Source organism: Sander lucioperca, chromosome 13, assembly GCF_008315115.2.
Source record: "Sander lucioperca isolate FBNREF2018 chromosome 13, SLUC_FBN_1.2, whole genome shotgun sequence".
In the NCBI taxonomy this organism is placed as follows: Eukaryota; Metazoa; Chordata; class Actinopteri; order Perciformes; family Percidae; genus Sander; species Sander lucioperca.
Genome location: NC_050185.1, coordinates 31,743,344 through 31,871,595, shown reverse-complemented (window position 1 = coordinate 31,871,595; position 128,252 = coordinate 31,743,344). Strand labels below are relative to the sequence as shown.

The 128,252-nt window shown below is 40.2% G+C and overlaps 6 protein-coding genes across 15 annotated transcripts in view; 2 read left to right on the top strand and 4 right to left on the bottom strand.

The window, feature by feature from the left end:
• Positions 1 to 5,637: 5,637 nt before the first annotated feature.
• On the top strand, positions 5,638 to 9,631 carry LOC116056033 (cell wall protein DAN4-like). Of its 2 annotated transcripts, none has more exons than XM_031308152.2 (4): positions 5,638 to 5,750; positions 6,416 to 6,506; positions 8,401 to 8,817; positions 9,451 to 9,631. In XM_031308152.2, the coding sequence occupies exons 2-4, from the start codon at positions 6,461 to 6,463 to the stop codon at positions 9,492 to 9,494; spliced, it is 507 nt and encodes a 168-aa protein (XP_031164012.1). In that variant the 5' UTR covers positions 5,638 to 5,750; positions 6,416 to 6,460; the 3' UTR covers positions 9,495 to 9,631. The 2 variants fall into 2 exon arrangements, with proteins under 2 accessions (XP_031164012.1, XP_035864602.1); XM_036008709.1 differs by lacking the exon at positions 5,638 to 5,750 and adding an exon at positions 5,768 to 5,863.
• Positions 9,632 to 20,459: 10,828 nt separating this feature from the next.
• Positions 20,460 to 32,544, bottom strand: LOC116056021 (ubiquitin carboxyl-terminal hydrolase 2-like). 2 transcript variants are annotated; one of them, XM_031308136.2, is made up of 13 exons: positions 32,138 to 32,202; positions 28,047 to 28,169; positions 27,061 to 27,108; positions 26,825 to 26,951; positions 24,329 to 24,440; positions 24,106 to 24,216; positions 23,612 to 23,676; positions 23,410 to 23,513; positions 23,076 to 23,156; positions 22,888 to 22,966; positions 22,356 to 22,463; positions 22,097 to 22,217; positions 20,460 to 21,449 (listed from the first exon to the last, which is right to left on the bottom strand). In XM_031308136.2, exons 2-13 carry the CDS (start codon positions 28,068 to 28,070, stop codon positions 21,344 to 21,346), a joined length of 1,086 nt encoding a protein of 361 aa, XP_031163996.1. In that variant the 5' UTR covers positions 28,071 to 28,169; positions 32,138 to 32,202; the 3' UTR covers positions 20,460 to 21,343. The 2 variants fall into 2 exon arrangements, with proteins under 2 accessions (XP_031163996.1, XP_031163995.1); XM_031308135.2 differs by lacking the exon at positions 28,047 to 28,169 and having other exon boundaries at positions 32,138 to 32,544.
• A 10,288-nt stretch (positions 32,545 to 42,832) lies between these two features.
• tecta (tectorin alpha) lies at positions 42,833 to 76,122 on the bottom strand. Of its 2 annotated transcripts, XM_031308155.2 has the most exons (24): positions 73,446 to 76,122; positions 69,740 to 69,804; positions 69,510 to 69,649; positions 69,087 to 69,374; positions 67,938 to 68,075; positions 67,659 to 67,824; positions 67,143 to 67,555; positions 66,196 to 66,766; positions 65,488 to 66,098; positions 64,826 to 65,396; positions 62,751 to 63,379; positions 61,357 to 62,008; positions 60,100 to 60,299; positions 59,131 to 59,511; positions 57,100 to 57,386; positions 56,406 to 56,686; positions 55,265 to 55,375; positions 51,586 to 51,788; positions 50,579 to 50,742; positions 49,963 to 50,211; positions 48,759 to 48,921; positions 48,591 to 48,675; positions 47,853 to 47,972; positions 42,833 to 45,541 (listed from the first exon to the last, which is right to left on the bottom strand). In XM_031308155.2, exons 2-24 carry the CDS (start codon positions 69,801 to 69,803, stop codon positions 45,441 to 45,443), a joined length of 6,588 nt encoding a protein of 2,195 aa, XP_031164015.1. In that variant the 5' UTR covers position 69,804; positions 73,446 to 76,122; the 3' UTR covers positions 42,833 to 45,440. The 2 variants fall into 2 exon arrangements, 1 of the variants encoding a protein (XP_031164015.1); XR_004899146.1 differs by lacking the exons at positions 42,833 to 45,541; positions 47,853 to 47,972; positions 48,591 to 48,675; ... (1 more) ...; positions 49,963 to 50,211; positions 50,579 to 50,742 and having other exon boundaries at positions 51,658 to 51,788; positions 55,265 to 55,372.
• Positions 76,123 to 80,517: 4,395 nt separating this feature from the next.
• Positions 80,518 to 108,908, bottom strand: LOC116056020 (tubulin-specific chaperone cofactor E-like protein). Of its 5 annotated transcripts, XM_031308131.2 has the most exons (11): positions 97,997 to 98,068; positions 96,806 to 96,919; positions 94,230 to 94,270; positions 93,025 to 93,167; positions 92,709 to 92,848; positions 91,138 to 91,319; positions 89,212 to 89,468; positions 88,968 to 89,094; positions 88,738 to 88,854; positions 81,882 to 84,573; positions 80,518 to 81,098 (listed from the first exon to the last, which is right to left on the bottom strand). In XM_031308131.2, coding segments are annotated over exons 3-10 (1,314 nt in total). In that variant the 5' UTR covers positions 94,232 to 94,270; positions 96,806 to 96,919; positions 97,997 to 98,068; the 3' UTR covers positions 80,518 to 81,098; positions 81,882 to 84,227. The 5 variants fall into 5 exon arrangements, with proteins under 5 accessions (XP_031163991.1, XP_031163993.1, XP_031163992.1 ...); XM_031308133.2 differs by lacking the exon at positions 94,230 to 94,270; XM_031308132.2 differs by lacking the exon at positions 96,806 to 96,919 and having other exon boundaries at positions 97,997 to 98,035.
• On the top strand, positions 102,624 to 110,172 carry plekhb1 (pleckstrin homology domain containing B1). 2 transcript variants are annotated; one of them, XM_036008708.1, is made up of 7 exons: positions 102,624 to 102,647; positions 103,483 to 103,553; positions 106,473 to 106,625; positions 107,904 to 108,006; positions 108,098 to 108,137; positions 108,222 to 108,312; positions 109,638 to 110,172. In XM_036008708.1, the coding sequence occupies exons 2-7, from the start codon at positions 103,517 to 103,519 to the stop codon at positions 109,769 to 109,771; spliced, it is 558 nt and encodes a 185-aa protein (XP_035864601.1). In that variant the 5' UTR covers positions 102,624 to 102,647; positions 103,483 to 103,516; the 3' UTR covers positions 109,772 to 110,172. The 2 variants fall into 2 exon arrangements, with proteins under 2 accessions (XP_035864601.1, XP_031164011.1); XM_031308151.2 differs by lacking the exon at positions 102,624 to 102,647 and having other exon boundaries at positions 103,321 to 103,553.
• Positions 110,173 to 111,240: 1,068 nt separating this feature from the next.
• sc5d (sterol-C5-desaturase) overlaps positions 111,241 to 128,252 on the bottom strand; it is a 26,410-nt gene continuing 9,398 nt past the window's right edge. The window contains exons 1-5 of one of the 2 annotated variants that reach the window (XM_031308143.2): positions 117,586 to 117,680; positions 116,206 to 116,423; positions 115,162 to 115,294; positions 114,473 to 114,573; positions 111,241 to 112,430 (exon numbers count right to left, since the gene is read on the bottom strand). In XM_031308143.2, the coding sequence (XP_031164003.1) occupies positions 111,966 to 112,430; positions 114,473 to 114,573; positions 115,162 to 115,294; positions 116,206 to 116,415 (909 nt within the window). In that variant the 5' untranslated portion in view covers positions 116,416 to 116,423; positions 117,586 to 117,680 and the 3' untranslated portion in view covers positions 111,241 to 111,965. Of the gene's footprint in view, positions 112,431 to 114,472; positions 114,574 to 115,161; positions 115,295 to 116,205; positions 116,424 to 117,585; positions 117,681 to 128,252 lie in introns of those variants that run through there. The other variant, XM_031308144.2, reaches the window with a different exon arrangement.

Sequence of the window (128,252 nt, the reverse complement as noted above, 5' to 3'; positions counted from 1 at the left end):
TCATTCATCTCTAATATGATGGCACTCCAGAACTGAACTATTTCATGACTGGATTAACCCACAACTAGGCCCTGGGATAAGAGTGAGCTTCCTCCCACTGTGCATTGTGTGTATACACTCCTTAAAGGACCAGTGTGTAGGATTTAGGGGATCTAATGGTATGCAATTTTATGTGACTCTTTCATGGGTGTGTGTTTTTATGTCATTTGTGAGCCCCTAACCTAGAATTGTGTTTTCTTTAGCTTGAGCCCTTCATATCTACATAGGGAGTGGGTTGTCTTCCACAGAGCCCGGCATGTTGAACCTCCATGTTTCTACACTAGCCCAGAATGAACAAACCAAATCCTGTAGAGGGCCCTTCGTGGTTTTACGTTCCCTGAAGGCCACTGTAGTTTTTACTACACCCTTGTAAAGGGAGGAGTGAGGGAAGGGGTATTTACTTGGTTGGTTGCAATCTGCAAACTCACCGCTAGATGCCACTAAATCACACTGCTCTTTTAAAGCTTAATTTTGATGGGCCCCTCTTAAAGGTGCACTAATATTTTTTTAATACTTTTTTTCGACACACAGCCCTGACATAGAGTGCTGTATTTGTTGCCAAAGTTTTTAGGGCTTATACTGTATGTTATAAAAACAATTAATTACTTTACTTTACAATTACTTGATTTTATTACTTGATTTTTATTACTAATTAATCCATTAATTGTTGTTGTTGTCTATTGCCTATAAAATGTCAGTAAATGCCTGTCACAATTTCCTAAAGCCCAAGGTCTTTAAATCGCTTGCTTTGTCTGACCACTAATCCTAAACTCTTAGACATAGACTTCGACTTGGAAAACTTTAATGTCCCAGAGAGGCAATTTGCTGTACAGTACAGGCATATTGACACATAATCCACAACACGAACATTGAACCAGACATCTACAGCACTATTTATCTAACACATAACATACACACATCAATAAATAGAATACAGTTAAAAGGAGTATGTTGCACTTCCCTAAAAGGCCTAATGTCATAAATAAATGAAACTACTGCACAGTACTTCACATATATTCCTCCTCCAGTCATACCCCTCCCCACATCTTATTTAATTGGGTTATTGCCATGGGAATGAATGAGTTTTTTGCTCGGTTGGTTCTGACGTTAGGGTATCTATATCTACGACCAGAAGTGAGCGGCTTGAACTCCACTGTTAGTGGATGGGTGGTATCCATGCAAACCCTGTCTGCCTTCTGTGCCAATCTGGTCAGATATAGTTGGTACAGGTCTACCTGTTGCTTACCAATGATTTTTCCACAGGTTTTAACAATCTTCCCCAATTTATTCCTAAGGGTGATTTTTGAATGTCCATACCAGCATACAATACAATAGGAGAAAGTACTCTCGATAAAGGACTTGTAGAAAGAGTCCGAATTTTGTTATCAACATTAAAATAATTAAGTTTCCTAAGAAAATACAAGCGTTGTTGGCCCTTTTTAAAAACAGCATCAGCACACTGATCCCAGGATAAATTATGGTCAATGATAAGACCGAGATATTTGTACTCCGTCACCATCTCTATCTCCTCTCCTCTTATCAGAGTCGGAGTGGGTAAGGGAGCCACACGTCTAAAATCAAAGACCAGCTCTTTGGTCTTGGACATATTCAAATGCAACTGGGAGGCTTCACACCATTCAGCAAATTCATGCAACACTGGACCATGTTCAGTTTTATCTCGCTCCAGTAAATAATCACAGCAGTATTACCTGCAAATGTAATTATATGACGTCTAGGGTAACTACTGCGACTACAGTCAGTACAATATATATAGCAGTGGTGACAAGACACTACCTTGTAGTGTCCCAATTGAAGTGAAGTGGACCCCAGATAATGTGATCTCCACCCTCTTTGTGGCCGCTGACTCAGGAAGTCCAAGATCCATTTAATTAGTGTAAACTCTAACGTCATACCGTTATCTCATAGAGTAAATTCACAATGCAAATAAATCAAGTCAAAGAAAGCTAAATGTATTCCCAATAATTAAATTGTGCAATTATAAACTACAACCGCCAAATCTTTACAATAGCCTGCAACACATATATCCATAGTGTACAGCGGTGTGACCAAGTTAAGTTTTCAGGCAGTTAGTATTAAAGTCTCACACCAGTTTACGTGTCTAGTGTCCTATTTAAAGCTCTGGAATGTTCCATTGGTCAAAGATAATAACTTTAAGAACTAGTGCTTCCGTGGCTTCAGATAAGCTGTAATTACCTGAGGATTCCTTGTGTTTCCTTACTGCATAGTTAAGTTTCATTTCCTCTGAAAATGCAGAGAGCATTGAATGCTGCATTAGTGAATCCAGGGTCATCAGAGTATGGAGACACTACTACATGTTATAGTTTTTTTGTTTCAGGGTGTGCTGCAAGTTCAAGACTTCACTGACATTTTCAAAAACTTTGGCTGATTAAAAGTGTAAGGGCATGACCTTAGCTCATCAAAGATGTAAGCGTTCTTTTGTTCTTGCAGTGAGCATGTCAGCTGCTGCCACTCCACAGTGACTGGAATAAAGAACACAATCCTTTATGTAATGTGTTGTGCAGTCGTAAGCAGCCGTATATCTGCTAGACCCCCAGTAGCTGAGAAAGAAAATCCAGAAGGCAATGATAATAAAAAAAGAAACAAGAGTGAAGACACCTGGAATCACACAGTTTTACGTCCTGTGAACCCGAGTTCAGTTTGGTTTACGTCACGGTAAATTTGATTGTTGTAGTAAACTGTCCTCCCTGGTTTATTTGGTTTTAAGGTGTGGTGAATTCTCAAAATGAAATTACAACTATAACTCTCTTTCAATCCGGTATGATCGCAGAATAGCAGGTGTTATCTTAGGTCATCACGCTTTCACACTGATGTTAAACATTCAAAAATTAATAGATTCACAAAAGGACATGATAGTGTAAATGTGTCATCATTCAGAATTGTTGGACCGTACCAATACTAAATCAGGCCAGACACTAAAGCCATTTTACAGGCACAGTGTATTCTGTATTCCAGACCAAAGTGTAATCCCAATAAAAGAAGGTAGGGTAAACGAAGATAAAACCTAATGCCATGTCATAACCATTAATAAAATGAGTTCTTAGCCATACACACTCCCCAATGTCAAACCTTTTTCTACTTTGATTGAAGAGTTAGTCAAATACACACACTATTGATTAATAAAAAGCCATATTGCATACTGTCAAACTTAATCAAGTATTTAGGGTTAGTTAGTAAACTGCACTCTTGTTCCTGTTGGTATTGGCCAGAACAACTTTCCGTGTACAACACAATTAGACAAAATAATCACTAAAATTCTGTTGCTACATTACTACTTTTTACTCCCAATGGCAGTCTTTATCATCTCTGGAAGGTATCTATTGTCAATGAGAGTGTAATTCTGTTTGAAAACACACTGGCAGTATAGCACAAATAAAAGATAATTTAAAAATGAAAAGTTATTTTCATGACAGTCGATGAGAAAACAAGATTAGGTTGTTTATAACACTGTTCATAACAGGTTTTCTCGAAAGAGTATGACTTTATAGCTTTAAATCTGCTAAAACTATTTGTTTCTCAGGGGCTCCACAAGGGTCAATCCATGGATATTTGCTTTTTATTCATACCTGCTACTGCTTGACAACGTAAGTTAAGATAATACAGTTTATCATTTATATTCTGATAACAGATGAGACACCTTGTATATCTTATCTCGGCTCTATTAACAAGCTCGTGAAAGAAGATTCCCATGTCAAAATGATTCCGTAAAAAGAGTCAGATTTATCTTAAGGATAGATGACTGTAGTGCACTTTTGGTGGATGTTGTGCTTGAAAAATCAGTCCCAAGGCTTCAAGTCAAACATATTACTCCATACTTAAACCAATTGAGTGGCTCCCAGTGCAATACAGAAACAATAAAAAAAAACTTTTTTTTCCAGAAGCTCCAGATCTTTTGGTACTCTGGTCCTGAACTAAACTGACATCTATCACAACTATGTTCTTCATGTTGTTGTCATTTGTTTTTTCTTGTATTTTATACATTATTTTATTTTATATATAAAATATATTTTATATATATATATTTCTATAGACATGTTAGTTGTTTGAATGCATTTTAATGTAAAGCATTAATTTCCTTGGCTGGCACAGTCCTATTTTCCAGCATTGGCACCTCAGGGAAGCAACAGCTCTTTACCCTATCTCACTACAACCAACCAAGCCAAATGAAAAGGTGAATTTGTGTTTTTACACTTCTTTTTTGTATAGAATAAACAAAACAAGATATAACTTTGTGAATTTTAGAGTCGCTGGTAGAGTAGTCAGATTTTTTAACCAGGCTAGCTTTTTACACCTCTGTGTTTTGTTTTCACATCATGTTGCCAATGGTACAACCTCTGGATGGCCCCACCACATGAACTAGGCTTGTACCAGTACTGTACACTGCTGAGATGACTACATGCACACACAACAGAGTGTTTCTGCAAAGTGTTTGACAAATACAGTTTAAACATGCATGTCAACAGTGTCTTTTATACAAGTCGTCAATGGGGAAAATGTTCTCTGGGCTGCAGGGGATTGTTTTTGTTGCAGGTTGGTCACTGGGAAAAATTGGCAACTATGACTCTTCCCCACCGTATCCATGTAAATGACTGCTGTGCTGTGGCGACAGCATGTTTGCAGCTCACCAAGCAGAACAAACTGAGGGACCTTCAGACAGTAACCTTGTTCTTGGCTGCCTGTTGGATCAATTTTTATTGCTGCAGCTACAGATGCTAGCTGGCTAGTTTACCTAGTTAAGCGGACTTAAGGACAAGCTAAAGGAACCCAGTACAAACAACTGCAAGAGGAGAGCAATTCACTCTGTAAGTGATCCTATAACTTAAGGCCTTGTATGGTGTAGACATCATAAATTTTTTTCTGGCAAGCACAATTGTTTTTTGGTCTGTTCCCACTATATGGTTCAGATTTGGTTTGGTTTACGCACAAAAACTATTTGATGAAGTTTGGACAAAGATGACAATTGTTAAATGAAACCAATGTTGACTGTTAACAGTGTCAGACTCCCAATTATTGCTGACCATAAACATTTGTCCAAACTTTATCCACAAGGGGTTTACATATAACAATGTTATACTACTGCCTCTGAGACAAAAAAGTCAGAATTCATACGACACACAAGAGGTGCCTGTCAGGTAAACACTAAACGTTTTAAAGGCAAGTGACCAATGCTGTCATTTTGTAGGTCCGTTTCAGTTTTCAATATTTCCGTGCTCTACATTGGTATTAACTGCTACCAAGACACCAAGAGCTTTGACAGACGTTTCACTGTTGGTTATTTCTCTTCCTGTTAACATGCTGTTAAAGTTGAGTCCCAGTTCCACTTTCTAATATACATCATAGGGGGATGATATGTACTTCCTCATGATGTCTCCTGAATGTGCAGCAGTGAGTGAGCCATAAAAAAACAAAAAAAGCCCTGAGGTAAGCATTAATAAACATATTAAATCAATACATGCTTTGTTCTTATGGCTGAGCTGTTGTGACGTATTACAGCACATACACAGACAAGCACACACACACACACACACACACACACACACACACACACACACACACACACACACACACACAACAATGGGAGGGCTAGAGATGATGGGGCGATAAAGGGGTCATAAAAGCACAATATCCTCTGGTCTTACGGGAAAAGAAAGACGTCGTTGTCAGCCTCTCAGGTGAGTAACACAGCTCTCCTCATGAAGTTTCCATCAATCTGTTAGAGAAAATCTGGAGTTCTACGTTTAATCTATTTTACAGGCAAGTATCTTTGTACCAGTTTTCCTGTGCGGTAAGATTTGGTGGGCTGTAAAGTAAGGCTAGGGTAATTACGCTCAGATATGACCACAAAATATATTAACTTGGAATTTATTTACTTTTTTGGTATTACTGTTTATTTGTAAATCAATGTTTTCTTTTATTTGTCAGAAACAGTGATATAACGGTAAATAGTAATCAAACCGCAACTGATATGAATATAATCTGAATTTTATTTCCGAATAGCACTCATTCTTCTAAAATATTATTCCCACATATCATTTATGTTAATTTGATACTTAGTCTGATGTTTGTACTCTGGGCGTATATGATAAATGTGGGTCAGCCTAAAATGGGGTTGTCAACTCTATTCGGTAAGTATATACATTTGTGAACCAGGAAGGTTTAATCAGGTTCTAATTTCGCAGATAAGAACCAGAACATATTACATGTGTACTTGCGCAGAACTTAATATGTATAGTGTAGTAGTAGTATACATACTAATAGTAGTATGTATATAATAGGTATGCTTGTGTTTTTTGTGTTTCTAGCAGCACAGCTCACAATCAAAACAACATCTTTCAAGACACAGATTTATTCCCTGTTTTTGTGGCACTTTCACTCTGAGACCATGCAGCTGAATCTTCCCATCCTGGCTCTTTGCCTTCTTGGCACAGGTAAAAAAATAATATCCATATTTACTATACAGACTCTTTAGTATCGCTTTCTAATAAGGTTCCCTTTACAAATAATGTATAGTTGTAACTAATGGCTTTATTAATGGTTAATAAATAATTTACTAATGCTTTATAGGTCAATTACAAGCCATAATTAAGACAAGATTTGTTGCCAGGTTGTTTCTATTTTTATTTGGTAATAATGTAGTTATAAATGTTGGCAATCATTAAAAAATGTTCATGTTTCTTTTTCTGATAAGTATTAATAAGTCATTAATAAAGGGTTTTAATCATCAAGTCTGCATATGTAAGTGTTAATGAGTCAAATAGATTTTGGTCAAAGGGATTTTTACAACCTGGCAACCAAAAGTTTTTTTTTATTAATGTTTATAACTGATTTACAAAGAATTAGGTACAGCGTATAACCCCTTTTAAAATGGTGCCTTATTAAAAAGTGGCACAGAATATATACTTTTTTTTTTTTTTACAATGGTACCTTCAACTGTGGCAATTACATCAGTGGCTTCAGGTAACTTTGGTAATTTAAGGGAGAACAAGTAAGATTATTGTGATTAAATATGAAGCAGTCACAAAATATCAGCAGAGGCTTCCTCATTTCAACTAACATTGTCCTCAAATGTCATAAATATCAGCATGCAAACAATGGATGAGCTCTGATAAGGAAATAGAAAATAAAAGTGGGGAGTTTAGGTTGAGGAACATTCGACATGTGTGGCATACCTTTGCCCTTGTCAACTCAGTTTTAATTCCTATTTTATGACAAAGGACTTTCTATGCTAATTATGAAATTGTGGCAATTTATTAAAAATTAAAACCTTATCCTTACATTTTTAGGCATAAAAAATACACAACCTGCTGTACTTCACTTAGCTTAACCATTAGCTAAGTGCTAGCTAAAGCTTTATCTATTACATTGCTCAGTCAATGTAATAAATAACTGTAGGAATGTAATAAAAAAGATGACCTGGCACACAGCACATTTAATAACACTTCATTAATCTGTACTGTCGCAGTAAACTGGCTTACTTTTGTTGATTGTGAAAATAAAATGGTATTACTTTCAAACTTGGCATTATATTTTAAAGGAACTGGATAAAACAAAAGACCAATGCTGTAGAATTTTCTAATGGTTGGTGACAGAAGGCGAAGGCTGCGAAAGCGAAATCATAGATACAGGGTCATACATTTTTTTTAGATTTTTTCTTTGAGGCATTTTAGGCCTTTATTTGTATAGGACAGCTTAGATTTGAAAGGGGAGAGAGAGAGGGGGAATGACATGCAGCAAAGGGCCACAGGTCGAAGTCGAACCCGCAACCGCTGCGTCGAGGAGTATACCTCTATATATGGGCGCCCGCTCTACCAGGTGAGTTAACCAGGCGCCCACAGGGTCATACATTTTTATAGTGTTTGTTAAAAGGGTTAGCCATAGTCATTGGCAAGCTTTAATGGTGCTGTTAGGTCAAAGATTATGTTTATTATCTTTAACATTGTCCCCATTATTAATATAAAACATGCGTTCTTACACACACAATGAAGACTACTATATTTACTCCTGGTTACTAAATTGCTCCATAAATACTGTATGATTAACCAAAAGACTAAAAGTCCACAAGACTTCATCTGAAACCACAGAAAACATTTACGTTTCCTAAATGTTGATAAAACTGATCTCAAGCACTACTAAAACATCTGTGGTAGGATTTTACAAACTAAAAGGTGAGGCAAAGTCAGTACTTGTGTATTGTTGCTCTCTGCATTTGTGAACTCTAGATCTAACTATTCAAAAAGTTGAATGTACATTTTAAATGCGCTATCATTTATGGAACATTTTAATGACCTTCAACCTTTTGTCTTTTTACTTTTACTGATACAGTATTCCTGGGTGAAGCACAGAACATAATTGTAGAAAGTACCGAAAGTAAACCAACCACCACTCCTGTAACTGGCTCATCCACCACTACCACCCCTGTAACTGGCTCATCCACCACTACCACCCCTGTAACTGGCTCATCCACCACTACCACCCCTGTAACTGGCTCATCCACCGGTACCACCCCTGTAACTGGCTCATCCACCACTACCACCCCTGTAACTGGCTCATCCACCACTACCACCCCTGTAACTGGCTCATCCACCACTACCACCCCTGTAACTAGCCCATCCACCACCACCACACCTGTAACTGGCCCATCCACCACCACCGAGCCTGTGGAACAAGGTTCATCAGGGCTTTCATCTGGCGCTATAGCCGGTATTGCTATTGGCTCCATCGCTGGAGTGGCTGCTGTTGGTGAGTACAATACAAGCACACACTCTACGCAACATCTTATTTCTGCTTCCTCAAAAATACATCATCCTGTTATCCATTAACAACGATACACTGGAGATTTGTTATTGAACAACGCAGGGACAAGACATGTTTCCTTGGCACTATATTTTCCCTCTTGCTGATCCTGAGCATCTAAATTATGCTAATACAAAACTTACCATTCAAATCAGCCGCTCAAGAGATGCACAGTAACTGGGTTTGTAGCTGGAGCTGTGGGAGAGCCAAGCAGTTACAAAAAATAATATCATTAGTGTTTCAAAACTGCAGAAGTCCATTCTCACCAACAAAAAAAATGGAAGAAAGGTTACTAATGATAATAAAAATAAAATATCACAATTATGATTCTAATTTAAAATTATTGAACCAAATCATAATTTAGCGACAGTAAATCAAGTTAAGAGATACTAATTCAAACATTTGACTTTCTAATTCAAACTTTTTAAGATAATAAATCATAAGACCGTAGGTAAAAATGTTGACTTTGTACTGCATCATAGTGTTTGAGCATGTAACATGCACACAGGAGAATAATTTCAAAAGAAACCAAGCAGGCTTAAATTTAGCATTAACAAGTTTATTTTTTTCCATTTTCAGGTGGTGGTATCTTTGGCGCGCTGAAGTACACTGGGAGGATCTGAGAATTATTGCCAAACAAGAATGGTTATGGATTGTAAGATTAACCATCCTCAAATCAAACAGATTAAATCATGACCCTTTTAACTGGACGATGAATGAATGAATGAATCTTATTGTCTGAAAGGCTCATATCAGAAAATATATATATATATGTATATGACAAGATGATAATGACATTCGCCAAGAGGAAGACAATTTGACTACTTTGGTATTTTGATTGTAAGGAAATACAATACACCTTTGTGGTAGAAAATGTATTTTATAATATTTTCATGTTTGCTCTTTATTGGCAGATAAAAGTACTTTTAGTTTGAAATAGAAATGTCCTTTAAATATGATAACTGTGGTACTTTGTATTTCAAAATGTATGGTACAGCTAACAATAATGAGCCAGATTTTTTTATTAACCATTTTTTCAGGATTGCAGTTTATGGTGTGTTGACATGATTTCAGAGAAAAATAACTGTCATCAGACCTTAGTAGCACTTCAGTACTCCAGTAGATAAAAATTCAGAAGAATACTCAGCTTTATTAAAAAAAAAAAAAAAAAAAAAGTTACAGACTTTATTTTTTTACTTTTGAAGCTGAGTATTTTTTGATGAACTTTGCTAACATTATTTTCTCATCAGCTGGACGTTTGAACTCAAATTCTGTATTTGTATTTGAAATCACTCTATGCATTTAATAAATAACTGTTTCCCATATGTATCTTACTTTACTGCTGAGACATTTTATCACATCTTTATAATATAACAATATAACTATAAATTACTCAAGCTGTCTGGGTAAAGTCCAGGTGTCAATTATACCGGTAAGAACTTCCTTGTAAACTTGAGTTGTTTGTTCATGTTATGAGTGTGAAGTTACGGTATACTATCTGTGTCGTCTTAAATTGGTGTTTGCAGTATATGATAAAGAAATTTTTCAATCTAATTTTAGACAAACTGGTCTCAACTCAGTGCTTTAATTGACTGAGGGCAAAAGCTCTTTTTTATGATCGGAAATTAGGAGTTTTTAGAAAATAATCCTAAATCAAGGATAACACATGTCACAGTCCAGATGGAGTTTGCTCAGTTTTGGTAAAAAACCTTGTCAAACCGGTAGCTTAGTAGGCTACAGCACAAGTCAAACCAAGAACAAGAAGCCATACTTACAGTTTGTTAGCAATGGAGGGACAAATTCAAAATGTCAGCCATAATTTTTTCTTGATCATCTTGAAAAAACTAAGCCAACAATCTTGTGGTGACAGTGCAAAGAAGTCATTACAGTATACAGTAAGCATGTAACTAGCTAATAAACCTAACCCCAACCCATTACTACAAATTATAAAAAAATTTGATATCCATAATTAAATATACATAAAAATAAGAAGATCCATACCACTGTCACATCTGAACTGTTCATTAAATATGAAGCTACAGCTAGCAGCCAGTTAGCTTAGCTTGGGACAAAAACTGGCAAGAGGTTAACAGGCTGATTCACCTGACGAAAGCAAAAATCCACCTAAAAGTACTTATAAAACTAAAGTTAAAATGAATATGTAATATATTATTCGTCCGTACACATGTCATATTGTCATTGCTAACACCATGTTAGCTAACAACTGCCTTTTAACACATAAGCATAGGTAATAATTTGGCGTTTCTGTCCACCTAAAGAATGTCCACTCTCCTTTTTGCACTAGCTTTAGCTAGCTTGCTAGATGCTCAATATTTTCATTAGTTAAGGAAGTCAGTAACTTTGTCTTCCATTTGAGCCGTGGGTTTATCACAGCTTGTTGATGAAAATAGCTTGTGTTGCTGCCAGAGACAGGATTAATAAGCGTCGTGGTAAGACAACCTATAAAATGAAGGAGATTGTAGTATATGACCATTCTATAACTTTCTATAAACTTTGCTTAAAGGTTTGTTATAAGGGAGTCCTATGAACTTTACTCTACATTTACTGAGAACATCTGGAAATTGTTAACATGAGTAGGGGTCCCCCCAAGACAGAAGATACCTTTTTTGGAGTTGTGCCAGATAACAGGCATCGATTGGTCAGTTATCCCTCCAATGGTATACTCACACATATTACGCCCTATGTTGATACAATGCATAGGATATATACGTTGCTCACACAAAGAAAAGTCAGAGCGGCAAATTTTGAAGATTGGGTCGGTCGTCTCTCCAGATATCCATGGGTCTGTTAAATTGATGCTGAATCTTTGTTTGTAATAAACCTTTTTATAATCAAGAACAGCGTCGGCGGATTCCTCTTCATACAGCAACACATTATTACTATTTAAGACACCACAAGATAAAGGAGGCTGTGCCACTGCATAGAGCTGAATAGGGTGGTAAGTCTCTGTTGGGATCATCACTGCAATTGCTTTCACATTAGGCTACATGTAATAATTTGATTCATTAACAAACATTGATTAGTCTATCTTATCTACAGTAGTGTCAGTGTGAGATAACATGTAGTAGCCACCCCTAATATTGGATGGTGAGTTAATATTCAATGTGCAAAGGCTTGTTTTGGGGAATTGGTAAAATGGAACAATGGTAAAATGGAAAACTTGTAACAACAATTAGAGACTGGGGTGTAATATAATTTGTGACAGTTGAGTGTAACATGCTGGTATAAAGCACAATGACATTGATTAGGTGCTATGGATTTTGGTAATTGTAACAATTGCAACAACAAATGCAATAGATAGAATAGACCAACATAGTAAACTTACAGTATGGATAGGTTGTAAGCATATATGAAGCATTGATCCAGGAGGACATTAAGCAGCTTCCAGGTGCCAGCAAACAGATATGACCTGAGCCACACAAGCTCCTCTCCATCATTGAGACGACTAAACAAACACACAAGGCAAAGCTCAAGCACACCATTCACATAGATAGAAGAAAGGAAACAAACCCACAGAGGGAGAGAGGAACAGACAAGGACAACATGCACTCAAGGGAGAGGGAGAGACAAAAGGAGAGTCTGAATCTCCTGGAGGACGAAGATCCAGATCCGAGCATCTAAAATGAGGCACCAACACCCAAGAGAGAGAGAGAGAGAGAGAGAGAGAGAGGTCCCAGGACAGCTGATGGTCCTGTACAGACAAGCCTAAAGGAAGGCAAGGCAAGGCAAGGCATTTATATAGCACATTTCAGCAACAGGGCAATTCAAAGTGCTTTACATAAAACATTAAAGAGCAGTTAAAAACGATAAAAAAAAAACGATTTAAAAGAAAAGAAAAGGACACTGGGGAGAAAGCTACACTTGTGGGACACAAACATTACATGTCATTAAGCTGATGCTTTTATCCAAAGTGACTTACAATTGCTATATATATCAGAGGTTGCACACCTCTGGAGCAACTAGGGGTTAAATGTCTTACTCAGGGACACATTGGTTGATGTATCACCGTGGGAATCAAACCCAGATCTCCCACACCAAAGGCATGTGTCATATCCACTACACCATCACCACCCACAAACAGACAGTTAGAGAAAGGCAGTGGTTTTCAGAAAGTATTCTCCTTGGCGAGATAAACACTGATAAGTACAAGGCTTAATAGATTAATTGCGCCTGAGGCCTACCCGCCTAATGTAACAGGTACAAGGACTAAAGAAATCAAAGAACAAGCAACCAATCTAAACAACAGAGAAACTTGCTAATACTCCCAAAAGTCTTACCTACAATGCTAACTACCAAAGGCACTTTTACCTTGAAAACAAATGACCCTCCCATGTCAACCAGTTACTAGCTGAAGTTGGCCAGGACAGAAAGAGGTTAGGGTGTCATACAAAAAAACCCTGTTTTCTTTCAGATAACCTTCTCAGATTTTAACCACGTGAGAGCCATGCCAGAAACACTAAATTGATTTTCCAGTCAGTCTAGAAGAAAACAATGATCCATGTTCAAATCACATGTCAACTTAGAGACCCGCTTTTAATGTTTGATTATTGTGTGTGTATTTCAAAAAAACTCTGAAAAACGCTTTTTACAACACTCAAAAGTGTTTTTGAGTGTTGTAAAAAGTGCTATATAAATAAAATGGATTACTATTATAAATATGTGGGCCAAACGTTGGGACACCACTCTTTCCAGTACTTTTGAAAAGAATAGAAGGTGAGAGACTGGTTGATAATTATTTAGAGGCCCTGGATCAAGGCGTGATTTCTTAAGTAGAGCTTTAACCACCCCAAGTAAAGAAGCTCAAGTACATTGGGGTCTTGTTCACGAGTGAGGGGACGATGGAGCGGGAGATTGGCCGGGGATTGGTCGGAGAATTGGCGCAGCAGGGGCGGTATTACACTCACTTTACCGTACCGTTGTGATGAAAAGAGAGCTGAGCCAGAGGGCAAAGCTCTCGATCTACCGGTCAATTTTTATTTCTACCCTCACCTATGGTCATGAAGGTTGGGTCATGACCGAAAGAACGAGATCCAGGGTACAAGCAGCCGAAATGGGTTTCCTCAGGAGGGTGGCTGGGGGTCTCCTTTAAAGATAGGGTGAGAAGCTCAGTCATCAGTGGGGAACTCGGAGTAGAGCCGCTGCTCCTTTGCGTTGAAAGGAGCCAGTTGAGGTGGTTTGGGCATCTGGTAAGGATGCCCCCTGGGCGCCTCCCTAGGGAGGTGTTCCAGGCACGACCAGCTGGGAGAAGGCCTCAGGGAAGACCCAGGACTAGGTGGAGGGATTATATCTCCAACCTGGCCTGGGAACGCCTCGGGATCCCCCAGTCAGAGCTGGTTAATGTGGCTCGGGAAAGGGAAGTTTGGGGTCCCCTGCTGGAGCTGGATGGATGGAGGTTTAACAGCAGTCTTGAAGCTATTAGGAACTGGGCCAGTCGTAAGTGATACATTAACACATTCAGCATTCTAGGTCGCAGAAATGGCCAGCTGGTAGGTCTAGGATCGAGGCAGGGGGTTGGTTAAATTGCTGCAATATAATTGGTTTACGTGCAACACTACATCAGTCCAGGTAAATTACACTGAAAAAGATGCATCGTCACAAAGGTGAAAACAGGAAATATGAAAAGTTGACTTTTTAGAGATACAAGGTTCTCACAGGACAGAGACGCTACACACATATGATGATCTTATAGAATAAGATTCTGTTGTGGCCACAGCCAAACAGTTGAATGTTTAAGGTTTGTCATGCTGCTATTTATTTTATTTTATTATTCATTAATTTCTCTTGTCACTGAGTTACCTGGCTGCTGCATAGACAGTTAATGAAATGCACCAACAGATACCGTTGCTCTGGACGGAGACCAGTGAAGGATATTAGAAGCACTTTTCCAGTGATGGCTGAGCGTTACTGAGCAGCCTCCAACTGAGCTTGAAGACGGAGATGTGACGTGAGCAACCTGTCTGAAAGTTGGAAGTCTTCTGGTAGCTGTGCCAAGAGAAATCTTAATCATTCCGAATCTTGCAGAGACGGAGAGCGTAGGTATATGTAAGGAGATAACATAGGCACAGGCTAATTATCGCTAACTAAAATGCTAGTTAACATTAATAATTAAACTTAAGGCCAGGGGACACACAGCCGATAATCGGCCATTGGACAGTCTGGCGAGGTCAGTGACTCGAGTCTGTTCGGTGTGTTCTGTGCCGTCTTCCGTCCGAGGGGCCGTTGTCCTTTGTTTTGGCCGATTTGATACGTATAATCGGTGGGGCGGGCACTGCCGGCAGTCGGACTCAAATGACCCATCTGATTGGTAGAGTGCTAACCCTGAAACGGGGAGCGGAATGAGCGTGACTAGAGTCTCTCAAAAATCTGACAAAAATCTTTTAAACTGACCTTTGTTGATCTGAAATGATGAGAGATTCAGCAACTGCATGGCCTATTTCTCACTTAAAATGTTTTCAGAAACACGTTTCGTTGAACTATTTTAGTACAATATGAGATCGTATTCTGAACATTGACATATATATAATGGACCAACAGATCCTGTTGCTCTGGACGGAGACCAGTGAAGGATATTAGAAGCACTTTTCTGGTGATGGCTGAGCATAACTGCGCAGCCTCCAACTGAGAGAGACGACGTAAATGTGACGTGAGCAACCTGTCTGAAGTCTTCTGGTAGCTGTGCCAAGAGAAATCTCAATCATTCCGAATATTGCAGAGACAGAGCGTAGGTATATGTAAGGACATAACATGGACACAGGCTAATTATTGCTAACTAAAATACTGGCTAAAAATGGCAGTCAATGGAATGCTAATGGGAGGTGATGGCTTGGTAGCATCAAAATGGTGCCATAGGAGCTACGCGGTCCGAGGAAAGCTTACCCCCTTGATTCTGAACAAGCCGCCATGACAGTCTGTCTTTGAATTTCCGGAGAAAGGAGACCCACGTGACGCGTTCGTCCAATCAGCTGCCGGTTTTCATTTGTTGGGCGACAATACAGATTAGCGCCGCCTGCTGTTATGGAGACATATTACGTATTACGTGTCGTCGCTTTGGTGTATTCCGAGGCACTTTGGGGAGACTGATTAGCCCAACTGCCTTTTCTGCCGACGTTTGGCCATCGGCTCTGTGCGTCCACACCTTTAAACAGCTAATGTAAGTCGAAACTGCCTGCAAGCTTCTCCTGTACTATGCGGTAATTCCTCTACTATGCGACAGTAAGTCATGTGGTTATGACACAATCGTTAGCCTATTTTAACAAAAACGTCTACTACGGAGCCATAACGTGAGATACAAGGTAATAGAGCCTTTTATACATTGTTGTGTTTCTTTAGAAATAAACAATTATTTATTAATTATTTAAATTAATTATTGTCCATGTTGTCCTCCCCTGTGTGTGTTTGTTAGTTTGATCAGCTGGTTTGTTGATCTCCTTTTTCAGGGCCCAATAACCCTTTGCCTTATTTGCTTTGTTGAATCTTTGTTTTTGGAAAATAACCCAACTTTTGAACTTTAAACCTGTGTTCTTTGACTGTTTGGTCCACGACAGATGCATTGCTGCAGATTTAACTACCCAACAGTATATAAAGGAGTTAAAATTAGCACAACCGTGAACATCTACAGCAGTAAAATGAAACACACACATTAATGCAGCAGTAATATTCAGCCACAAACATCATATATAATAGTAAAACACTAACATGGAACATTTTATTCCATAATGAGTACTTTTACTTTTCATACTTTAAGTACATTTTGCTGATAATACTTGATAATAATTTTATTTAAGTAAGGTTTTAAAAGCAGGACTTTAACTTATATATGTGATGGGACCCACATGAATATGATATTTTCCCCTTAACTGACTATTCTCAAAATGGATTTCATAAAACAGAGTTTTTATATATAAGCAGAGTATATATAAATATATATATATATATATACAGTGCTGCTCATAAGTATTCATACCCATGCTAAAGTTGACTAAAAATAGGAATAAAAATATCATCTTTTGGAAATTGATCTTAATGCCTTAATTTAAAAAATGAGGAAAAATCCGACCTTTTAAGGACACCATTTTTTTTGTGAATGAATAATGTATTGTAAATAAATAAATGTTCTTCCTTAAAATATAGGGGCCATAATTATACATACCCCTATGTTAAATTCCCATAGAGGAAGGCAGATTTTTATTTTTAAAGGCCAGTTATTTCATGGATCCAGGATACTATGCATCCTGATAAAGTTCCCTTGGCCTTTGGAATTAAAATAGCCCCACATCATCACATACCCTTCACCATACCTAGAGATTGGCATGGTTGTATTTCAGTTAGCCTAATAGCTAACTGAGATAAGATCCATATCAATGCAAATCAAACTATCTATTAGGCTAACTGAAACACAGCTGCACTTTAAAGTGGACTTTATCCCTCACGAGGCCTTCATGGTTTTATGGTCATTAGCTATGGAAGTGTCAACATAGGGAGTGCTTGGTTACAACACTGAATACAGCACTGTTCCCATGCAGGCAAGTCACTGTTAATACCCTGAGCTGTGTGATCAGCCCATATGGTGTGCATGGGAGCCAGGGGGCCACGTGTGAGTGTGTGTGTGTGTGTGTGTGTGTGTGTGTGTGTGTGTGTGTGTGTGTGTGTGTGTGTGTGTGTCTTGGGGGAGGGGAGTGTCCTATCTGTGTGTATCTGCAAAGATGAATGAAAATGAAATGGAAATGAAACTAACCTCCAGTAATTTATTTGTATTTCTCATAAGAGTTTATGAGTGAGTGTATATTTAGAAAATTTGTACTTCAGGCTATGTATTTGCAGTTGTAATATTTGTTAAGACATTTCACTAAAGAATCTATCCAAAAATGTCAACCCTAATGATGGAGCTAGAGGAAAAGTCAGGGGATCACCAAAGTCAGTAGGCTCCCTCCTCTAGGAACCATGGATGTCTCTCCATCCTATACTGTATATCATTATGAGATATAAAGTATACCAGCAAACAATTCCACAATAAATCAATAAAGCTGCATCACATTTTTTTTAAATCAATTGTAATCGAATGGGCCATGTCTGATTTATAATAAGTTGATTAATACCAGCCATATTTTACCCACAACCCTTGTACTGTATGCCAGGTTAACATGGCATTGATCTTGCTGACTGTTTGTATCCCAACTATCAGTGTTGTGGGAGAGGCACAGTTAGTGTTACAGCTGCAACAACACTCTGATAACTCTATCTTTTTCTCACAAATTGGCCTTCTCCCTAACAGATCATCTGTCTAAGCCACAGAAACCTAATCACTCACACAACACACACTCAGTTCTTTTCCCTCAGGCGGTAACAAGCTCAGTGGCTCAAGGATAAGAGTTTCCTCAGAGGGAAGAGAGAGGAAAGATGGGTGTGGTTTCCACAGTAAAGCTTTGGTTCTGGGTAAGACTTCATTAATAAAAAAAATAAATAAAAAAAAAATAAAAAATTATATATATATATCAGATAGCCAGTTGTTGTTGTTTTCTACCTGATATGATAAAAGGTTCCTTTCTGACCTCTTCTTTCTGAAAATCATTCTTCATGTAAAACAGAATATGTATCTGAGAGTCAGTTTGTCTGATAACCCAAGGGGCTCATGTCAAGGTACAGACTACAAAATAGCAGCTTTTGACAGCTTTTACAAATATCAGCATTAGTCTACACAAAGACACCACATTTGTCTACACACAAACCTCATGACTAGTGAACAAAGCTCCCTCTGGTGGGTGTAGTATGAAATAATCACCTCTGTCAGATGGCCTTGTTTTAAGTGGGTCAAAGGTGTTTCTGACATAGATCCAATCAAACCATAATCTGCTTATTTAGCCTGGAAGTCCAGTATGCATCGCCCACTCACTGACCTTTGCTTGTCATTTTGGTGATATGCAATACTGGTGATTCATAAGGCAAATTACTCATGTTTTAATTTGGATGTATTACTAATACTGCAACTTTCTCCAAACTTAAAGGTGCAGTAAGTAAGACTTATAAAACTAACTTTCTGTCATATTTGCTGAAACTGACCCTATGTTCCAGTAGAATACATTAAGCAGGTAATTTAAAAAACGATCTGGCTCCTCTGGCACCACCTACAGCCTGTAGTGCGATTTGTAAAAATCCACAGCTTGGGGGGGGAGGTGTCTAACTGCGTGTCAATCACTGCTCATGCACAGGCACGCATTCATTCTCCCTCGTGGGGGGAGGGGCTTAGGAGACTGTTTGGGCTTTAGCAGAAAGGGGGGGAGGGAATGAGAAGTTGTCGATATTCCAATTCTTTGGCTAAATCCTGGATCTTTGCAATCCTACCTACAGCACCTTTAATGAGAGTAAGACAGAAGTCATGTTGTTTGGCTCCCCTAATTCAATTGACGAACTTTTGAAAAATTTGGGGCCTTTGTCCACAAGTGGGCGCCCTTTTGCTAGAAATTTAGGCATCATATTTGACCCAGCATTACAATTTGACAATTAGTTCTGGTGTCAAAGGTAGCTTTTTTCATCTGAGGACTATTGCTAAACTAAAATCCTCTCTCCTAAGATCTTGGAGACTGTTATTCATGCTCTTATTTTGTCTCATATTGACTCCTGCAATTCCTTGTATTCTGGGATTTACCAATCATCTTTATCACGCCTGCAGCTTGTCCAGAATGCGGCTGCTAGATTGTTGACTGGTACCAGAAGGAGAGACCATATTTCCTCAACATTGGCCGCTTTTCCTTGGTTACCGGTCAAATATAAAATCAATTTTAAGGTATTGTTACTTGTTTTTAAGACACATATATTGGCCCATTTATATATTGCTGATCTCCTTACCTTACATCACTCTTCCAGGACCCTTAGATCGTCTTATCAGTTCCTTTTAGCTATTCCAAAGTCTCGGATGAAAACAAAGGGTGATCGTGCCTTTTCAGTTGTGGTCCCGGGACTGTGGAATAAACTTCCTATTCATATCAGGTCCTCCCTCACTACCGAGATATTTAAGTCTTGTCTTAAAACCAATTTTCATTCTTTGGCATATGATTTAGTTTAGGGACATTTGTATAGAAGTGTGTTGTTTGTATGATGTTCATTGTGTCTATGTTTTTATTGTATTCCTTTGTTTTTATAATAATAATAAAACTTTGTACAGCACTTTGTGCAGCTTAGGTTGGTTTTAAATGTGCTTTATAAATCGATTGACTTGACTTGCAGAAATAACCACTTACGGCATACTTGAGGTTTATTGTTTTTTTACAGAACTAGTCAATAATATTATTATACAATTAGTTACATGGGTTACATTCCTTTATGAAGCTGCGATGAGACTACAATTATTACTGATTTAATTGATTTAGTAGTTATTTATGGTTTGTGTGTAATTTATTGCACATGATTTCTGTCATCTGTGTCCCTAGATTAGCAGAATATTGAACAATGTATAAAACCAAGAATATTTTGACTCACATGAAATAATCCTTATCTTCCTTTTGGCTGGCTGGATAAATGGCTGGGTTAAATAAAAAAAAATAAATAAATAAAAAAATCACATGATGAGTGAGTAAGTTAACATTGAATTTTAATCATTCAAGACTAAGAAGTGACTTAGATGTAAAGTCAGCAACATAATCGCTGGAAGTATTGTAGATGCATTTTTATACAGCTGCTTTGGTATGTCTGGCTTTCCCACAGTACAGCTACATTCACTGTGCTGTCCATAAATACTGTACAAAAATAATATGTGCTTTGACATAAAACATCTTCTCTCCATAGAGGATTTCCACTGTTTTAAGAGGAAACCATAAGGCTTTGTTCAATGACATATACAGTATGCACTTTCAGTTACTGGCATTACGTTAAATAGAATAAATTATATCTTTCAGTTGCTGTGCGAGGCATTTTTCAAGTCTCTGTAATGTCGTCACATAATAATTTAATAACAATAATAAAAGTCCATGTTCAAAGTGCACAAAAAAAGAAAAATATTCCACTCGAGTGGGTGTAGATTAAGGTCCAGGCACAGCTTTAAAATGTCTTTTTTGGAGTGAATCGACTGTTGCATGTGCACCATGAAGAGGGTCTTCTTATACTCCAAAAGGACGTTTTAAAGTTTGACTCACAGCTGTGCCTTGAGCTGAATATCTACACCTTTTTGACAATGTAAGTAGTATTTTCCCAGTGTCACTTCAGTTCCACGCAATTTATGAGCTCTGCTTGACATCCTGAAGTTCGAATGTGCTTTCACATCCACGCTTTTCCCTCAAAAAACACATTGAGAGGACGGTCAGAGGGCGTTTTCTCCGCTCAGCAACGAGTATTTGTGCTCCATCGTCACATTCTGTAATGGCAGGACTCTCTCCATTAGGCGGAGCTCTCTCCCAGCAGGCAGAGTCTGACTCCATTTTCAGGCACCGTTCAGTGCAGCTTCTCAACTCCTCCACAGCGTCTACAGCCGGCACGTCTGATATTTGCTGTTTGGGGAGGGGGCCAGCTCGTAGAAGAGGACGTAGGCGTTGCTGCTGCGAACCTGGCTGGACGACACTGGGCTCACCCTGCACAAAACATACGGTACACATTAGTTATTACACTGAATACCAAACAACAGTAGACAAACACAGGCACATACTGTACTTACATACCACTGTACACCCAGTCTGCACACTTCATTTGCCATAAATAGAGCTGCATCAATTCAACATCTTACTGTACAATTAATCATCTCAGAAATAGCTGAGATAAACAATATAATTGTCTCCTTCAGTCAAATTTAAAAATATTTATTTATGTGTATATTCAAACAAAGTTTTCAATGAATCCCAGGACTCATATTTTGGTTATATATCACTGTTATATGACCCAGATAATGTAATAACACAAGTGCAAAGCCTATTAGTAAACCACGCCTCTTTTTTTAATCATAAAACATTGCATTTTTTTAATTTAATTAACATAAAACTGACGTGTACCATCAATAGTTATACCTTTTAGGACCTTAGCTAATGTTAGCAATTAGTGCGGTTAAACAAAGAAACAGCTTTTACGTAAAAACAGGCCTAGCCATAAAGTTGGCACACGTTTATGCAGCTAGAATGAGATCATTTTACAGCCGCTGCATACAGCATAATTAGACAGCTTTCTGCCAATCTAATGAGACGGTATGGTAATATGATCATATGTGAGTAGATTTGAGAGTTGGTACCTGGAGTCGTTGTAGCTGTACCACTCCCCCAGCGCCGGGTTCTTGCAGTAGGATGTGTAATGGCCTCCCAGAGCATTTCCCGAGTGGTTGGATACTGCATACAGGTTATACACAGCACGCTCTGCAGGGAGACACAACACTGTCAGTCAACACTACTGCAATCCTTACTCATCAAATCCAGCTGGGCCTCGGAAAAGTGCACGCGTTCTCCTCCTCTCTGTCCTCCGGTGGCGGTGCGTCACCTTCGGCAGATACTCACCGCTGCTGTCTGAGGCGAACTCCCGCAGGTCCAGCTCTTTGAGAGGGAAGTTGACATACGTGGAGAGTTTGCTGGCTCGGATGTTAGCGTCTGAGAAACGCTTCAGGTCTGAGAGGAACACCGAGTCAAGGAGCTGACACTGGTTCAAAATGACGTATTGTGCTTTAGTGCAACTTTGAGTACATTTTGCTTCGACTCCACTGCATTTCAGAGGGAAATATTCTAATTACGTGGTAAGTTTTACACCACAGCATCTACTTGACATCCTTGTTCCTTCACCAGTAAAGATGAAATATGATGCATTGCTGCTACAGATTGACTAGTTCAACAGTTTATAAAAGTTAGACCACGTGGTCCACTTTACACATTAAAATGCTGCCTACAATTAAGAACACTCTAAACCTGAAAAGTAGTCAACCATTTATTTCTGGTATGCCATTGGCTTAGTGTATGCAAATATGTTCATTCATTTAAATGCACGTGCAGGCTGTAAGCACTAAACAAATGGTGCAACGATGTGAGGAAAGGATACGAATCACGAGGATCTGAGGGAACTTCTGAATGCTGAATCTTTTGGTGCATTTTCTTCTGGTTTTGCATCTGTTGCACGTCTGAGAGAGAGAGATCAAACACAGAGAGGGCAGTGAGATACTGACGCTGTATAATTCATACTATATATCGTCTCTTTACAAAGGAACGTGGGGTGTGGAGGCTTCTTACCGGTCTCTCTTCCCCGTCCAACACATCTTCTTTTGTGAAGAGCCTCAAGCAGTCTTTGAGAGTCACTTCGCCTGAGCTCTTCTGTGGAGACACAGAGAATGTCCAGTCAGGAAACCGCAAACTACATGAAACTACATGGTATTTAAGGTTTATATATAATACAACAGAACAAAACTGGCCAGGTTGTCTGTTTATCATCAGAATATGACCATTACAAACAAAGTAATGACTTGTTTTCCACAGCAATATACAAGTCTTTAAAGCCTAGCCAACACTATTTGACAGAATTTGGATGGATAAACCTTTTTCAAAGTGTATGTGTGTGTGTTCTGACCTGTGCAACCGGTATGGATAGGTCCCAGAATGGATCAAACACGGTGGAGCGGAAGCCACAGACGGTGCAGGTCACAGAGCTCTTCAGCTGTCCAACGAACAGATCTAAAGACAGAAAGGCGAGAAGGAGAATTTAATATGCATAAAGAGGCATCAAAGATGGTTTAAGGTAATGATGCATCCCATCAAGGTAAATCCCTTACCCACTACTTTGCTGTCCTCTCTCTCCAAGTACATGTTCCACATCCACGTGCCCTTTTCATCATCTCTGTGAATGAAAGAGTAGAGCTCAAGTCAAAACGGGGTACATCTAAGACAAAAAACTGAAATGTGTGTCCTGATTTTTTTTCTCAGATGCAAGCCACTAAGACATTGTAAAAGGTTCTTGCTCTGGTCTGGAATTCCAGCTATTGATAAGTATATACTGGTATGACTATTGTCATTAAACATGTTTGGGTATTAGTTATTCTGAGGAACGTTTAGGAATGGCCACATAACTGCAATATCTTGAAGGTAATTAATTACATAGTAATTGTAAATAATTACACAGTATATTTGCACCTTTTAGGCATGCAGCAGTGTTTTTGGCAGTGAGAGGTGTCAGTGACAGGGAAGGTTATGAGTGACTTATTGAGAGCAGAGGTGAGAGGAGGTGTGTGTGTGTGTGTGTGTGTGTGTGGGGGGGGGGCTGACTTACGAAAGGTGGTCAAAGTCTTCAACGGACATCTTAGGGCGTACTGTCACTCTGTTCACCTCATTATGGAGACCGTCCAAAAGAAAACGCAGAAACTCCTGGGCGTCCTGCTGACTGCAGCGCGACAAAAGGGGAAATTGTTACTTTCTTCACTCTGAAATCAGCTATAGTTCTCAAACTGGATTGAATAAATAAAGGCCTACAAGCAGGAGGAGGGAACACTTACTTGCAGCCCACAAATTTGGGAGCATATTTCTGGATCTGGCTCCTGAAATCAGAGGGACTGATGGCCTCGTTGTTCACAGAAGTCCACAGGCTCTGAGTCAGCTTTGCAAACTCTGAAGCGAAGCAAAGACAAATAATGATAGAAAATGAGACCATAATCATGCAACACTATCCTTTACAAAATGTATGCTACTTGATAAAATGATGATGATGACACCGACTCTGGATCCTCTGAGGGTAGTATTTGTTTCCCCAAAATCAGCATCTTCTTTAGCTAAGATGCAGAGTTTTGATGTTGACTAAGACATTTCTTTAAATCTGCTGTGGTGCAAACCAGCCTAAACAAAAATATTTGTACTTATGTGTTTGAAAACACATATTATGTTTTGAGCTTGAGTATAAAAAAAAAAAAAACACACAGACAGCAAGGCCCGATTCAGGAAATGAATGAATGATGAAAATCTCACCCTAACCCAAAATTGTTATTTTTGGGCATCAAAGGGCAGTCTTGACTTCCGCTCACTGTCCACTTACTTTCAACTGCATCTCGAGGTCTTCATCAGTGAATGGAACTGGCTCAGGAGTCATGGTGAGACGGTGACGTTAACACCCTTGAAGTGGGTCACCTGATGACACCTGAGCCAGTTCCATGCACTGAGGAAGGGCGCTTTCACACCTATAGTCCGGTGGACTCGGTGCGATCAGGGGTTGAAGTTGCAACATTGTTGCATTTTTCATTTGGTTCGGTTAGCTTTCACACTGCACTTTGTCAAACGCACCAAACACTGTAAACACACGTCACGCGAGACAAAACGGTCGCTTGTTTATGGTTTATTGACAGAAATAAAGGAGCAACACCAAATTGATGACATATTTCTGGTTCTGCTTTAGTGTTTCTAATATTTTAGAAGAAGGTGAACAATGTGAGAGGTTACAGACGGACAGCGAGTGAAGGAGAGAGACGATGATGCGTTGTCACACAGACGACCAGCGATGTTGGGTTAGAACTAGCCTGGCTCCGCCCTCCTACATACTCCGTCTGGGTTCGCGGTATAGTCTTGGGTTTTCTCCGGCCAAATATTTGGCGGTCCAATCAGCGAACAGAGGGAGTGGCTGAGAATGGTGACGTTGAGGTCGTGCGCTAGTTTGAGTTGTAGTTCCGTAATGGCGGCGGAGAAAGATGCGAGCGAAGCCATTCGGTCCGTTGTGGCAACGCTGCCAAATATCCAGAAGTTAAAGCCAGAGCAAGAACAATCTTTGCTGAGTTGTGTTGGTGGCCATGATGTCGTGGCCCTCCTCCCCACGGGGTTCGGGAAAAGTTTGATTTTCCAGCTCGCTCCGTTAGTGGTGAAGGAGTTGGCTAAGGCGAACGCTAGCGATGCTAAGCCGACGTCACAACCAAACGTTAGCGATTGGTTATGGCAGACCCAGAGTGGCTCTGGGCAGATCCAATAGTTTTAAACTTCAACAGAGTACCCGCCTTCAAGGAAGTTAACACTTGTCAATGGAGTGTGGCCAGACTCTCTGTACAAATGAAATGTACCAGAGTCTGGTAGGACCAGGCTAATGTACCAGAGTCTGGTAGGACCAGGCTAATGTACCAGAGTCTGGTAGGACCAGGCTAATGTACCAGAGTCTGGTAGGACCAGGCTAATGTACCAGAGTCTGGTAGGACCAGGCTAGGTCAGAACAGCTTATTGATTTAAAAGTTCTCACACCTTAAATCATATTTAAGTGTGTACATTGTGTGCAAGGTTGAAATTGCAGGCTAGTAAATGCATTGTTTTTGGTTCACTTCCTGTATTTGGGTCGGTGGACCAGAGTTTGTTTGTTTGATCCGAGCCAGAGTTCGGATGGGCTTTCACACCACCCCAAATGAACCGGACTATCCAACCAAACGCTGCAGGGTTAGTTTTAAACGGACCAAATGATGTAGGTGTGAAAGCAACCTAAGAGTCATCTCACTGATGTGACTGATTCTAAAAAAAAATAAACTGAAGACTGAAAGAAAGTAGATGAGACAACTGTTTTGTACTAATTTCAGAGACATTATACAAAGTCATGACGCAAAAGATATGGCTTTTGGTAATGAGCGTTGGGAAAATACATGTTTTTATTAGAGATATGCACACTCTGTGGGAAACATGCTGTGCAAACATACCCTCTAAAAAAAAAAAGCCCTGTCAGAGTGAAATAGGCCCTGTCGTTGTCCTGCCAGCACACATTTAATTTAGCTGAATACTATAATTGTAGTATGAATGAGCATGTAATTGTAGTTGAGTATTGTGAGATCCGATTCCAGTTAGGTATCTGATCTGTGTGTGGTCATTCTTCCCAGTGAAAGCGATCAAAGTATAGGGTTGTCAGATCTTTAGCAGTGAGTTAGCGCAGCACAACAATACCTACTGCTGAGCCTTAGAAGCGATTTAACGTTGAAGAGGCACTACAGAGCTCTACGTTGTTCCTCGTTATGCTGCTGACATGTGGTCTCTCCTACCTTCCATGAGAGCAGCGTTGGTCGTGCAGTTGTTGTTGTTGAGGTCTGTTCGATGGATGTTTCTAAGGCAGTAATCTCTCAGCTCGCGAGTGTTACTCAGACATTGTAGGATGGAGTTCATGAAACACTGGAACACACGAATAAACACAAAAGTTCATTCAATGAAGATCCTGACTCAGCAGGTCAAAGTGCAGCGAGTTGTACATCCGATCACAAAGTGAAGTAAAAGCACTTACTGTGTTTCCCAGGTTCCTCAGTCCCACCAGGCCTTGAGGACTCTTGTTCTATTCAAATAGAGAGGGAGGAGGATTTTAGTATATTCATGCATTTTTTGAAGAATTATTCATTGAACAGATAACATATAACGGTATCATACACATTCAAAGAAAGACCCAGCAGAAATATTTAGTGTTACTGCAGGTACATTTTGTGTAATGAATTTATTCAACAATTAAAGTCCTGAAGGGAATATGTAGATTCATCTTTTTCATTAACTTTTGAACCGACAAACAAAGTGCCGACACATCCTGCAAAAATAATATTGCAAAGATGGTCGCGGGGGCCCAAGATGGGAATGAATCCTAAACATTTCTTGATTGGCTTCACATAGGCCCAATATGTGCCAATGAGGGTTATTAATGGTGCCAAAATTTGATTTGTTTTTGATGTTGACTTTCTTGGGCTTATGATTGGGTCAACGTGGGGACCATGTAATCCCCTTTTTTGGCCCACTTACAATATGGGACTAAACTGGGTGCTAAATGGGATGTTTTGTTATCACTGGAGTTTAACGTGGGTTACCACAGCCTAAATTTAAAGCTATAGTGCGTAGTTTCTGTCTCCCCCATGAGGAATTCTAAGTAATGACAACAAAAACTTAATTCACAGTACAGTAACAATTCACAGTATGTAAATGCATTTACTTTTCCTATGTGTTTGCAGTAAACATACAATTTAAAAAAAAAAAAAAAAAAAATGAATCCATTTTTGGAATTCTATGAATCGATTGCGGTAGAGGTTGAATCGCGATTCGAATGTGAATCGATTTTTTTGCACACTCCTACTAAAGATACACATGCAGAGATAGATAGATAGAGATTATATATCTATCTCTTGTTCGCACCCAACAGATCAGCTTCCGCACGCTCTCAGTATGATGTAACTAATGCATGACAGCACCGTGTTACATTCCTCAAGTGTGTTTAAGCCTCAATGGACTTACTGGCATGTTTTCAACGCACACCATCTGATGGTCACATTGTTGGCAGCACTGTGCTGTGGATATCAGCTACTGCTCCACATGCTTGGATGAAATACCTCAGTGTGTCCTGACCTCTCCCTGCAGCTGCCATTCACACCGCAGTGACATCACACAAGCAGACCGAAGAGAAAGCTCTAGTGAGAATCTACAGAACACAACGTTCAAGTTGTTTGTGTGAAGAGTTTCAAATTGCTCCCTGAGTCACGGACCAACAACATATCTGGTGCCACTGGTAGTGTAGTGTTATTCATCTGTAGGGCAGACTGATGCAAGGCTCTGAAAGCCACAGCACATCAGCTGACTGAGAAATTACAGAGCAATCACAAGCACCTGGCGTATTACCCAAAATCTTGTTTTTGTCAGTATGGAAACTCTTTAAAACAACATTTAGATCAACTCAATTACATGTATCAAGCATGTATGGGCTGATAGGTAATGGGTTTGCAGTTGACAAGGTCAAATGTGGCCAAATAATTCCCTTTTTTTATTATAGGAAACTAGATTTGCAGATACGAAGATGTGTAGACATGTAGGTTAAAATAATCTAAATGTAGCGAAACATCGTCATTGGGACTGCTTCACACCGAAATGTAGCCACTTGCTGTACATGCCGTTACCCATACATCTCAAAAGTCTTTCATGTTTCAACCTAACTAACACTGGTTTAAACCAAAAAAAAAAAAAAAGTATTTCAGGTCAGGTTTGTGCCGAGTAATTCAAGAATATAATCTTGTCTTTCTCCATATTAAAAAAATAAATTCAAAGCAAACGTGTTGTTCAAATATCGGGTCAGGCTTGGCAGTACCAGCTTGGTTCATGCTGTCTTACGGGCCGAGGTCAATTAAAAAGATTCATAAAATGCACAAAGAAAAAAAAAACATTCCACTTTTTAATGCTCCTGTTGTCCTATTTCTGATCAAATATTCAGTTTCCACTGTATGATTTCTTTTTAGCAAAAACCACCAATATCATCCTCAATATCATGCTTGTCACTTGTCTAAACCAGGTCGTCCTTGAACCCAAGTTGAATAATTTTGACTTTTGACATTTTTTTTCTATACCAGTGACAGTATCTGAATATCAACAGGTGACATATTGGCTTGTGACCTGTAGCTCATGCTGAATGAGGGAACATAGTAAAAGTGTAACACGATGACCCTAAGCACTGTCATGCATCGATGCCTCTGCTGACGTCTGAGAAGCTACATGTGGAAACGACAGCGTCAAGGCAGCAACACGCTGACGGAAACACACATGAAGGCGCAACACACACATACTGTTTGTATGCACACAAATTGTAAACTGAGCAGCAACGTCAGCTACCTGTATTTAACTGTTTATTTCCTAATTGTACTCGGAGTTCTACTGTCCGGATGTTTGTGCCTCTCCTGTGGCGCTTTTCTTATCACAGCAAATGCATGATATCTGTGTTACAGTGGTCAAATGTGGAGATACGAGGTGTGATTCCGAGCCAAGCATAAAGTATTTGCTTACACTTCACATAAGGCCTTTTTTAAAGTAAATACGTTGTTATCAAGACTTTCAGTGGAGAGGTTTAGAGCCTCGTGATGGCCGTCATGCTGTTCCAAAAGCTGAAAATAGAACTGTGACAGTATGAACTGTCAACAGCCCTCTTGGCTGAAATCTCATATATTTTCCACCTTTGTGTCTCTCTCTACTTCTCTGCAGCATTTGAAGGTGACCATATGGTCCTGAGTTCCAATCTGCTGCACTGCTCTGGTGAATGCTGACCAACGGCACGCTCAGCAAGCGGCTGGTGATTTAAAAGACCCATCCAAAAACCCGAGGAAGTGATGCGTTCAGGTAATCTCTCTGCGCAGGAACGCTCTCCACTGGTTGGCATGACTTCAGAGAAAAAGAGAGAGAGAGCTAGAGAACTCAATGTCCTACCAGCTATGCATGTCTGGTCAAGGCTAAGTACTGTGACGAAGGAAGCAACACTCCTACACACACATGCCACTCCCTTGGAGACAGTATAAACATGAATCTCTGTTACATTAGATAACAGCAGAACTGGGAGAGGTCTAAAATACCATACCTAAGTAGAATTATTGGTACTTTTCTAAAACTGTAGTAAGTAGAGAAAATAATACAATTGAAACATACTTAAAAACATAATTTACCAACATATTCACATGCCAAGATGTAAAATGTTTGTTCACCATCCTAGTTTAGTGTGTCAGCATGCTAACATTTGATATTTAACACTGGTCATAAAACATTGATTGGACTAATTGATGGATAAAAATGAATAAAGCTGCAACAATTTGTTGATTGATCGATTAGTTGATCGACAGAAAAATAAATCGGCAACTATTTTATTAATTGACTGAGCGTTTAAACCATTTTTTCAAGCTAAAAAGTCAAAATTCCCTGGCTCCAGCATCTCAAATGTGAGGATTGGCTGCTTTTTTTAGTCTTACGTGATAGTAAACTGAACATATATGGTTGGAGGACTGTTGGTTAGACAAAACAAGCAATTTGACGACATCACCTTAAACTATGGAAAATTGTGATTTGTGAAAACTGACTTGACTAGATTTGACATTTTATAGACCGAAATGATAAACTGATTGATAAGCAGATTAATCGATAATGAAAACCTGATGATAATGCTAGATGAAAAGTTATTAATCATTAGGTTCAATCATCTGGGCATCATGAATGTCTTCATCAAATATCATGGCAATCCATCCAATAGTTGTGGAGATGTTAAAGTCCAGACCAAAGTGGTGTACCAACCGACCAATCGCCTTCGCTTAACCTGGTAGAAGTACTAAAAAAATTACAATAAACTACTCAATTACACTAAGAAAAGTTAGCGCAATAAGATATTGTAAGTCCAGTGTAAACACAAGCCTGCATACCATTGAGATACCAATAACATCCGCTTCAGTATTATCAAGGACACAAGACTTGAAGTGTATCCTGTGACCTAAGCAAACTCACACTGCTGCAAACACACCAGACCCACATGGACACTACTATGCAGATTATAGGGGTCAGTCTAGACATATTACTTATCAGCAGCGCACCTTTCTATCACGCAACAAACACCACACTCAAATTGTTACTTGGATGCAGGCAGCCAATGTTCTTAACTCCCCTGCATTGTGTTAATGTGTGCTCACAGCCCCGTCCTTCGCCACTTAAGGCCACATAAGGGCCTAAAGGTTAAGTGTTGGGCCTCCACAACACTCTCTATGGCTTTCCATATGGTTTTAAAGTTGAATAAGATGAGAAGGGATTTAAAGATTGTTGTGATTTTACAATTTCTTCTTGTAAAACTGCACGCAAAAAGTCAGTCATCTGCCTCAACTAGCTTCAATTCAACTGACTTACAGTGAAGATACTGTATTTCATAGTGTCTATTCTTCCATTTCTCTGCTAAAATATCGCAATTATAATTTTTGCTTGATGTGAGTAATTGTTTACAGTTGCATAGAAATACTGTAAACTATTTTTTGTCAGCATACTGTACTTTATGATCTACAGGCCTAAAACAAAACTTACAAAACATGGAACAAACTTTCACTTCCCCCTTCTTAAGAAACAAATATGCACGGGCTTCACACAGGTTTAACATAATATATTTGAGTGAAGTATAGTTTTTCTATCACATTTGAAACAAATGGAAGAAAACAAGTCATCATTTCCCCCTTTTTGAAAGTAAAACATCCAAACAGCACTGCTAATGTTAAGACTGCAGCCTACTTACTGTCCATACAGTACTTACTGGCCTATACACCCTTCTCAAGGCTGAGCCCCCAGGCTGTAGCCTATATAGCCTATGTTTTATATAACTGGTAAAACACAGTAGCCTAATAGGCCTACATATGAACTTTAAAAAGTCAGGTACAGAGTCTGTACAAGACTACCATTTTTCCTGTATGTACTATAGACGGTAAAAATGGTAGTCTTGTTTTTAACAAGTTACCCAAATAAAAAGGTATCAGGAAGAGGAGGATACTGCTTTCAGAAAGGTGCAAGAGTGTATGGCAGAAGCAGGGGTGTAATGATGGAGGACTCACCTTGGCCTGGTTGATGATTAGACCCATGAATGTGGACACCAGCTTGGACCGGGACAACGAAGGACTCTTTCGCCGCAGCTCTGGTTTGTCTAAGGGGAAAGCGGCCGGTGTTTCCTCCGGTAAAGTCACTGTGTACGAGTGTCGCAGAGACGGCATAGTTGCGCTGTTGAATGTGTGTCCGACCCCGGTATGGTATAACGTTAGTGCAGTCCAATGCAGCTGGACATCGTTAAATTCCACTGACAGGCTTAAGTCAGCGATAATCAATTAACAATCGATCGATAGACAGTCAGGTCGCTTGTCGTCCTGCTGTATCTGCGGGTTGTGGGTCTCTTCTGTCCCGCACCTGCACACTGGCTGCCTGTGTTGGAGAATATTACACAGAGGTGGCGCGTGCGTTGGAGTTTTAACTGCGTGCTGTAAACATCCCCTCCCACCCAGTGAAGACCGGCGATGCCTTCAGGTGCTGTAGGAAACATTAACACTATTCTTGGTGCATTGAAAAAAAGCTATAGGTAGGGCGCAGATGTAGGCTATTATAAGTAGCCTACAAATCGCACAATGTAAAACATATCCCATTAGAAGTAAAAGTCCTGCATTCACAATCGTATAGAGTATAGAAGTATTATCAGCAAAAGGTATTTAAAGTATCAAAAGCAAAATAACTCATGACAGTGACATACTATTATAAAAGACAATATTAAGTGTAATTGTGTAAGTGTTGGATTACCTAAAGGTTGGGAACCTAAATGATCACAGGGAGGGGGGGGGGCAGGGGGGATTTCATCTTTTTGGAACTCTTAACAGTAATTTAAATGAAACCATCCAACAAATTTAGAGGGGAAATATCTCTCTGATGGAACTTCTAACAACTGACTGCCAGACAGACAGACAGACAGACAGACAGTTTTTAGGTAATTGTAATCTATCATAGCGGTAAAGATATTAGTTTGAGTATTTTTACTCTGAAGGTTTTAAATATGTCTCTAGTTGTTTCCAGTGAAAAAGTATAGAGTGGTCTTTTTGAGTTTTGCATTGTATATAATCGCCTATTAAGACTAAACACATTCTGTAGTGTATATTATTATGTATTTATTCTTCTGCAATATTTCACAAATACTCAGACAGACAACTATAGACTTAATCGAAATAGCTCCATAATTTAGTGCCAAGGGCACAAGTGTAAGGTTTGAGTTTACTCACCTCCAGTCAGCATGTACAGTAAGTTTTGATAAGGAGAAACAGAATAAGAAGCAACAAAAATGGCAGAAATAAATGTATCACAGTTCACAGGTTTCTATGATTCCACTCAACATTCACCAATCTTCACATTTTATTGACATGGTGGTGTTTAGAAAAAGGTATAATAAGCCTTTACAATGTGTGCTATTATTGGGGAAGAAATGTAGTTAGTTTTGCCTGTAAGTTTCTGAAATGAAACCTATTGTGTAACTAACTAAAACCACATAATATGTGGGTGGTTTAAAAACAAGGTAGAATAAATATAATGTGTTAGCAGAAAATTAAAGCTCCCGTCAGCTTTATTCCACTGCCCAAAAACCTCAGCCCCGAGCACAGAGACTTGCTGACCTTGCCTTTGCTCTTTAGACTGTGGTCCTGACTTGAACAGCTCTGAGTCTGATAAGACGCTTGATAGCTGGCCTTGTAAACCTTTACATGTCCTTACAAATCACTGAGTCCAGTGCTTTCAGAATCACACAACACGCCATAGTTAGCTGATGAATCAGGTTTTATATCTATGAATATTATTTTATATAGGGAGGCGTGAAACCACACAATATGTCTCTTAATTGAACAAAACTAAGGTTCTTGAGTCTGTTGGATGGAGTGAATAACATAAAGGTGTACTCCCTTGGGAGCAAGAATGTGCGCAGGAAAACGTAAGTCGATGTATTGATTACATTTTAATATTTATTGTGTAAAATGGGCCATTTTGGTTTGATGCGATGGCTTGTGATCAATAACATTAGGATCTATCCTCTGGAGATCGTGAATGTAAACATGAAATGTTATGGCAATCTGATCAGTAACTATCTACTACATCATATCTCATTCACACCCCACTGCCACACCATGGAAACAAATACAGTGTTCACAGTGCGTCAGTGAGGGAACACCTCAAACAGTAGTTATGTACATGCCCAACAAACCCGACAGGAACACTGAGTGAGGGAATCCCTTTCCACAAACGTTATAATTAACCACCCAAACGCATTAAAGAAGACACATTCCACGCATGACAGATTCATCACATCAGGAAGAACTCGTCTAAGAGCATACAATTATCGCACTGAGGTGGGGAGCTGCTGACGAATCTTGACTTTTTATCTGTTCAACCATACATGCTGTCATTAGCAGCGAGGCTAACAATGATCAGTCAGGAGTTGGTTATTCGTCCCTAGTTTCGCATTACCAGACCTTCCTCCACAGCATTGCGGAGGAGGTTCTGGCAGCCTCGGGAAGTAACTTGTTTTGGTGGAACATGTGTATGTTCAAAGGTTGTTTTAGTCGTGCAACAGAAAAACTCAGATTGGACAGATAGTCTAGCTAGCTGTCAGTTAACCATAGTCCTCATAAATCGACCGGAGTTTAAAATTACAACAGGTAACGGACATCCGGCCGAAAAGAGTGACATCGGGCAGAATTTCAATCAACACCACAATTGTCAACCTCATAATGTCGCTAGAGGAAACGTCAAGGGATCACCAAAGCTATTTAAATTCAACCTGATGGGAACATGCATGTCTGAACCAATTTTTATGGCAATCCATACAATAGTTGTTGCGATATTTCCCTGAAAACCAAAAATGACAACTTTATAGTGGTGCTAGGGGAAGTCAGTGGATCACCAAAGTGATTGGATTTTATCCTCTGGGGACCATGACTGTCCATAGTGCAGAATTTCCAACATGTCCAATGTTAGCGCCTGCCAGTGGTAAAATAAAAAGACACTGTGGCAGACAGCAATGCAGACTGCTGCTCTCTATCTAGAATGAAAGGCACAATATAAAACAGCAAAACAAAAACTTAAATCATCATAATAATTTCAATGACGCTATAATTACATACAAATTCTGCACATGGTGCTTTAATTTGTAATGAGAGATATTTGTATAAAATGTACTAAACCCCTTCATGCTCCCAGAGGTTGAACCCCTTACAGTTTGGACACCCAAAATGTCTACTTTGTCCTCATGATACCTCAAAATTGGCAGATTGTCATGAAAGTTGCTGAGCAAATTTATATTTCAAGGGTGACAAACCCAATTGATTTTTTTAAACGACCCCTGTGGCCTTTTGTTTTAACACCTTTTTGAAAACAATCTTTTTAAAATCATTAATCGTTAATATGGGATATCGTTGAATGTGTCAAAACTAACTGACATTTAGGGGGTAATAAACTCTATGCAAGAGATATGATCAAGATAACAGCCATGTGTACACACTATCATAAGAACTATTGTTAATATTCACCTCTGAAAGCCATGTTATGTAACAAGACAAGAGTACATGAATGCAATACATTGTAATTATCTCACCGAGATACAGGCCTGAAGTTGCTTCTGTTTTCACTGAGAGAAAATCATTGTGAAAGCACTCTGCCAAATAAACTTAGCACCACAAGTAAGGAAATTTGTGTTTGGTAGATTATTTCTTTGTGGTAACAATGCTTTTTGGCAATAAATCTTATACCATTGGAAAGCCTGTTTAGTTCCCTTTCAAATGGTGCCCCATTTGTGAGGAACGTGCATTTGTGGGATGAGTGCTGAGTATGTGGGTTGCGCCCATAAAAAATTTGCCAAACAGGTTATTTTGCTGTTGCTATTGACACTTGTTTTGAGCTTCTGGTACCCCCAGGTGCTGCCAATCAGGTGCCTGATTGGCACCAGATTGGAAGACGCGGAGAACGCTATGCTGATTGCTGCACCAATAGAGTAACACCTTTTGGTGGAGGCAGGGTGATGGTGTGGGGCGGCGTCTCCCTCACTGGAAAAACGAGTCTTGTCATCATTGGAGGCAATCTCAATGCAGAGAAATATAGAGATGAGATTCTGCAACCAGTGGCAATCCCATATCTCCACAGTCTGGGACCGAACTTTATCCTCCAGGATGACAACGCTCGCCCCCACAGGGCGGGGTTTATCAGAGACTACCTCCAGAATCTGGGAGTGGAGAGGATGGAATGGCCTGCCAGCAGTCCTGACATCAACCCCACTGAACACGTGGGATCAGCTTGGGCGTGCTGTTCGTGCCAGAGTGACCAACACAACCACGTTGGCTGACTTGCGACAAATGCTGGTTGAAGAATGGGATGCCATCCCACAGCAGTGTGTGACCAGGCTGGTGACCAGCATGAGGAGGAGGTGCCAGGCTGTTGTGGCTGTGTATGGTTCTTCCACACGCTACAGAGGCTCCTGTTTGTGAAATGAATAAATTGTTAAATTGCCAATATGTCTTGTTTCTTCAAACTTCAATCATCCAATTCACCAAACGAGTCAATGGCAGAATAAGCTGTTTGGCATTGGCAGAGAAGATTTGGTAAATTTTTCATGGGCGCAACCCACATACTCAGCGCTGCTGCTCATCCCACAAATGCATGTTCCTTACAAAATGGGGCACCATTTGAAAGGGAACTAAACAGGCTTTCCAACAGTATAAGATTTATTGCCAAAAAGTATTGTTACCACAGAGAAATAATCTACCAAACACAAATTTCCTTACTTTTTGTGCTAAGTTTAATTACGATAATTACAACTTCAAATGACAAAGCCGCTCCCTTCATTCAAACATGCAAGCATGCACTTCCACTTTGCTCCTCCACCCCCAGGCTTGGCCTGTATCCTGCACACATGCACGTCAGTGAGGGAATACCTTTAGCAGTACTCATGTTTGAGCAAACCAAGGAAACCGTTTCTATAAACTTCACCTTACCTAAGCTTTACAGTGAGTCACTCAGCTGCCTTAACAAGGAGCATTGAATCAAGCACAATCAAATACCAGCAACGTGATGCATGTTGCATAACAGTTGCATGGAAATGACAGCTAAATAAAGTCATGATTTCTATGAACTAATAATAGCCTTCCTCACTGTTGCAGTTTTATTATGAGAAACATAACATTGTTAGATATTCTGTATTTTTTAAGAAAATGTTATTGGTATTTAGTACTAGCTGACCTGCAGGCGACTACAAAACAGGTACAGGTAAACGTTATATTAATAATTTTAATATCTGCATAGTGTGGGGTACAATACAGGGTTGCTCTCTTTCCGCACTCCTTTTTGCATTAGAAATAGATTTACCTTGCAAAAAAAAAGTCAAAATGTTACAGATGTCAGTATAAGTAAACATCAATATAAAGTTATAGGTATTCTTTTGATGTAGTTAACTAACTTGGAAAATCCATGCTGCCTTTGTTTGTTTAGTTTTTTTTAGAACAATTGTCTCTGGTAATCAGTGGTGGAAAGTAACTAAGTGCATTTACTCAAGTACTGTAGTAAAGTATATACAGTATATATATAATATTAAGAATATAACAAAAAATTATAACAATCATTTAAGTGAAAGAAATATTTAGGATGTTTGATAAGTGACAATGACTAACAGATATATAAAACAGAGACTGATACATATGCATACTTACACATGCGCACACACCCATAAATACACACACCTACAGTCTTATGTAACCATAGATAAACAACACGCTCAACATTTACCTCAAAGGGAGGAAAACGAGGACAAGAGACAGTATACCAACATGTCAACAGAACACAGTTGAAGGGCATGTAGCCTATATATAATCATGACTGAATGTTAGTTTTACTTACATCATCATAATAATTTCAATGATGCTATAATTACATACAAATTCTACACATGGCGCTTTAATTTGTAATGAGGGATATTTGTATAAAATGTACTAAACCCCTTCATGCTCCCAGAGGTTGAACCCCTTACAGTTTGGACACCCAAAATGTCAACACTGTCCACACGATACCTCAAAATTGTCATGAAAGTTGCTGAGCAAATTTATATTTCAAGGGTGACAAACCCAACTGATTTTTTAAACGACCTCTGTGGCCTTTTGTTTTAACACCTTTTTGAAAACAATCTTTATTAAATCATTAATCGTTAATAAGTGATATCGTTAAACACTAGGGGGTAATAAACTCGATGCGAGAGATATGATCAAGATAACAGCCATGTGTACACACTATCATAAGAACTATTGTTAATATTCACCTCTGAAAGCCATGTTATATAACAAGACAAAAGTACATGAATGCAATACATTGTAATTATCTCACTGAGATACAGGCCTGAAGTTGCTTCTGTTTTCACTGAGAGAAAATCATTGTGAAAGTACAAATAATTACAACTTCAAATGACAAAGCCGCTCCCTTCATTCTAACATGCAAGCATGCACTTCCACTTTGCTCCTCCACCCCCAGGCTTGGCCTGTATCCTGCACACATGCACGTCAGTGAGGGAATACCTTTAGCAGTACTCATGTTTGAGCAAACCCAGGAAACCTTTTCTATAAACTTCACCTTACCTAAGCTTTACAGCGTCTTCTGCTTCCCTAAAGGATAAAGTTACTAGGACAGCACTCCAAATTAGTGAATTTTTATTGCTACTCAACGGACATTTTGGGCAGCACCCTTCCTCAGCGTGTGCATACAGTAGGCAATTAACAACAAAACTCCACAAAAGGTGAGTTTAATTATATACAGCACAGGTGGAGTTAATAATCCTGTTATGGTTGGGGTCGGCTGGCTGTGAGTCTTTGTTTCCCAGTGCCCATTTTATTCCCACCGTCAGTTTCTGTTTGTTTTGCCTCTTTCTGTGTCTCCTGTGTTGTTCCCCTCCTCCTGCCTGCTCCTGCCAGCTGATTACACGCACCTGTTCGTCATTCCACCATCACCCCTCCTGCTGTACACACCTGCCAGCCATCTACTATCAAGCCAGTATATGAACCCCGGATCCACTCATCATCTTCGCTTGATCGTTGCTTCAGTCATTCTGGTGACATGCTAACACAAGTTCTCTAAGAAAACGTTGTACTTACCTGTCCTTGTCTGTCGCTAACTTTTTGTCTCCTCCCTGCAGTCATTCTCTCCACTCGCTTCCCGTACCTCCAGTCAGCTGGCTTCACCGTTCGGTCCCCCTCTCACGGCTCTCCGCTCCATCCTGCTCTGCTCCTGCACTGCCCTGCCTTCGTTCCAGCTTCCAGCCACCCTCCACCTCGACTCCCATCTTCCCCGGACTCCAGTGCCCCCTCTTCGGCCCCCTTGGTCCCGGTTCCCCCGCGCATTCCCAGTTCCCTCGCAATCCTATTCCACGCTAGCTCCCTCACCATCCTAGCCCTACAGTCTCCCTCAGCATTCCCTCACTATCCTAACCCTACAGTCTCCCTCAGCATTCCCTCACCATCCTACCCTACAGCCTCCCTCAGCATTCCCTCACCATCCTAGCCCTACAGTCTCCCTCAGCATTCCCTCACCATCCTAGCCCTACAGTCTCCCTCAGCATTCCCTCACTATCCCAACCCTACAGTCTCCCTCAGCATTCCCTCACCATCCTAGCTCTACAGTCTCCCTCAGCATTCCCTCACTATCCCAACCCTACAGCCTCCCTCAGCATTCCCTCACTATCCTAACCCTACAGCCTCCCTCAGCATTCCCTCACCATCCTACCCTACAGCTTCCCTCAGCATTCCCTCACCATCCTAGCTCTACAGTCTCCCTCAGCATTCCCTCACCATCCTGCTCCAGCCCCAGAGCCCCTTCTCCTGTCCCCGGCGTCCGCCTCCCCACTCCTTCCTCTTCCCTCTCCTTTAATAAAACTTGTTTGTCTGCTGAGCCTAGCGTTTGGGTCCGTTCTGTCTTCACCCTTACAAATCCACAGCCTCTCTAAAGGAACAATGTTACATAAAAACCCGCTGCTGGCTACAACTTATCTGCAACTACTATTCATTTACTATGGAGTCTTATCAGTAAGGTTAACTTTCAGTGTTTGCTAGTCAACCTGCCCTCTGCCTACGTATCATCATGCAACGATTCGTATGATATCCTATGAAGAGTTATGCTAATTTTTTTCATGTGTTAACCTACGAATGTCCAACAACACGAGCGATCAGTGCGCCTGCCAAGCCTTCTGCAGTGCAGAACTTGTTTAAGCAACACAACTATAGGTTAGGTTTAGGAAAAGATCGTGGTTTTGGTTCAAATGATTGTTTATGTATGTGACGTTAGTTAAGTAGCCTATTCAAGGTATGTAACAAAGTAAGTTAAAACGTTGACTTTTGGTTTCAAATAGGTAGGATTGGGCATTGACAACTTGGAATAGTTTCAAAAATTACGATTCAAATGGAATTGTTTTTTTTATTGGAATCGTTTGGAAATAATCGGTTTGAAATTTAACACGCGCAAGTTTCGGTTTCTGTAGCGGCCGCTGTACTTCCAGGCACTTGTTGTGTTGCAGCCATGCAGCATAGTAAGCAGTGCTCTAAAGTGTGGCTTTATTTTACTTCAACTCAAATAAAATAAAATGTGACCCGTTTCAACTCCACCCAAAGAATGGGAATTGAGAATCGATAAGAACCGTAATTGAAAGGAAGAATCGAAATTGGAATCAGAATTTTTAAAATCAAAACAATGCCCAAACCTACATCACAGGACACGAACAGCGGCCTCCTGGGTGAAAGTCCTGTCTGATGTTCATTCCATATTCAGCTATTAAATGTCGCTGATAGTTGATGGATGACTACAGTGTACATAAATGCCTCAAAGGAATGTTTCAGCACAGAAAGAATTTACTTGAATAGATTTTGCAACTTTTAAGTAACTGAACACAATCAAAAGGTGTGGACTGAATGAGACAGATCATTTGATTGGAATTATTTTTGCCAGGAGGCATTGTTCCAGGTTTACCTGTCAGCTTCTGAATCACTGCATGAGGACACACGTTTGGGCCCATTCGGAATGTTCATACAAAGAAGAGCTCTTTTTGGTGTAATGTAACCCAACTGATCATGTAGTTTTATCATTTGTGGTAAATATGTTTTCCAAGTGAAATAAAGAAACTGATAAGATTGTAAAGGTTTTTCTGCTGGCTTGTGTAACTACTAACACTGTCTTCAGTGGTGGAATATAGCTAAGTATATTTACTTAAGTACTGTACTTAAGGACAATTTTAAGGTACTTGTAATTTACTGTACTTTACTTGAGTAATTCCACATTTTCAAAGACAAATATTGTAACTTCTTACTCCACATTTATTTTTAAAGCTTTAGTTACTTTGCAGATTTAGATTAATAAATATAATCAAATAATAAATGATGATGTAATATAAACTACCCAGCAGTATATAAAGGTATTATAATGATCTCCACCAATGCCAGCTGCAACATTAAAGTAATGCACACATTAATCTTCTGAGGACAAAAGACGCACCTGCGAGTCCAAGCGATGTCTGACAACACTCCTACTCAAAAAGCAAATTGCAAAATTAAATTTTAGACATTTATTTACTATTTTATTCATATATTATGCCACTTTTGTGAACCCAAGACTTTTGTTAAATTTGGGGTGTTATTTTGTGTCTCTGGTGCTTCCACACGCATACGAACTTGGAAAAAAGACCCATCCATGCTGTTTTGAGTGAGATACGGGTTTCTGAATGTATCCTGCCTTCAGTCTCTGGGTGAGCTGGTCAAAATCGGCAGGGCCGTCTACGTCATCGGCCGAAACATTTGGTGTGTGCTAACCACTTTAGCTAATACCACATCAGCTAGCTGTTTCTCCAACTTCGGTCAGTACAAGGCAGGATTAGCCAGGAGACTTCTTCTAAACGAGGGCGCACTTCCAACTTTGCGTGGAATACCTGCAGACGAGGGACATGTAAGTAGTTCTATAGTGTTGTAGCAGTGTTTTGCCATTGAGAACGGGGTGGCTAACCGCTAGCTTCTAGCTAGTAGTCCTTATCTAGCTACTGCGCATGTGCGACTCCCAACAAAGATGGGATAGAAGTGAGATGTCTCACTCTGTAGCAGAGAGCTCAACACACAGGGTGAAAAGAGGAGCTGCAGCAATGTGCAGTACAACAAAAATATGGTGGTTTTTGAAAATTAAACCATGTAAACCTATTCTGGTACAACCTCAAAATACAATTATGAACCTGAAAATGAGCATAATATGGGCACTTTAACTCATTTCAAGCACCAAAACAATTGAGTTTGAGAAATATTTCCGCTTTAGGGCCAAATTATCTCTTTACACATTGCTCTGGAACAATTTTGGGCGTCACTGTGCAGAACGCTGAGTTTGTTCTGAACATTTTGATATGGAACACATGGAGATCAGTTATGTGAAAATACCCTTAAAAGTAGAATTCAAAAATATATCTAAAATGCCCTTAGACCTCAGAAGGTTAATGCATCAATAATTATAATCCAATGATATAATGTATATTATTAAAAAATGGGCCATTCTGCATGAGTACCTTTGGTACTTACTTTTTACTAAGTAACATTTTGAATGCACAATCTTTACTTGTAACACAGTATTTCTACACTGTCTTGGTATTTTTACTTAAGTAAACGATCTGAGTTCTTCTTCCCCCACTGTCTGTCATGTCTGCATGCTACACATCAAATAAACTTGACTCACACTGACTTTGAGAACTTAATTTATTAAAAGTTGGGTGGCTCTGCTCTCAAAGACTAAAACATATTTTGGTAATGGTTTTGAACATAAAAAAGATACTGATTATTAAAACAAAGAAGGCATGACATAAACCACCAAACTGACAGACAAGGACTGTACATTTGTACATAGAAGGTAGCAAAACAGGCCTACCTATGAAAAACTGCTACTTACTGTATAACTAATCCAAAACTGAGAATTTGAGTTGGCTTCAGTGAAGAACACTGGAGGGTTGTGTGGTGACATATACTGACATTAAAAACTCATAAGGTGCCAAATAGAAAACATTGACCAGGGATCCTACTTGGAGAACCTTACTCTATTGACAGTTTTACAATGTCCTCACATGTCCACCCTAAAAGGCAAAATGTTGTTCAGAATCAATACGTCAGAGCCAACAGTCAATATTTGTGAGTGTTACAACACTATAACTGATTAAGATAGAAATGATGAAAAATTAAATATTTTAATGGCACAACTAATTGCATTTCTTACAGCCGCAACACAACCTGGGCACTAATCTACTGTATGACATTATTTAACATTTGAGTTAGAAATATGAGTATTCCTATTAAGGTGCTCTCCTCACACACTTCATTCAAAAAACTCCACTTTGACATCTGTGTAGTCTCATTACCTGATCCGTTACCTCTTTAGTGCCACAAGCTGATGTAGATTTCGTTGATTTAGAATGTTAAACACTGTAATTTAGTTGGTCTGGAGGTCAAACAGGACTACTACTACTACTAGCCAGTAGATCCACTGTCCAGCAGATTCCACTATCAGAGCCCATGTACACCTGGTATTAATTTGTATTTGGGTATCTTATCTGGACAAGAAAAACATATACTTTACAGATACATATTCTATCATGTCTGTTAGGGAACTGGGCCATGAGCAGATCAAATGTACTGTGAGAGGGAACTTAACGCCTGACTGTTCTTAACGCTATTGACAATGATAATTTATGCAGGATATGTGCAGTCCTGCTGTTTTTAGGGCTGGGTGTGATCATTGTTTCTTTATCGATTTATCTGATGATTATTTTCTTGAGGCAAAGCCCGACCACACATCTTCAAATTATAAAGTACTTGTTTTGTCGGACTAACAGTCTAAAGTCCAAAGATATTTAGTTTACCATCACATAAATGTGATAAAGCAGAAAATCCTCAAAACGGTGAAGCTGGAACTAGACAATGTTTGGTCTTCTTGCTTAAAGAATTACATAAATTGATTAATCGGTTACCAAAATAGTTGCTGGTTCATTTTCGGTTAATCTACTAATCATTTAAACGACTAATTGTTTCATATCTAGCTGCTCTAACTGGAAGTCTCCAGATATTCCACTTGAGGCCTCTTGTGGACTTGATTCATTGTGGATATGGAGAGCTAGACCCTCACAGTCACAGATGCTTGCTGACAAGTCCACCAACCTTATTTTAGCATATTGACATACGATCACAGTGCAGGCAGAACCAAAATGACGAGAATGTTTATTAATATCAGGTGTAATTGGAAATGCCAGTATCCAGATAATGCTACTCTGACTCCTAGACATTATGTCCATTACGCAACTATTTATTAGCTGTAACTATTCGTGATTTACTTTCAGTTCCAATGCAGAATGTGTTCATAGCATTGTAAAGTAAAGGTGTGGAGGTCGGGACATTGGATGATGTTTGCCTTCAAGACCACTGTCTTTGGTTCACTACCATATTCACCTCCGCCATGGAGGTTAGGCTATGTTTTCAGTTCGGTGTGTCCGTTTTTTTGTTTGTTTGTTTGTCTGTCCGCAGGATTTCAGAAAAACTACCGACCAGATTTTCATGAAACTTGGTGGAAGGGTGTAGAATGGGCGAAGGAAGAACCCATTACATTTTGGAGCAGACCCGAGTCACGGGGCGGATACACAAATTACTGTGCACTGTCACTTACTTTGGTTAACATTGCGAGATAGGAGGTTTGTGCTGCATTCATGTGGTGTCGGAATAATCAGAAAAATGTGTTTCTGACTGGGAAAATTCCCACTGCATTAATATTGTGAGATAGGGCACGCCTTGGCGGAGATCTTCGCTCTCTGAGTGCAATGTATAGAATTGGAACATTTCTAACTTTGGCGTCATCTGGTGGTAGCATAAAAAAAGACACTGTGGCAGACAGTAATGCATTCATTTTTCTTCAAACAAAAGCCATTAGAATAATTTGAAATATGTTATAATCACATAAAAAAAAAAAATCTACACATAGTGGCTTTAAGTACATGATAATACACAATGAGGTGTCCTGATATATAATGGAGGAGGTGGAGAATAACACAATTAGGGAAGTTAGGGGTGAAACTTGTCTACATGTCTGGAAAGCTGGCTTACTTTTTTTGTGTAGTTACCTTCAGTTGCATCAAGAATATGTGGCCTCAGACATTTGTGAATGCACAGTGTATTCTGTCTCGATTTTCTGACTGGAACACACAGCTGATCTACTGGCTAATCAACGCTGATAAACTGTGTGCATCTTCAAGTCTTTTCTGTGTTTTGTTCTTTTCCATTTGTTGCCTCCCTTTGTTCGCAGAGAGTGTTAGGAGAGGAGAGTGTGAATACGAGCCGGGAACATGGAGATCACAGCGCTGACGCTCAGCAGAGACACCGCAGGTGTGAGGTTACAGCTCGAGCTCGCAGCTGGGAAAAGAAGAAAAGCATTAATTATATTGGATGCTCGGTGGCGCTTTTTATTGTGTTACAGATTTTTTTTAAATTATTTATATATATATAATTATTGTTTTGTTTGTTTATTGTTTTTATATTTAAGTTTATGTATTTTGTATGAATTTATTTGTTGATTATGTGTTTGCTTTATAATTGTTTTGGATGCTAATGTTTTTTGTTTGATAAGATGCTAAATATTTGTAGATGATTTGTAGTTTCTCATTCGATTATAGACACATTTATATATATTTTTTCCTTTTATATATATTTAACCTTGGAAGACAGAAATAATACATTCTAAATCCAAACTACATTTAATTTGTATGTTTGGTGTATAATCTCTGTAAAACTGCAGAATTACTGTATACATTTACGTCAGAATCACATTTGGCTAGAAAGACAGAAATGTTTTTTTTTATTATTATCATTATTATGATTATTATTACACATTTTATTTTTAAATACATTATTTAGTTTGGGCTTCAGACACTATTGCGTACATCTATGCAACTTAAGTTGAGGTGCAAACAATTAATTTAATACAAATTGCAATGTAAATAGTACCACATTAAAACATGTCAAAACAAATAATATTAGTAATTCATCAAGGCTTGATATCAGACACAATATAGATAATGTACTCAGGGATAAAAACAGAAATAAAACAGTAGATAAAACCGCAAGTGGTGACAATTCTTATATTTTCATATTTCTCAATTTCATTTTGCATGTAATTTTATTTGTATTGATTGATTTTTGAATGTGTTTTGTGTATGTATTTGGTCTATATTTATATGTAGAAGTGTTCTTTTTCCTTCTTTGTATGTCTTTTTTAAAAATTCATATTTATTCGTGTGTATGTCAGTGCAGCTTTGATATTTAGTCACAATAATAAACCGCAGACCACATACTGCAGGCAGTTGATACCACTTGGTCTCCAGACAAGTTAAACCTATAACACATTTATTTAGACCGATGTGTTGTTATGTTTACTGTATAAAGGATGTAAGCAGTAAATGGCAAAGATAATTCTATTTACATACATAAGCATGACAATGACATCTGTAAAGAGGATTACTACCACCACTATTTAGCTCTTTCCTACCTGAGTTAAATTGTATGTAAATTAACTCTCCCTAATGTAACCTAACCCAAACTGAACAGTACTGTAGCTGACAAATAGCCAGCACAAGAGGCCATGCACACAATGGCAAGCACTGAGGTAAATGAGATAAACCAGAAAGGCTAATTGCTTTATCATATCTCTATCAAAGTAGTGTTACTTCAGCTATCCAGGTCGTGTGTAGTGACGCAGGTAGCAGGTTCTTAATGCCTCATTTCTGCATCAAATGTCCAGCTTGTGTTACTTATTAATCAACAGACGTCAGGGAAAGTTGTACAACCTGCCCCGTGTGAAATATCTAGAGCTATCTAGGCTGAGACAAGCGAGGCTTATTGTGAAATTGGGGAAGATGAAAATGTAAAGAACGGTTAGTAAAGACTCTAGCACAAATAGAGATGAATTTATCATTTCTGAACAGCCCTTCTAATGCAGTTTCATGGGCGATTTTAGACCCTTTTTAGGGGGGCTCAAGCCACCCTAAATTTCATCTCAGCCCCCCTAAAAAATTATAATTTTAGAGCTTAAGTGAGAGTTTGTGAACTTGTCTGTTAGGGACAGAGGACAAACAATTACCATCAACAGAAAGGTAGTTTTGGCCAATCGGAGGTGGTTGTGCCAGACTCCCGCCTTTGGCTGAGTCTCTATCTAATCTTTTAGAGGGAGAGTAGGAGTGTGGTTGTGAAGTTTAACGTTGGTAGTCCCCAGAGAAGAAGTTGGTAATTTCATGGCGCAGATTAGAACCCAAATTGAAACTTAAGCAACTAAAATTGCTGAATGTTAGAAAATTGTGTCAAATTGGGCGTTATTACTGTGACTTCTAAAGTGTCGGGTTTAGTTCCATCATAGTGTTAACAGTGTCAAGAAACGTCAGCTGATGTTGTTCAGTAGCTAGCTCAGAGATTATCAGATAATGAAATTACTGAATTAGCAGGAGGGGGGGGGGGTTAACACTTTTGCAATGCACTGTATCCATGTCACATTCTCATTAAAGGTCTGATCCTAGAATCACCCCTGCACAGTTTGTTGCAGCGTTCTTCTTTTTAATCACGTCATTGTGGGTTTAATGTGAATTTGACCTCTGTATCGTGTGTGCCAACATGACATTGAACACCTTCGAAGTACTATGTGTGTTTTGTGAGTACATGTGCGTCTGGTGCTTACTCCGGCAGCTTTTCCCATCTCTTTGCAGCATCCCAGTCACACAGCTGCAGACCGGTCCGGCCATCTTACTGGTGCAGATCTGCTCACAGCCTCCGTTTCCCTCCTCACACCAGTCTAATGCTAAAGGGAGACTTTACAGGTGAGTCATGCAAATCCTGGAAAAGCTTTGGAATTTGACTTAATAGCTGTGGAAAGATTTTGGAAACTTCTGTAAAGTTTAGTACAGCATTGTTCCTGTCTTTAAAATCTTACTTAAAGGTGCAGTAGGTAAGACTTATAAAACTAACTTTATGTCATATTTGCTGAAACTGACCCTATGTTCCAGTAGAACTACATGAAGCTGGTCATTTAAAAAAAAAATTTCTTTGGCTTTCTTTGGCACCACCTACAACCTGTAGTGTACAGAAATCAACCGCTCCCTGTTCAGATGCACCAATCAGGGCCAGGGGGGGTGTCTAACACTGCTCATGCACACGCATTCATTCTCCCTTGTGGGGGGAGGGACTTAGGAGACCATTTTGTGCTTTAGCAGAAAGGGGGGAGGGACTGAGAAGTTGTCGATGTTAAAATTTTTTGGCTCAGTCCTGGATCTTCACAATCCTACCTACGGCACCTTTAAAGATATCAGAAACGTAATTATGAGCTGTTTTGCTTTGAATTTCCACCCATTCTAGAGGTAAAATCAAGCAAAGTGTAGTTGGTCGGCTCTTAACAACACCTGGACCGGACCTTACTTACCTCTCCTTCTAATGGGTCCCACAGTCAATATGTGCTCTTTATGGTCACTGTCCTCCGAGTACATTCTTCTCTTGTGTGGACAGTTCTGGATGCACAGTACGCATACATTAATACAGCAGGCATTGTTTCATCAGCACTTTTACTTTGAAGATTTTAAGATGTTCTCACCACTTTGCAGGCGTTTGTTTCCGAGTCGCACAGGGTGACGTCACAGTGGAGGTGGACCTCCTCATAATCCCCGATGAACTTGAAGACGGTGACGTGGAAGCGACAGGTGAGCGACACGCCGTTCTCTGCCATGCCGATGGTGTTGTCTTTAATGTTTGGACACCTAGAGAGGGACGGATGTTAACGGAATAGACTGTGTTTATGTCATTTCCCAAGCAAAGGTTCTTGCTTATCAGGTGTTTAATTCTTCTGAAGTCTAATGCTTCATATCATCGGAAATCAAATACTTCTGGACTGTTTTTTGGACAAAAACAAGCTATTTAAAAAATGGGCTCTGGGAAATTTCGAAAGGCAGTTTTCACTACTTTCTGAGATTTTAAAGGCTAACCAACAATTAAAAGAATTAGGGCTGCACAATGTGCTGCAAATGTATGGAAATTACAGTTTCCAAATCGCAGGTGAGCGCAATATTTGTTAAAGGAAAAATATGTGTCAAACCATTCTGAATGAAGTATTGTGGTGCTGCAGAGACGTCCCGGCCTACAATTCCTACCCTACAGACTAAAGAAAACATCTTTGTTTGGTACAGATCCTTGCAGAAATCACACTTTAATCATTCTAATTTGAATATGTGTTAATGAAAATGAGAAAAAGGATACAAAAATGATCATTGCCTCCAATATCGTGAATCACATCGCAATATCAGTCAAAATAATTGCAATTAGATATTTTCCTTCATACCGTGCAGCACAGATACAGATACGACAGATAACTACTGGCCGGCACATTCAAATGGTGCCTCCCCACCCTGCCGTCCCTACCATCAACTGTCGCCGCCTGTTGCCGATTGGCTGGAATAGTGTTTTGTGGCTCGGGCACTCCTTTCTGTTTGTTTTCCATTTATACAGCCAGGACTGTGTATTAAAACGGGATTTTGTTTCAGCGCACACAGTGAATAGAGAGCTGGGTGACCATGAGGAGATATTCACTGAATTTGACAAAAAGTGTATTGGATTAACATCACTTACTCTACCTTTAATAAATAACAAGAATAATCGTAAGTTGCAGCAGGAAAAAAAAAACTGTGCTTGTGATGCTAAGCCCAACAGTGTGTGTGTGTGTGTGTGTGTGTGTGTGTGTGTGTGTGTGTGTGTGTGTGTGTGTGTGTGTGTGTGTGTGTGTGTGTGTGTGTGTCCAAGCCTACCCTCTCTCTATGATGATATAGCGGAGTCGGTCACTGCTGTAGCGGGACGGCGTGGCCCAGCACATGTTTACTATGAGGATGAGCTGGTTTTCATCTGCCCCTTCCACAAAGACACCCACGAAGAGGATGTCTCGCGTGCTGAGCACCACCTCCCCCTCCCGGTACGGGTTTCGGTACGAGGAGTTCTTATATAGAGCCATCTTGGTGATGAAGTTTCCTTCCTGGGTCGGTAAGGTGAGGTTTATTACACTGGAGGGTGGAGGAGGAATGTAGTCAGTTGTTATGTCTATACATAGCGTTTTGATTATTAATTGAAGTAAACTTATTATTGTACAGCTAATGTCTCCGTGTGCTCTATCTCAGTGTTTCTCAAATGGGGGTACGTGTACCTCTAGGAGAGTACTGCATTATTCTGAAATATGCTATAATAATGAATGATCTTAGTGATGGATTCTAAACATTTGAAATGTAGCATTTAAATGTTTTTCAAATTTATCACTGCCAGCGCTGTATTGTACCTGTATTGTTTGCGCTGGTCAGGGGGCATTTGGCTTAAAAAACAATTCAAAGGGGGTACATTATTGAATAAACTTTGAGAACCACTGCTCTATCTGACCTGAGCATGGGCTTGAGGACAGTCTCCAGGGAGATCTTCAGGTCCAGTTCGTAGGCGCAGGAAAACTCCACGTTGATGGTCTTGTCTCTGGTGATGATGTTCCCGGTGTTGTTCACACTCTCTATCCACACGGTGTTCTTATACATGATGTGTGTGCTGTTCGACTGGCAGAGAGATATTTAGAAGAGTCACCGTCAGGTGACAGAGAAGCAAAGATGCTTGACAACAGTTGATACATGAGATACGCTACAAAATTATTGCGTGGGATTTCCCCCTTTCTGGTCTACATATCCCTGCCTCTGCTGAATTATTTTTTATCCCCCGTTGGGACTAAATGTACCCCCCTCAAAGTGATCAATGCAACTTCACCAATAGATCATTATACACCTAAAATAGAAGTATTTTAAACTAAGTAAAATGCTGTAACTTGAACAGTGCCATATAACGATAAAATCCAAGCGGCAGTTGCTGGTTGTATTTAGCCGCTACAGAGCCCGGGGATGACGGATAATAGCCGTCATCCCCTGGCACCCAATAGGTGGCGTCATCTGGCGAGGCGGCTACAGGCACCGCCAGATGATGATCCTTTGAGGGGCCATGGATGGTAGTTGAGTTTAGCCAGAAAAAGTGAGCGTCGTGCAGAGAGGACAGTTAAGTTTAGGCACCAAAGCAACTAGTTAAGTTTGGGAAAAAGGTTGTGGTTTGGATTAAAACACTCCTGAGGAAAGAACAAGCTTTTTCTTGGGTGAAGTATTTTGTTTTCGCCGAGTTGAAAGCGGTTTATATTATGTTGACACCAAGTTGTGCTATTTTATTCAGAGATTATTTTCCATTAAATATTGAATTTCATAAATAAGTATTTTGGCATGGCTGGCCCGAGTGTCATTAATTCTTGCACGTTTGGTTTTGTTGTGCATGATCAAAAACACCCCCCCCACCCCTCTACTTTTTTTCACAAATCGCACCCTGCCGAAGTGCTGTAAGAATAGGAATGAATGAAAACGGACCTGTACGATGGAGCCACAGTGTCCCTTAGTGTTGTTGATGCGAAAGGAGATGCGGTCCTCTCCCTCGATGCCGGCACAGTGCTCGTCGTTGACCCTGACGTCCTCTCGTTCAAAGCCCAGCTGGAAGAGCTTACACTTGGAAATGGAGACCTCCATCTGAGCATGCTTACAGTTTACCTCCGCCTGGATGATGTCATCATCACCTGCCAAACACACAGACAGACATCAGGTACTGTACATGGCAGTGGGAGACCAATATTATTACTCCTGGAAAGTGTGGCTCATCACGCTGTAAATATGTTGCCTGAGGCCGGGTACACACTGGCTGCATGGCGTGAGCGTGTTAGCTGCGTGGCGTGTCCGTTTTTATTTTGGTTCCCATGTTAACAGGTTAGAGCTTACACACTGCCTGCGTAACATGCACCTCTCGAAAACGTGTGCATGCTAGAAATAGGACCGACGCCTATTTTTCACGCGACACGCAAGCATGTTGGAAGGGTTTCCAGGCAAAATAGAATACAAAAAATGTTTATATGTCATTTTGACACGAATACATATTAATAAATGACATTTTGATGTTTGAAAGTCTCTATGTTTTTACATAAATGCAGATATAATTGTAATAATTATCCATTTTCAAATATTGCACCTGTCAATACAGAACGAAATATTCTGTAGCCTATTTTGCCGTCAATACTGCCGACGTTGTCTTTGCTGTGATCAAATCAGTATATATTTATGTTTAACATGAAGTATACTGCTTGAGTGCAGTTTATCAATGGGAAACATACATGTGTACAGACAAGGCTAGCAGCAGCAGCGCCGCGTCAGACATGTTTCTGGTGTGAAAAGATATACAGTGCAGATCCACTTTGGCAACACGACTGAAGCGAGATTCATCTTGGAGATGGAAAAACATAATAAGACATCACAGATCTTTTTTTTAAGGACAACACCAGAAAAGAGAAGGCATGGAGTGTAATTACAGGAGTGCTTGGAGTAGAAGGTAGATACTAGCTTAATAAACACGTGATTGTTCTGTAAAGTATTTGTAGAGACAATAAAATCTGGGCAGGCGAGACGCTCCGCTTCCGAGATGCTCCCGGCGTGGTATGGCAACACGGTCTCACGGCAGTTTGTGAAATGGTAACGTTATTTTTAATCTATTGATTCCTGTACACGGACATGATTATGTCTTTTTTTTCGTGGTGCTCAGCACGAAATGGGAATGGGAAGCATAATGGGAAGCATCTATACGGAGGTTGGGTTTAGAAGAACGGGGAAAGGACACGTCACATGCCGGGACACGACCCGCGGTCTCTGGGGGACACGTAACAACAACGGGACGGTTGTGTTTAGGAAAAGAAGAACGGGGAAGGAACCGTGAACCGTCAACCGTCAACAACGGGGAAATAAAAAGCCACACGTGGGACGCGATCCCCAGTCTCCGGGGTGAAAGTCCTGTGTTGTTTGACCCATCCACCACCTCGACCAACCTCCCTACGCGGATTTTCAGCTTTTCATACTACTCCCTACCGTAGTCATGCTGTGATCACGAAATATGCTTCCCATTTAAATCCATTACATTAAAATTCCTGCTCACCACCACGAAAAAAAACGCCATAATCGTGTCCGTGTACACGAATCAATAGATTAAATAACGTGACCATTTCACAAACTGCCGTGAGCACAGACACGCCCAGTGGAAAATCTGAATTAAGGTTTATTTTCTTCTATTTTCTTTTACACGACTAACATTCTGAAGGAAAAGATTAGGATTAGTACACACATACATATTTAGCTACTACAAAATAACATTTTAATGCTGAATTATTTAGTAAAGGATGACTACAGTATTTCTGGAAGTGTGGTGAGAAATTTTAAATGAGGAGACATTTTTTACATGGACATGCATATGCAAAATGAATACAGCAGTATGATTTTCATAATAGAGACCGACTGCAACATTGACATGGCAGATATTATCGGCCGATTTGATCTTATCACAGATTGGTATTGGTGCATATGTAACAAGGAATTTTAGTTCAGATTAATGTGTTTTGCAACCGTAAAATGTCCGATTTAGTAAATAACTTTAATAACCAAATTGCAGTGCTTTTCATCAAAAATGTTATAATTGTATATTAAAAAAATAATATTGATCGATCTATCGTTATCAGATATTTTAGCTCTAAAGAATAAATCAGAATGGCTCCATTTGACAGTTTAGAATATTATACTGTAAGACAGCTTGCTGTTTTAAAATCTTATACTTGCTCACAGGCATGCAGCATGAAAAACAGTATACAACTAAATCCTCTTAATGCTTGAGTGCTTAATTTTAAAACAGGAACACCGATCAATTACTTAAAACACAGTCAAACCATATTAAACATAATCTTCTAAGATCATACTTACAAAACAGTTTACATGTTTGGAACATTATAAACCAAGAAGATCCACATTGATGCTTTGTTTGTTTCTTTTGGCTGCAATGTAAGTTGTTTTATACCATGGTCTGGGTGAATACTCGATTCTGATTGGCTGCAGGGTGTCCATAAAAAAGTGATATAGGACACCTACTAAAGGAGTTCCAGTGAAACTGACTGTTTACTGTTCTAAATGAATGCGCTACATTAAATCAAATAGGAAATGTGGATCTGTTATTTCCAACTCGTATTCTGAACAGGATGGCGCTAATGCTCAAGCTGCAAGAAGTAAGCTATACTTCCCCTCTGGACTGACTTTGTTTCACAGGGAATGTTATCTCACATCCCGTTCGCTGTTCAGGTCGCTACTTCAAGCTGCGGGCGACAGTAACGTTACACATCGTGGATAAAATTGTTCGTAAAAGTTGTTATATTGTTTTGGGGACAATGACATGGCTGGATAGCTAGCTTGTCTTTTGTTCAACATACTGTCAAATTATTTTTACTGATTGCCAACTGTACACAATGTTATTGATTTTGGATCTTGCTAGCATAGCGTTAGCTTTCTGGCTCGTAGCTAAACTGAATGGTTCTACCAGCTGAGCGGACTATAAATATCTCCCGTTGCTAAGGGAGGCAAGTCGTATCTAAGGTCTTTCCTATTTCCTGGAGGAGTGAATAATGTTTGCATTGCATAAGAACCTTATAGGATGGGAATGATTGTTCCAGGTATAAGTCAAACCGTCAGGCGTAACCAGGGAAACGGAGTTATTGTTTGGATGAACTTAAGATTTCGATTGTACAACAAATTAAAATATAAACTAATGTTTTAAAAATATGTTATTTGGCAAGTGACCATGATATAAGCGGAATAATGCCCTTCGAAGTTTCCATTGTCAGGTAATAATGGACTTCGGTGCGTCGGACGGTTCACGCCTCGCCGTCGTCCATTAATACCTGAAAATGGACACCTCGTCGGGCATTAACCTATGGCATTAACCCTTACATATTTGGACTAGCGAACGAAAGAACTACAACACCACGGAATCAGAAAAAAAACATGCTAATGAGCATTAGAAGTAGCGTTACATTGACGTAGGAAAATTAAGACCTGTTTAAAATTATTTAAGACCTAGAACACAATACTTCAGCGAAGACTTTTTAAGCCCCCGTGGAAACCCTGATACTGGGACAGGATAAAAAGCGGCGATGCATGATATGAAGGCCTTGCTGCTCTATGAAGCGCTCACCTCCAGTGCTGGTGGGCAACTCTGGACAGCCACACAGGTCACCTCCGTTCTCCAGCTCACAGGTGAAGTTTGTGCAGATCTCTCCTGCACAGGGGTCGTAGATCCATTCTGCTAAAGACAGGTCCACACACAATGTTAGCTGTCACACACACGGTTGGCTTAAAGCTATAGTGTGTAGTTTCTTCCCCTATGAGGAATTCTAAGTATTGACAACAAGACTGTCATTGCATCCACATGACGCAAGCCTCTGGTGATTGAGCACGGAGGATTAAAAAAACACAATGGACTCTTCAGAAGAAGTAATTATTTTCACTCAAGTTTTTGCGCGAAAGTCGCCGGACGACACCATTTTCTAAACATAGCCATCCTGAGAAATACAGAGAGAGTTATGTGAAGCTGGATGTCTTAATTAACTTTGTACCAACTCACTTGGCAATGGCTTGAATGTAACGGACGTTCATTATTATAAAAAGTTATGCACTAAAGCTTTAGTTAAACATGCATATTCAGTATGGTGACTCAACCAGCCAAACTATGGCTGATGAAAAGCACTGGGTGGAATTTCTGTCAAGGGCTTAATTTCAACTGGGGATGGGGAGGACACATCCCTCTCAGTGTGCCCCCCAACCTTTACAGTTTCAGTTTGATTTACTCACTAAAATCTCTCTAAACAGTGTCCTCTTACGGTCCAGCCACCGAAATCCAAGGATTGATCAAACATTTATCCATCTGATCTAGGGGTGCAACGATACGATTCAATGATCCACAATCCAATATTAGTGAAAATATTGATACATGTCATCAGTAAGATGCCCCATTATTTTAGATTCCCACTTTATATTTATTTTTTTTATAAAAAGAATAGTTTGTTTTTAATTTAAATGTACGTAAGGGCTCAGTAATTAAATAGTCAAATCAAATTTTTGTCGCTATAAATGTACTGTAACTGTGTTAAATGGGCATATGATAAAGTCTTATATCGATTGCAGGCCCCTGAATTGAATCAAAATCGTATCGTGACAGACTTTAAGATATTAAAAAAATCCAAAAAATCAATATAATATCATATAGTGATAAAACTTGTGATTTACATCCCTAATCTGATCTACATCAGGTAGCTGGTGCCTCGCGTTGCCCTTACAGCAGTTCTCCTGGGTGATCCACTTGGTGGTGAGGGTGCCCATGGAGCGGCAGGCCTCTGCGTAGGCTGCCAGCGAGCCGCAGACCTGAGCCTTGCGGTGATTGTAGCAGCCGTCCAGGTAGCAGGACTGGTAAAAGGGCCGGGGATCCAGTAGGCCGTGGCACGGCTGGAAGAAGCCCTTCAGCTGGGTGAGCTTCTGACACGCATCTTCACTTTGCAGCGCCAGCACCGCCGTGTTGTCACAGGACTGAGCCAGAGCCACAAACTGGGTTTCATCACAACTGGAGGAGAAAGATAAACATCCAACTGTCAAAGTTATTGTTTTATTACTATTTTAATGTGTATGTTTTTTTCTACTTGCAAATACTGTACGTACTGCTATGCACCTACAGTGAGCATGGACTCAACTGATTCAAAGACACCCAAAGGCAGAAACAATGGCGGACTGTAAAGCCAAAACAATGAGTTAAAAGAGGCTAAAAGAACTGCAGAGTTTGGTTATGAATCTCTGTTAGTTTGTCACTATGACAAATCCCTATCACAATAAATGTAGCCATTGTTTCCATAAAAACAATGCTGATTAGTGGAGCTTGTTACGCTTCGAGCATGATCGCCAAAAGGCTTCACAACAATTGTACGATTAATTTACATTTATTGTGCAATATATTCCACCGTGTCTGTAAGCCTCACCCACCTGTTCTGCATACCGTTGGTCTTCCAGCTCTGGGCCAGCTCCAGGGCGCTGACAGCCGGCTTGCCCCTGGAAGTGATGTAGTCGTCACTGGGGTCTCCGTTGAAATTCCCACAGAGACCACACACCTTGTTCTGAAGCCGCTGGCCCATTGTGATGCTAAGGGTGTTAAAGCGGTTGTATCGAATCTGGATGTCCTGAGGTGTGTCGATGACAATGAAACCTTCGGACGTGGACAGACGTGTCATCAGCCCAGTTAGAAACGGTACTGACACTGGTGTACCATTAACCTGTGAAGACACAGGAGATGGATATCTTTACATCTCTGAGACAAGACACACAGTCACTTTTATTTCATTTACTTTCAGTGACCATAACATGTCCTCACATGCTAAATTCAGACTTTTCTCTGCTCTCAACTAAGTTTTGACCGCTCAATGGTGTTTTTTGCTTCCAATGGCACCTTCCAGGCAGCTAACCATAACCTTAACCCTAAACATAACCATTGCCTGGAAGGAGCCGTTGGGGACAAAAAACACCAAAGACCGTTTTGACCACTGTGGGATTTTGAGTCCTCTTTTGATTGCAGGTGATGATGATGAACATATTGTGATGATTTGAAATATTATATTACCATTTTTCTTGAATATTTATAATTTAACTGACCTATAAAACCTATATGTAGGAAAGATTTGAAGTCATTACCCTTTTATTTTGATAAACCCTAACCATGGGTTTTTGTGAGCTTTTGCAATTAATGTACCCAGGTGAAAGTTGTTATTTGACAATTTCATAGACAACTATTGCCATTTTTTTCTCCTGGCTGAGAGATTTGAAAACAGAGAAGTGGTGTTTGAGCTTAAACATGTAAGCTTGATCACCTGGGGCAGGAATGCAAATTTGTGTTATTTGCATAAACTGATTTCATTTTCACAATTGATCACTGAGGGGCAGGATATACCAAAAAAGAAAAGAGACAGCCCAAAGCATAGATTGTAACAATCTGAGATGGTGCTGTAATTACTGTTCTGGTGCATATGACCTGAGCCCATAATCACTAATACCAACACAGTTCTTAAGGCAGTTCAGAACATTTTTGCGGTCAATAGCTTACTCAGGTCAAGCAGGATTAAGACTCATTAAGAACCAAAGTTAAAAGCAATCAGCAAGTCATTATCTACCTCAGTGGGTGCACTTTCAGTGGAATGATATGGAAAAAAAGCTTGAACTGGAGGAGCTCTACCATGCTATTAGTGATAATTGGTAAATTGGACTGAAAGTACTGAGGCAAGAAAAGGGAGATTTGAATTGGATCTGTTTGTTTAGTTTCTCAAGGAGAGGTTTGATACAAGCATCTTTGATGCCAGACGGCACATAACCAGAAGAAAAGTAAGTTGATAATGTCAACAAATAATCTCCTAATAGAGATAATTGTTCTATTAAAGCATTTAACAGAAGCAATAACACAAACCACCCCTTACAAAGGAAATGTTAAATTCATAAGCAATAAAACGCACCCCTCAACTCTACAGTTTATACACTTAGGGGTTTTGCAGTTAGAGCCTTTCTTGGTCTATTATGACCAAATTATGATGTTTGATAAACCATTATCAGGTGTTTTTACACACTGATGTTATTCTTAGCGACAGTCTGTTATAAAGAATTAGCAGACCGCAGAAAGCCGTCGGATTCAACCAAGGCGTGTAATAAGTAAGGGATAATGTAGAGCGAGGCAGTTGTTAGAGTGAATACAACCCTTCGCGTCGGGGTCCTGATCACCCTGTCGGGGTTCGCTATAACAACCACCTGGCTCTACATTATCCCTTACATAGACATAGTGTTGTTAATGTGGGTTAACGTTTGTTGTTTGTAAAGTCAGGTTAGGGGGTTTAAGATGACATCCACTGTAGAACTGATCCAGTTCAGAGTCCATGTAATGTAATCAAACTACAGAGAAGTGACAAGATCAATTAGTAATTTCCAATATTTAGCGGACGTACTGACAATCCAACGATGGTCCAACGCTTCTCTCACCTTGATAGTGCTGCCAGAGATGAGTATGTTCTCCTCATTGATGTAAAGGTAGACATGGGAGATGGTGGTGAGGTTGGGTGTGCTCCATTTATCAAAGTTAGCGATGAGCTGGAAGGAGAGGTCAGGCAGCTTGTGACAGTTTGTGGACAGGACAAAGGAGCAGGAGGCCGGGAGCCGCAGCGACGCCCCGTCGAAGGTCCTGAAAACCCCACCGCCAGACGCCACGCAGTGCTGGGAGCGCCGCGCAAAGCAGCCCCGCACTCCGTACCGCAGGGTGCACTCTTCCTCTGCTATACAGCGCCTTGGGTCGCACTGGATCAGGTTTCGTCCAATGCACTGGCAGCGTTTGGTACAGTCACTGTTCCAAAACAGCTGTTTGGGCTGAAATAAAGAAAGACATCAGTTAAAACCAAAGCTGAAACAATTAGTCAATTAAGTATTGATGTTGATAAAATGTTGATAATGGACTTTTTAAAGCAAAAAATCTGTTCTGTTCAAAAATCCAGTTTTCACTTGTGAGAATTTGCTGCTTTTCTTTGTCTTTTTAAATAGTAAAATATATTAGAATATTTTGAGTTTTTAGAGTATTGGACGAGAAAAAAAAGCAATTAATTGTGATGGATATCGTTTTATATTTTCGGACATTCTATGCTATATACCAAATGGCACTAAAAGAGCCACAGAGGTTTGTTAAAATGGATTTACATATTTTGTCAGTCATGACAATGTCAATCATTGGATTAAACTGAAAGACAATCATCCCTACTTAACATCTGATCTATCTATTTATCATCTATCAATGTATGTATGTATGTATGTATGTATGTATGTGTTATCCATCCATCACCAGCCTGATTTATACTGATTTATATCTAATACCAGCCTGATTTAGGGTTTAGGCCTTAAAAGCCAGCTTTTGCTGCATTTGTCATTGAGTTTATTCCATGTAGTGCTGGATGTGGGACTGACCTCATAGTACTTGCCATCAGTGTAGCAGCCACAGTTCTGAGGCAGGATGCAGCTCTTGCCGTTGAGCACGTAGCCCTGGTCACACTGACAGCCCTCCACACAGTCCTGGCTGCAGTCCCTCTGGCCACGGGCTGGGGCGCACTGGGGCGGGCAAACCGACACACAACTGGAGTAATGGCTGTTAGGTGGACAGCTCTGGACTGGGAGTAGGCAGGTTGGCAAAGGTACAGTATTAGCTAACGATTGCACTGACTACATTGTGCACATACTGTAGGACATTTTCCAGGTTAACTAGGTGTTGATTTTTCAGGGGTAAATATTTGTGGACAAGTGTTGATTGGAAAGTCCATTGTTGGGCTTATGTGGCTCTATGGCAGCTGTTTAAAGGAACAGTTTGACATTTTGATGATGAGAAGCCCAATATTAATCTAATACTTGCCTGTAAGTACGGAGCTGGAGTCAGGGCGTGGTTAGCCTAGCTTAGCATAAAGACTGGAAGAAGCAACAGCCAGGCTCCATCCAAAGTTCAAGAATACCCCTATCACCTCTGAAGCTCACTAATTAACACATTGTATCTCATTTGTTTAACTCATTCACACATCAATGTAAAAAAGAAAATATATGGTTTTAGGAGGAGTAATGTTATGCAACTATTATTATATGTGCGTAGTGTATGTTCTTTATATTACTGTTTCACCCGGTTTACCCAAATTAAAAATAACAAGTCCTCTCACTTACTTCTAGTGGTATCTAGCCATTCTGATACTTTTGGCTTTTTGTGCCCAGGGTTTGAGATATGCACCTCTCTGCCTGAAACCCAATACAACAGAGTTGAATGGAATTAGGTTTGTGGTACTTATTGCACTGACAATTACTGTAATTTTCAACAGTAAACATTTAAAATGCCAACAATGCCTTGTTACTGTGAAAAATCCACAGATCTCACTGTCAACAGTTTTCCCTGGAACTACTTTCCACCAAAGAAATAGGTCTTTGTTTCTGGAAAGACATTTTGCTGATGATTTTTCAGAATTTTTTCAACACTGTGAAGCACAAATGAAAGTTATTTCACCTCAGCTGTATTGGGCTGGAAGCAGCAATCTCAGAGATAGATATTTAAAAACCTGGACAAATAAAACTATCTGCATGAGTAGATACCACAAGAGGTAAGAACATATGTGTTTGGAGACATTTGCAGCCCTGCACACATAATCAAAGTACATGGTGAAATTCAGGTGAGCCCAGACTTGCACTCACCACATGGTGTGTCGCTCCTCCAGCCGGTAACAGGCACACCTTGGGTCTGACAGGTTCCGGCATATATCTGCAGCCAGTTACAGATTGTATCCTGAGCTCCCTGGTCCAAACAGGTGTCCTGCAGGCAGCTTTGATAAAAGAACGCTGGCGCCACCTTGCTATGACAACGTGCAAATAAACCTCCTCGATCCACAATTAGCCCGCATAGCCTTACTGCCTCAGGCTCCACAAACACATACAGTCCATCTCCAATGTGAAAACGTATGCCTGTGTCAACTTCATTTGCCCCATTGTTCGTGTTCATGTTGGCATCAGTCACCATGAGAGGGGCGTCATTTAGATCGCTCGTCTCTCCCAGGCCACAGCGTGGGCAGGAGTCTCCACAGCCCACCTGGCAGAAGGTGTCCCTCTCTGCCCAGGCCATGCCCCAGTCAGTGGTGGTAAGGGTGGGTGGGGATAAGGGCATGCCGTGGCAGAGGCCGCAAGAGCTGTTGTAGAGATCGCGAGGCAACGTCAACAGGAGGAGAGTGTTCCAGTCAAAGGCCACCTTCAGGCCAAAATCTGTCTCCAGAATGAGCTGCATGCCCCAGGTGAAGATGTTGACCTTCCCTGGGCCCAGCTTCAGTGGAGGGTACAAACGCTCCTTATTCACCTGAGTGAAGAGAGATTTAATAAAACTGGTTCTAGTTTGAACAGGTTTAACTCTTATTCTAGGATTTGCATCAGATGACACATACACATTCCTACAGAAGCCTTTTTTTAGCACCAAGTCATAGTTTCCAATCCAACTGACCTGCCTGTTTTCAAAGTATGTGGGGAAACCCAGGTGATGAATGGATAACATTAAGACTCACTGAAAGAGCCTCTATGCGTTTCTCATATAATCTAATTGTATAAGAGAATGAGACAGAAACAGAGAGAATGAGAAAAACGTATGTGTGTGTGTGTGTGTGTGTGTGTGTGTGTGTGTGTGTGTGTGTGTGTGTGTGTGTGTGTGTGTGTGTGTGTGTGCGTGCGTGTAAGCGTTGGGTTATGTGTGTCATTTCTATTCCTCCTCAGATCTTTTAGTCGGTTTGTGAACCCAGTCCAAATGTCGCTCAGGGTCGGGGATTTGTCTGTGCCAAATCCAGCCTGATAAAAGATGCCCATTGAAATTAGATCCACCTTAAGCCAATCAAAGAGGAATTCACCCTCTGCCTGGTTATTCAATCGGCTTGATTAGAAATAACGTGTCCTCACAAATACACAACAACTATGACCTTCAGCGGTCATGCATAAAAGTGGTGTTATAATCAATACTGTATTATTAGCCTGGTCACAGCTTATTCCTTATTCCAGGCATTCCTTTATATGAAACACAATATATAATCACGGCGCTTGTTTCATTTACTCACTGTGACAGTGTTTTTGTAGCTTCGAGACACTTCAATCTCATACTCGTAGACCTCCAGAACAAAGCCCCTCACCCAAATTGCTTGGCCTGTGTCCCTTTCCTCGTTACGAGCTGCCAATTTAAATTGAGGGAAAGTTCCACTGATGGTTGCGGGGTCCCTGTTCCCTCTGCCACAGCTGGTGGTGGCCATCCTAAGAGAACAAGAGCTCTGCAGCTCAAACGGTACGCCACCAAATGGCAGAAAATGTCCATAACCAGCAGCCACACACAGGGCCTCAGTGCGCGGCTGGCAGAAATAGAGGCCGTCAATCTCCTGGCAGTACTCCTCAGTGTGACAGGGTGCGAGCTGACAGTATACACTGTTGTCAGAGCCATTGCAGTAGCAGCGCTCCTGGCACTCCCAGTCTGTCCAGAAAGTCTGATTAGTGGCCAGCTGGCGTCCGTGGCTCATGCAGCCACAATCACTGCGTGCCACACACAGGCCATCGCGAAGCGCAAAGCCTTCCTCACACTGACACCCCTCCTGGCATGGCAGAGGGCATGGCTCTTCAGGTTCATCTAAGTTGGCGCAGGTCAGAGGACAGGCACTGGTGCACTCATCAAAATGACTGTTCTGAGGACAGGGAAGAGCTGAGACAGAAGAACAAGTTGTGAGATAGCAAGCGAGAAGCAAAGGCAACAGGCAAAATCCATATTACAGGAATACTCCATCACAAACCTTTGTTTTGAGTCACTCACTGTAGGATTGAATGGTGGTTTTCAGCTCTCCCTTGGACTCACCATGGTTACGATGAATCCCACTGGTGACCAGGTTATGGCAAAAGAAAATGTCTGAGTTCTCAATACACTCCTGAAGTATAATCCACCACTTGAGTGTCAGTTGATATGCTCAGTAAGGGTTTTCAATACCATCTTATTTTTGTCAAATAAATACAAAGCTTTTCTTTGTTGCTAGCATGGTTAGCTGTGCACTTTTGTTAGACAAAAAGTTTTGTAATGTTGGACGCTGACAAAAATAAGCATCTAAGTGCACTAGCGACAAATGGAAGCAGTGAATGAAACCATTTTGGCAATAATATCATTGTTGGGAGCATAGGGAGCATATGAATAGTCAGCTGAGAGGTGAATTAACCTGAAGGAGTGATTAGAGAAGTTTCAATGGACATTTTGAAACAGGGTTGCTGTTTAAATCTGAATCTGAGTAGGACTACAGATGCGGTCTGTGAAGGAGGAAGCCTTAAGAGCCACCGTTCAAGCCTACACGGCATGAGTGATAAAGCAGGTTTTTGGTGGAGTATACCCTCTAAATAATAGATAAATATTAGCGCAACACTGACTATAGAGAACTGGTGGAGTGAAACTTAAGAGGAATACTAACTAGTAGATCTTTTTTTCATTCACTTATCAAACACAGGTGTGACAAATAAGTAGCTACATTGCATTTCAATAATTTCTGGAACTGAGACATCGTCATTAGTATTAGTTCCACCTGTGCTTTTCCTGCTCTGACAAATCAAAATGATTGCTGTGAAACAGGTCTATGAGTCTGATTTATTTGGGAACAATAAAGAAACAAGCGTGCTCTGACGCTAGCAAGGCTATCAAAATTCATGATATTCAGTAAGCAAAATGACATGTAACGTGTCAATTTGGTGTTTTTACAAGGGAAATATATAAGTATATACATGTTGGCTTCTTAAAGGGGGGAATGACTTAGTAGGTAACTGTAGAGGAAATTAAATACTATAGCGACAGGAAGTAGAAGCAAACTGCTAGCAAAGATTTTTTGAAAAACAAATATGCCTCCCACCAAATTTAAAGTCTTGTTACATGTTGTAACAAATATTGTACTTGTTTATATGTTAATAAGAAAACATTTTCAGTTTTTGACGTGTTGTATGTTGTATTTCTCAATAACGAGTTACAACATAGTAAGACAGGTTTAAAAGTGTTTGAAGGCATATTTATTCGTTATTGGCAGAGCCACACAGTTGATCTTTTAATCTCATTATGGGTTAGATGCCAGACAGTTCAAATACCAGACTGTTCCTTTAACGTAAAGATATTTCAACTCACGGCAGTTGGTGACAATCCTCCAGGAAGCGAGGCCTACTTGGGCATCCTGACAGGCAGTGGCATAGGCCTGCAGTGAAGAACACAGGGCTGAACGATTCCCTTCCTTTACACACATGTTATACAAGCAGTTCCTGAAGAACGGTGAGGGGTTCACCACTGCATGACATGCCAGAAATGAACTATTCCCCGGATCATTGATCGTGCCACACATCCAAGGACTCTGGTAGAGACGCAAGTCTGTGCACATTCGATACAGGTCATCGCAGTCACCGTTGCAGGTGAGGTCATCAGCAATGGACCGCCAGCCCTCTGTGAACTGTTCAGTGGACTCCGCCAGGCGTCCGTTTGGAAGGCGAAGGTCATCAGTGGTATTGCTATTGAAGACGCCACATAGACCACAAGTAACATTGTAGAAGAGGGTGGAGAGGGAGATGTTGACGAATCCCTGGTGAGTGTACTGGACACGAAGCAGACCGCGGGACTCCACTACTGTAGCATTGCCTGGTGCTCTGTAGATCATCATTGTCTCCAGTGGATGGACATATGGGAGCGACACTGGTTCACCATTCACCTGGAACACAAAAAGGTGTCATAGCCATAGGTTTGCAGGAGCTGAACATAGACAACAAAAAAGGTTTTTGGGCCGTAGAGAAAATTCTAACCTTTACTGTATCAAAATCTATCCCTCCCATTTGAGCTTCCATGTTAGCTACTGTAACCACCACTGGTCTTTTCCAAGTGGGGCCTTTGTTCACCAGCCGCCTGCCCATCTTCACCTCCACCATTGAGCCATTAGCTGGCACTGCGCCACACAGCTTCAGCAGGTAGTAGGAGCTGTCATCTGGGAACACCAGGAAGGTGCCATCAAAGGAGGTCGTCACCGAGTTTTGGGTGACTGCGCACACTCCCTCCCTCCGAGGATAGCAACCCAGCAAGCCCACCTCAGCCACACACACCTCGCCCTCCTTGCAGGACTCGTTGAAGCAGGAGACTTCCCCAGCAGGCCCGCAGGTGCAGCGGAGGGTACATTCACCTTCTTCACCGCTGGGGCCTGCCCAGAAAGTGTTATTACGGGGGTAATAGAGGCCGTTATGCTCACAGCCACAGTCTTCGCGCTTTACACAACGGCTGCCGCTGAGAACATAGCCTTGGTCACACTGGCAGCCCTCAGTGCAAGGGTGAGGACAATACAGGGGAGAGGTGAGGTCCGAGCAGGAGGCTGGGCAGGCACTTGTGCACACTTGGTAACTGCTGAACTCCGGACATGAAAAAGCTGAGAGCCAGTAAGAGAGAAGAAATTATGTCAGTTGACACAAGTAAATAAATGTAAGACAAAGAATCTGCGTGAACTGAACCAAACTGAATCTCACCGCAGAAGGTGCGAGATCTCCAGGATCGTATCGTGACCCCGAGGGCCTGACAGGCCAGAGCATAGGCCTGGATGGCCTGGCAGAGTGTGGTGATATTATCCCTGTTGCTGCACATGTCATATACACAGCTATACACAAAGGCTGTGGGGTCCACTACAGCTCTGCAGTCCCTAAAAGGTCCATCGGTTTTGTTGATGAGCCCACAGTAGTCTGAGCGAAAGTAGAAGGCTTCTACAAGAGGGTCACAGACGCTGCAGTTCTGGGCGCAGCCATCTGTACACCTCCAGTCTGTGTCTTCGGCTCGCCAGCTGCCCCCTAGCTCCACTACGCTTTCGGCCAGGGAGCCGTCAGGAAGCACAGGATCATCAGCGGGGTCGTCGTTATAGTTACCACAAAGGCCACAAGTGTTGTTGAAGTAGGAGCTGGGTAGGGAGATGGATGCGTAGTGTTGGCCGTCATAGGTTACCATGAGTCCAAAGTCTGTTTCTAAAGCAATGGCAATCCCAGACTGGTAAACCCTGACAGCACCAAGCTGGAGTTGGACTGGTAAAGTCTTCATCAAGCCATCCACCTAGACAGAGAAACAGAGGAAAAATTTGAAAACGAACAAATGATGATAGAAAACTTTCAATCACAGTTTGAGAAAGTCAACTGTCAATATATGCCGATTTAGAATACTGTCACCTTCTTCTTCTACCGTTATCATGACAAAATTTGTATCCTGTATTGTCAGCTTGTACTTAGATATTATGAAAAATATAGGTAGATGCGAAGAGGTAATTAGTGATCTGTTTATGCTAAAAAACAACTCTTCCAAGGTGGTCAAAGATGGACTTCAAAAGCAAAATGTAAATGCAGCCACATAACTCAAATCAACCAACCAAGAAGCACACACAAAGGCAAATATTGTGATAGTTCCCAATATAAAGGGCTCCACAGATTCTTACCTGGACCGTTCCAAAACTGCCTTTGGGTAACATGACTCTGTGACCGTACACCTCCACTGTGACATCTCTAAGCCAGGAAACAGAGGCGACCCCACGGTTCTCATTTTTGGCCTCTACGCTGAAAAAAGGCAGCCCTGCCACCTCCCAGCAGGGCCGCGCCAGCAGGTAGGAGCAGGTTCCCTGGAAGTGATAGAGGAAGCCATCGAAGGTGTGGTAATGAGGGTCGCCAAATACCACACAAGTGCTGGTGCGGGTCGGCTGGCAGTAAAAAGCCCCTTCCTGCTGCTCGCAGGTCTCCAGCTGCCCACACGGAGCCTCTTGGCACTGCACCTTATTGTCAATGTCAAGGCAGCGGCATCGCTGTGAACACTGGTCAGACAGCCAGAAGATTTCCCCTCGTCTGTAAAAACGACCTGGATAGGATGTAGGAAAGACAGAAGAGATATTTACAAGTACAGTTCTGCATAAGGGAAACCTGTGTGGACAGTATTATCAGTGTTTGACGTTTGAACTTGCCATTGTAGCTGCAGCCATTGGCAGGATCTATCAGTTCAGTGTCTACACGGAACAACCAGCGCCCAGGGGTATTTACATTGGTTGTCTGTTCAATGTTCACTACATCATTTGACCGTGATCCTGGCAGGTTGAAGAAGTGACCAATGTCTCCACCGTTAAAACCTGACTGAAAAGGGGAGAGGTGTGAGGGACGTGAGGTGAAATGTTTATCATATCATTTATGTGCTGGATAAATAATAGCATACATATGAAATGATCTTGGGGACATTGTGAGAATACCTGAGCTGTCGTCCCACCCAGTCCTGTTAAAGGATCTCCACCACTGGCTGTTCCTGTGCTCCATGTGATTTCTCCGTAGTTGAACATACTGAAGGATGCCACGCCGTCTGAGATTAGTACAGTTTGGAATGTGTTCACCTTTTAATCAAACAAGAGGATTAAAATAGTTTTACAAAGAGAAAAACAGACATAACATACAAAAGAATAATCCTTTCAACATTCAACTAGTGTCTTACTTGCAGACAAAACAGCAGATTCCCTAAACTGCAAAAATGAATATGTGGAATTTCAAAATGGCACTAGGCAAATGTCTGACTAAATTATATTCTGTAGATCTGGTCACTTATGAAAAATGTCCACCATGTGGCAAATTGAAACAAGACAAAACATTTTTGAGAAATATGATCATCAGCATTCGATGGCAATCATATTGCTATCAAATCAAAGTGGTGTCGGTTTAATCATGGTTTTGGTGATTTGCAGATCAAAACATGTCTAGGTGTCTACATACAGTAGGTCAAAACAAGGCTACTTGTGGTTGTAAAAGTTTCTTTTTAATTTCTGGCTAAGATATATTATAACAGTGTAGTTGTAGAACATGCCTCACATGGAATAGTCATTGGAATGCTATGAAAACCAAAGTTATATGTAAATAGATGTCTAAAAACATCCACAAATGTGTCCCAAACGTATAAATGTTTTTGGAGAAGCAAATCACCAACTAAATGCTTACTGGGACAGAAGAGAGGTACAGTATGCCTGTGATGTTATTAGCCTAGCTTAGCAAAATGACTGTACACAGGGGGAAACTGTTAGCATCCAGCTAAAGTGAAACAAACACAGCTTCCAACAACACCAAAGAACTTGATTCAATCATATATAGCAAATATTAGATAGATAACAATTATAGTTATAGTTTGCAGTTGTGGTGTAAAAGAAGTTAGATACTGAGGAAAAGACATGGTGTATTTTCGTGTTTTATAGGTTTCATTTCAATAATCTGGACAAGACAGAAACAAGACTTTGAAAATGTTGGAAGACATATTTGTATTGTTTGATCGACCTAGGCTAGAAGTTGCTAAGCTAGGCTCAACACTGTTACTGTGGAAATGTATGACCAAGATATTTCATGCTGGATTTGGACTTTACCGGGGTTGTCTGGCTTCCTCCATAAAAGGTGACTTGGTGCCATGTTGTAATAAAGGCCCAGGTGGCCGTGAAGGTGGGCATGTTTTTGAAGTACTTCCGGACATCTTGTGTTGCCCTTTCCAGTATTTCCGGTTCGGTGGACTCTCGGTAGAACACATCTCCGCGGATGCCGTTGTGCACATCTGCCCAAAGTGGAGCAATAAACGATCTGCTGTCACTCAGGGGGAAAGCCTCTGGTGTGAACTGGCTAACCTGCACGTTGAAGGAGATCACACCATTGTTGTTCACCTGTGGACAGAACAGATAGGGTTGTATTTCACCATCATAAGCTATAATAAATACTTTATACATTCAATAAATGATTTGAAGAATAATGGCTTTCTGTGTAATAATAAGAGTTTGAGAGTTTTGATCAAGGCTTACATAGATGGAACGGTAGGGGACATTGAAGAAAATGAATTGAATGAGCAAAATATTTTCAGGAGAACTCCCATCATCCATCTTTGGAGTCTCTAGATCCCTATGGCTGGGCCCATATGGATACAGGATGTCCTGAGTACTATCTATAAGGAGAATAATGCATAAGAGCTTATTAAAATTGACTTTCCTCCACCTTAAAAGATGAATGAATCGATGTGGAGGATGACTCATACCTCCCGTCTGCACAAAGATGCTGAAGAGGTGGAGCAGAATGACTGGACAGCCTGGCCTGACCATTCTGAAAAACATAGAATGAGATGAGAGACCATATCAACAGTGTTTTCAATTTGCTTATGAAGTTACAGTACCACTGTCTGAGCAACTGTTACATAAGGTCCCATGGCATGAAAACTTCACTTTATGAGGTTTTTTAACATTATTATGAGTTCCCCCAGCCTGCCTATGGTCCCCCAGTGGCTAGAAATGGCGATAGGTGTAAACCGAGCCCTGGGTATCCTGCTCTGCCTTTGAGAAAATGAAAGCTCAGATGGACTGATTTGGAATCTTGCTCCTTATGAGGTCATAAGGGGAAAGGTTACCTCCCCTTTCTCTGCTTTGCCTGCCCAGAGAATTTAGCCCACCCATGCGAGAGAGACATCATGGCTTTCAAACAAGCAAAGTAGCAGTTGGTCAAGGCCACACCCCCACCCTTCACCTTGCCCCCCCTCTCTCCTCCTCAATAGCTACAGACACATAAATGGCACATCCTAAGGAAAGCTCATTGTGGGACTGGCTCTAGTGGCTGTAATTCTGCACCAAGGCTGAATTTCGGGAAAGAGACTTCAGATACAGTATTAGGGGACCACTAAGGCCTATATAAAAGCATCCAAAGAGCACCATGTCATGGGACCTTTAAAGCTATTTAGAAATGCCGGCAGCCATGAGTCATAGGACAACTTCTCATAAACAGGGCCCTTAGACAAAGTGGAGAGGAGGGAGAACCATCAAACCAACGTCACGTTACTTCTTTAAGATCAGGCTCCCAGGTCTCCCCTGAGAAGCCCTGAAAAGGCCCTATTATGCATGCCAGAACAATGTGTCAGGATCACATTTGCCTTACGGTCCCATGTGAGCCGGCAACAGTGGACTACGGGCCTCTCTGTGCCTCGGTCTCCTGCAACTGACCGAACTGGCCCGCTCTGCTCCAGTGTCTCAGTGTCTGAAGCCGTGAGGCTGCTTAGGACCTCATTACCACTTCTGTTTGGGATCCATCCATGCCTTGTTGGCTGAAGGGAGAGGAGGGTAAACACTGGGGCACTAATGGCTTTAAGTGAGTAGGTTTGAATTGCTGAGGTCCTTGCAGTGGCCCTTTGTAGCTGTTCAGTGCTTGGCTTGGCAAACGTGCCATTGGCAAAGTAGAGTGTACAGCCAAGTTGGCAGGTTTTCCAATTACCATATAGCATTTAAGCTTAATTGTTAATATATTTGAATACAAATGTAAAGGTTTTGTCTGTACATTCAGTGAATTAAACATGAATGAGCCTATACATCACAACAAACTTTACCAATAAGTTAAAACTGGTCCCGTTTGGATATGAACTTGTGAAATATTCTGCCATTCTCAATGTGCATTCTCGTCTGTTACTGTGTTATTTTGGACTTGTGACCGGTCACAATTTAAAATTCCCCACCACTATCCCACCATACATTTCGTATCAACCATCGGTAATGGCGGAGGACATGAGCACGAGTCGACCCACAACTGTTGTAACTTTGGTACTACAACTGTTGATTTGTTACCAGATCTTTAGGCGAGAAATGTAAGGTTTTTAATAATTGGTTGATTTATCAAAAATATTAATAAAGACATTTTGGAGATGTGACCGGCTAGGTGGCCTGCTAGCTACCAGCCAGTCAGCGTTATCTCAGCAAAGTAATACCAGTAATTGACCGGTAAAGGAGCACTGATGTCTCCGTAGTGTTTCAAACGTAATTCCTTTTAGAAGAAACATTTTAGTTTCAGGGTCAAATTCTAACATTTGTTGCTGGTCAGACAGGTTTCACTGAAGGTAAAGGTATGGGTTCATATTTTTAAGATAAGATAAGAAGCCTTTATTGACATTATATTGATACAATGAATACAACGAAATTACGAGTGCCCCTCCCAGCGGTGCATAAAATAATTATTTTACATTGTGCAATAAGGGCTGTCTCTGTGTAGTTTTGGCTTCTTAAATGTACATGAAGCCACACACATATATAATTTTGATTGAAAATCAATATGTTTTTATGTTTTATTATTCATACACATTACAGTGAGGACAACCTGTTGGTCTCAGGGCATTGTCAATGCCATTGAAAGCTCAGAAAAAGCTGGTAAGTGGACCTTTGAGTTGAGATTATTTTCTCACACAACAGATGTGAAGTGTAATCACCAAAGCCTGGCTGAGCTGGTGATGCCTGAATGTCTTGTTTAAAATACTGACCAATGTCATTCAGGAATTTTTCTTTTCTTTTTTTAAATATATATACAGTGCTGCTCATAAGTATTCATACCCATGCTAAAGTTGACTAAAAAAAGGAATAAAAAAATCATCTTTTGGAAATTGATCTTAATGCCTTAATTAAAACAATGAGGAAAAATCCGACCTTTTAAGGACACCAATTTTTTTTGTGAATGAATAATGTATTGTAAATAAATAAATGTTGTTCCTTAAAATACAGGGGCCATAATTATACATACCCCTATGTTAAATTCCCATAGAGGAAGGCAGATTTTTATTTTTAAAGGCCAGTTATTTCATGGATCCAGGATACTATGCATCCTGATAAAGTTCCCTTGGCCTTTGGAATTAAAATAGCCCCACATCATCACATACCCTTCACCATACCTAGAGATTGGCATGGTTTTATTTCAGTTAGCCTAATAGCTAACTGAGATAAGATCCATATCAATGCAAATCAAACCAGCTATTAGGCTAACTGAAATAAACCCATGCCAATCTCTAGGTATGGTGAAGGGTATGTGATGATGTGGGGCTACTTTAATTCCAAAGGCCAAGGGAACTTTATCAGGATGCATAGTATCCTGGATCCATGAAATAACTGGCCTGTAAAAATAAAAATCTTCCTTCCTCTATGGGAATTTAACATAGGGGTATGTATAATTATGGCCCCTGTATTTTAAGGAAGAACATTTATTTATTTACAATACATTATTCATTCACAAAAAAAATTGGTGTCCTTAAAAGGTCGGCTTTTTCCTCATTTTTTTAATTAAGGCATTAAGATCAATTTCCAAAAGATGATTTTTTTATTCCTCTTTTTAGTCAACTTGACCATGGGTATGAATACTTATGAGCAGCACTGTATATAATTTGGAAACTGGACGTACGATTTATGTGAGGTCAATTTGATGCTTCTCTCAACTTATCTCTCTAATGTGTGAATTCTATTCAGCTTGATGGTAAATTGAGTTCAGGTGGGCCGAGGTGAGTGAGTACTGCTGAGAGAGGTCTGCTCTATTGTCATCGCCCACTCATCATACATTGTCAACAGAAAGATTACCACAATTGCTCTTTTGAATATTGTAGCTCACCATCTTATCTGACTGGCATTAAGTTGGTGCCTTTTAGCGAGGCAATTAAGATAAAGACCCTGGGACTTAAAAAGATGAACAAGCCACTTCAACATGTTTATCTCTGGGGTCAGTCTCAAAGAGAGACAACTCTTACTGTATCAGTAAGCCACAAGCTTTATCAAAAGATAATTCACTCTCTGAAGCACATTTATTTTATTTTATTTACTTTTTTTCTAAGGCTTGAAAATGAGTTTAAGTCAGAATTGTGATTTCAAATTGGCCGTGTTAAAAGTTAAGCGATTACATTCATTTAAATTGTCTATGTTTTAGTCTTAATACTATCATTAGTAGAAATGTACCTGCAAGAGTAGACCAGTGGTACCCAACCTGGGGTTTGGGAGCCAAGAGGGGGTCCCAAGATAAATCTGTAGAGCCACAAGATGATTCAAGGTAAAATAAACAATAAATGCATGTAACACAAAGTTAGGTTTCATTTTTATGACTTTTCTAAATCTTTTACTTTTCTTTTTGTGTAACATACTAGGTACCTTTACCTTTTCAGGTTTGCTAAACATTTGTAAAATTAAATAACGTGAGAATGAACAATGGTTATTGTGTTGAGCTGCTCAAAGCTCATATCCACTTTGACCATAACCTGCGATGAAGGGTCAGAGGTAGAAGTTTGTTTTAAGGGGTTTGGGACCCCTAAAATGAAGCAAAAAAAAAAAAGGTTGGGAACACCTGTGTTAGATATCAACATTACACCATTAGACCATGAAGCAATAGTGACATCACCAACAGCAGACTATATAGCAGATAATGTTTCCTAAACAGATCATAGATTACCCCGAATAACTGAAATAAAGGCAAAAGTCCATGTTCGCAGCATCAAAAAGTGACAAGCCTAATGAGGAAAGTTCAGGCTTTTTTTTGTCACACAGTCAGGTCATGAATAAAGAAACTACTGATGAGTCGAGGAGGAAATGATGCACTCACCTGCCTTCAGAAGATGGACATCTAGCACATCAATAGTCTAACCTGGCAACCTCCTTACAGCAGTGTCCCATCCAGCAGAGGACCATCCACAGAGCAGTGGTGGTGATGGAGGGAGTAAAACGAGGCAGGTGATAGTGATGAAAAGGGAAGAAGGTAGAGGAACTGGATGTCCAGACAGAAGAGCAACGCTTGTCCAATTCCAGCTCCACGGGATTACCAGCAGAAGCAACAACAATCCAAAAGGTTTTGTATTTTGGGTGTTTAAATGGTGACGTCCTTACAGGAGAAAGGTGGAGATTGAAAAACTACCCGTTGAAGCTGTGGAGGGAGCTTTGCCTAAAGAAGCAGGTGCAAACTTTCACCTGGGATACTGTTCAACTTAATCTGAGATCAGTGTTTGGGGAAAGGGGTTGGTGGGGAGGAGAGGGAAGTTGAGGGGAGGGACAGCATAGGAACCCGCTGAAGAGAGGGAGTGGAAACAGAGCAATGTGTAAGAAGTGTAGAGGGGAGGTCAGAAATGTGGAAATGATGGAGGGAAGTGGAAAAACCAAAAGAGAATTACTGCTCGCAGACATGTTTTAAATGCAGGAGTAGAGGAATGTTTTGTACAAAGAGAGGCTCTCATACAGGATGAATGTCGAGGCTTTTGAGCAGGATCTGTCATTAACACCTGCAAAGTGCCAAATGATGATAAAATATGTCTTTGGTGGAAAATTTGGAGGTAACACTGCAGCCTTTATCTTTGTGGAACAATGATGTTTGAATACCAAGGTCTTATTAATGTTTCACTCAGCACATGAAGCAGGATTTAAAAATATTTGGTGATGATTTCTATAAAAATGTACAGTGTTATTGAATTATTTTTTATAAAATAGAGACTGCCGTTGGATTGGGACCTTAAGAACTTGAGTTGTAACTGCACTGAGTTCACTCAGTGCAGTGCAGGCACACAAACTCACCAAAGCAGTACAGTCTCACTCTGGGGCATTTATGGACAAAAACCAGAAACACACACACACACACACCGTCTAAAACCTTGCTTTTTAAGCTCAGTGGTAGGTAGAGTTACATAATTAACATAAGTCACTTTGGATTCTCTGTGTACCCCATTTTTTAATTAGGGACAGCCTCATTTACAAGGTTACACAAGACACTTTATTTCCACAGATGCTGGAGTGATAGCGAGTGGAAATCTCAGGTGGATCCACACTGATAGGGTCTGGGAAGGAGAGGGCAGTCAGTTGGGTCTTTGTTGCAGGAGGACAGTGGAAGTAATTGGAGAGGCAGGGAGCAAGATGTGTGAAAGGCTCCAGGACTGAGGGCAGGCCCCGAGCTCCCATTAAGCAGCGCCGCAGCTCTCTGTGGAGGCTTCTTTTATACCTCCCACGTCTTGTTGTGTAAATGGACACATACCCTTAACCAAACTTTGAAAGAGAACGTCGCACAAAGAGGGACTTAAAAAAAAATCAACAGATGACCTACTGGGCCGGGGGAGCTTCCTGATGTAGGGTTTGTGTTTTGGGAAATGTCGAGGATGGAGAAGTGGGAAGGATCGAGATGGGCTGATAGACCAGGGGCACGTTCAATCTCTAAACGGTGTGCACTGTTTTGCTGCGGTTTCCAGGTTGAACGACCTGAACGGTGTGAAACGGTGCGATAGACTGTGCAACGAGCTCTGAGCTATGTTTTCTATCGTTTGATGGGCGTGTCAGAGATGTTACCCAATCAGCAGCGACACGTACGTAAACTAAACTGGTAATACATTTTAAAAAAAGCAGTGCGCTTGCTCACCATCGTTTCAGTTCAAGTAAATGTTTTGTCGAGGCTGAATGTGCCCCTTATTTCTCGCACTTTCAGTCTTGCTTTCCCATTCACTGACACTCACAACAACTCACTAAAACAATGTTTCTTCTCTATGTGGGGGTGGTCAACTTACAGCTGCACTAATCAATATTTGGATGTTAACAATGCATTGAATCATTATGTGTGATGTAACATAGGTTGCTCGTAAGGACGAACCCCTCAGAGAATTGTCACCCGACCCTTTTTTTGGAATACTTTATTTTCATTTTCCAGTTTACAAGAACAAGAACAAACACAAACAAATAACCCCCCATCCCCCCTCCCCAAAAGGATGCTCCAATATTTTAAAGTAGGCAATACAATGTTTCGAGGTCAGTCACATTCCAACAACACATTATCCACATAATCTAGATAGGGCTGCCACATTTTAATAAAGGTGTTGTATCCCTTTCTAAGATTATATGTTATTTTTTCTACAGGCGCACAGTTATTCATTTCTAAATACCATTTAGTCATGGATAGAGGGGAATCAGGCTTCCATGTGACGGCAATACATTTTCTGGCCACTGCCAGGGCTATTTCCAAAAATTTTATTTGAAATTTGTTAAGTGGTTTATCAATTTTCATAAAGTTCCCCAGCAAGCAAAATTCTGGGTCAACAGGTAATGAAATCTGATTAATCTTAGACACAACGTCACAAAAGTCAATCCAGAAATCTCTCACCTTCACACACAACCAAGTACAGTGTAAGAAAGAGCCCACATCTGCAGCACATCGGAAACATGTATCAGATAGATAAGGCTTAGACTTGTGAATTTTATCTGGGGTCAAATACAGCTGATGAAGGAAATTATAGTGGACAAGCCTGTACCGTGCATTAATTGTGGCAGATAAACTGTCTTGACACAACTCTGACCAACGTTGGTCTTCAATCGTGATATTTAAGTCTGATTCCCACCTCTCCTTAGACCTATACAGAGCCGGTTTAGGACATTCAAATATTAACGTCACCCGACTCTTTAGCAAAACGGAGCGTTTATGTGTCTTTCAGCTCATTGTTTTGGTTTTACGGCCTGTCAACTCTAGGCTAGGACAACAGACTTCTCACCCCACCTTTGTCTGCGACCGTTCTGAACAGGTACAAACACCTTTGCCTTTTGAAGTGGTCGGGTGACTTGTACGAATTCTGAGGCACCGACTCATTCAGTTACATCCATCCTTTCTGCATTACTGCTGAACTGTAAAATCGTCTTCACCTGGTTGTTGGATGGGAAAATGCAAACAGCTCTTGAAAAGAGCAATTTATGTCACAGTTGATGCTGAAAGGCTGACCAAAGCAGAGATAGGAGCATTTGCTCTTTTAAGTAACACAGTAAGCGGGAAGGTCCTGGAGCCTTGCACTCAGCTTACTGTAGCCTATTAAGAGTTCAACATCCGAAACTCCCCACAATGAAGATGCAAAGGGATGTCAATGATGCTGCAGTGTTCAAGAACTCAGCTCTAAATAGAGTTGACCCAAGGGCTTTGATACCTGGAGCAGAGGCAGTAGCAGGAACCGTTAAAACAACATGGTAACATTTGTGTCTTTGTGGATTAAAAAAAATGCAGTACGGATTTTTAAAAGCACTATCCTCCTTAGAAATGGAAGTGGCTGAGAGTATCAATGTGGCTTGAAATGCCAGCAGGTGGTGCAGCTCATACCACTTTTAAAATTGTTTGCAAGAGACAGACACACAAATTACATCAAAGGTTTCTATGCAGCAGGAGGGCACCGTGTGGGAACACGGTCAAAGTATCCAGCATCACACGTTGTGGAGAATCCATCAAGCCTAACCTTCACAAAGAAGGTCCTGGACTGGATACCCGCTGAGGTCTGTTCAGCAGTCACCTAATCTGTGGAGTGGGCCACTCTAATTCAACCCTTAGGCCCAGCGGTTGGCTCTGCCCTGCCCTCCTCTCCTTCCTTTCCATTCACAATGCTGAACCTCCCTCCAGTAACCCAAAGCTTCTTACCCCAATGACTCCTTCACCTGGGCACACAAAAGGCCCTGTTCAGCCCTCCTGCCCTCAATCCCACTTCATAATGCATTGGGGCAGCTCAAGGGCAGATCAGTATACCAACTGTGCAGCAAGGTCCTGGTTCCGCAGCAAGGTACTAGGTGCGATCTATACAATACAACCGCATCCATCTTCCAACCTCAGTCTCACCTCGACCTCATGAACATCTTCAAGCTAAATGACAACAGTTACAGCCATGTTCTTGGAAGAGCTTATGGGTCTACAGACACTGCAGTGACTTTTGATGAAATATATCTGTTAGCAATACGCTGCATTAGTTAAACCCATCGAGAAACTCAGTATCCACTGTGGTTGATTTCCATGTAGAACGCCACATGCCAATACAAGACTAAGGTCCTATTTTAGCAGCTCAGAGACTGTACTTAGGAAAACAGTGCTTTGAGCTAAATGCTAACATTAACTATGACAATGCTAACATTCTGATGTTTAGCATGTGCAATGTGTATCATGTTTACCTTAGATTAGCTTGTTAGCATGCCAACACTTGATAATTAGCACCAAACACAAAGTAGAGCTGAGGCTGATGGGAATGTCATTAGTTTTGCAGGAATTTGGTCACAAACCAAAGCATCAGACAAATTACATTTGTGATTTGATGATGGCGCTAAATTAAAGTCAGAGGATTACCTTAAGAATAAGGATTGATCCTCTGGGAATTATGAAGATTTGTATTAAAATGTCATGTCAGTTCATTTAATAGTTGTCAAGACATTTCACTAACATAAAAAAAATGTCAACCCTACGGTCGCGCTAAATGCTAGGGAATCGTAAGGATCACCAAAGATACCACAGAAAGTGAGGATTCATCCATTTTATCAGTGACTGTAAAGGCATTTACAAATATGGAGGAAGTAAATGTTCCTTAAAAAACTAGAAGACTGAAACTGAAAGACTTCAGTAGTTAATTGAAGGGGAATTTGGGATTTTCATTAATCCAAAGCAGGAAAGTCACCAAGTTAAAAAAAGCTTATACTGTAATTATGTAATTCATCTATGTCCAGGAGCTGGTCCTTGATACCATCTCATACAATGTGAAGAAACACCTCTGTGCCTCCTTAACTCCTAAACCCTGTGAAGGGGGTCCTGCTGGTGATGGTGTGTTGTGGGCTGGTGGTGGGTGGGTGGCATAGATATCCCACACAGGATTAGAGCCATGCTGCTGGAAGAGGAGGAGGGGGAAAATAGAGGGAATGCCCCAGAAACACAACACCGCCTGACACGTATGGAATGGACTCTTTGCAGCTCGACTAAAACACGCCTGCCAGAAAGAGAGAAGATCTGCGGAATCACATCTTCTCCACGGCCAAGCATTCAGCCTGTGAAACAGAGCTGTGCATGTCGAGCACGTGTACATTCAGCCTGTAACATGAGCGATGGCACTCCATACCTTGTCTTTCAATCAGGACTTTAAAATGGTCTACAGTCGTGAACATTTACGCTTTTAAACAAGGTGCTTTATTGTTGTACTAATTAAATAGGAATATTTATATAGTGTTTGCAATTATACAGCAGAGATGGGGACTCGAGTCGCACACAGTGACTTGAGACTCGTACTCAAAAGACTTAAGACTCGACTCAGACTTGAGATGTGGGACTTGTGAACAATCTTTATTTTTAGGAAACGTATGATCAGCTGAATGTTATTCCCCTCCCTGCGTAACCTATAACCTACGTAACAAGCCATTCATCATAAGCTTTGGCTTTAAAACGTCATACAACAAGGCCCAAACAAAAGAAGCGCTGAATGCAAATATGTGGACTACAGCTCTAAGACTTAAGACTTGACTTGGACCCTAGCTCAGAGACTTGTCAGCATCTCTTCCATACAGTGATGTGTTTTTTAAGTTTTTATTTTCCTGTAAAACCTATAGATAAAGATGTCAGTTGGGTCATTAGTCTCTCTGACACTTTGATCCAGAGCAAGATACCAATCTTGACAACTACTGGCAACATTGCCATTAACTCTGGCATGGATATCTGTGATCCCCCTATCTGTATCTGTGATCCCCCTATCTGTATTCCCCAGAGGATTAATAAAATAATGACTTCAGTGAATCTGGTCTCTTATCTAGCACTGACATCTGGTAAATACTTCCCCTTGGCCCAAAGTACATTAACTATAAAAAGTGTTGGCACCCCTTTGAACCTTTTCATGTATTTTATTTGTATTTCTTTTTAACCACGATGAATCACAGTGGATGTGAGTTTGTTGATATTAACTGAAATACTCTTAATATCTACTTATATATACTCCCACGTTATCAGAAAATCACTGATTCTTCTTAACAAAAAGCACATGGTGTGAAAATTGACAGTAGTAGTTGTGTGAGGAATGAAAATACTATTAAAATACAAATGCCAGCTGCAGAAGAGGAGACGGCTGAGCAAAAGAGTAAGCAGAATACATCTGGGCTTCAGAAGACCCCAAAAATGGCAAAAGGTGCGTTTGATATGTTACAGTAGAGCACATCATGCGAGTGTAGCTGACTCAAGTTGTTTGCCTGTACTAGGTCACAGGTTTCACTTTTCCAAAATAAAAACGTAACACTGGAATAAGATGAAATAATTTGAATTTATTTGTTAAAGAGAAGTGAAAGCTCCATTGCACAGTGCAGGTGTAGAAATGACAATATGACCTCAAGAAAGAAAACAAGAATTTACCATTAAATATCAAGATAACATTTGAGAAACGACAGAGAGCAAATGTGATATAAATTAAAAACACCATATACTAAACAGCGGAAGGCAAACTGTATTACAGATTAGCAACTATCTTTTAGATCTTTTAATCTGTACATAATCTTTGTATTGTGTATTACTTAAATGATAAAAGTGAAGATGAAAAGAGCACAGATTATATTTTAAAAGTGTCAAAATTACAAATGCCCATAAACAACACTGTTTCCCTGAAATGACACATCTCACACATTTTCAATCAAATATATCAACAAATACCAGAATATGCAAACCACTAACTTACCACAGCATCCCTTCAGAAACAAAATGCTTTACGCTCTTCCCATTACTTCCCATGTAACTCAATCATAATATAGTATAATGCATGTGAGTCAAGACAGAAAAATCCAGAAGAGATCTCCAGTTATCTACTACACAGAGGAGCGATCCAGACAGCACTGTAAAGCGTGAATTATACTGGCCGCAGCCCATCTGGCGCGTGCAAATATGACGTCATGGAATCGCCGTAACTATTTATACCCGCACTGGTGGTCACTAGTTGCAGTCTTCTCCTGAACAGAGGTGGCGCTAATGAGGAAAGGCTACTGACTTTGCTATTTCTACGGACTAGAAAAAGAAGAAAAAAGTAAACAACGGCAGAACTGGCAGCAGCATTGACGTCAATGCTTCGATTTGATTCGATGACCTACTTCGTCAGATCAAACCTTTCATTCACCATAAAAGAACTCATCTTAAAAGGTCCCATGACATGGTGCTCTTTGGATGCTTTTATATATCCTTAGTGGTCCCCTAATACTGTATCTGAAGTCTCTTTCCCGAAATTCAGCCTTGGTGCAGAATTACAGCCACTAGAGCCAGTCCCACAATGAGCTTTCCTTAGGATGTGCGATTTCTGTGTCTGTAGCTTTAAATGCTATTGAGGAGGAGGAGGAGGGGGGGGGCAAGGTGGAGGGTGGGGGAAATTTTCATGCCATGGGACCTTTAACCCAGTAAGTTTACAAGAGAGACTTGCAGTCACTCTGAGAGTCCTGGCATCCGGTTGTCGGCGAACTCGTTCAGGCCTCCCGTTTCCGCTTTGTCGCGCGCCGCTGAGAAAAAAAAAAAAAAAGTGCTGCGCAACCTCTGCTCACGCGCTATAAATCCGGGTGTGCCGGCAAGATCTACGTCATTTTGACGTCATGATGGCGCGTGCCAGCTTGGCTGCGGCTACTGTAAAACACCTATAAGGCTGCCATACAATGACAGCGCCTCAAACACATTTTCTAAAACTTACTAACGCACGTCTAAACCACTTATAATAAATCGGTATAAATGTGTTCAAGAGAAAATATTTATCTTGGCAGCTCACTTCACCTAACAAAATTTCAAACAACTGCTTTGCACTCCACAGAAAGGGTCTGTGTGTGTGTGTGTGTGTGTGTGTGTGTGTAAGACCTTTCTGATTTTTAGTTATACGTTCTCATCACCTTTTCATCAACAAATGCACTTGACACTGGGCCCCAATTTACACAGCATACATGCAATAAACACGGTGAAATGTCAGAGCTATTCAGAGACAGGTAGGCAAGAAACATATCCCAGCATTCATTGAGCAAAAGAAAGGGAAACATTGACAACACAGTTCGTTTAGAGTCTTTGGACTACGATAGGAAACCCAAGTGACTCTTTTTATGAAGCTATACAAACCTCTAAAAAGTCTATGCGTTAGTCAGTATTTACAATTTCTTGGCCACCACACACTGTTTATGTACATGATGACACGGCGAGCAATATACTCCAGCTCCTAAAACTCAGCTTCCGTTGGGATCTGGTGATCACAACAATCTGCACACAGGTTAGTGTCCCTAGCTTTCTATATCAATGCAGCACTCAGCAAGGAGATCCTGGGTTCTCATCCACTGGCTAGTGGGGCTGGCAACGTGCAGTGGGAAATGTGTTGTTGTATCTATTCTTTGATTTTGAAAACAATCTATGCCAACGTGAACCAATGAGAAGTACACGACCCCGCGCCCTGTGAAACAGCAGACACTAGAAGCGTCAGGTTTGTAAAACGGATGTAAAAGAGAGATTGAGGTGAATGGGTGAAGGGCAAGAGCCTGTCGGTTGAACCCATTTTAACCTAAATGCAGCGGAAGTGTCCGTGACACAGCGGCTGGTGTGTGGTTACCATACAGACTGGGCCTCAACGTTTCTCAGCTGCCTCTGCAGGGAGAGAGAGAGAGAGCTGCTCCATTCATGGCCAGGACAGCCACAAGACCTGCAGTAACTTGAGCATCAACGCTCCTTCTTTTCTGTCCCGATCCCAAGCTCACCTCAGACTTGTCTCGTCTTTCTGCCAGGGCGTCTTGACTGAGCAGCAGCCATGTGCTCCGTGTTATTCCCAACACACTGCATTTGTGATTTCAGCTCAGGGGTTATCCCAGGGCATTTTTCACTGCTATCAAGAGAATGTGGAAAGAGAGTGATCTGAGTGACAGGAAGAAAACAGGTAAAGATTTGAGTTACTTAAGCACAACCTCATGTTCTCATGAGCGAATCTAGTATGCTTAGATAAAGGTTAGAAGGAAATTAAGCCTCTTTGAGGCATGGTCATGCAAATAAAATGTAAATCTTTCTCTCTTTTTTTGCCCACAGTTATTTGTATGTGAAGCAAATGTAGACTGTAGCCAGGTTACAAACCCTTGGCAATACCAACATGCAGAAATTGAAATGCATGTAAAGACTTTGTGCATGTCAGCTTGGCTGCAATCATTGCTGCATGCTTAAGGTTCATTGTTTGCCATTGTTGGCTTTTAAGGAGTAAATTGGTTTAGAATTATTTTCACCCAAACTGTTTACTCCCAGGCATAAAACGTTGCAGTGCTCCCTGCTGCCAGAGGACACTGTTCCAGTATACAGGCCTCAAAGTAATCTTACTTGCTGAAAAACACCAAAGAGCTGCTGATTATGGTGCAGAAAAGACAGCCAAGGCAGAATGTATGAACACAGCAGTTGGTATTTTTAAAATCCAATTTCTATCTGAACTTGTGTCTATTATATATTTTTTGTCACCCAATTTCAACAATTTTTTTTTTACTCGCATAAATACTAATAAGTCCCATGCATGGTCCAAGCAAGGCTAAACGTTTTCATCCTAACATCTCAAATCTAAATCAGACAAACAATTATAAAATAGTTTTAGTTCCTAAATGTGCAATGTATGCATTCAATTGCTGTTTTTTCTTTCAGAGAACCATTTGCAGCCCGTCTTGGATTTGCAAAACATTTTTCATAAATGTTATGTGAACTGCAGTCTTACCTTAAGCAACTAAAGCACAGACATGTGCGACTTAGGATACACGCTTTGTGAATGTGGAACTCCTATGTGCAAATATACTATTGAATAGATTTGTTCAATATGGTGGACAGCAAACACCTTTACATTCAAGGCTGAAATATATCACCTTTTCTTTTAATCTAAAAAAATAAAAAATAAAATAAAGGCTCAAGTCAAAGCTTATTATCAAGTAAGTGTTCATCTATCATTCCTAAAGTCCCATTCATCCAAAATCAGAGAGCCTCTGAACTTAAAGATCTGAGGAGCTGTAGCGACTTTTAACTTTGGGCACAACTTCAATCTCATCCCCATCTCGGATTCGGTAGGAATGGAGGGCGCGGCTGCTGCACTTCAACTCCTCAGGTCCCAGGACCGAACACATCTCCCTGTCGCTGTAGAAGAGCCTGATCCCATTGGTGGGCAGCTGCAGCAGAGCTCGAAGGTGTTTCTTCAGGTCGCCCACCGTCTGCTCCAGACGGAGGCTGACGGCCTCCACCCTGTCACCCCAGCGAATATCCACCATGATGCTGCGGGGGCTCAGGTCCACCTCCACCAGTGGGGCCAACTGACCATACTTGGATACAAGGATGTGGTACCTGGGAGGAAGCATGTCAGATCACTGAACGGTTTTGCTTTTGTTGTTTGTAAAAAAAAAAAAATGTTAAGAGTAACTACACCCTGTGAGCTGATTGTCAGTGCTACCGAACCACGAGAGGCCACGGTCAGACTCTCGCTGGAAAGACAGAGAGTGTGGTGGAGCTCTGACGGTCCCTACAGTAGAAGCACATTTATGAGAGTCATTGTGTGGGTTTCTGTGTTAAAGCTGGGCTAGAATATGGTCATGCAGTCTTATTCTTTCTGGTCTTTCTGGTGGAGTGGAGTAACGGGCCGGCTACATTGCAGGCGCAACGTATGTGGAGCGGATGTTCCAACAGCATGCTTTCACTATAATCAATGAAACTGGCTACACCGGACACGACAGCAGTGCGTGGTGGTGTGTATGCTACGCGGAGATCCGCTCTACAAGCGTAAAAATAGGACAGTCATCTATTTATATTTTTAACACGGAGGCGTGCGGCTCTTTTACACAGAAATGGATCATAAAGTGTCTATATTTCTTTTAAATGAAACTACCGATACACAGGAAACGACTTAATGAGCGTATTGGCAGTTTTGAGAGTTTCAGGGTTTTTTTTCTTGTTTCCTGTCACCTGCGTCCTCTGATAACAGCTTGATAGTAGATTGACTTTTCACAGCGCTGTGTCGGCAAAAGCTCACGTCTCGCTCACACAATTATAGGCCGTGTGTGTGTGCAGCAGGTGTAGCCAGTTAAAAAGATACATTCAGCGGCACATCCGCTCCGCGAACATGTTTTATCTACCATAGAAGAAGCAGAGGCAACGTTAAGCTCTCTTCCCATCAGCCATTATTGCATCTCCTCTTTTTCGATGTGCCAACTTCTCCACCTCTGCCAATGTTTTGTGCTGTATTTCAGATTTTTCCTTGAATTTCTGGTGTCTCCACTTAGGTTGTTTTATGAGCAAATTAAAAACGAGCATAAAAACAGGTAAATGGAAACGCACCTAGTGTGTGTTTAAGCGGCAGAGAAACACCGAGTTCTCTGCCTCTTGCTTGCCGTGAGAAAGCTCGCAGCCACCTCAGGGGAATGCATGTTCGAGATAAGGACCCAGAAACGATTAAATAAAATCCAGGAGAAAAGGCCTGTGCTTTCAAAGCTACTGTAACAGCTGGGCCAATCAAAGCAATTTCCCTTCCCTCCCCAAAACTCCCCTACAAAGCCAATCCCCTGGCCTGGGGTTCCTGGCCAAAACTTGTGGTCCACCCTGGGAATTCTCCTCTAAGGCCACAGTGCACAAAGTGCCATTCTAAGAGAAGCCATTTAGCTAAAAGGCTTCATTTAAGATTGTTAGCATGCATTATGGAGCAAATAATGCTGCAGGTGATAACAAGTCAGTATTCCACTGTCTTTTCCAGCATTCTTCGATAATGGACCGTAAAGTAGCAGGTTTTGGAGCTGATACATACACTATGCAGCCCAGATCTTAGCCAACTTCTCTTTTGGCATTTCATCCTTTCATTTCTACAGTCCTCTAGTTGAAAGATGACCTCCATAAAAAGTTAAAATGTTGATTTCCTCTCTTCCCTCCCAGACAGGCCCTCAATATCAAACGTGTTCCAGGTCCAGTCCCCTTTCAGTCTCTCTCTACTTATTCTACTGGATACTCAGACTCTCAGATTTCTTTTTCAACCCAGTCCTCTCTTTCATTCTTTCCCTGCAACTAATCCTTCCTGCCCAGCCAACACATTTCTTTCTTTATATTTCTGTTTCCTAGTCCCACAACCCCTTACTCTTTTCCCAGATTACTATTTCCACAATTCTCTGTACATCCTTTCGAGATTGAGGTATATCAGGCTCTACCAGTCTGATTTATGGTTTGAGCTGCGTTTACAGTTACTCAAAGCCAGGCTGTGTCAGATGTGTTCACCTGAGAGGCTGTGACCCACCCTGCAGCGCTCTGATCTCTCAGGGTAGCAAGGCCACAGACCCATCCGAAAGGAAATGGGATAGCGGTGTGTTCACTGCTTACCGAGCGTGTCCGACACCCCCATTACACCCCCATACAGTCATGGTGATCCCTAACCTTGGACCTACACCGAGAACCTGGCTCCAAACCAAGACCACAAATACGTAGGAGACGTTTACATAGAAGTTGATAAAATGAACATGTCCAAAGGCTTTTGGATGGTTGCAGCGAAGTATGATGGAGATTATTGTATGTGTGACATGGCTTAAAATATGCAGAGCATCATTCCCAAATACATCTTACACTTTCTCTTTGCCATAATTGGTAGGACAATTTATAGCCAGGATATCTATTCCAGCTCCAGTGACATCAGAAAACAAATCAATCTCTCAACTTAAGGTTTGAGGTTGACAGAGTAGGTGTATACATAAAAAAAAAAAAAAACCTGCTACCTTGTGTATCACTTTTCCAATCAGAGAATTTCCAGCACAAAGGACTCATTGAGCAGGGAGAGACTGGTGGCATTGTCTCCCAAAGGTTAGTTTCCCCCAGTCAGAGACTACACCTTCCTTCACAAATCCCTCTCCAACATTCTGCTGAGGTTAAGTGGAATGTAGTCAGTGAAGAGCGCGCACAATTATTTGACCGCTGTCAGCCCGAGGAGGGCTTTCCAAATATTATATCCCGTAATGTAAATGTATTGAGGACAAAGAGCGATTGTTACAACTTTATAAAGGTGTTCACAGAGGTATGAGTCATCTAAGTGGAAGCAAGTGTCGATACGTTGTGGGTGGGCCTAACGGGCCTTGTACAACTGGACAAACGTATATATATTTTCATACCTTTTATTTTTAATTATTAAAATTAACATTTAAACACACAAAGACAAAAAAAAACTGTTTACCTTTCTAAAAAAAAAGTAAAGACAACATTTATTATGCTACTATCATGTGTGAAATCCAGACCAATCACAACAGGCATTTTAAGTTGGCCCAGGCCTGTTAAGCCTGTGCGTCTGTGTGTGGGAAGGGAGCGTGTGGTTGGGTGTGTAGAGCGTGTGAGTGTGGTTCACGGTTTGTTAGCCGATACTGAGCCGCGTTTTCTCGTGTTGTTTATGAATTATTTTATTAAGAATACCAAAATTCAATGAAAGAAATAAGCCCATGTGTCTGTGAGAATAGTGAATAAATACGTCACCTGTAAGCCTAAATCATAGGATTCGTTTTTTTTGTGCATTTTTTATTCAGGCTTTCGCCCAGTGTTCTATGTTGAATATAGCAACCCATCGGTTTCCAGTTGTGCAGAATGCGTGTATCAACAGCTCAGAATGCAGATGCCGTCATTGTCTAATTTCATAGCTGCAAATGCCTTTCCTATTGAGTCTACTGAGTCTATAATACCTGCCTGACTTGATTGTCTCTATATTATCTTGAAAGCATAGCTGTTTCTGTTGAGACAAGCTGATAAATTGACAGCGCAGTGCGCCACTCACTCTCTTGTTAAAAGTCAATCTAGTTCACTGAGTACTCTGCAATGAATCAACATCACAGACTGCATAGTCTATGATCAACATACTTGACAGATCATCAACATGATAGATAGGATACTATGTTGCATTTTTGCACAACTTGAGATTTTTACTATTACAAAATTGTCAGAATCAACCAGACAAGCTAGTCGCCTTCCACAACAAGATATCAGTCATTTCTGTTTTAGCGAGACTACCAGTTGAAAACCGTCAAAAGGAAACAAACGGTATTAACTTCTCTAATTAAAAGGCACGGCTGAAATTGAAATACTTGCGCAGTGCCTGTTACAACGTACTCAGGCATCTGATTGATATGAACTATGAAAACAACTAATGTTACGTGTTATGTACCATGGCATTAAAGGGTCTGTTTTCGATATTCAGAACATTAATAAAAGCAACAAACAAAGATTTGCTATGTAAAGATCTAGTGGAATAATAAAATTATTATTAGAAATGATTTGCTATTATTTTACATCATGAAGCATAGCCACACCTTAATGTTGCATTAAAGCATGTATAACTAACTGGTGATTGACATGGAAGTATACTCTTTTTGTGAAGTAACATCCAAGAGTGTAAAACACCTGAAAAACAAATCAGCCATCACTAAAGGTGCCCTCCTTTAAAACTACAAGTGATGAATATGTGTGTGTATAATACAAGCATACTGTATGGCTGAGTACCTCTCAGGAAGTTCCTGTTCTGGGCAGTCCTGGTAGTACCGGATGAAAAGCCTCTCAGCATCCTCTCTCTCTCCATCAGAGACTGCACTTCCATTCAGCAACACTACAGATGGCAGCCTGCAGGCAGGGACATTTGTATTAAGCTTAGATAGTAAATAAGCAAACATGCTATCCTGCATGTTTAGGGCAATAAGGATTTGCTGTGTGTGTGTGTATAGGTTCAGACTCACTGTGCTAAGAGGAGGCAACGTCTCTCGTGGGTGGTGTAAGGCTGCAGTAAAGGAATCCCCTTTGCTTTTACGTCCTCCAGCTTAGGGAAGAAAGCCAGCCTTTCAATGTCCTCCCATTTACTAAGCCCTGAATAACACAATATCAGAGTTTTAGGGCCACAGAAAGTTTTCAGTTCACACCATGCACTGAATATTGAACATGGATAGATGAAAATGTGCGCAGCCTTCATCACCCCTCTCAGACCTGAGTTGTTGAGGTTGATGGTGCGCAGGTTGGGGAAGAGCTGCTCCAGTGTTTCCCGAGTGTCACTCACAGAGTCCACACTGTTATTGGCCAGAATCAGTGTTTTCAGACTCGGGTACATCTGCCCCAACTTCCTCACTTCTGCCCATTCCTTCAGCTGGTTGTCTGTAATCTGCAGCAGGCGTAGCGACGGACAGGATGTCTGGGATTCTGACACGGTGTTGTAGCCATTCAGGCACAGGAAAAGCTCCTCCAGCCTGGATGATGAGGTGAATTGGTTACGTTTGAGAAATATTAAAGTAGGTCCAATAAAAAAAAAATTCCAGGTCAAATCTGCATGCTCATTTTGAGCATATATGTTGTGATTGAATCCCTACATTAAGGGTTTGTGTTAAGGATGTTAACATTCTATAGACAAAAACCATTGGTCTTGATCAGGAGCGCGAATCAGCAGATTTAAGAGGACCCAGAGACGTTGGAAGTAAGGGGGGTGCAACAGCTTCCCTTTAGGCCTGCTGTTCCAAACTTTTTGAAAGTGTTGGTGCTTAAATGTGTCTGACTTTTATTTCTGTTATTTATATTTATGTAAACTATAAAGAATAGGCTATATGCTTTAATAGTCTAGTCATGGATTGTCTCCTAGCTGGAGTCAGGTGCTCTCCGTGAGCGGCGCGGCGAGCTCAGAGCCACTCCTGCCAGGGTTGCTTGTCAAATCCTGCGGGGACGACAACGTCCCTGAGAGGAATGCGCATATGCATGTCTCGTAAGACTGCGGGTATTAGATACTTTAATAATTCAGGCATTCCGAGGAAGACACTCTGCCGTCGGACGATCTTACCACAGGAGACGGCTGGCTCTAATAAGATAATAAGCTATCAGTTAACCAGTCACCAAAACAAGAAAAACATTTAAACCCACACACGTATAACACACATAAAACAGTATGCTTCCTGTGATTAGTTCAAATGGTGTCACACCAGAAATTAACCGCTCCAGAGTTCACTTGACAGCGGCCCAAGACCACCGCTTCAAGACGGACCAGAGAGCAGTTGTTTGGTCTGCACCAGAGTTCGATTTCAGCGTTCAAACCAACTCAAACGAACCGCACCAAGAGGGTAAACGATCCCGGGTTAAGTAGAACCAGTGTCATTACCCGATGTGAGTCGAGTGCAGATGTGAGTCGTGCACGCTCAGATTTAAACGGTTTACGGCAAACGTTTTAGCTATCTATGATTGTTTGATTGCTAACATTAGCTCAAAACGCCATTCAAGTGACAGCCTTTGTTGTGTTTGATTGCTAACTTGTAGCCAGCAGTGAACGAACTTCGTTATGTAGGTCCATTTTGATTGTATTGACATTACAGAAGTCTCTCGTTAGCAGGTTCTCGTAGGCTACTTCAGCCTTTAATCTAGAACTGACATCAGGGATCATGCAGTGAAAATGTGAGGCCTTACGCTAAATAATAAATTACTGCTATGTAATGTACCTATCTCATTATTCTGTGGCTAACAGCAAAACAGATCTGCGTGAAGTCGCAAAGTGACGCATGCGCAACTCACATCTGAACTCGACTCACATCAGATAGTGACACCAGACTAAACAAGGCTGGTGTGAACGTGAAACAGCAGTACATTGTGTAATTGTTTGCGACTATTTTCAGCTGCGGATTAACACACATTGGTTGCTCTAGTGAGTATTTACAGCAGCAGAGCGGTGTTATGTAGGTTTGACTCAAAAACTTGATGTCTTTCGAATTTTTTTTGTAACTTTCAGCTACTGTGTATTACTATCTTTGGCATGATCACCATGGCACTTTTTTAATAAACAAGGACAAACATCTGACGTGTATACTGGTCTTTCCTTACTTCACAGTCACTCCATTAAAAAAGCAACCACGGGCCACATTAAGATGTTTCATCACTTACTCTTGTGCCTGTTGTGTGAGTGCGTGCACGGTGTCCCAGCTGACTTGTGTGTTAATGAGGACAAGTTGTCGGACCCTGGAGAACACCTCGGCCATGCTGGGCTCCAGCTCTACGCCGCTCAGAGGATTCATGCTCAGATTGAGGAATTCCAAGTGGGGGATGTTGGAAACAATGGTGGAGATCTGGCAACCCACAAGCATTAATAGAAAAAAAAAATAAACCTTAGAGAGAACATTAGGTATATACACAATACATATAACTTTGATTTTGTTAAACATTTCTGTGGTGTACAACTCTGGCAATATGACCTGATACAATTTGGATTATCTGCCTAAACCTTTTAACTGCATTTTAAATTGTTTTCTTCAGGTGGTAACATCCAACATGATAGGCATCTCGTATTCAAGTCAAATAGTCTGGATCGACGACGGTTCATTTACGGGATAGTTCTGCCAGATGTCCCTCACTTTGTGCTCTCTTTGTTTTTACGTTCTAAACTCCGGTCGCTTGGAGGAAGAGCAACCGGAACCTCTGAGCTAGCAAGCTAACGTTAGACGCTGAAATTGGCATATTTTAAGAAAATTTAGACTAGATTTTTTAGGTTCAATCGGGAAATGATTGTAAAGATTTACAAAGAATATGTTTAAGGCATCTCTAACAGATCCACCTTTTTTGTGACTGGAGATTAAAACGATTGTGATTGGTTTAAAGAAATGCAAACAACCCAAACCGTTTTTTCTCCTACCCAGGAGTCTGTGTGGAGGGGCCGGACCCTCCTCTGCAGCGCTGTGGAGATAGGTCTGGTCATATAATGTCATACTGAACATTAAGCTAACATAGACCTATCTCACTGCAGGTATTATGACTTATCAGCAGGAAAACCACAAGTGTAACTAATAACATGGATAATGTTAATGCCACAAACATGTCTGATACAAATAAGGGTGTCTTAAATTAGAGTTGGGCCAGTTGTGGACAGCGTGAAAACAAATACATGAGATAACTTCTGTCTCTGGAGTAGCTCTGCTTTTGAGAAATATTACTATAAATATAGTCTGGCTTTGCCAGACCATCCTCCACAGTGGGGAGGAGGGTCTAGCTAGTCCACGTAGCATTCCGGGATGGGAGAAAAATGTGCTCTGGTTTATTGCCATTTCTTTAAACCAATCACAATTGTCATGGGCGGCACGAAGCTCCGCACAGAGCCGCTGCAAAATAGCCTCGGGAAGGAACTTGTTTTGGTGGAACATGTACATTCAAAGGTTGTTTTAGTCGTGCAACAGAAAACTCAGATTGGACAGAGCTAGCTAGCTAGCTAGCTGTCTGGATTTACCCTGCAGAGATCTGAGGAGCAGTTAACCATAGTCCTCATAAATCCACCAGAGTTTAAAATTCCAATACAAAGAAAACGGAAGGAAACGGACATTGGTGAAAAAACATGCATCCGGTGGAATTTCCTGCAGCACTGGAGCAATCCCTGAAGTGGAACGTCGAGGATATAGACTACAATAAATACAACTCTATGTAGGATTTCTTAGCAAGTAAGCACCAAGTCTTTAAAGGACACCTACCTCCGCCCAGTCGTTAAGTTGATTGTGGGACAGATCCAGCTCTAGCACATGGGCACAGAAAGCTGCAATGTCTGACCTGTCCCCGGCTTTTCTGATTCCAGCGTCACTCAGAACCAGCATATTGGGCAAGAACAGGCGACCTGCAAGCAAAGAAAAACTTAGTTCAGCAAACTTAACTCAGCTTTTAAAAACACAGGGGCTTTACACTTTAATATGTGCTTTTGACATGAAAATGTAAAGACTGAGGTGAAGTCAGTGCACACTTAGCACAGTCAATTTACTGGTGATCATAACTCTGACATAATTCATCTCTCACCTTTGACAGGGGACCCTGGTGGGCTGGGCATTACCACTACTCCTTGGCCGTAGGGGAAATTCTCCGGGTTGTATTTCTCACTCAGGACTTGGATGAAGGTGCACCCCTCTTCTTCATCAGAGGACGACTCCATGGTCGCAGCCCTAAGCAGGTATCCAAGTGAGAGACATAACAAAGGATGCAAACAACACAGTCAGTTAATTTCTTTCTTTGTTTATTTTCAAAGCCTTTGTTTTACTAACTTGCAGTAAACCAGGCCCTGGGTCAGATCAGTGTTGCTCTATTGTTACTGTTTAAAGGATAAGGCCGGTGATATATACAGTATTTTGTTGTTATTGTCGACAAATCCCACGAAAAGACCAAAACCGACTTCCTACCCTGCCTGTGGGACTCATGCCTGAACCCCTAAAGTATGTTCCTATTAAAGTAGTATGTCTTTAAAACCAAGTCACAAATGTATAGTATGATTTTTTTAAGGCTCAGTAATTACATACAAAACTGCTGGGGACTGTAGTTTTTTAGCAAACATTACTCAAACAGGAAATACTTTATTTGGTTTGGGTTTTTTGGGGAATGGGCTGACACTAGCTATAGAGCTAATCACCATGACAGTGCACTTACACAAAAATCAATCCCAGGTAGACAAATTACAGTTGATTTGAATTGTGGAGATATGTAAAATCTGCAAACTTTTTTCATGTCCGTTGTCATTTTCAGCCATAACTGTAACGTTTAAAGATATAGTTAAACACGGTGATCTGGCCTATCTGACGTTTCTGCTGCGTTTATTTTCTGTCCTGTGTTAATTTGATAAACTAAACTGTCATCTCACCGCCGGTCGGACTGACTTCTAGTTTGGGTGGTGTCATTTTCTTTAGTCTGTGGCCCAACAGGTAAACTAGGTCTCCAACCTAACGTTAGTGAAGGTGTTGACATATGAAAGTATCAAGCATGCACTTTAGATGAATGAGATGAGAGTATATTCAGTTGTTCCACTTTCCTATTTGCTCAGCGTCGTTAAAGTGTACGTACGGGACGCAGGAGTTACTGTAAACAAACCTTATGATTGGGTCTATAGATCTATTTCTGCAATAAGTAACTTTGCATGCTGCCAGCCCACCGTTGAGAAACTTCAAAAATCACAAACTGTACAAGATATCGGTCAAACATAGCAGCAACTTCCAAAAAAAACAGATGCAGCTTACATTTTTTGAGTTTTCTCCCTCAGGACACGTTCAGTCTTTGCCTATAACATAAAAGGGTCACACACAGACAAACGCCCTGTAGAAAATGCTTGGACCTACACATTTGTTGTTTAAAGGCCCAAACATGAAAAACCACTTGTATGGTCATTTAAAGTCGCACAGTGACTGTGGAAGCAGTGTGACCAGCTCAACCAGCTTAACTCTGCAGGCCATTAGCCAGCTTCACTGAAGCCTTTATGCTGTACGTAAAAAGGAAGTCATTGTTCTGAACAATCCTCAATTTCACTTTTTTAGGTGCCCAAACAAATTTGATATACGGACGACATTGTTAACTAAATTCGATTAGGAAGTAAAAACATATTTTGTCAACCCAGTCGAGGAATATATATATTAGTGACCTTGTGTTCCCAATTGCAAAGGATTTTTTTTATTCGGTAGTATTAGTAGGAAAATATTAGTAATAATAATTGTAATATTTGTTTAATGACTAATGACTTATGATAAGCTGCCTAGCTAACCCAAAAACATTTACAGTAGTGTTAAATGTCGGTGTTGATACAGGAACAAAGGCAGGGATACTTTGCAAGTTTTAATCCAGCTCGGTGTCATCTTTGTGTGGGCAGTGTGTTTAGAAGAACTGCATGTTCCTTCCCTACTGCACACACTGTAATGACACAGAGCTGGATTCAAATTTGCCAAATATCTCTTTTAGCAGTAGAAACAGAAGTAGTAGTGGTTAAAGCAAGAGCAGTCACTTTGTATTTTGTGTATTTAAAAAGGGGAAAAAACAGACAAACATTGTCACACAAGAAAAAAGCGTAACAGATATATACAGCAGGTCTAGCTCAAGCTAATTTGCAGCCCCGTCCCTGGTTAGGTAAAGTAAAAAACAACTGAGCAGACAAAACAGTTTAAATGCATCCACGTGTCTATGTATGTACTGTACAGGACTTGACAACCGGATTTGCGCCATCGTCAAACCATTTCACTTGGTCTTACTGCTCCTGTTGGCAGACATTTTTCTTCTGTGTAGGTGTTGGATAGAAAGATCTAAAAATAACCCTTCAACAACCTACAAGACACAGAAGCAGAAACGTGAGAGGCAAAGCAGCACTGACAAGAGCAGGTGCACAGTTGACACCAACGCACTTCTCACTGAAGTACTTGTTCCTGCGAAGTCATTTTTTTGTAGTGCTGAAAAAATAAGCTGACTAACCGATTAGTCGAGTAACAGAAAACTGTGAATAATTTAGGATAATCGATGTGATTGATGTTGATCAAAAATGCCTAAATGTAGCTTTTCAATGTAGCCTTTAATGTGTGGATTTGCTGCTTTTCTCTATTTCATGTCATTGTGGCGCGCATATCTTTGGGTTTTGTATCGTTAGTTGGATAAAAGCAGCAATCTAAACACATCACATTGGGATCAAGGAACATTTTTCAGAATCTTTGGACATTTTATAAACTGTTAACTAACAATTACGGACCGATTAGTTGATGTAGAATAGACAGCTGCAGTCCAAAACTTGTAAAATGCACAAAAAAAATAAGAATATCTGACTATATTGTAAATGTACATTGTCATGTATTTACCTGTTGTTGCTATAATTTTCCATTAAGGTATGGGACATAGAAAACACAGGACTATAATAACTCTAGAAAAACAGGTAAATTACAGAAACCTTCCTGGCAACTTTTGGCAACTAACAACCATTCCTAAAAGGTACTGCTGCCCTGCAGTAGTGCTTTTTTAGACCATTTTGAATGAAGTTTAAGACCTTTATCACAACATCAAAAACAAAGTCCGATGTCAGAGTCCGGAAACATTGTCTGAAACAATTCCCCGATTTCCTCATTGGCATTATAGTACTGGTGTCTAGATTGGCTGCAATATAAGTTGCATTTTGGTATGATGTGTAGTCGTAATACAGCAAATAGTATTTGGACTAGCGACAGAAAAGAACTACAGCAACACAGAATAAAAACCATTCTAAAGCGCTGCGGGAACATTTCAATGAGCATTAGATAGCGTTACATTGACGTAGGAAAATTAAGACCTGTTTAAAATTATTTAAGAGCTAACACAATACTTTGGTGAATTTAAGACTTTTTAAAAAGCCTAAAATTTTGAGTTTGTAATTTTAAACTTCTTTAGGCTTCTTAAGACAATGTGGGAACCCTGAGTATTACTAATTGATAGTAGTAGTGTCAGTAGTACCGTCACAATTAAAGCAGTTTAATCACAGTAATTCTTCCTGATTTAGTGCATGTGCATTAACCAATTAGTATGTAAAGATGATTTTTAGATTTGCAGTAGTACGATTTTGTGATGACGTCATTCATAACCGCACACAACCTCAACTTTGTGTCGACACACAGCACCCAGGTGCCAAGGTCTCGCCCGCTCTCTTTAACCCTGATCAGCCCTATCAGTTTCAGACACATGGGGTCTGATCATCTTAGACTCAGCCCACCTGAGGTGGTGTTTTTGCTAAACGGCTGAGCATTGCGTCCGGACTCTGTCTGATGTTTCTGTCATAGATAGTTTCTCGTTTCACAGATGGCCCAATTCATACCTCTGATGTAGCAGAGACCAAAGGAAAGCCTGTTTTCAACTGCACATCAGGTCACATCTCCTCTGCCACTGAGAGAAAATGTTGATGAGAACTTTGATGAAACAAGAAGACCATCTATAAAAAAAATAAAATAATAATAATTAAAAAAAAAAAAAATTAAAAAAAGAGCTACCCTGGGTTTGGGAATCAGAAAAAACTAATTTACATTCATGTATCATGGATAAAATGTCTTTTGACAGCTTTATAGTATATGAATGGAAGGAAAAAAGAACACAGGAAGACAGCCTCGGCTCCACACCAAAAACGAGTAAAACTTTTGCTTTATAAAGCTGACAAAAGACAAGTAGAGTGACAGCTGGCTTCCTGGCAGGGCCAAAAAGGTTTCAGAAACATATGCCAGACGGACATTCTCCATTATAAAAAGAAAAGCATCTATTTAAAACGTGTCCATATAATGTTACATTTCACGGGTCACCGGGGTATTTTCACATATAATTGTAGTTTGAAAAGTTTCTTCTTTAGCCTTTCTTTAAGTCGGCACACCTAACAAGCAGCAAGTTATTTTTCACAATAAAAGTTGAACTTTAGACTCTACTCACTACTGCCCTCCGCGGTGTAGTTTAGTGGTAACAATGCTAAACCAATTTCAGGAGTTACAGTCTGTTTTACATAGAGTAAAAGTAGCGTTTTATTGATGTATTAATGCCGAATTAAATGGCAACCCACAACGACTCAATACGGATAGAACGTATTTTTGTACCCGTTGTATCCACTTGCTAGCAAGCGAGGCCAAATTTAACTACCAGGTTTATCGACAGGGTTCAGCGAAACAAACATTCTTCAAGCAAGATAAGCACGGAACGTTTGGGAGGGGGGGGGCGGCTGGTTATATGACCGAGGCCTGGTTGCCTAATGTCGCTTGTGCAAAAAACAAATGGACAAAATTACGAATTTAACGGCGACATTTTGAAGGTAGCGGCATGCATTCATTTCACAGCTACGCAGTTACGACAGTAAGTTACTGTCAACCTAGAAAACATGTTTGAAGTAACGTTACCAGGTTGTTCAGCTACCTTCACCTTTATAACGGGAAAGGTATTGAGATTTCAGTGGCTGCTAAAATCGAGTCATTATCATAACACCCCCTTTCACATTGTATTATGTAACGGATTGTGACACCATCGCACTCACCGTCCACAGAACCCCCTCGGTGTGGTGTTTGTTTTTGTTGTTCTTCTGTTAGTTGACAGTTTAAGACACGCCTACTTTTCCGGAAGTGACGTTGCTTAAATGTCTTGTTTTTTCCCTTAATTTTACTGTCTGTGTTTTCTCCCCGTCTTCCTTACTGTAGCTACGTACTTATTTTCAAAACAAATAACCCAGGCATTATCGAGCCCAATAAAGCCCAATGATTCGATGAAAAAGTAATTTTTTTTTTTTTTTCCTGAAGTTGAAAAGGCAGTTGTACATCTCATCAACAAGTTTACACAATAAAGAGAGCGACACATAATAATAACAAACGCCAAAATAAAGGTTGTTTACATTTTAAGTTCAGTGCAGTAATGGAAAGAAATCAATTATTTAGGTCATGTTAAAACATCACAAGGGAAAAATAATAAGTCCTGCATTAAGTATTGTTTAGCAAAACTGTTTACATATGCATTCAATAGAATCCTTAGAGTGTAAACAAACCTAAAACATTAGTTACACTTCATAATGTGTTACTAGTATTTACATGTTGCACAACACTAACTAAGTCCTGTAGGTCAAAGACAACATGAAGTTCATCCTCTTGATAATGTAATTTCAATAAAATATACAGCTTGGCTTGTTTTTGTAAAAATGTCCAATATTATAAAAATAGTTAATTACAAAAAAATTGACTTAAGTTTGTATTAGTAATTTTTACAACTGAAAATACAATATAGGCTACAAGATTTGCAATGGCCATATAGGCTTCATGAGAAGGGAAGAAGCTGGGTAAATTATTGTATTTTATTGTTTTCACCAAATACAGAAATATATCCAATGTCTGAGTTACATCTGTTATCTGTATTCATCCATTTGACTTAATTTAGAATGACTGGCAGCAAGCTATTTGACAGTAGCTTTAGTTGAACGGAATAGGTCTACCACATAATGCCACCAGATGGCAGTGGTGTTGTGTGCAGTAAAAAAGTTCAGTTTATCCTCTTTTCCCTATTAAAAAGGGTACACAAAGTAAGAGACTACCATGTACGTGGAGACCCTAGTACCAAAAAGTACCAACACAACAATCAAACAATGCAAAAGTCCTGCATTTAAAAACCTACGTCAGTGAAAGTACAGGAGTATCATCAGCTGAATGCACTTAAAAGTAGTAAAAGAAAAATTGGCGGATATATTTTACATCCTGTTATTACATTTAGATTGTTAATGTTGATGCATCAAAGCATAAGTAGCATTTTACTGTTGTAGCTGCTCGAGGTGGATCTCCGTTTTAACCACTTAGTTTAGTCTGCAATACAAATCTGTATTAATTTTGCGCTATTTTCTAAGGTTTCTTTGTTACATTTTAAAATATTTTTTTTTTACCTTTTTGGACATGACCATTTATTTAAATCAAACCACCTGAGAAGCTAACAGGGGAAAGGTATTACTGTTGAAAACTGCTAACGAATCAAACAGCTGAGATGTGAGAATGGGCCAAAATCTTTTTTTTTTTTTTTTTGCACAAGCCAAAAAAGGTTGGAAACCACTAGTTGAATTTTATTTCATTTTTTTTTTAATTCCTCCTTATCTGAAAAAAAAGTACCTACATTCGTCAAAAAAAATGAAAAAAATATAGTAAAAACTATACATGTAGTGGAGTAGAAATATTAGGGATCATAATATGAAAAGTAACTAAAATTGTACTAATTAGTACTTGAGTAAATGTACTTGGTAATGTTCGACCCCTGTGATCAACTCATCGATTAGTAGTATTTATACATTTTTAAAGTATTCTTTTAAAAAAATACATAATTAAATAATAATTAAGAAGGCCAGCTCTGTTCTTCTTGGTTGCCCCCTTGACGCTGTGGAGGTGGTGGGTGACAGGAGGATAGCGGCAAAAGTATCCTCCATGATGGGCGACTCCTCCCACCTCATGCAGGACACTGTCAGGCCTGAACAGCTCCTTCAGTGACAGGCTGCTGCACCCGCGCTGCGTCACGGAGAGATAGCGCAGGTCTTGCCTGCCTGCTGCTGTCAGACTCTACAATCAGCACTGCTCCCAGTACACCACATGGACAAAACACACACACCACAACTGATAAAACATGTGACTGTGCAATACTGTAAATACATTTTACTATTTTAATATTTATTCTCTTTATGGGACTGTTCGTTATTTAATTAAGGGGTCACCGGAGGAGTTTTGTGGCCTCTAACCTAAAAAGACGTGACCCTCCCCTCGTCAGTAATAATTTTCCTATGACCCTCCAAAACTATTTGAAAAAAAGGCATGACCCTCCCCTTGCATGCAAGTTTGCACTTAGCAAAGAAGTACAGATGCCATTTGATTTTTACAGCCATGACGTACAGGAGTTAACCTCTGCATTCTCATCTTATGGTGTGGTGGCCATTTCAGTAGATTTACTCACTAACATTGTTGTGGAAACACAATAAGCATGGAAACTAAATGCACACTTCATGCATTACTTCAAATACTAAGTTACTCCTCTAGTAAACTAGTATTCATATGAAATAAAACAATAAAACATTGAGACCATTCAGCAAAGGACGCTGGGATATAACCAATTCAAAACTGGTTGCTATGGACTTGTCACTAGGCTTCGTCATTGTATATTTTAGCACATAGGTAAAGCTGCCGAAGCTGAACATTATATTCCAAAACACATATGTTTATTTTTTTAAGTTTTTAAGTTACATTGTAACAATTTAACAATTCGCCCTTATGAAATCCAATCGCGGCACGGCTGTTTTGGAACGCAATAGACAGACGCTTAAATTTAACTAAAATGTAACAGTGAACAATCAGTGTTGGACCTACATTCTGTTGAGATGCCTCTCCAAACTCACCATAAAACGTTAAGACGCGTTGAGAAAAAAAAAATCCGTATTTTGCCGTTATCCAATGACACGGAAAAAAAGTAATCCACAGCGATCAGTAGATCCACAAAAAGGTAAATGACACGGTGTATCTAGCAAGGCCGATATGAGCGTCACATACGAGGTCTCTCCACTTCGCCGTTTAAACAAAGTGGAATAAACGTATAAAAGTCCAAATCTACACAAAACCCGCAAACAATTAGTAAGCTGACATCACATTTATATACATGGCATTTAGGAAACCTTTATTGCAAGGTTGGCACGGCAAGATGTCCAGACTAGTGCAACAGAAACTTTCGTTTTTTGCGTCCTACTGCTCCCATCATCAGCCAGGTAATATTTTTTTTACTAAAGCAGTATATAAAATCAGATGTATTACCTATCACCATTTAGTTGTTTTGTGTTATTTAAGATATTTATTTAATATCTGGTCATGCCAGATGTAATTATTCCACTAATTTAAACAATGCAATTACCCGTTTGAGCCACCAGGGGGCAGTGCTCCTCCTGCCCCCCCCCAGCAAACTCCGCGTATGGGGTCAGACCATCTGCTAGGGGGCCGAGACTGAGAGCTACATGGATAAATATGCACCAAACAAGTCACTTTGAAATTTTGCTCTTTTCATGAATAAAAAAGTTGGGTGACCCCCCCACCCAGACTAAAAAATGTTGGATGACCCTCCCCTCAGCAGAAAATAAAAAGACATGACCCTCCCCTATTTTCCTCCGGTGGTCCATTCCATAAATACCGAACGGTCCCTTAATTATATTTATTATTGAGTGTTAATCTGTGTCTTCCACTTTTCCTCTTATCCCTTGCTGCTGCAACAGTGTCAACGTCCCCATTGTGGGATTAATAAAGGATTTTGAATCTAATTTGGTGTTGATTAGAATTCCTGCTTGATGTCAATATTGCGACAATATTGTAGGGTTGACTATTGGTGCATTAACAAAATATTAACACAATCAGAGTTTTGATCAATAATGGTGGCTACAATGACTACTGTAAGTGGGTAAAGGCAAATCATAGAAGAGCTAGAACAGTCTAGTAAGTTCAGAAAAATACATCACTTTATCGCCTTTAAAACCAGGAAAAGCACTTGTCATATCACAATATAACAATATCAAAAATTTAAGAGGATATCTAGCCTCATATATCAATGTCGATATGATATCGACATATTGCCCAGTCCTACATACCTGTGTGATATAGTGTATTTCACACTCTAAATTAGATAGATTTCACTATCACAACGCATCCAGTTTAAAGTCCTCCTCCTCACCCACAAAGCCCTCCATAACCAGGCTCCTTCCTACCTCCCAGAGCTGCTGACCCGCCACAATCCCCCCTGTAACATCCGCTCCTCTGACGTAAACCTCCTCTCCCCGCCACTCAGGACCACGCACCGTACCTGGGGTGACCGAGCTATCACCATCGCAGCCCCCTCCCTCTGGAAATCCGTGACTGTACTGACCTGGACACATTCAAAAACACTAAAAACACACCTCTTCAGATTAGCTTTCCACGTACAATAGTCTTACATTTCTCACCTGATAGTTACTGGTTTTATTATTTTTAATTGCTTTTAATATGCTTGTTTTATGTGTAGGTTTTATTGCGTATCTGTTTTTAATGTGCTAAATGTGCTGGTTTTACTGTGAAGTGTCTTTGAGTACCATGTAAAGTGCTATATAAAGAAAATGTTTTATTATTATTATTATTATTATTATTATTATTATTATTATTAAACTACGGGGGGGGGGTTGTCACAAAGTGGCCGATTTCATGGGAAAACTGAAACTGTGGGAGAGGAGAGCTACAGTAAGTGTGGTGGGTGCCTTTAACAGATTTCATAGTTTGTCACAGTAGCTGGAAGAAAGTGAGAGTTTAAAACATGTCACAGCTGGTGCGCGATCACCTGACGGGCCTCTTACACAAGTTAGGCCGCTACTTCACTGCCGACAATGTAAGAAAACACTGCTTCTAAATAAAGAAAATCCTGTAAATACGTAATCAGGTGCTTTGACACGGAGAAGACCAGTGTTTTCTCTAAACTATAAAAGGAAGTTATGTCACCAGTGAATCATCAGCCGCCCTGCAGACATCTCGTGAAGACTCTCATAACTGACATGGTGACAATTAGGCTAATCCTCATGTTGTTATTTAAGTGCAAGGATTAACTTGTAAAAGCATACTTTATATATATTTGCATTGCAAATTAATGTGAGAGGGCTCACACAACTTTACTGTACAAGCATGTAACAACCGTATTATAATACTGCTTTTATAACAATATAAACTAGGTATGGCACACGGTGTGATAGTCCGTAAGATAAATCAGTCCCGAAAGAGAGAGGAAGATGAGACAGGACGAGAAGGAGTGGCCAAACCCTCTCCTAATCCACAATGATCCCGTGAGTCAACCTTAGTCCAGATTATTCTACCAGTACCTCACCGTCTGTGGGACGGAGGGAATATAAACCGAGGAGTTCAAAACCAGCGGCTGGATCTCTTAGTCTTGTAAACGCCAAAACTGAATTTCTCCTTTTGTTTTTACTTGATTATTATTATTATTATTATTATTATTACTACAACAACTGGGACAACAGCTGAGACACATGGCACTTCTGAGGTCAGGCTGGCTGTGGAGACAGAGTGAGTACATACAGGAAGTTTAACTTTTTTTTTTTTTTGCCAACCGTTCAGTATGCTGTTTAGAAAACAAATAAGCAACTGGAAGACGACACCATTGGCTCTGGGCATGCGTCCATTTAGTATATTTTTGGGGTATTTTATGCTTTAACACAAAGTTGACAGCAGAGGGACAGAAAATGAGGAGAAAAGGGTAGAGATGGCGAATAACCTGCAACAAACATCCCTGGCCAGACTTGAATTGTGGGTATTGCGGTTCGTGGTGGGTTCCTGTACCTCGAGGCCACAGAGGTGACCCATTTTCTGATATTTTGAAGGCACATATCTGTTAAGACAACACACGGAATTAAACATTTCATCTTCTAGTTACTGAATGACTTCGCTAACCACGGAGCTAGAAGCTTGTTGTGTAGTATAGATCAATAATTGATGTTTTAGACAGATAGATGTTTGAGAGTTTCAAAAATCTGCTAATGATATATCTACCAATAGTCATTATTTAAAGAAAATAAATTAAACATTTTGAAAAGGGTCCCTTAAATGGTCCATAAATATTAAAGAACTGTTACCGAGACACGCACTGTACACATTTTACAGATGAACAAATAAAGTTGTCGGTGCTCTCTGGTGGACAAACATGTAATAAAGCAATAAAGACACTGTTTTTAAATTACCTCAAATATATTCTAAGCATTTCTGTACTGCAATTCCCCAGAACAGTGTTGTCAAGGATCAGGCACTGGACATGGTAACTACTTATAAATACCTGGGCACCATGACTAATAACCGCCTGATTTTGCATTCAAATATTGAAATGTTTAGTAAGAAAGGCAAGCAATGCCTTTTTTTGCTTAAGGAAACTTGTTAAATTCATCGAAAAGGCTCACATGACACTGCTCTATAGAGCATTTATTGAGTCAGTCATCTCACTTTTATTATCCGATATGGCAACATGACATCATGACTTTGCGTAAACATACACGCCACTTTCCGTGTTATCTGTACGCATTTTGAGCCATCTGCGTGTATGTCTATGCTGTATACAGCAGACGGCAGTCTGCAACGTCCGCTTTCTAAAGCCACGTGACGCGTGAGGCTATGGTTCACACGCGGGTTGGATTTAGGAAAAGAACAACAGGTTGGGTTTAGGAAAAGAAGAACGGGATGGTTGGATTTAGGAAACGTCACACGCAGGTTGGGTTTAGGAAAACAAGAAACAGTTGGGTTTAGGAAAAGAAGAAGGGGGTTGGGTTTAGGAAAACAACAAACGTGGAAAGGACATGAAGTAACCGCCACACGCGGGACGCGATCTCCGGTCTCCTTGGTGAAAGTCCTGTGTTTTACCCATCCTCCATCCCAACCAACCTCCCTACGCGGATTTTCACCCTTTCATACTACTCGCTACTGCATCAATTCAAACGCAATTGCAAGGTAATGTAACTCAATGGAGGCCAAACGGCGTTGATAAACACGCTAAAAAGCGAGTATGCGTCTTGATAATACGCCAATAATGGCATACGAATTGGCATGTCATACAAAATACGGCACTTCATGAGATCAGTCTGGATATGGCAACCTTGAAGTTGATACTAAGGAGAAAAATGCCATAGATAGAAGTACAGTTCAGTAGTTTAAAACACATATTCAACAGGCAGGTGCTGTAGCACTGTAGGCGCCCCTATTGCCACAAAAAACGAAAGACAGAAATCCTTCATCCCGGTCTCCATTCTCGCCCTAATTGCTGATGGATGAGGAGGTAACTGCTGCTGTTGAAGTCCATTACCTTAATAAAGATGATGATGATGATGATGATGATGATGATGATGGCACAGTAATGAGGTATAGAATATAATATTTGTAGAGATGATCTTGCATGGTGATGCCAATGGCCAGAGTTATAGAGATGAGTCATGTTCTGTTGATGGTGGTGATGTATGTTACATTGGTAATGGGGATGTTGCTAGGTGACAATATTCAATGTTCATTATGTTATTTATAGCCCATGTGGGGTTATGGCGGACACGTAAGCCTGCTCCAGAGGAGCTTAAACGACTCGAGACAATTCTCCACTGTGCACAGGTGTAAGCCACCCCGGGCATGTGTTTATGTCAACTGCAGTATGTTTCGATGTTATATTGTATGTTTTGCTGTGTTTGTATGCTTGCTGCACAAATTGCCCACTCGGGGCAAATAATACATTGACCTGACTTGACTTTCTTGACATATGTGCCGATACAGATATATCTTTAATTAGCTTATATTAACTGATTGATCTGGCACGCTCAAATATGTGCTACTATTTGTGTGGCTTTAGGATTTTTTTTCCACCTCTTATTTTAGAAAAGAAAAAAAAAAACTCACCTTAAGTTCATCATTCATTATACATTCAGAGATATTTTTTGTCTAAGGTGGACTAACATGACTGGACAGCTTTCCTACAAAATGGAGCATTTTGTAGGAAGTTAAACCTGTACCTGTTGTGAAATTCCAACTTTTGTAACTTCTAATGCTATTACTTGTCCCTGGCCGTGTCCTTAAGTGGCTTACCCAGGGTAGTCAATGGGGATTTATCTGCTGGGAAACAATTACAAAACAAGCACGCAAGATTTGGTTTTTGAGATACAAGGCTTACAGTAGGAGGGTGTTTTACAAATGAACACCCCTTGAACTTGTTTGCTTTGCCTATTTAAAAAGTCTGACACAATGCAACTTAACTTGTTCCTTTTTTCCCATAGCTTGATTTAAAAAGGGAATAAATCGTAGTAAAAGTTGCTTACATACCTACTAACGTTATTGATCACAGCACTGACTCAACAATTATTTTATCAACCCTCAATTTGAGCTAAATATGATATTTTTACTAATTGCCCCTTAAAAAAGACAAACTCTAATGGTACACTGGGACATGTGTCTCTTCTCTAGCTTCTGTCCTAAAACGCTGGAAGTTAAACTGGTGTGACCTTTGGATAGATGGGAGTCTTTGCTTCTATAAGACCGACAGCAGGCGAGACCTGGAGCATCGCGTCAGCCTCAAGACAGCATGCATAGATGTCAGATCTGGCCTGGAATGTGAAGGTAAGGCACGCTGACATTTAGTCTTTTAGGCAGGTCCATCTCTTTTGCGCAAACAAGCATTGCTCAAACCCACAAACTTTCATCTTAAAGCTGCACCGATGATCTTTTTTTTTTTTTTAACAATGTCACAATCACAATAGATTAAAATTACTTTCATGTGAAAGGGGTTATTTAGTAGTCATTTAGTGACAAACCAAATGAATGATGAAATGAAAAACAACTTATAAACCCGCTAGGGCTGCAACTAACAATTAATTTCATTCGATTAATCGATTAGTTGTTTGGTTATTGAAAAAAAAAAAGAAAAAAAAAAAAGGTGAAAAATGTTGATCAGTGTTTACCAAATAATAGTTAGTATGTAGTATATTCTGCAATAAATTATTAATTATGGAACTGGAACACTGCTTTTGTTTGATGATTGCTCTGCAGAGGCATTTAGCAGCCAAGAAGTATGCTACTATTTTACGGAACAAGATGCGCCCTGCAGCGCAAACACAGTGCCTTCACCACACGTCTTTATTGCAAGAACAACAATACGCACAACTTAAGAAAAATGAAAAGCAGTTTTCACAAAAGTAGCCTTTTGTGGCCTCCCAATTCTCAGATCCATACATCCCTAAAGCGTTTTATGGACTTCCAGGACAAGTGTTAAAACATGGCAAGCTCTTCTGAAGGCCAACAATGGCCTACCAGAGATGCTCACAAGTCTCTGAGCTAGAATCCAAGTCAAGTCTCAAGTCTCAGAGCTAGAGTCTAGGGGCCCTATCTTGCAACTGGCCCAGCGCAAAGCCTGACCCAAGTGTAAACGTCGTTTAAATAGCAAATGCGCCCATGGCCGTGCTGATCTTATAGGGAGGTGTGTTCAGGTGAATTCTTGGCGTATTGCTACCTTGAGACAGCGGGAAGTGAAAACCTCAAGTCTCAAACTCTACTACTACTACTAAACTACTGTTTGGTCCGTCTGTTCATTAAGTAATGATGACAAACACCAAAATCCATTTGATTGACAGGAGACTACTATATTCCCCACTTAGAAAATATTAATGGTTAATTTTTGTAAATCTTATAAAAAAGAAAAAAAAAAGAAAATGAGCATCCACTTGTTTCACTGTCTAAGTGATTTATTTTGAGCTGAATTGGAATTGGATTTAATAATAATTACGTGTGTTTAATTGTACACACGTACACTTAATGTATGATCTTCCATCTTTGTCTGAGGTTTTGACTGATAGAAGACTAACATGCTCATGAATGAGTTGCCTTTGTACTGTACTGTAGGTGTGACTCCACCAGAGAGTAATCCCAGGGAGAATCTCATTGTGGTTCAGCTCACAAGCGGCTCGTCAGTCAACCTGTGTGCCAACAGCGAGGATGAATCCATGTAGGTACCCTCACTTCACTCCTGTCTTGTCTGCTCTGCCTCCCTCTACAACTATCCATCAGCTCCTCATTCCTGTTCATGTCTTTTTCAGAGCGTGGAAACTGACTCTGCTTGACACCAGGAGAAACCCGGTAAGTGATCCATTGTTCTCTGTAAGAGCTGAGACATGATGTGTTCACTCTCAGTCGTGTTTCCTAAACGTTTTCTTTCTGTAGGTGTTCACGTACGACCCATATGATGACTCCTACCAAGCTGTCCCCATCAACAGCCACCATACAGTCTACATCACACCTGGAGCAGGACCAGGTGTGTTACCATAGTGATGCAGGACACAAAAAGCTAACCCTAAAATACAGGGGTTTTACTGCATGGAGGATTTTTTTGCCCCCCTCCCCAATACAATACATAATAAAACAATAAAATGATTCAGTATTTCCCCCATCAGATTTTTTTTTTTCAAGGAGTATTGGAAGTTAACTGCACAAATATTCAAAAATACAAAAGATTTAAAAACATTGTTTGTTTCTAGTAAACTGAATGCAACAAGTTAACAGTTTCTCAGTCAGTGTTCCTCAAAAAAACACATGCCATTCAGTTACACCATGGCGGGTGTTGCAGCATTAGGATACTGCATTAATCATACACACTCAACAAAGAAAGAGTGGCCTATAACTCAGACAGCATGTTGGATTATAAGCAATATAAACCCAACCGCGGGTGCATTTACCAAACGCAGCGTATGTACAGTAGGCTATAAACATGCATTAAACTGACCTCTCAGCATGCGGATCCTTGGCTGCCGCTCCCTCGTCCTCCTCCTCTTCCTCCTCAGTAGGCTACCTTCCTGACGATTATGACAACGCAACATAATCCGAACTTCAGTTTCTGTTATATCTTTTCGACCGCCACGTATAAACTTTTCAATCCTTTTCACTATCCGCCATGTCTCCCCCCTTTCCACGTAGTTTTACCTCCACACACACCTGCTGGGCGCGCAGCCTAATAAAAATCTGCGAAGCGTTCGATTTGAGTCACTTCGCCGCTCGCCGGGCGGTGCGTTAAATCAGTAATTGATAAAGTAGCTAGTATAAAGCAACCTTTTATTAATTCATTAATTAATGTATTTTACCTATGTCAAGCTACAATACTAACAGCAATATTAGAGATCCAAAATCCAAATGAGTCCTTTGAAAACAGATAACATTTTATTAAGTGTGATATTAAGCATTAGGCAATATGCCTCTTCCTGCTTGTAGGCCTACATCCTTGATTTCAACCTGCTAACTGACCTTCTAAGGTTTGTTGTGTGTAAGTTTGTGGTAATCTTTTAACAGCTTTATTAATGAATATGTATCATACTGTAGCCTACTGTAAGCATAATATCAACTGAAATAATAAAGGTATATAAGACACTGTCACAAGATGAAGTAACAATGCCGGAGCCACCTTATATGTATAATCAGTGTACAATTACATTTCATTAATGTAGGATTGTTAATGGTAAAAGCCGTAGTTTTCTGCTGTTCTGAATCAGAGTTAAACTCCTCCTTTAATCTGATTTTCCAAACAGGGATCAGCCAACAAGTTGACCGTAAACATTAACTGTGTCTTCCCTCTGTCTTTTCTCTAAGGAACCCACCAGGTGGTGGTTCAAAGAGACCCATTTGATGGAGTGGCGGAGCATCTAGCACTGGGATTACTGGCAGGCATGGCAGCAGGAACAGCCATGCGATCCTTCCTTTGGATGCCCATCTTTTTCTGCTGATGATCTCCATTACTGCCATGACAACACTGTGCACGGCATGTTAGTCACCACGGACTGGGAGCCTGACATGAGCATGTGTAGAAAGCCCCCCCAAAACCCTCATCTTTTGTAGCATCTCTTTTCAAATAAACGTCTGCTGGAACAAACTGCTGCTCTATTGGTTGTTCTGTTTTTATTCAAATGTGCACATTTGCGTATAAGACTTAAGAAGCTGAAAAGCATGCTATGTATTTATGTTATTCCTGCTTGTACAGCACACGGAATCTACTCATGAGCATTTGCAAACACCAGGAAGTCGATTTTGTATGAATGTTCTTTAATCTGTTGCCTGAATTTTACACCTAATAGATTGATAAAAGTGTAGCATGTACTTGGAAATAAATTGATGTATTAAAATATAATTAGGGATTCAAGATTCAAGATTCAAAAAGCTTTATTGTGTAATATGTTGCCATGTTAGAACATTTTCTTTTGATTGAAGGCAGAGCGTGTGATGTGTCAGTGGCATGAGTTTTGTATATGTATTGCATTAGGAATGAAGGATTTGTTGTATGACTTTTTAGCCAGAGGCACTCTGAACCTTCTTCCTGATGGTAATAGCTCAAAGCTATGGTGGAGGGGGTGGGAGACATCCTGGATGATGAAGTTGGATTTTCTTTCCACTGCTTGTATATAAAGATCAGATGCCTATGATCTTAACGGCTTGCCTGGCTATCTTAGCCAGCGATGACAGACTCTATCAGTGACTGGTATACTCTGGATAGAATGTCCTGTCTATTTCACTGGAAATATCGTTGTGTCAGTGGAGGCGCCGGTTATTTGTTAGAGTTAAATGTAGGGTTCATCGTATGTACACTTAAATTAGCAGTGCATTGTGGGTATTTTATAGTGAACTATATAGTGAATTATATTAACCAGGAAGAATTCGATCACAACTACAAAATGGCAAACAGACTGTATAGTGCTCTATTTCTGTCACAGGGAAAAGTTTCGAACACAGCTCTTGTCTGTGCTGGCTAAAAAGTTAAGTTTTCTAAGCAGGCTACATGCGCAGAAGAAGACTGTGTGATATGGTTGAAAGCTCAGGGAAGAGGTAATAACAACTGGACACTGTGTTGGGATCGTTTGTCAAGGTCAAGAATTAACTTCAATTTTTAACTTTTCAGCCATCACAGATGAGAAGTCGCAAAAATGCTGTAGATGAAAACAGCTTCACAAAAATGGGGCTTGAAAGCTCCAGACTAAGCGTGTAAGTGGACCTTGAGTTAAGATTATCTTTACTTTTTTCCAAGATCAAGAGTGAACTTTCAAAATTCAATACATTGTCGTAGTTTTCATTGTATGATTATAGAACCAAACCACAGACAACCACTATTTCAAAGTGCAACTTTTGGGATTATTATTTATCATTATCGTTCATATCCAAAAAGTATTTCTACTCTGTCTGTACCAACGCATTAATACAGCACTGGGAGTGAAGGTCTTTTATTCTCATACGGATGATGCAATCATCTCAACAAACACAGAGAAGACATGAACTGTGCAATTAATATGTATGTGACATTTTTTATCTTATACAGTATGTCCACAATTAAGAACATTGTTGTTATTGCAATATTTCTTTTGAAGCAGTTGTTAGTTTGCCACGTTTTAACGATTCAGTCTGAACTTACAACAAAGAACTGCTTGTTAACTCTATTTTATCTGTGAAAAACAATCCTTGTGACACCAGTCCCAGGTCTCAATCATGAAGTGAAACTTCCACTCAGTTAGTGTCATTCTGTGATACTGTAGCAGCTCCAGCCTTTTGATGCTCCTCAAGTCTTTTGGCTCTGGTGTTTCTTGGTTTGCAAACACCAAAAACTCTTCTGTGGCGTATACAAAAAAGAGTCACTTTATCACCCCATTTCAATTACTAGCACTGTAAGACGGTAACGCCAACTCTGGGTGTCAGTCTGCTCCTTGTCTATTGATTGCTACGTCAAAAAATGTAGCAATCCCAAAGCTTGCTCCTCATGAAATCAATCCAAGGGAAACCATCTTACATGCATCTTATTTACTAGAATTAAAATCTCACAACAGCTTATTTGGCAATACAGAAACTCAAATTATTCTTCAAATATGATTTCCAGCTGCACATTGTCTTAAAAAAATAGAGATCACTTTCAGCAATTAATCGTAACTTCCCCTACTGTTACTCCTCCTTACACGTGGCTCCTCTCTGAGCATGTCCATTCACTTGCCCTTTAGCCTTCACTCTGTCATCTCCCAACTTTCCCTCAGCTTGAAGCTTCCGGATCAGATCATGGGGACCCTTCCCCATCAGAGCCGATGGATGCCTGTAGGAGCCTCCCAGGCGGTCCCACAGAGTGAAGTACTGGCCGTAGTTGTAGTCGAAGAAGAGGTGGTGGTCAGTGTGGTGAGCTGAGCCGTTGATGGCACCCGTCAGAACTCTGGGCACGCGATAGTCCCCATCATGGATAGAGATGGTCCAGATGTTGACGAAAATGTACAGGGCCAAGTAGAGAACCTTGTGGAGGGGGAAGAGGAAGGGGTAGATGTGATATGGGAGTCCCTGCATGAAGCCGTCTACTGGATGAAAGGCATGGCTGGCAAAGGGAGAGGGGATCTTCCATATGTGGTGCGGTTTGTGAAACAGCTGTTGGGGAGAAGAGAGCAAAGAGGTCAGATGGAGAAAGTTATTGCTTTGTGATTTTGTCTGGCCCTTTTTTATAATTTCCAATTATTTATGGTTATTACACAAACGTGTCAAATGAGTCACCATGGTGAAGACACTACAGAAAGATGCTTTCACTTGTGTTGTTTACATTTATTTTCCTATTAGAACTTAATGACAATATACTAATTCATACCTCAACCTAATGTCTTGTTCTTGGTTATTTTTAGTTTTATAGTTTTATAACAGTTTGTTCATTTAAGGTCTAACAGGGAGTTCTCTAGGGTCTAATTGACCCCAAACATAAGTAACGTCACAATGTAAAATTAGATTAGATAAAATAAGATTAGATAAAATAAATCTGTATTAATCCCCAGAGGGAAATACAGGTGTCATAGCAGCAACAGCAATGATAATGAAACCCAGTAGAGATACAGGTAAGAATATAAAATATAGAATATAGAACCAAACCAAGATAATAAGAATACAAATATGAATAAAAATTAAGATTAAAGTAAAACACTGAGCAGCTGGCTCTAGATATCTGGACTTGATATTAACATAGTCTATATCTTTGAGGTTCCACTTCCAGGATTGCTCCGGTGCCGCAGGAAATTCCGCCGGATGCATGTCTTTTCCGTTTCCTTCCGCTGTTTTTGTGCTGGAATTTTAAATTTGGTGGATTAATGAGGACTATGGTTAACTGCTCCTCAGATCTCTGCAGGGTAAATTGAGACAGCTAGCTAGACTATCTGACCAATCTAAGTTGCTCTCACACAACTATTTTGCAGTGGCTCTCTGCGGAGTTTAGCGCCGCCCATTACAATTCTGATTGGTTTAAAGAAATCCTATGTGCTATGTCCTAAATTGCTATGTGAAGTAGCCAGACCCTCCATCAGCACGCTTTGGAGGAGGGTCTGGCAAAGTGAGACTAATAATAACAATGTATTATGGTCATTTCTGTTTGTCACCTACTGTGTAAGCCCAGTGTGGTAACAGAAAGGGTGTATGTAATATGTATTTACATATACCTCAATATTGGGGAAAAATATTAGCCTGGAAATCCAGACCCAAATCCAAAAGATTAAGATTAAGAAAATCTCACTGCACGCAATTGGATAACACTACGACCAAGCACAACAACCACCAGTGGGTTTTCGCTAAGCCCCGTACGCTTAGCTACCAGCGGAGCTAACTGGTAGATTAAACTCTTGCCATATCCGTTCGGCAAAACAGCAAAAACGTCCTTCTTGCAAAGGAAGGATTCGAGCACCATCTTCTGTTCCTCTTTTAGATAAAAAGCCAAGTGTAACTCGTTCATTGTCGCAGCCAAAGCCGTTTCAAACAACTGGTGTTCACCCGTAGCCATCTTGCAATGTTTACTAACGACGTGGACGTCGCAGCGCTGTCGTCATCTGTTTAGCTCACCTCTGGCCCGCCTATATCAGATACACCGATGTGATTGGTGCAGCTCGGCTACAAGGGCATAGTTAATGAGCATCATTACTGAATGCTAGAGTAACTTGCTGAGCAAATTCAAATTGTGCTCTCGCGAGAACTCTGGATTTCCAGGATAGAAAAAAGATTACCAAGGGGGAAAAATGGTTATTTGGCAATTACTATTGTTATTTTTACACATACAACAGAGCTTTGGGACTCCAAACAATAAGCAGGTAAAGTTAATGTCATTGAAACATAAGGGTTAAACAGTGGCGAGTAGAGTTGATACATTGGCATTATCTGCTGTTATTTAGTGAATATGTCGGTGAATAAACCCTTTAAAAACATGGCAATTGTCAATATTAAGATATTAAAAATGGGGAAACATTCTGATTGATTCTATCATAGTGGTGAATAGGCAACATTGTGGTATCATAACAGAAACAAAAATAAAAGCAGTTTGGGCTGATATCTACAGTACCTTTCAATAATTATATTGTCAAAACAATGAAGTGCTGATGTTAAAATGCACCCAACAAGTGCCTACCTAATACGTTTAAAGGGAAACCCCCAGTTGTACTGACCTTGTAAATAAGCTTATGATGCAGGAACCGATGAATCCAGTAGATACACATGTCAGTGAAAAACAGGAAGGAGATCATACTCAAGAAGAGCCCGGGCCAACCTGAAAGCACACAGACCATGTCACCACCAAGGACATGGTACGTTCAGGGTTTCAAATGCGTGAAATAAAATAAAACAACTGTAAGCTGGTGAGGTCATTCTTTAACACTTGTGTTTTCCTCAGGTCAAATATGACCCGTTTTTAAAGTTTTTTATATCAGAAATATGGGTTGAGTTCATCTAAATTGCCCATAATAACATGGATGCATGCATGTACGTTATATGGATACAAGGTTCTTCACAATTGAAATTAATTATTACTTCCATTGAATTTTGGGTGTTTTATTCAACTTTATGAGCATTTGAAAAAAAATTATTTCAAAACGTCATCCTGGCTAAACTTTGACATAAATTGTGATCCACTCAACATCTTCTGATCTTAACTATTAGTCAAAATAATTCATAATTTCTGCTTTTTTAACTCATAAATTAGGTATAATGTCATATAAATTAGGTTTATTGACCGTCAATAAAAAAAAAACTGTGTAGAAAAAAGTGACAAAATGTTTTAAAAAGCATTAAAAAAAGTTAATTTTCAATTTTGACCCGGAAGGACAACATGTTGAAGACAACACGAGGGTTAACTTACCCAGCGGAGAGTCATTGACATTGTCGTACAGTTTGCTGTATCCTCTAACTTCAGCAAAAAACAAGGCCACCGTGGGTATGCTGATCCAGGGAAGAGAGGTCATAGCATATTTGATCTCCCTCTGAACCTGATTCTAAGTAGGAAAAAAATTAAAATAAAACAAAATAATAAATAAAAAAGGGGGGGGATAAAGAAAGAGGAAATATATAAACATAATAAAAAAATACAGAGGTTATATAGAAGCATTTCTAGTAACACCCCTGGTATCCCGGGTGGTATGAATTTGTTGTCAATAAGGAAAAAATCCAAAATAACGCCAGGCTTAGCCTTTAAGGCAACTCTTCTCATGCTCCTAAATCATTATATTCTGCGGTACTGACTTTAGTTATATGTAAGACACTTTACTGAGTCACAGCAACACACATTTTTAAACAATAAGATCATCAACCACTATTCATTAAGACTTAAGGCCTCAGAATGCTCCAAACAAAGTGCTTTTTAGATTGTCTGAGAGCACCCACACTTTCCAACAGGATTTGTAACTGTGGCCAGGTGTGCCAGTAGGCAGAGCTCTTTCTCAAGCTTTCCATTTTCATTATTCGCACAACTACTTCTGTCACTTTCCTGTGTTCAGCCAAGTCCAACATCATGAATACATCAACTACAAAGTAATGCAAAAGACACAGAGGGGTTATTTGAAATCATACTAAAGCCTTTATAACACTAACTAAAGGCTTCACACCAACACAAAAATCATGCAATTAATTTGAGTCTTTGATGCCATAGTATGTACACTATAATTCACTCCAAAAACACAAAACACTACAATGCTGAGTCGACTTCTCTGTGACACAGTCTCACCAAAACTGAGCATAATACGCTTCAAAAAGGCGGTATTTATTAACTATATTGCATTTTATTCTGCAGGTGTTCCAATAAATTAGTCCCCGCCTTGTAGATGTAAAGTTAACTTGATTGCTTAGTGTTTAGCATTGACAACACACAGTTTATAACAATACATACAATGAGATACAGGCTTCATACCTCTAAGAACTGTGGGTGTTTCATCAGATTGTGGTCGAAAATGAAGAAGTAGCTGACGGCTCCCAAGCCCAGGTACAGGACTGCAGCCCCGAGGTTGGTCAGCACCAACAGGCTGATGATCTGCCGCAAGGCCCCGTCTTCAGGCCACGATGCAGGGAACACATATGGGGTGAGGACATAATAGTCTGCAACATTCAGCACAAGATCCATGGTCGAATCTGTAAAGTATGGACAGAGAGCACACATAATAAAAAGATGCCAAGAACACTGCATTTCCCAGAAGCCCTGTTGTATGACTCCTTTGAGACATGTTTTTGGTAACAAATTAATTAACAATTAATAAATGGTTTAAAACACACTATAATGTATACTGTGTTAATTAATTTTATTTGTCAACAACAACCTGTAAAAATCGATAACAGGTGTACAACTGTTATTGAATGATTGACAGTATAACATAACATAGTTGAAATCTTATAAAATATGTCTTCATATTTCTTCAACTGAGCAAACTCCATCTGCTGATGAAAGCAATGATCTGAGGCTGAAAGCTCTAAAGGAACTCTAGTAAGTGGACCTTGAGTCAAGACGGGTTTTTTTTTAAACTATATGTCTTAATTAGATATTAACACATTTATAAATAGTTTCAGCCCTGCCTGTAAATGATTTATCTGGCAATTTATTAATAATAAAATGAGATATTTTTTGTAAGTTATATATGTCATGAAGATAATAAATCATTAACACTGTGAATAGATTTATTTTCCTTTTAAGTGAAAGTATATTTGAACCTGAATAAACTACTGACCACACGCGTCCATACAATTCTTGTCTTATTATCAAATTCAATTAAATTATTCAATAATGCTAGACATATCATGGCTTTGTTGCTGGTAGTCAGTGGTGTAGTCTACGTGATACGCAGGTACACGCAGTATACCCACTAAGAAAGCTCCAGGATTTCCATATACCCACTTAAAAATGCCCAATGACACGCAACAACATACTTTCCATTATGTTTTATATTTTGAATTATCATCTGTGTTTTTCTTCTTCACATAAGCTGTAAATTGGTGCATAAAAGTGTATCCGAATACAGGAAATGAAGTCGTTGATGCTCAAAACTTCCCTGGGGGAGGACACCCAGACCCCCCACTATGATATTATTAAATTCATTAAACCTGTGATCGAGATGTCACATTAAACGTTATATGTAACTTCCTGACTGTTACGTATCACAACACCACGAAAAAGTAAATATAGGCTATATATTACTATATGCATTGCCAAACAGGCTGCATCGCATGTTAAAAGCGAATAATTGCGCGTCACTGTCACATTAATATAAAGTTAAATGTACAATTTTAAACAGCACTGTACCTTTCGAAGGTTGCTTGTATTCCGGTACAACTGTGAAGGGATGACTACTAAACTAAAGGTGAGCGAGCGACCAATCAGTACTGAGTTGCCTTTTACGTCATTCAAAGGGCATCCAATGAGCGCGTAGTTTCTCATCACGGCAGGCTTGTTTTGATTTCCGATTGGCCAATTGGAGGATCTGATCATGGTGCTACAGAAACAGGTCTTCCGCGCTCATAGGTCCTCTCACAGCTGGAGCAGGGGTCGAAACGCCCCTTATGATTGATATACAAAGCATATTTAAGCATCAAGCTCTTCTCCACTGCTCCACTTGTGGTGCTGTAAGGACAGCAGACGGCCACGCTTTGTGTTTATCGATACAAAGCTGTAGGCTGTCTTGTATAATAAATATGACTACCTCTGTTATGCATATGCCCAACATTTCAATCCTTGTGTACAACTTTGAAGTGATTTAATGATCATAAATGTAAAGATGAAATGGCTGCATTTACACTGCGTCTGATATGCTTCTCATTATCCCAATCACACACACTCACACAGACGGCAGCAAGCAACCGTGCAAGGTGCTGGCCTGACCATCAGGAGCAATTTATGGTTCAGTCTCGTACCCAAAGGCACTTTGGCATGTTGGCAGGAGGAATGGGGATCCAACTGCCAACCCTGTGATAAGTGGACGATTTGGGTTACCTCCTGAGCCACAGCCACCCTGTACTTTGAATTTTCTTCTGTGCAAATACAATGATAAAACAAGAAACGTAACCTCAAGTGTAAAAAGTAACCGTTTCATTATGCTTCCAAACTGAACACAATCCAACTTCATGAATACAAAAATGTATATTAGAGGGAATGTATAAAGCAAAAATAGTCAGTGTTTGAAACACATGGAATAAGATGAATTCATTATACAGTAGGCATCACTTGCTTTAGCTGATTATATTCATTCCCACACTGAATGCAACAGTTTCTAAATATTTCCTTAATACAGCAAATCAGTTTGTATCTGCATATTTTATGGCGGTACCAGCTACAACCAGGCACAGGTGCACTCCATTCTCTCTTGTAACCAAACATCCTTCACAAACGTACAAATTAAAGGTTGTCTCATTTGTAACCAAACATATAGGCTACAACCTCGAGGAAAAGAAACTCCAAAGGTCACATTAAGCTTTAGGCTATATAACGTTGGGCCCTATATGCATAAGCAGAGCAAAGCCATTTCTTATTTTAACGTCATATTCAAAGACTGAAATGCCGAATTTTCCAGAACATGCTTCTTAATAGTAAAAGAAGAAGCATTAAATAAAGTGTTCTGAGTTGTGTACTGGTGCAGGTAGATCACTAGACTTTGACGCAGCACGGTTATTCGTTATTTGCATCTTCAAAATGGAGCTGTTTGGTTTCAATGGCAGAGGTGACAAACTGCTTTCATTCTGCTGTGACTCAACTGATGCCCAACCAGCCACAAGGTGTCGCCAGTGCTCTGAGGTTTGTATGTCTGTTTATTTATTTAGGATCCTCATCAGCTCCTGCATTGCATTGATGGGACAATGCAATAATTAACACGCACATTACAATACATAGTAGACAATACAGGAATAGGAAATTACAGAAACTAAACATACACAATATAATTTGATTTGAACACAACTCATATGATAATGACAAAATACACATAAAAGACAAAGGCAGACACATAGACAGGACAGCTCCGCCAGTGCAGTCATAGTCCATTCCATACATTCATGTTTAACAATTTCTAAGACAGTTACACACCAACACGCTATCATCACATAACGTCCGTTTCATCCTTTCAGGACCCGTCTCCAGGTATGAGAGGGAGCAGCCTTTGACACACTGTACTGTATTATATTTGACTAAAGACACTGTGTCATACATGGGTATTATAGTGATATCATTGGAGATTAGCTAATTATAAATAAATAATAATAAATTTGATATTATTAGATAGACTATAAGCTCATATCTTATGGCTAAAGGAATAGTATTATTTTGACTACAGCAGTGGGAAGGTATAATCTTCCATAAACTGCACACTTTTATTTCTACAAGGTTTAAATTGATTTGATATTAATATGTGAGCTCAATTCCAATGTAAGGATAATCATTGTTTATAGCCAGAATGTATACTGTGGTGCAGTTATGTCAACAAGCCACCATCAGAAGCTTTTGAATGATTTGGCCCTTCTGCAGGATGTGATTTTTGTTAATGTTTAAAGAATGGCTCTTGTTTTCCTGCTCTCGTTCTTTTCTTTCTTTTGCCAGTTGTTTTTGTTCCCTCTCTTTTCTTTCTTTACTGTTAAATAGAAGCCATTGCTGATTTTCCTTCTGATTAATATTCGTTATGTTTATATTACCACCAGGGACTGCCAAACATTTTAAATACACATCTACTCCATCCACAGCCCTTAAATTACTACAAGGGGCCCTCATTGAACCTAAAGCCCTGCAATTAAAAATGTTTTGATCTTTAATTGCCGATACATTAAGTTAATGTGATGAAGTTTCACCTTCGAAAATTGTGCTTTCACCTCAATAACATAAAAGTGAATGGAAAGTAGTTAGTGCTGTTCCAAGCATTACACGGACATCATTAGTTTGTAGAGAGTGCACCCAAGGCGAAATACTTTGAGTTTTCATCTTAAAAAATCAAACCTCCACCACTGATGCTGCAAATGTCGGCACTGATTTGAATATTTTTAACTTTATTATTATTATTATTATTATTCAGTGGGTTTTATTTCCATCTTATGCATTCTAGCTATAGGTATTCTATTTTCATCGTATTCTTATCTTATTACTATTATCAAATTAGTCTAATTTCCCATCTTATTTTCGACTTATTTTATTAATCTCAATCTTATTTTTATTAACGATGGCATTCAATTGGTTTTTTTGCACATTCTACGTCTACTTATGTCATGTCATTGCCTTATTGTAAATCACTTTGTGCTGCATTTCTTGTATGAAAGGTGCTGTACAAATAAAGTTTATTATCGAGCTACACTCTGCCAGCTAGTGTGTTTTTTTGCACAAAGATTAATACAATATAGCCTACACAATTTACAGTAGTGTTTACAGTGTTATGTGGTTATCTGTTGCAAACCCTCATTCTCCCACCCACACCAGTTCTAGTGATTTCCTGCCATTAGCATGACATTCAGCACGGCTGCTGCCCTTTAAGCATCAAGCTCTTCTCCACTGCTCCACTTGTGGTGCTGTAAGGACAGCAGATGGCCACGCTTTGTGTTTATCGATACAAAGCTGTAGGCTGTCTTGTATAATAAATATGACTACCTCTGTTATGCATATGCCCAACGTTTCAATCCTTGTGTAACAACTTTGAAGTGATTTAATGATCATAAATGTAAAGATGAAATGGCTGCATTTACACTGCGTCTGATATGCTTCTCATTATCCCAATCACACACACTCACACAGACGGCAGCAAGCAACCGTGCAAGGTGCTGGCCTGACCATCAGGAGCAATTTATGGTTCAGTCTCGTACCCAAAGGCACTTTGGCATGTTGGCAGGAGGAATGGGGATCCAACTGCCAACCCTGTGATAAGTGGACGATTTGGGTTACCTCCTTAGCCACAGCCACCCTGTACTTTGAATTTTCTTCTGTGCAAATACAATGATAAAACAAGAAACGTAACCTCAAGTGTAAAAAGTAACTGTTTCATTATGCTTCCAAACTGAACACAATCCAACTTCATGAATACAAAGATGTATATTAGAGGGAATGTATAAAGCAAAAATAGTCAGTGTTTGAAACACATGGAATAAGATGAATTCATTTTACAGTAGGCATCACTTGCTTTAGCTGATTATATTCATTCCCACACTGAATGCGACCGTTTCTAAATATCTTGTATGCATGAGTAAAATACATCTCAGAGCATTTGTTTGTGGAAGCCTGACTGGAACCGTCTCTACTTTATAAGGAGAAAGTTGGAAAGTAGAGCTGGAACTGTCTAACAGACTGTGAAGGCATCTCCCTCTGTGTGCAGACACACATCAACCAATCAGGATATCTGCAGAGAGGCAACCCTCATGCTGAGCCCCAGATTACCTGCTGCTCATCATCTCTTCAGTAGGCAACAACAGTGTCACTTTGGGAAATGTAATCAAAAACTGGAGAAACTTGTCACCACTGGAGACACAGTGACTGTTCAACTTTTGACGCCATCATTTATATTGTCACTGGGTTGATGGGACTAAGATGAATATGATGACCTTTCTGACAATTATATACTGTATATATATATATATATATACAGTATATATAAAAATAATCAGTAATGATAACAATGTACTCACCAACTTAATTGTTGAGATTTGGTAACACGGCCATGCTAAAAAGAAAAACGATAAGGCAAGAAACATGAGCGGTTGGATCGCAATCAGACAGGTTGGAAAATAAATTCCCTCGTTAGCTATTGTTAGTAACCTTGTTACTTACTGAGGGATTATTATGACATTTCTGGGGACTCACTTATGATTTTACCTCCAAATAAAGTGATTTAGACAATCTGACTAAACGGCTGTTGTGTTTACAAACCTCTCTGATCATCTTACTGTTTATCTTGCCCCATGTTGCAATGATGTCGCCGTCTTCCCAGATATTAGCAATTACATTACAGAGTTATCATAAATGACAGCCATTTAAAAAAAAAAAATACGACCAACACACAGAAATGACCTTAATTTTACAAAGAAAGATTGATGCAGGACACTTTTTCAGCAGCTCCTCATGAACTTTCTTCCTATGCTGAAACCTCCTGCTATCTTATACATATGTGTGCGGGAGGGTGTGTGTTGTCTGGGAGGGATGGGAGGGTGTCACTCAATTGCCTGTATCCCAAAATACATGTGCTGTATATGTGGGTGGGTGAGTGTGTGTGGGAGAGAGAAAAGAGAGAGTGAAATGTATGTGGGGTGTTTGTTTGTTACATATTTTACATATTTTATTAATTATTTATCTTTTTAAAAGCACTGATCTGGAGCAGCACCTTGAATTCCGTTGTTTTAATACACTGTATTCATGCAATGACAAATAAAGCTTGATTTGATAGTGTCTCACGTGCACACTGACATCCACATATTTCATATTGACACTGAGTATTTTCTCAGCAGCACCACTTAGCATGAGATCAAGGTGAACACACACATCACATTGTTCACAATTCAGACCTGCCACCAAAACATTTCCTTCTCATCCTCGTCAAAAGATCAGTGGGATCAGAGTATCCTGCATATAAAGCCAACCAGCAATGAGAAGCACTTCACCTCCTCTTTGGATTTGGATGATGCAGGCCACAGCTGCTGCTGTTTAGTGAGTTTTGGGCTGAAGCTGCATCTGCTCATAAATAACACAGTCTCATAAAATTTCATGGAATGAGATTATGTTCTATGAATACTGCGAACATAATTTCCCTCCACCATGAGGCCCATTTTCTGTTGACACATGACATGTGCAGGTAACAGTTAATAATAGTACATATTAGAACTTTGGTTGAAAGCTAAATTAACAGCAATTTCTGACAACTAGAGGACACAAAGACTACCAGAGCAAGACTACCAAACCTAGCCGAGTATTTTGACAAGCCTGTGCTCAGCATCATGCACTTCAGAAACAACATACATCAGGCTCTTTGGCTTGCTATGTGCTCCTTGGTCAGAAAAAACATTTCCTTCACACTTTACAATGTTCAGTAGTGGGCACATATTTGTATATTTTGCAGTGACTGAGGACTCTAAAGCAGAGTAAACTTGAGTTCCATGACTTGGACTTAAAGGTGCAATATAATATATTTATTTATATAATTTTAAGCCGAGAAAGTGTGTCTGTCAGTCGGGTAGAGAGGACGGTGAGGTCATGATGTTTTAGTGGTTGTTGCAGTAATTGTAAGCCGAGATAGGGTGGTTGTCAGAGTAAAACAACTCCAGAACACCTCAGAAAACTAAAATAACTATCAAACATTTTACTGTCTCTTTGTTTAATTGGCAGTGACTTTTTAAAGTCGCAGTTTGACTGATGTCCACTGGCACACTATGTACAGTATACTACTACCTTCAAAAAAATGTATACTATAAAGATTAGTATTTAGTATACACTATGCACAATTAATATTTACTGATGTATTTTTATAATGCACTTCATGTTACCACCATGGTAGTCTCGCTTTGCCAGACCTTCCTCCACAGCGCTGTGGAGGAGGGTCTGGCTAGTCCACACAGCATTCTGGGATGGGAGAAAAATGTGCTCTGGTTTATTGGCATTTCTTTAAACCAATCACAATCGCCCTGGGCGGCGCTAAGCACCGGGCAGAGCCCGGGTGCCTCTGCAAAATAGCCTCGGGAAGGTACTTGTTTTGGCGGAACGTTTGTACGTTCAAAAGTTGCAACAGAAAACTCAGATTGGACAGATAGTCTAGCTAGCTGTCTGGATTTACCCTGCAGAGATCTGAGGAGCAGTTAACCATAGTCAATTACCAAAGTAACCATAACCATAGTAATTCCAACACAAAGAAAGCGGAAGGTGACGGACATCCAGGCGAAAAGAGTGACATGCGACGAAATTTCCGTAGGGAACGGAGCAATCCCGGAAGTGAAACGTCATGGACACCATGGCAACTGGTGTACTTTCTCAGTATGTATTTTCAGTTGAGTTAAGAGTCTCTCTGTTCTCTACGCACCATTTAAAAGTTTTAATTTCCTTTTTCAAAATAAAGAAACAATGAATAAGAATCCATTAAGCCCGACAGCAACGTCTCATCTGCTGATTTAGTTTTATTTAAGCAAATGTTGTCTTTTCGTATAGTTGTCTTACGCATCACCCCATTTTCACAAAAGACCTTCACTTAAGAGGAACAAGAGTCACACAAAGAAAGAAAAATAATCCAAACAAAGACAATCCTCAGTGCTATCACACTGAACACCTCCTCTCTTTGTGGCTTGAACGGGTCAGCGTACAACAAAGGTCTTAAGATGAAATAGACTAATTTCGCTGTCATTGTCGCCTTCCCCCAGTCTTACAGAGTGAAAGTTAGAGCCTTCTTTTGGTTAGATCTGTAATCACTATCCAATCCCCCCTTGAGGAGAAAAAGAAATTTAATTTGACAAGGAGGTAATGAACCTGTGCAGCCATTATCTTAGATAACCCATTTGAGAGAATGGTTGAGCACTGATGAAAATTCTATTAAACATAGCTGGCTGATTTCTCTATTTCGTTCTGTGGCAAGAAAGCCTTTTTTTACCCTTGCCAATTTACTTTGAACCCTCAGAGTTGCCAAGGATCATTATATCAAGGCGCTTCAAACACTCATCCTTTACTTAATGATTCAAAGGCAACAACCCCAGACTGTGGGCTAATAACCTCTGTGATGCATACACAAGAAACCTAGGCAAGTGCAGGAAACACTAACTTTTAGTTTCTCTCTGGAGTTTGAATCAGAGCAGGATTCTGATCTTAGATGCAACTTTTCTGGTGTCTTAGAACTTAGTAAGTAAACTAGTAAACTAGTCTATATCCACGACCTTCCACTTCTAGGATTGCCCTGTTGCCGCTGGAAATTCCGCCCTATGTTCTTTTTTTGACTGAATTTTTTGTTTCCTAACGCTTCCTTTGTGTTGGAATTGTAAACTCCGGTGGATTTCTGAGGACTATGGTTAACTGCTCCTCAGATCTCTGCAGGCTAAATCCAGACAGCTAGCTAGACTATCTGTCCAATCTGAGTTTTCTGTTGCACAACTAAAACAACTTTTGAACGTTCACATGTTCCACCAATACAAGTTTCTTCCCGAGGCTATTTTCCAGTGGAACCACGGCTCCGTGCAGCGCTTAGTGCCGCCCATGACGATTGTGATTGGTTTAAAGAAATGCCAAAAAACCAGAGCATGTTTTTCCCCCATCCCCGAATGCTGTGTGGACTAGTCAGACCCTCCTCCGCTGCTCCGCAGTGTTGTGGAGAAAGGTCTGGCAAAGCGAGACTACCAGTAAACTTAAAGGTCCAGTGTGTAACATGTTTAGTTGTTCATTATCAAAATCTGTGTTGGCCGTTCACAAACTTGTCCTTTTTCATGAATATTTACCTCCACCATCAATTCCAAGTATTCCTTTTGGCTTGAAATTTTACATTTGCATGTGTATGAACTGGGGTAGACGCTCCATATTCATGCTCTATCTTGAAATACGTTAGCCGGTAAGGGACATACAGGACATACTGCTCCGCCTTTTGCGTTTTCGCTGTCACATGATAAACTCACAGGTGCTGCTAATGCTGCTAATGGGTATCGTAGCTTCCCGGCCCCGGCAAGTTTAAAGAAGGAAACATGGAGGACCACACGTATTCAAAATCCAAATTTCAGGAACAGGAGTCTTCTTCTTCACCCAGAAAAAGAAAAAGGATATTGAAAAGAGCAAGAGACCGGCTTTTTGAAGCGTGAAGGCTACCGTAGCTGTAATACGTACTTTAAACCGCGTGGTGCGAGAAAGTTGACTGCATTATATGATCTCAACGCTAGATGGGAGAAAGTCCTACACATTGGACCTTTAAACAATACATTTTCCCCCCTGTGGTCTATGTTTGAGAGTAATTTCTCCATACTGCAGACAATTCAGTTATTAAGTGCAACACACACAGAGCACTTTACCTCATTTGATATGCGTCATTTGATGCCCATAGCACTCATGTGCGTTGACCAATAGAGAGAGAAGGGCTGAAACCAAATGTGCACTTGGAAACTGAGCCTTCACAAGCTTTTGTCACACCAAGCCGTCATCACGTCGAGTCTGCGAGGGTGCTCGGTGCTGTTTGCACGCACACTGACTGTGACTGCACCTAACAGACTTCAGATAGACTTATAATGAGTGTTGCAATGTAGCGAAGTACAAATACTGCATTACTGTACTTAAGTAGAATTTTCACGTATGTACTTTACTTTGTTATTCATATTTCTGGAAATTTTCACTTTTACTCCGATACATTTCCCCTAAGCGTCTTCGTTACTCATTACTTGCAAGAAATATTTTTTTTCGTACGTTGGAGTGAAAGATTTGGATTTCTGTTTTTCTCTTTGTTGCTGTCAGACTAATTTGATGTTCAAGAAGGTGTGGAAACCCCGAATGCTATGCTTTACTTTAAGTAAGCAACAATAAAGTTCATAATCAAAGTTTTTTTACTTTTACTTCTAACAATTAAGTACATTTAATATCAGAAAATTACTTTTGATACTTATATACTTTAAGACTAAGTAATATTCTAAAAGGTAACTTTTACTTCTACCAAAGTCATTTTCTGGTAAGATACTTCAGGTTCAGGTTCTCTGGGCAAGTATTGCTTTCAAGTACTTTATACAAGACTGTTTATAATCACATCGTAATTTAGAATTCCATGCGTCCTTTGATCAAACTAATTTGACATTTGAGATCTCGGTAATTGAAGACCTGTTTCAAACTGTAACACATTGGTGCCATTTCATTCATCCTTATCCCCCCCTTACTTGTGTCTTACGTGGGGGACAATAAAAAGAAATGGAAGAAAAAAAAGATATGCGGCAGGAGGATTTAAAGAAACCCATTTAATGAATGAGACATCACTAGCTGAATCAGTATCAGAGGCACAGCTGGATCCCTTAGCAGTGGGCTCCCAACTGCTCTGTGGCATATTTGTGTCCAGTGTGCATTTGCACGGATCATTTGATGTCCAAACAGTGAGAGCACACAGTTACCTCTGTTTGTGCCATTAGTTTTTCTTCAAATCCTCCTACGTGGCAAAACAGAATGTGAAACATTAAACATTAGCCTATACATGTTGTCCCTTAAAGGACAATTCCGGCACAAAATTAACCTAGGGGTTAATAACAGATGTGTACCCACTCAATCGTTCTCTGGGACATGTTTTCATGCTAATCGAATGGTTTTGTAGCTTGAAACAAGCTAGCTCGGACCGCTGATTAGCTTACAATGCTAGTATTATGGGGCACAGGGAAAGTAAAAACAAATCACTATTTTATACCACTAAAAAGGTTCAAAATATCACCACACTTCAGCGGTAGCATAATGAGGGTCCCTAAATGTTAACCGAAGCATTGAGAACATTGTAAGTGTACAGACAGTTTATTAAAAAGATAGATTATAAAGACAGTAGCTCCCAAGACGGCGGCTGCCTGTATACGAGAACGCAACTGTCTTTATAATCTATCTTTTTAATAAACTGTCTGTACACTTACAAAGTTCTCAATGCTTCGGTTAACATTTAGGGACCCTCATTATGCTACCGTTGAAGTGTGGTGATATTTTGAGCCTTTTTAGTGGTATAAATAGCTATTTGTTTTTACTTTCCCTGTGCCCGAATACTAGCATTGTAAGCTAATCAGCGGTCCGCGCTAGCTTGTTTCAAGCTACAAACACATTTGATTAGCATGAAAACATGTCCCAGAGAATGACAGAGTGGGTACACATCTGTTAATAACCCCTAGATTCATTTTGCGCCGGAATTGTCCTTTAAAATAAACTATTTTACACTCTTCAATGAATCTTTTCAATACAGGGAGTTCTACATTTGTGCAGAAAGTTTGTCATGTTTTGTTTATTTTATGTTATTATAAGACAAGGTGAGGTTCTCCCCAGAAGATGAATGC

What these genes read in the sequence shown, in the direction of transcription:
- LOC116056033 (XM_031308152.2), top strand. Translation starts at nt 6,461, where the DNA reads ATGCAGCTGAATCTTCCCATCCTGGCTCTTTGCCTTCTTGGCACAG. An exon ending in TCTTTGCCTTCTTGGCACAG is followed by an intron (nt 6,507 to 8,400) that starts GTAAAAAAATAA and finishes TTACTGATACAG; the next exon opens with TATTCCTGGGTGAAGCACAG. An exon ending in CGCTGGAGTGGCTGCTGTTG is followed by an intron (nt 8,818 to 9,450) that starts GTGAGTACAATA and finishes TTCCATTTTCAG; the next exon opens with GTGGTGGTATCTTTGGCGCG.
- LOC116056021 (XM_031308135.2), bottom strand. Translation starts at nt 32,293, where the DNA reads ATGCCGTCTCTGCGACACTCGTACACAGTGACTTTACCGGAGGAAACA. An exon ending in CAACGCTGCTCTCATGGAAG is followed by an intron (nt 24,441 to 26,824) that starts GTAGGAGAGACC and finishes GCTTCGCTTCAG; the next exon opens with AGTTTGCAAAGCTGACTCAG. An exon ending in TACAGCTACAACGACTCCAG is followed by an intron (nt 21,450 to 22,096) that starts GTACCAACTCTC and finishes TGTTTTGTGCAG; the next exon opens with GGTGAGCCCAGTGTCGTCCA.
- tecta (XM_031308155.2), bottom strand. Translation starts at nt 69,803, where the DNA reads ATGGTCAGGCCAGGCTGTCCAGTCATTCTGCTCCACCTCTTCAGCATC. An exon ending in GTTGCCCACCAGCACTGGAG is followed by an intron (nt 51,789 to 55,264) that starts GTGAGCGCTTCA and finishes TGTGTTTGGCAG; the next exon opens with GTGATGATGACATCATCCAG. An exon ending in ACTGTGGCTCCATCGTACAG is followed by an intron (nt 50,743 to 51,585) that starts GTCCGTTTTCAT and finishes TCTCTCTGCCAG; the next exon opens with TCGAACAGCACACACATCAT.
- LOC116056020 (XM_031308131.2), bottom strand. An exon ending in ACCAGGGTCCCCTGTCAAAG is followed by an intron (nt 92,849 to 93,024) that starts GTGAGAGATGAA and finishes CTTTGCTTGCAG; the next exon opens with GTCGCCTGTTCTTGCCCAAT. An exon ending in CGTTGCCTCCTCTTAGCACA is followed by an intron (nt 88,855 to 88,967) that starts GTGAGTCTGAAC and finishes CCCTGCCTGCAG; the next exon opens with GCTGCCATCTGTAGTGTTGC.
- plekhb1 (XM_036008708.1), top strand. Translation starts at nt 103,517, where the DNA reads ATGGCACTTCTGAGGTCAGGCTGGCTGTGGAGACAGA. An exon ending in AACAGCGAGGATGAATCCAT is followed by an intron (nt 108,007 to 108,097) that starts GTAGGTACCCTC and finishes TGTCTTTTTCAG; the next exon opens with AGCGTGGAAACTGACTCTGC. An exon ending in CACACCTGGAGCAGGACCAG is followed by an intron (nt 108,313 to 109,637) that starts GTGTGTTACCAT and finishes CTTTTCTCTAAG; the next exon opens with GAACCCACCAGGTGGTGGTT.